Below are 143,477 nucleotides of genomic sequence, written 5' to 3'. Positions count from 1 at the left end.
GGGCCGGGTCCCCGCAGCCCCGTGGCCAAGTGAAGTTGCTGCATCGCGCCGGGCGCTTTCGGGGTGGGCGGCGGGGCCCACTGCGGGCCGCGGCGCCGCCCCGCGCCCTGCCCCGCAGCCCGGCCGCATCCTCCGCGCCGGCTCCCGCGCCGGCCCGGGGCTTCCCGCCGTGGCGGCGCGTCCCGGCGGCCGCTCTCCCCGCGCGGTCCCTCGGCCCTCGGCCCCGGGCGCCGCGCGCTTCCCGGGCTGCGGGGCAGGCGCCCGCCATCCCGGCCGCAGGTGGCGCCCGGGCCTCCGCTCGCGCCGCACGCACGATGCTCGGGGCTGCCCGGCGTGCGGCACCTTCCCGTCCGTGGCCCTGCGCGCCCCGCCGGCGTGTGGCCCGGTCCCCGGCGTGCCTGGCGCCCCGGGTCGGGCCCTGCACCCTCGGCTTCGCCCTCCGCGCGCCTCTGCGCCGAGTGCCCCCTCCCCCGGGTCTGCAGGCCCGCGGGGCCCCCGGCCGCAGCAGCCAGGCTCGGCTCCCCGAGCGCAGGGCAGGGGTCGGGCAGCCGGCGAGGGCGCGCGGCGGGGCGCGGGGACGGGGCTGCGCGCCCGGGAGCCGCTTCGCGGGCGCGGATGGTCCCCGGAGACTTTACCAGCGCGGCGGGCGGGGGCCGCGGCGCCGGCTCCCGCCTCCTCCTCCGCGCCGGAGCCCGGCGCGTGGAAATCCTTCCCCTCTCCGGCCGTGGTACTTACAGGCAATGGCGATTTCTTCTTGGCTTCACCTCCCTGCAGGGGAGATGTTCGTGGCGGAGAGCAGAGTTCTTAATTATTAAGAAGCTAAAGCGCTGGGCTTAGGGATGAATGGGAGCATCTCATTTTTCTTAGGCGCTGTTGGGCGTATTAGGAATTCTTTCTCATTTGGGGGTCAGTTTAACTCATACTTGGCTACCAGCAATGAGTTTTGAGTTTTGAAAAAACCGAAAATTAAAAGATCCGCTTTTGCTTTGTGGCTCTCCAAATCCAGTGCATACTGGGGCATGAAATTTTAACATTCAGAATCCACATTTTTATTTTGTGAGGGGAGCGGTTAGCCACTTTTAAAAAATTAGGTTTGTCTAAAACTTAACATGCCTGCGTCTCCATCAAAACTAAGTTCAAAGTGTTATAAATGACTTATTTTTCTGCCGCCTCTAGGGCAAATTCTCTTGAACCTTGGTTGCTTTTTTTTTTTTTTTTTGGTATATGCTTTATCCAACTTTCCTTTTCTAGCAGTGAAACAATGCAGTGATTCTTTAAAGCTGGTTCTTTTATCTACTTTGAGAGGTTAAACAAAGGAAAGCGGGGTTTGACCTTTCCCATAGTCAGTTCTTATTGTGTATCTGGTCTCCTTTCTAATAGCGTCCACACAGTGCTCATTTTCCTTCAGTTTTAAAGATCTTGATTTATATTCACAAAAGTCGTGTCCTTTCGGATGTGTAAAGCTCACTGGGTTGGGAAGTTTGCTTGGCTTTATGTATTTACAGTGTGACCCCTGTTCCCTGTTGGCTTAAAACAGTGACAAGAAGCTCGTTCTGGAACTATCTACACAGAAAAATTCTCCCTGCGTTTCCAGTTGCAGACATGAAGTTGCTCTGTAGCAGGGTTTTATCAGTTTCCTTAAAATTTATGACACACTAGTCAATGATGTGCTACACTGTATTTCAGTTGCTAAGCTGTAGCCAACATTGTAGCCCGTTGTAGATATACTTTACCCTTCCCATAGGAACCTGCACATGGCATCACCTTTTGGTTATTGGAATGGTTCCATGAAAGCATTAAAGAATGGCCAGCACTAGTGGTTTCTTCTAGAGTTCCCAGAACTTTCTTTGAAAAATCATCATTGACTGTATTTCCCACTTCTACACAGCTGTCGTTCCTTTACCTTCTGGGACCTGGCCCCACATCGTTGTACGGATTGTAGGCGGTCACCTTCTCAGTCCTTTTAGCTTAGCAGCCTGCTTTCCTCTGCAAGGTCAAGTTTCTTGGGACCTACTTGGGCATTTGGAGCCAAATGCTGCTTGCAGTCCACGTGTGCTTCAGGGCTGCTCCTTCACACATGACCCGTTTTATGCTGGGAATATAAATATTGTATGCCATTCGTACGTAAAGAAGGCACATTGTCAAATAAACGGAGTGTCACTGTGGAGATACGCGGAGTAACCCGTCTCCCTTCCCTTTTGCTCTTCTGATTGGTGCTCCTGTCCTGTTTCTTCCTGCAGAGGTAACCAAACCTGATACGATGGGGTGCGGCCTTCCAGAATTTTTTCAATAACCTTTTTTTTCTTCAGAAGCCATTTGGTGGATGCCAGCTAAGTACCCAGGGCTATTTTAATACTGGGATCGCAGAAATAAGAGATAAAAGCGCTTGAGACGATGAGAGTCTGCCTCAGCGCAGTGGGAGTTAGTGAGCAGAGAGGGGTGTGGACCATCACAGGAATGACCTGGTCCATTCATTGGCTTGCTTCATTCATTCGCTCCACGCCTGTTTGTCATACGTGCTGGGGATACAAAGATCAACAAGGCGGACCCCCCCCCCCCCCCCCCCCGTTTTAGCATCTGGGTTCTCAGACAGTTTTAACCATAGACACGTCTAGCTAAGCAGTGTAGGGATGGTAAGTGCTCTGAAAGGGCTCAGCTACCAGAGCTTACAGGGTGACTGCAAACCTGAGCTTAGGGGCTATTCAGAGAGGAGACAAACCAGAGGAGGCATCGGTCAGAGTCTGGGTCGAGGAGAGGCTGGGTAAAGGCTGTCACAGAGATGGGCTGTGGGAGCACCTGAAGGAGTTCAGTGTGCTGGTGTGACAAAGCGTGGGTGGGCGGGGAAGTGGCGAGAAATGGGCCAGGAGAAGTGACCGGGGGCGGTGCCGCGCGGGGTCTTGTGATCCCTGTTGTAGCGCGTTTGGCCTCTTCTATAGGCAAAAGGAAACACTTGCAGAATTCTGAAGCAGAAGGGCGTGATCAGATTGGCCCTTTGCAGAATGGATGGAAGGGAGCAAGTGTGCAAGGAGGTAGAATTAGTTCCTGGGACTTGGTTGTTGGCCGGTGGGGGGATCTGTGCGGGATTTAGGACAGGGAGGGGTTCTGGGCCGTGCTGAGTCCTGGCTGGCCATTCGGGTGAATGATGGGGCGGATGATGGTGCCTTTCTGAACGGAGCAGCAGCCATTTGGGGGGAAAGACGACCGGCGCACTTGGCTTTGATAAGTTTCAGGTGAGGCTGTGGGACGTGGCGTTCAGTTGCCTGCATTAGGGATCCGGCTGTCGGGGGCTGTCGGGACTTGAGACAGATGCCTGAGAGTCCTTCGACCACCATTCCCAAACTACGAGCTGATGTGATGCAGTGAACTCCCACGGAGAATGCAGGATACTGAATCGCAGAGGGAAGCTCAGCACTACGTAGCATCTGTCCAACGCTTTGGGGGAGATGGCTCAAAGGAATCTACCGTTTCCACTGTCAGTCGCGTTCTCTTTTCGTAGGGCTGGGCGGTGAGTGGTTGCGTTCCACGTGAGATTCATGTGTGACAGGAAATGAACGAGGTGACCTCCAGTCCAGCTCCAAGGTTTGAGAAGTTGTGAGGTGCTCAACAGGTGCGCAGGTGCCCTAAGTAAATGCTGGGGGTGTATTTAGCAATGACAGAAAAATACTGATTTTTTTTTCTCAGTTGAAATGTGCTTTTTAAAAAGGGGTAATACGTTGTTAGGGCATAAATTCGTAAGTTATTTGAACGTATCCAACAATTCAGCACTCAGGCATTTCTTTTGGCCCGAGACACTAAGGATGTACTGCACAGAGAAAGTTCCAGAACCTCTGCCTTTGCCCGTATTTGTTAACGGAGGCCGTTGGAGTGGATGGAGTTCTTCAAGAAGCACGCACGGGGAAAAGGAGTGGCGTTGAATGTGACCTGAGGAGCTCTCGTGTTCAAAAGATACGCAGGGGAGAATAAGCTCTCACAGTGAGACTGAGAAGGACAGTTGTATGGGTGTGGGGAGGGGGACACGGATGATGTCTTGCCAGCCATGGTCCAAAAGAACATCAGCAACGACGGGTGCTAACAGCCAGGGAGCTATTAGTCATATAGGAGGTGGCAGTGGTGACCCAGTAATGGGTATATGAGCGGGGTGGCCAGATAGTGAGAGAGTTTAATAGCCCGTAGAAGTAGTACCAGTGTGTGTGGACAGCTCTTAAGTGAGGTGGTGATGGAGAGGGGCTCTGGGGCTCCAGGCTGCCGGGGTGGGGGTGGGGGGAGCTTTTTTGTTTTTAATGGCGGGATTTGAGCATGTTGAGCCAAGAGGGAGAGCGTGCTAGCTAGCGAGAGATCCAGACAGAGAGTGGTTCCAAAGTTCCCACTGGGTTTAGCCCTTGGATATCATGACTGGCTTTCACTAGAGGGGTCTTGGGGAGCCTTCCTGCCATGGACGAAGGACTGAACGGGATGTGGGTGGGGTGGCCAGGCGGGTCCTGCGGTTCTTCCAAGCTTGGTTATGGACCGGAGAGAAGGGCATTCACTGGGGAGGCACATTGACTTTATTATCTTTTACTAACTCTCTTTTTTTAAGAATGCTTTTTTTTCCCCTCTCTCTCTTCCATTTAAGACATGCTTCTCTCCAGACTGGTTGGTCCTTCTCAGGGTGGGGTGCCCTGGGCATGGCCGTGCCTTTTTCTAGGTCCTGGTGTCCCGTGAAGGTCACGTTGTCTGTGACAGTGCTGTCCTGTTTCCCTTTGAGTGGAGGCTCTCTGCTGTCAGTGCTGTGCTGCTGCTTGTCTCAAGGTCAGTGTCATTTGCTTCGATGCCCTTAGATGAAGGTAGGTTTTCCATACTCAGGTTTCGGCCTCCATCTTCGGAGCCACCCTGTTCTGCTGCTGTTCTAAGGAGAGGTTCTCTTCGAGGTTAGCTGTTCTCCTTTCTTCTGTTGACTCTCGGTTTGTTTGTTTTAAACATCAAACCTCCTGAACGTCCCAGGGTGACTTCTCCTCTTCCAGGCCTACTAGGAGCTTCTGAGCCTCAGCTCTGGGCTCAGCATCTGGGATGGAATTTTCCCTTGGGCCTGTTCTTATTAGGGTGCCCTCCGACCTCTGGGAGCAGTGGTCTTGGATTGATCTAAAGATGCCTTCTGCTGTATTGTATATTTTTGGACTTTTTCAGTGTTTTATTTTAATATTTTCCTTTAGTTTTTGTTTTACGGTTCTTTTCACGTGTTTGAACGCCTGCTGTGGATCATTCTAGGGACTGTTGATAACAGCGCCAATAAGACAGAGCTCCTGTCCGGGATTCGTGGAGAGGGAAAACAGATAAACTGTCTTGCTGACTAACCGTAAGGTCCTTGTGGGCAGGCGCCAGACAGCACGGCGCCTTGTCCACAGCCAGCACTTAGTAGGTGCGCTCCAGCTTTGTTAAGTAGCCTTTTAAACACTGCGGTCGCTTGCAGACTGTTGTTTAGGTCATGACCTTACTGGCTGGTGATAACACTCAGTGCCTCCTTCGTTCCAACTGGCCATTTTTCCACAGCCTCTGTACAATCTTTGGTCCTTGAGTACTTCCTTTGACTGGCGATCGAAAGCCATCTTGGTTTTTTAAAGTTGTGCCTCAGAGCGTACTGGAGATGTCCTTGCCATGCTGCTGCGGTTCCTCTCTCCGAGGGCCCTTATCCATGTTGTGCACACGAGCAGCTCAGTGAAAGTGAAATTACGCTGCAGCATGAAAGCATGGATGTGATCGACTGAACTGAGAATCCATGCGGCCGTTTTTTATCAGCTAAATGGAAGAAACGGTATATTCTCTGCACATAGTAGGTACTCAACAAATATTTTCTCATTGACTGAACGTGTCATGAGTTTTGACTGAGGACCACAGAAAAAGCAGAACATTATTACTACTACTGTGTGATTTCGAAAGCCGGGACTGAGTCATTTTGCCCTATTAGTGACACACTTTTGCTTTCAGCCCCTCAAAAGGTGTATGTGCCCGCCCCCCCCCCCGCCCCCGTTTTGTTATGTAGTCCTATGTTAGAGTTAATGCCTAAGCACAGCCCCGCTCTGAATTGACCTTGTAACTCTTTTCGGGGCCGTGTTCTGTGCAGTCGAGAATTAATAGTTATGGCGAGGTTCGTGGATTTAAATTTATCCCTGGGGTGCATAGAAGGAACAGGGTCTAAACCCTTCAGGAGTGAAGTATCTCGTCCAGTGGAGGGATGACATTGACCAGAAGAGCGGCCAGAGAGGGAGCCGCTCATGTTTATGTTCGTATCATTCTGAGAGGCTGTTCACAGCCTACAGTGAAGAGGGACTGACTTGCCTTCCGTCTCTTCAAAAATAAGATCTTAATTTTGGCGAGAAGATTATTGTTTTCCAGCGTAGAATACATACCCATTTTCCATAGAAATAGAAGAACACATTTTGTTTATAACTAAATCGATAGCATTTGAAACATAGCTTGGTTCTTGGTTTTCCATAGTATTTATCTCCCATTTGTGTACATATTTTAGAATTAATTATCCCAGTTTTTGATTTAAAAATGAAATGCACGGAGACCCCTTAATTCCCCAGTCACCTGTCTTCAGATTTTAATTACACACGGCAAACAACATTGTTTCCAAAGGCTTTACTAAAATGCGGATTGTCCTTTGAGATATCCCAGGGAGGAAGATTATTAAAATGTTACTTTTTTTTTTAAAGTTAGCATTGCAATATTGAATGATTGCAAGGCCTAGCAATGATAATGAAGTTCATACCTGACTTTGCCTGTTGCATTACATAGACTAACTAAAAACTTACTCCATTTCTGACATGGCCAGCTTTTTCCATACTACCTGTCCCCACCCCCCCTCCCCCCCAATGTGAAAACAACAAAACCTCATGGCATCACTTGACAGAATTATAGAGGCATTAGGTTATTACAGGGTCTAGAACAATTTTTCTCCTTAAGCTACATTTATGGTCACTTATTCTTGCTAGACAGCAGTTTAGAAATGTGTGGTTTCATTTCTTAGGCTATTTGGTTTCTCAAGATTGTCAAATTCCATTTGAGATCAAATATATTGCCCTGATTTGAGCATTCACCCAGCATGCCTTTGGGTTCTGGACCCCAATACAACTTGAATCAACTGTGTATAAGTGAAAGTTACAGATAGGGTTGTGTTGCAGTGTTTATGTTTTATGCAAATATATATGTTCGGATTTTGTTGTTTGAGATGCTTACGAGTTTTTGGAACACAGACAGTGGAGGCTTGTCTCTTGCCCCCCATTACATAAAGATTTAAATTAGCTTATAGGAAATACCCATAGTGATGAAGCTGGATATAAATAACGAGAATCAAGACCATATGAAGATCATGAATGAAAACAATAAAACCGATTCTTTGCATGAGGCCCCAGCTTCCCAGGTGGATGTTTTAGCTGCGGAGGACTCCGTGCTCTGCTCGTGCAAGATTTCAGTGACTCAGCACAGAAAGCATCCGTTGCTCAATCTTGTGAAGCTTAGTGCTGGGGTCCTTGGGGAGGACTCTTCCACGGGGCCATTCTGGTTGTCCAGCTTTTTCTACCTGTGACTCCGTCTCCAGTAGGAAGTAGGGACTTCTGCTCTGTTCGGCCGGGGTAGGGGGTGAGCTCAGTCCTGTGGGAGGTTGCATGGGCCGGCGCACACCACCTCTAATCCCACTGGCTGCACTTGACGTGGCCTTATTGAACGCGCTGAAGGCTGAAAAGCGTAGGCTGGCTCTGAATCCCCGAGAAGAGAGGACGTAATATTGGTGCCCTAACCAGCCTGCGGACTGAGAACTTCACTGAGCGTCCTGATGGCGAAAAGCAGGGGGACACATCTTCAGCCCTACGCTGTTGTTTTCACCATCTGTAGGAAACATACGAGTTTCCTGTCCTGAATATGTTCCCCACCCCCCACCTGGGGTTTGTATTGGCTACACCGAAAGCTGCAATGAGGGATGTGCAGCCTATAGAACGTGGTTTTTCCGAGGCTGATTATTTTCTGTTTTTAGATGACGTGAAAACACAACTTGATAAGTGTTTTTGCGGAGCGTTAAACTCACATGACGTATGTACTTGCCGGTGGTAAGAGTGAATGCCTTGCATCTCTGTCAAAAGAGGCAGTCAGGAATATAATGAGCCTCAAATGGGTTTTTTTTGGCAAAAGCTGTATAGAGGCCGGTGTGAACTTCTCTTTCCTGATCAGGTCGGAGTGCTGTTTACGTTGTCAGTGAAAGGTAGCTGTTTTAGAGACTAAAAATGGAGACCCGATTGATGAATTCAAAGTCAACGTACCGCATGCCAAGCTTGTTTAGAACAGGGGTTGGTAAACAGTAGCCTTTGGGCCAGATCTGAACTTTGGCCTGATTTTGTAAAGAAAATGTTATTGGAGCAGAGGCTTGCCCATTCGTTTACATATTGTCCGTGGCTGCTTTCGTGCTACAAGACAGAGGTGTGTAGTTGTGACCGGAGCCGTCTCACCTGCAGAGGAGAAAATATTTATAGTCCGATTCTTTAGAGCAAAAAATCCCATCCCCTGTTCTAGAGGGTAAGTTCCTGCCCTTTCTTAGAGAGATCTCGTTCTGGTGGGGGCGAGGGGAGGTAATAAACAGCATAAAGCCATGTAGTGATAATGGCTGTAGAAAACATAAAGAAGGGGAGAGAGTGTCATGGATTTCCATTCTTGATAGTGTGTCAAGGAAGTGGTCAGGGACGGTGGCTCTGGGGCGACAGTTGACAGAGGCGTGACGAAGGTGAAGAAGTGCACCAGGCAGGCAGGTATTTTGGCCAAGAGCCTTATGGGAGGAGAAGCAGCAAGTGCAAAGGCCCTACACGTGTAGGAAGATAGTAAGAGTAAGTGGTGTGTGTGGTAATAGAGGACCAGACTGTGTAGGGTCTAGTAGACCGTGGTGGCATTTTGGATTTTATTCTGAGTCAAATGGAAAGCCATTGCAAGTTTTTGAGCCAGGGAAGTGATACCATTTGACTTAGATTTGAAAAGGCTCACTAGCAGCGCTGTGTAGAGAATAGATTGGAGGAGACCAGAGTAAAAGACCATGTGTCTGCGTGCTATGCATTGCTAGAGGCTGAGGGTATCCAGATGGACCAGATGGCCCTTTCCTCCAGGGGCTGATGGTATAACAGCTGAGAAAAACAAGTGAAAAGATCCCTGTGTGGTACAGCCATCGATGGGAAAGTGAAAGGTGCCCTTGGGATTGCAGGGGTGCTTGATCCAGAGTGGGAGACGATGCCTGGTTTGAGAGAATGGGAGGACACTAATGAAGACTGATCGGAAGAGGTGCCCATTCTCGACCTGAGCTCTGAGCATTTTGGAAGAACTACGTGAACAGATTATCAGAGATTCTAGCATCGAGGAGAGGTCGCGGGTTTCAGATCCTAACGATTGTTCTCTGGAGTGCTATTGAGAGAGTGATTCTGAGATTGCGTCGGGCCCCAGTGGGCTAGAGTGCAGTGGACGCTGAAGGGGCAGGGGTGGTCTTTGCCATCTTGGCCAGAGAGCCAGGACCAAGGTAATTATGGTCCAGAAAAATTGTAGAAAAGTCTCAGTAATTCGTCTGTGGAATGGATTGTAGAGCATTGATAACCTTTCCCATGAGCCATGAATTGGGTTGCAAAATATACCTTTAAGTAGTTAAACAAATTGATCTGCTGTCTGGAGTTATTGGATCTGACCCAGTGAAACATTGGAGGATGTCTATAACAATGATTTTTATTTTTGAGAGAGGTGATATTAATCCATTTTGGATAATCACTAGCTGAAACAATTGCTGCCATTTTTACAGGTGTAGAGAAAGTTATTCACCTTTTTTTCCCTCTTTATTAGAGTGTCTTGGGGCGCCTGGGTGGCTTAGTCGGTTAAGCGTCCGACTTTCGCTTAGGTCATGATCTCGCGGTTCGTGGGTTCGAGCCCCGCGTCGGGCTCTGTGCTGACTGCCAGCTCAGAGCCTGGAGCCTGTTTCAGAGTCTGTCACTCCCTCTCTCTCTGGTCCTCCCCTGCTCACGCTGTCTCTCTCTCTCTCTCTCTCTCCTAGAAATAAATAAAACATTAAAAAAAAAAATAGAGTGTCTTCATCATCTGAAAATAATTTCAGCAATTCTAAAAGAAATAGGGAGATGAAATGGATATATTGACAATCATAGAGGGAGTTATTTTTTTGTGCTACCCTTGTAGTGAACAAAATTTAGTAAGGGTATAGAAGGTTTGAACAACACGATTAATAAACTTGCCTTGCATGTATAGACATTGCCCCTAACAACTGCAGAATACACAGTATTTAGCAGTTCATGTGGATAAGCTGTCAGCTTTTAGGACAAAAGCAGGTCTTGGGATATTTCAAAGGATTGAGGTCAAACAGTACAGTATTCTTTAAGTGAAACTAAAATCAATAGCAAAAAGTAAAATCGTTTCCAAATAACCCACAAATCACAGAAGATACTGAATTCCAATGAGGATTTCAAAATAATTGACAAAATAGTTTGATCAGAATAAATATAAAAATACTGCATCTCGAAATGTATGGGATGCAGCTAAAGTTATACTTAGAGGAAAGTTTATAGCCTTAAAATACACGTTAGGAAAGAAGAAAGACTGAAAAACACTCAGTGTTCTGTACATCCATCTCAAGGTGTTAGGTAAAGAACCGCAAACTAAACTCAGAGGAAGTACAGCTGATCCTTACCATGGGGATTAGGGACGCCGACCCCTGGGTAGTTGAAAATTCACATGTAACTTTTGGGTATGGATTTTAAGTCAAGGTCCCACAGCGTTTCCCTGCTCCCATGTTATGGAAGGCTTCACCAGTGGTTTCTGTAAGAACTTGGGTAGCTTTCATTTTTTACATTTAGATTTCTGCTGCACTTGAGAGTTTATTCTGGTGTGTGACATTAGGAATGGGTTTCATTTTTATCTTCCACATGACAAATTCACTTGTCCCAATATTTATAAAGCCCACTTTGCCTAAGTCATTTGAGATGCCGCCATTATTATATATTATTAGATTTCCTTCTATAGGTTGGGTCTATTGTTGGATTTTCTGTTACGTTTCCTTGGTCTGTCTGCTGGCTTGGGTACTACAACCACATATTTAATCATGGAGCTTTGTTCTAATATTTCGTAGGGCTGCTTCTCCCTTGTTCTCCCTCATTCCAGTTAAGTGTTAACTGAGTGTCAGCTTGTCTAGCTTCGTAAAGAAGCTTCTGAGTAATTTATATTGCAATTGCGTTATAAACTAATTCAGAGAGAACAAGCTGCCGACCCGATGAAGTTGTGGTATCTCATCCAAGAACGGTGGATGCTGAAGTGTCACTGTGTGTCCCTTTCAGGGGATTTCTTCACATACGTTTTGAACCTTTCTTGTTAAGCGTGTGTTCTTTTCTGTTGCTGTTACAAATGGGGTTTCTCTTCCATTACATATTCTAACCAGTTATATGATTGTCTACATGAAGGCTATTGGTTTTGGGTTTGTTAATTTTTTAAAAATATTTTAATGTTTTATTTATTTCTGAGAGAGAGAGAGAGACAGCATGAGCAGGAGAGGAGTAGAGAGAGAGGGGGAGACACAGAATCCAAAGCAGGCTCCAGGCTCTGAGCTGTCAGCACAGAGCCCCGACGCAGGGCTCAAACCCACGGACCGTGAGATCATGACCTGAGCCGAAGTTGGTTGCTTAACTGACTGAGCCACCCAGGCGCCCCTGGGTTTGTTAATTTTGTATCCTGCTGCCTTGCTGAATTCCCTTTCTTGAGTTATTTTTATCACTGATTCTTTTGGTTTTCCAGGTTTGCTGTCAGGTCAGTCAGCCAGTAGAGAGTTTTATTTCTCTGTTTTCACCATTTGTGTTTTTCATTGTTTTCTCTTGGTGAATGCCTCAACAACAGTGTTAAATAGTAGAGGAGGTGTTGGGCATCCTTGCTTGGTTCTTGGCCTTTAGTGGGTATGCCTCTGGCTTTGACCCAGTAAGATGTTGGCACTCCTCTCTTGTGTGCGTTCTTTCTTGTGTGCATACTCCTACACACACACACACACACACACTCACACACTCTCACACACTCTCTCTCTCTTTCTATGTATATATATATATCAGTAGTATATATATACTGATTATATATATCAGTAATGTCATGTTAAGAAGCATTCATCCATTCCTATTTATTCAAGACATGTTTTTTCAAAATTAGGAATGGATGTTGAATTTAGTCAAAGGCTTTTTCAGCCTTTTTGGAGGTTATTATATACTTTTTCTCATTAGATTTATTAGTATGGTGAGTTATACCATTCAATTTGCTAATATTGAGCCGCTCTTGTATTTCATAAACTCTTAGTCTGGTATTGGGTTTGTTTTTTCTTTCTTTAGGTTTATTCGTTTATTTTTGAGAGAATGTATGTATGTGTGTGAGCAGGGAAGGGGCAGAGAAAGAAGCAGTTCTCTGCTTTGTCACAACATAGGTTTACATACCACGCTTTTATCCATGACCCTAGTCTTGTTTTTAGTTTCAGTTCTGCAGTTGAATACACAGACTGTTCACTTCTTCATCAGTCAGTCGTGTGTAAATTTCTTCAGTCATCCTGTTACTGGTGGGGATGCTGCGTTGTGTGAAGGGAGGTCTCCGTTCTTGGATTCCCCAGGAGAAGATGTACGTGCAGATCCGCACTTGCTCCAGAATAAAGACAGCCAGACAGAAAGTAGCAAGCACAAAGCAGTTTATTAAGGACAGTACCCTGTCAAGGTGGCAGAGTGGGCAGGCCCAGAAGTGGCAGCCGCACCAGGGTCAGAGGTGACTTTTTAAGTTTGCATAGGTCGTGGGTCATATCTAGGGCCATCTCCCATGGAGGTGGTGTCTGGGCATCTGAGGGCCTCCTCCCACTGGTTAGGAGGGGGAGTTTTTGGCCCTAAAGGCACCGTTCTTGCCAGAACGGTCGTGGCTGGGGTTGGGGGTTGAAACCACAATGTCACATCGATTCTGCTTCCTATTCATGCATGAAGGCATGGGTCATATGGGAATTTTTTGCTCTTACTGATGTTTTGGAGTGAGGATGTATGGGGAGATTTGGAGTCAGGTGGCCCAACTCTTCTAAGCCTGGAAGTCCTGCAAAGCAAGCATAATCGTAATATTAAATATCGTCAAGGATGTTACAAGAAAAAATTACAGGACAGCCTCATTCATGAACATACTTGCAAAAATCCTTAAATATAACAATGTGATCTATCAGTGTAAAAGGGTAATATGAATGTTTTGTATTTATTCTAGAATGCAGGGTTGGTTTAATATTCAAAATCAGGGGCACCTGGGTGGCTCAGTCAGCTAAGCATCTGACATGATCTCACAGTTTGTGAGTTCGAGTCCCACTTTGGATCTTCTGTCCCCCTCTCTCTCTGCCCCTCCCCTACACATTCTCTCAATAAACTTTCATCAGTGATGAAATGCTTCTCTTCTGAAATTGGGAATGAAATAAGAATGCTTGTCATTACCACATTTATTCACCATCATGCTGTAGGTTATAGCCAGTGCAGTAAGATAAGGAAAATAAAAGGTATAAGAATTAGAAGAAAAAAAATTCAATATATGTAGGCAGTACTGTCGTTGTATATAGTATCGTATATAGAAACATCCAAAACAATCTACACATAAGTTATTAGACTTTGGAAGTGTGTTTAGCACGGTTGCTGAATTCTCTATAGCAATTGGGGAATGAAATTACCAAAAGCACTGTTATGACATTAAAGATTCCCAATATATAGGATTAGAACTAGCAAGAAATTTATAATACCTTTGTGCAGGAAACTATAAAATATTTAGAGAATTTGAGGGAAAGGTAAAGAAAGGGGGACTATATCATGTTCATGAAATGAAAAACTTAATATTACAGAGCTATCACTTCTCTCTAAATCAATACATAGAGTCTGTCCAACCCTAGACCATAGCCCAGAAAATCTGGGGAGGGGTGGAAATTGACTATTTGTATCTCAAATTTTGTGGAAAAATAGAGGACCGAGAGTACCAGGACCCCCCTAAAGAATGACAAATCCCTGGCCTTATCAGATATGAAGAGTTATTACAAAGCTATAGTAGTCAGGCAGTATGGTATGAATACACGTAAGCATAGGCAAACATGATCAATGAAGTTGAATAGAAAGCCCTAAAGCAGGCCCAGACATGTGTAGACATTTGACTGTGTTAAGTGCAAAACGGTCTGGAAAGGATGGTCTTTTTGATAAGTGTTGTGTGATTGTGAAGATGGATCTTCGTAAATAACATTTGACCCCTACCTTGTATCATACTCAGAGATCAATTCCAGATAAACTAGAAGTCTTAAGGTGAAAGATAAAAAGCAATATAGAAAAGCATCATGGTCTATGAGTAAGACAATCTTTTTTAAACAGGACACAGAAAGCCCTGAGTATTAAATGAATAGATTTGCTAAGCTGAACTAAGTTAGTATTAAGGACTTTATTATATGCCATTAAGATTAAAAAAGTAGTCCATGGGCTGAAAAAGAATGTTTGAATCACATGTAAACTGACATGTCTCCTACCGAGAAAATGTAAAGAACTGGCAGAGATCAGTAAGAAAGCCAGATAACCTAATAGATAACGGGCAAGAGACTTGAACTTGCACTTTTCAAGAAGATGTACAGACAGCCAATGAAGATACGAGAAGTTCAGACTCTGTAAACAGGAAGTGCAGATGAGATAACAGTGAGAGACGCCACAGTCTTCAGATGGGCTAAAATGGAGGAGACTGGCAGTCTGTAGCGTGGAGCATCCGGAATGCATATCCTAACTGAGGGGAGCGGAACTTGGTAGCAACATGTTGAAGAATTGTCGGGAGTTGTACCGACGTTGAAGATACACCTTCCTCGTGAACGAGTATCTGTCTTATACATATAGCTATGTGTGGATGATGGTGCCAAGATCTGTGTATCGTCGTGTGCGTTATTTGTTAATGTCCCAGTTGAATGCCTCCCATGTGGTCATCAACAGTAGAATGATTATGGAAGTTGTGGCGGATTTGTACACTGTCCCACGATAGAAGCGAGAAAATTGAAGCCCCATGAGACACAGTAATAATATCACAGATTTAACGTGGAGTCAAAGATGCTAGACATAGCAGCATCCAAACTGCATGATTTTGCCAAATACAATTTTAAACGGGTGTCAGGAACAAGGAAAGCCATTGTCTTTGCGGAAGAAGATGGGATTCATAACAGAGAGAGGCACGATGGGCATTTGTGAAGATGCTGGCATCGCCTTGTTTCATGATGTCGGTGGCGGGTCCCTGGATTTGTCCACTCTGATAATCCTTCAAGCTGCAATGTCTTTAGTAGCTGGATTTATTTAGTACATCACATTTATACTAGTATTTGGATATCGTTTTCCTTTACAGCTAGTGTCCAGTTTTTATTCAATTCACTTGTAAGTGTTAATCTTTTCATTGAAAGTCAATGTGGTTTTTGAGCCAGCTCTTTCCCCCTCCCCCAGTCTAGGTTTTCTGGAGAAAGTCGTGTGTCTCTGACAGCTGCAGACCTCATTACTCCTCCTTTCCTCTATGTTCTTTAAGTTTTCCAAGTGTAGAAAGGACCTCACGGAGGTCTCCCGCACCTTCTTAGGGGTCATTGAGGTCACACTTATTTTCATAATTGTACTAAAACATAATTTGCCCTTTCTACTCTTGTTTTTTCAGAGCGTACAATAGGGTTTTTCAGAGGCTTCATGACAGAGCCCCAGTTACTTGAAAAGACTATTAAAAACTCCTCTTTCCAACTAGATATCTGTGTAAGACTTAATTGTGTCCATATACCGCAGCCAAAACAATGTATCACAATGGAATGAATTCAGAAAGCAGATCTGAAAATCCAGCTGCCTTCCTTGAAGCCAGACGTTAAAGAAACTTGTAAAAATAGGATGGTGCCAATAGTTTTTGTTTTGAGAAATACAGTTATTTTTAAAGATACATTTGTTAACACATAATGGATTTGTTTTGTCCTTTTCAGTGATTTTTTTTTGTGAGAGAGAAAGAGAGTGTGCATGTGTGTGAGCTGGGGAGCGGCAGAGGGAGGGAAGGAGGGAGTGAGAGAGGGAGAGAGAGAGAATCTTAAGCAGGCTTCATGCCCAGCTCAGAGCCATGTGTGGGGCTCCATCCCACAACTGTGAGATCTTGACCTGAGCTGAAATCAAGAGTTGGACGCTTAACCGACTGAGCCACCCAGGCGCCCCATCCTTTCATTTAAAACGCTTTTCTTGTAATTTCTAATATGGTGAATACTGATAAATACCACTCATGAACAATTACACTTTGGGGTTTTAGATGGTAAGAGGTCCTGAACAAAAATTTTAGAGGATTATCACTTCATACAGCAGTGGTTTTCCCAGGGGGTTTTAAAGATACTGATGCCTGTGTCCTGTCCCATAAATTGTGATTAAATTGGGTATGGGGTGTTACATAGGTTGGAAATTTCTAAATGATCTCTAGATCATTCTGATGTGTACATAAGTAGAAAAATAATTGAGTTTTCAGAAAGTAAGTTTTTATTTTGAAGCAGTCGTAGACTCAGGAAGTGGTAGAAGTAGCACAGAAAGGTCACATGCACTCTTCACCCAGATTTACCCCCGTGGCAACATTTTGCGTGACTACAGTGCATTTGTCCAAACCAGAAAACTGATGGCGGTGCCGTCTGTAGACTTCACTCAGATTTCGCCATTTTCTACATGAACTCATTTGCGTGTTCTGTAAAACTTCGTCACGTGTATGGTTTGGTGTCACCACTGCATCAAGGCACACGGTTGTTTCGTCACTATGAAGGAAATCTTCAGGCTCCTTTGTGGTCGCTACAGTTATTTTTGTATGTTGATTTGTATCATGTGGTTTTGTTGGATTTGTATTTTAGTTCTAGTAGTTTCATTGTGGATTCCTTAGGACTTTCTGCATATAGACTCATGACCTGTTCTATATCAGTTCTCTAGTGATGAAATTGATTAGCCAGTTTTACTTCGTATCTGACCTGGATGTTTTCCCTTCCTCTCTTTCTTTTTTGCCTTATTGCAGTGGGTGAAACCTCCATTAGTATTGAATAGAAGTGGTAAGAGCGGGCATTCTTGCCTTGTTCCTGAGTTGTGGGGGAAGCATTCAGCCCTTCATCATTAAGTATGATGTTGGTTGTAGGTTTTTTGTTGATGCCCTTTACGAGGTTGAGGAAGGTTCCTTGAATCCTAACTGTGTTGGGAGTGTTTAATCACAGATGGGTGTTAGGTTTTGTGAAATATGTTGTCAGCATCTATTGAGATGGTCATGTAGTTTTGTCCTCTTGTAATATATATTACACTAATGGATTTTGGGGGGTTAAACCAACTTTGCATTCCCGGGATAAGTCTCATGTGTTCATGGTACATAATCCTTTTTATATGATCCTGGATTTGGTGTGTTAATATTTTGTTGAGGATTTTTGCATCTTTAATCAGGAGTGATATTGATCTGAAGTTTTTTGGTAATGTTTTCATCTCTTTTTGGTGTCAGTAAAACTGACTTCATAGAATGAGTTGGGAAGTGTTTCCTCCTATTTTCTAGAAGAATTTGTGAAGGATTGGTTTTGCTTTGGTACTTTAAATAGATGTGTGGGAAGCCATTTGGACCTGAGCTTTTCTTTGTGGGAAGTTTTAATTATTAATCCAGTCTGTTAACTTGCTACAACCGAATTCAGCTTTTCTCTTTCTTTTTTTAGTCAGTTTTGTTAATTTATATGTTTCCAGGAATTTTCCTTTTCATCTGAGTGTCCAGTTTGGTGGCATACATTTGTTGGTTATTCCTTTATAATTGATTGGTGATAACTGACATTTTCTATTTCATTTCTGATTTTGCCAACTTGTACTTTACTCTCCTTCTATCTTGGTCAGTTTCAAGGTTTGTCAGTTTTGTTGACCTGCCTCCATCTAGGTAGGATTTAACCTCAAAATTGTTTAAAAGTGATAATTATCTGATGTCTGTGATTAGACCATGGAATTTTAAGATGATGATTGTCTGGGATTGTCTTTTGAACATGAAATGGATACTTAGTCCCTGTAAAAACAACAAGAGAAAAACTAGATTAAAATACAAAAGTAGAGGTGCCTGGGTGGCTCAGTTGGTTAGGCATCCGACCCTTGATTTTGGTTCAGGTCATGATCCCAGGGTCTTTGGATTGCTTTCTGTGTGGGGCTCCGTGCTGAGCGAGGAGCCTACTTGCGATTCTCTCTCTTTCTCTCTTTCTCTCTCTCTCCCTCTCTCCCTCTCTCCCTCTCCCTCCCTCCCTCTCTCTCTCTCTCTCTAAAAAAAAAAAAAAAAAAAAAAAAGTAAGATTTCTAAGCTAGAGAAAGGGGAAGGATACTGATGATTGAGTAAGTAAATTATTATAATTATTATTTTTTGCTTACCTTTTATTGGGTCATTTCGGATGGTAGACAAATGAAATTCAAATATCTCAGTGTTCCATGGATTAAATAAGTGAGTAATCTGGGTCTAGACAAGTGCCAATGATAGAAAATAAGGTTGAAAATAATATTTCTCCTTTTTTGAGGAGACACATTTTAGGCTCTTTTGCACATATAACATATTCCCACATATATTGTCTCCTTGCTTATTTACCATTATTATTATTATTTTTTTGTCTTTGTGAATTCCTGATAAAAACAAAGGAAGAAAAGAAAAAGGTCAATTATCTTGCAGTCCCCCCTCCGACCTCCCTTGCAGTGATTTATAGACATGATATATACCCCATGCAATGACCCTTTTCTACCAGGAGGTGACATTCCTCATGGTGAGTGTAGACCCCGATTATGCATGGTCATCAGAAATGAATGAACCGGGAACGCAAAGGAATGAATGAGTCCAGAGAAAATGAAACCACATCCTGCTGAAAAACACATGATTTCCAGATTGACTGCATTTCTGAACACTCAGATGTTGAACATTGGAGATGCCTGCATTTCCAGTAATTTCTTCCTGGGTTTTTTTTGGCTTCCTAGCATATAAGATGTTATTAAAAAATAGCCTCTTAAGCCTTTCCTTTTAGAAGAGTATTGGGATAGATTCATTAATATGAATGTGTCTGGAAGTGGGCTTTTTCCGAGGTGCTGTAGCATAACATGGGTTAAAAATATGTGCAGTTTCCATTTGTGTCAGGGACACTGGAAAGAATCTCTGTGAATGGAGATTCAGACTCTCAATGGGCTTTGTATAAAACTGGCCAAGCATTAGATTCATATTCTTTCATAGATCCAATTAGCATTCAAATATTATTTCTGAAGTGTTGGATTGAATATATCTTAGTGCTGCTTGACATTCCCCACCAACTTTCTCCCTCCCTCTGCCCCCCAAGTTTTCTAGTTACAGCCTCAAATTATTTCTAGTAATTTTGGAATTTCTTTTCTTAAAGATTACGTTTGTTTTTACAGGCATTGATGGTTAATGAAACCCTTACTTCTCTGGAGGGATGGAATGTGATTTCTCTTCCTAAATTGAGTAGAATTTGATTTATCCCAGCCTTCTGGTTGAAGTGCTAAAATAAATCAGAAGATTCAGCAAATTGAAAGTTCCCAGAATTTTTGAAGTGGTACAGATACGAACAATCAACTAGATAAAGCAAATTTTTGGAAAGTTGAAGGAATAGAAGCCCAGAGCGCTTTTGAGTTGACCAAAGCACTTTGATCTGTTTCCCTTTCCTTTCCCCCAGATACAGAAATGATAAATGCTGCATCTTAAGGTTCTATTTTACTGCTTTCTTTCTGGATCCAGAGTACTGAAGCTAATCCAGCATGGTTCTGTAACTTTTTTTAGTCACTATTATTTTCTTGCTGCTGTGTATAAGTTGCTTCGGTTAGCTTCAGTTTTCTTAATTTGCTGTTTTTCCTTTCCAGTGAGGTTTCCTCTATGTATGTATGTATTTAATAGCTTTTGTATCCACAGTTTTGCTTTGGCTGATAATTGTTCCTTTGGGAAGGAAAGTAAGGGGCAGGCTTCATAAACTCATATTGTGGTAGAAGGAAGCAGTAGATGAGTTTACTGTGGATGTCGGAGAAGGACAGGGAGTACTTGCGAGTGACAGGCTAGGGTAGAGAAATCAGTTGAAACCCTTCCATCTTGTTCCAAACAGGTTCATTCCCTTTTGTAGCTGCTTGGTGTTCTAATGAAAAGTTACTGTTAATCTAAAAGAATTAAAACAGCCCATTATTTTACCAGCAAAATGGGTTTATTCGGGGATAGCAGAGATCAGATTGCAGTCTGAGATGTGCGGTCTGTGGCAGGCACGGTCCGCAAACAACGGAGAGGAATGTTAGTTTATTGAGAAGGAGGAAGTTGGGAGGGATTGTTTGGAACCGAAAGCCCCTCTGAGAGAAGCAGAAGTTCAGGATGGTGACGGGTTCTCACTGGCTGACCTGCAGGGGTAGCTGATTTCTTGTAGGAGATGCAATGTCTGTCTTTTCCTGTTGGGACCTGTAATTGACACTTCTTCCTGTAATTGATGTCAAGTGGGCCAGCCTCGCCTTTCTGGCCTCCCTGTCCCATTTTAGTGAGCTTTCCCTTTACTCATTTTCACATTACAGAACCACCGCTCTTGAGGGTAAGGGGTCCCAAGTTATCATGTTGTCGATGGAAGATAATCAGAGCTTCCTGGCTCTTTTGTTTTTAGTTACTTTTCCTAGAGATTCTTCGACAGTCATTTGCTACAAACGGGGCTTTGGTATCAGAAGAACCGAGGGGGCTGTTTGGGATATTGAGGAGGAAGGGATATATGTATTGGTGCTTTGGGGTGGGATGTCAGCAGGTGTGGATTGGAATATGTTCGCTTTTGGGACTTACAATCAGGAGTAAAAGGCAGTTTGTTTGACTTTTTGGCAGGTTTGTGGCTCTAGGCACTGAATTCTGTAGTACCTCAGATTTCCCTTTACGAGTCCTTCAACCAAATCTGTTTCACCTGTAGCAGATGTACGGGGTTTTAGGGATGCCTTCTGCACTTGCTCATTTCTAGCTCACTTAATGCTTCTAGTCTTTTTTTTTTTTTAACCGATTTCCAACATATGCTGTCTTTTTGGAACAGTGGGCTGTGCGTAAATGCAGTCGTATATAGAAGGTTCCTGATTAGACCTACCCCATGGTAGGTGTCAGGCTCAGGGCTGCATGATTGGTTACCTCTAAGACCGGCTGAGACAGAACTGCAGCCCAGTCAAGAGCCAGGGTGGGTTCTGGGGGCAGACTCACTGGGTTCAAGTCCTGGCTTTGCCATTTATTAGCAGTGTGGTTTGCGGGGCATTTGCCAACTTCGGTGAGCCTTGCTCGTCTCATCTATAAAACAGTAACTACCCCATAGAGTTTGAAGGAGTAAAGGAGAGCACGTAAATAATAAATAAAGAGTTGAGAGTGAGGTACCAAGAATAGAAACCTGCCCAGCAGCCAGCAGAATAGAGGACAACAGCAAGGACGAGAACATTCTTGAGAAAGTTTCAGATCTGCGTGTGCCACGTTGACCACACTTTGGAAAAGAGGGTCACAACCACCTCGGTGTCCTTTTTAGGTAATAGGGGAGAATTATGAAGGGATGATTCGTCAACCAGAAAGGTGGTGACAGGCCTCTTTACGGATGTTTAAAACAGGGCGGGAAGAAAGCTGTGCCGAGTTAGTGATCTGAGGTCTCTGTGCAGAAGCGAGGGGTAGCCCTGGTGCTGTGGTTTGGGCAGTTTGTGTGGGTAACTTGTATCAGCTCTGGGAAGACTGCAGGCTTGGCTGAGTTACAGTGTTAAGTGCCTTAACCATAGGGTGGAATTTGATGTTTACGCTCAGAAGGTAGCTTACTGTTCAGATGATTCCGGTTTGCCTGTTCTAGATGATTCCGGGGCAAGTTCCAGAGGCAATGGGGAGCCAGCAAAGATGCGAAAAAGTACAGTTATTTTCCTTAAATGGGTGAGAGAAAGACTCACATGGTCACCCAGCGACCTGTAGAGAGTTCCTGATAGGGATGCAGGGCTCTTTCTCCTAGAGACTGTCGTGCTGGTGGTCTGTCTGTACCCACCGAGTAGTTCGCCAAGGAGGTGAGGTGGAAGTTGGACCCCAGGGACCCTCAAACCCAAGTGGGAACTGTTTTCTGCCGGGTAGTGTTTTCATAGAACATTCCAGATTCTATTAAAACAGCGTTTATTTTTATAATTATTAATTTGAACATATTCTTTGTTTTTGTTTTTTCTTTAGACAGTTTTTCAGGAGGGTGGACCTGAACATACAGTGCTGTGGGGTTTGCACTGTGTTTTTTTCATTTGTTAATTAATTAATTTTTACAAAATTTCTTAATAATTTTTGAGTGAGCCCCGTGTTTTTATTTTTCTTTTTAAAGTTTGTTCTTCTACTTTATTGTTTTTTTTCATCATGGTGTGTGTACTTTTTAATCGCCCTCCCCCCACCACCTCCCATCTGGTAACCCTCTCTTCTCTATAGTTAAGAATCTGTTTCTTGGTTTGGCTCTGTCTCTTTTTTTTCTTTTGCTTGTTATATTTCAGTTATTTATTTGTTTTTAATGCTTATTAATTTTTGAGAGACAGTGAGAGACAGCACAAGCGGAGGTGGAGTCGAGAGAGAGGGAGACACAGAATCGGAAACAGGCTCCAGGCTCCGAGCTCTCAGCACAGAGCCTGACATGGGGCTTGAACTCAAAAACTGTGAGATCATGACCTGAGCCAGAGTTGGATGCTTAACTGACTGAGCCACCCGGGAGCCCCTCAGTTTAAATTCCACATATGAATGCGACCACACGGTATTTGTCCTTCTCTGACTTATTTTGCTTATATTCTCTAGCTCCATCCATGTTGTTGCACATGACAAGATTTCCTTCTTTATGGAATGTTCCAATGAGTAATGTTCCAGTGCACACGTGTGCTCACACACACACACACCCAGACCCACACATACAGACACACGCACACCACTTTTTATCCATTTAACAATCGATGGATGCTTGGGTTGCTTCCATTGTTTGCCTTCGTAAATAATGCTGCAGTAAACATAGAGGTGCATGTATCTCTTTGAATTAGTGGTTTTGTATTTTTTGGGTAAATACCCTGTAGTGCAGTTGCTGGGTCGGAGGGTAGTTCTCTTTTCAGTTTTCTGAGGACCCTCCACGCTGTTTTCCACAATGGCTGTTTGTGTTGCCACCAGCAGTTGCTCCACCCTGGCCGACACCTGTGGCTTCTTGTGTTGTTGATTTGAGGCAGTCTGGCAGGTGCGGGGAGATACCTCTTTCTGGTTTTGGTTTGCATTTCCCTGGCGATGAGTGATGTGGAGCATCTTTTTAAGTATCTGTTGGCCATCTGTACGCCTTCTTTTGGGAAGTCCACATCTCGTTTTAAAATTGCATTATTTGGGGGTTTTGTGGTGTTGCGTTGTATCGATTCCTTAGATAGTTTGTATCTTAACCCTTTGTTGGATATGTCATTGCAGATATCTTTTCCCATTCTGTAGGTTGCCTTTTAGTTTTGATTGTTTGCTGCGCAGAATCTTTTTATTTTTTGATGTGCTCCCAGCAGTTTATTTTTGCTTTTATTTTCCTTGCCTCAGGAGACAGATCTAGAAAAATGTTGCTATGGCCGATGTCAGAGAAATTACTGCCTGTGCTCTCTTCAAGGATTTTAATGGTTTCAGGACTCACATTTAGGTCTTTAGTCCATTTTGACTTTCTTTTTGTGCATGGTGAAAGAACACGGTGGTTTCTTTCCTTTTCTTTTCCTTTTTCTTCTCTTTTCTTTTCTTTTCTTTTCTTTTCTTTTCTTTTCTTTATGTGGCTGTCTAGTTTTCCCAGCACCATTCATTGAGGAGACTTTTCCCCATTAGATATTCATTCCTCTTTTATAGAAGATTAATTGACCATATAATTGTGGTTTTATTTCTGGATTTTCTGTTTGATTCCGTTGATGTGTGTGTGTCTTTTCATGCCAGTACCATACTGTTTTAATCACTACCACTTTGTGATATAACTTGAAATCTGGAAGTGTGATCCCTCCATTTGTTTTTCAAGGGTCCTTTGGCTGTGTGAGGTCTTCTGTGATTGCATACAAATTTAAGGATTGTGTGTTCTAGTCCTGTGAAAAGTGCTGCTGGTATTTGGATAGGGATCACATTCAACGTGTAGATTGCTTTGGGTGGTATAGACATTGTAACAGCATCTGTTGTTCTAATGGTTGTGGACTAACTTTGAGTTCCCTTTCTGTGTTACATTTACACAGTATCCCCTTTGCTCTTCTTAAAGCCTTGACAGTCTTTTGAAGCTGCTCTTGCTCTGTCGCAGTTTGCTCTTGTCATTAGGAGGCTGTATAAAAAACCAGTTCTGTCTCTCTGAAGAGCGAGATAGTAATAGGAGTCAGGGGTCTGGGTTGCCACTTTTGTGCCCTGGAAAGGTTTGGAGTGCAGAAGGGAAAAGGCCCACAGAAATGTGGCGTACTCAAAAAGGTCCTGAAAACTCAGTTCAGTTAAGTACACTTTGGGCTCAGGCATTGACTCTGTGACCTCCTGTAAGATACTGCCTTTTTGCCTAATGTTTACTTAAACCTCTAACTTTTAAAAAAATGTTTTATTTATTTCTGAGACACAGAGAGAAGAGAGACAGCGTGATCAGTGGAGGGTCAGAGAGGGGGAGACACAGAATCTAAAGCAGGCTCCAGGCTCTGAGCTGTCAGCACAGAGCCTGACGCGGGGCTTGAACCCACGAACCGTGGGATCATGACCTGAGCTTAAGTCGGACGCTTAACTGACTGAGCCACTCAGGTGCCCCTAAACCTCTAACTTTTAAGAGGTACCCCTTCTGTTCTCTACCACCCTCAAGTCCTCCCCAGAAGATACTTGGTTTTGCAGGATGATGATCAGCAAACATTGTAGCAAAGGCACTTCCTTCTAGGTACCCCTTTTTCTCTGGAATCATAGGTTAGTTACTTAGTTGCACAGGACCCCTAAATTAGAATGCTGGTGTTTTTTTCTGTTGCTTTTTCTTGAGGGCTCGTGGTTTCTGCTGCTGGAATGCAAATGAAACATCTCAAGATTTTCCAGATCTTTGCTATGAAAATCCCCGACTATGGCAAATGAGAATATTTTATTAATTCCTGGGAAACACCTGCTAAGATACCTCTCTAGGGTGCTTATTCGTAGAGTAAAAACTGTGACTCTAATTTCCATTACTACGCAGTGGATGTAATCCTTATGAGACAGCGGCCGTGGGATCTAGAATGAACACTCTCCAGTCTGTGTTCACCTGGTCAGTATTTGATACGTTCAGTGCAGTGTGTGGAGAGTTCTGATTGTTAACCCGTGGAATTGTTCGTTATAGAAATTTATTAAGGACAGCTGATGGGGGCTGAGTTATAATTTCATTCATTTTTTTTTTCATAATTAACCAGGTAAAAGGATGACAAATAAGGCAATCGTTTTTTAATTAAAGAAAGGAATTACAAAGTATTCTTCAGTTTTATGTTTATTATGTAGACAACGTTCACAGGCAGACAGGAAATGGGGTAATTATTCAGGAATTTCAGTCGCTGATATTTGTGTGTTGAAGGTACGTAGGGGAATAAGAGGTTTTATAATCTCTTTGCAAAGTCAGAATTGCCTTGTAAAGGGCCTTACAGAAATTCATAACTGTTTCAGAGCCTTTTAAGTGAAAAAATGAAAAGTTATTACTGCTTCGATAGTTGAGATAGCTCACGCTAGCTGGCCGAGGGAGCGGAGGGATGCCACTCTCCCCTACTCTGGGAGAGGAGAGGAGTGTGGTGGCCAACTCCTTCCTCCCAGTTGGAGCTTCCTTCAGAAAGTACATGACATAATTCTCCCAATCAATAGTGTGGGAAACAAAAAAGGAAGAAAAACTTAAAAAAAAAAAAAAAGACCGATGTGAGTTAGCGCATAATTATAGTAAGTAGTATCTCTAGGTCAAACGGAAGAATGAATTGCTAAGAACTGGGAGGGGCACCTGGGGGGCTCATTCGGTTGAGGCTTCGGCTCAGGTCATGATCTTGCGGTTCGTGGGTTCGAGTCCCGCGTCGGGTGCTGGGTGCTGTGCTGACAGCTCAGAGCCTGGAGCCTGCTTCAGATTCTCTTTCTCTCTCTCCCTCCCTCCCCTTCCCCACTTGCACTGTCAAAAAATAAATGAACGTTAAAAAAATTTTAATAGTAATAAAAAACTGGGAGGGATACCAGAAAGGGATAAAGGGGAGAAAGTACATGGAAATCAAAACAAAAAATCAAACCAAAAAAACCAGAACATGGTTTTGGGATCAAGGAGCTACAGAACTAATAATGATCTGAATTTAAATAACAGCCACTCTGTTACCCTAGCGGGGATACCTCACTCCGCTGATATGCTCTGCCTGTGGCGCCTTCAGGGTTTGAGCCGAGTCACTTGGACCTGCCTACAAACTAGCTTAAAAAATGACTTGGTAAGTTATGATTTGCTTACAGTCATAAGTCAGAGAGGGGTAATTTTGTTTGGTCAGGCAATCACCTGGGGGGAGATGAGATAGAAGCATAATGTATGATACTGCCCTTGGTAGGCAGGGACCCTTTATTCCTGGTCTGACTGATGAGCTAGTTTCTGGAAGGCAGAAGACTGGTTCTTTTCATCTTAGAGTGTGACGTAATACCTTACATACAGTAGGAGCTCAGTAATCGCTGTGGATGCTGTACATTTGGTTAGCATTCACTGGTGAACTGCACATCGCCCATGTGCCTATGTACCCAGAGTGAGCTTATTCTGGGAAAACTATTGACCTTTTATTGCTTTACTGTGTGTATGTTTCATCGACATTATACTGTGACCCGAAGATGCGTAATGAAAGGCATTGCCTTACTGTATGTTTGATAGCTTCTAACGTGAGTGGAGGTAACAGCTGTGGGTGGTGCGGTAGAAATCTCATGTCCTAGACCTTGGCAAGTTTGAGATTGTTACCATGCGTTCTGTTGCATTTGATTTTTTTTTTTTTTATTGTTTTAAAACTTCCCAGCAATTTGGGATTGTATGATAAACAGAAAGGGCGCTGCACTTGTGTGGCCTAGAACCTGGGTTGTGTGCTGGTTTGACTCATGCTTGGAGGGGACTTCATTTAATGCCTAATCTTGACTTTGTTGATGACGTTTTCTGTAATGAAGTGTAATGTTTCATGCTTGGCTTCTATTGTTTTTCAGTCATTCTTTGAAAGACCTTCTCCACTGTAAGATTGTTCGAAAAACATCCTTCTGTGTTTCTCCTAGTTCTTTCGTGGTTTCATTTAGTATATTTCTCTCCCTTTAAAACTTCGTGTAGTATAAGGGCAAGGTAAGGACCTAATTTGGGATATTTATCCCCTTACTTAGTTGTTACAGTAGCATTTAATTAATAACCTTACCCAGTGATTTGAAATGCCACATCCATTTATACTGAGTTCCTTGCTGTATTAGTTACTTCCTGTACTTTCTAATCTGTTCAGTTATTAGGTTTATTTCCTCAGATGTCAGCCCCCACACTGTTTTAACTATTGTAACTTCATAATGTTTCAGTATTTCACAGGATTGCTCTGTACTCTTTAGTCATCTTTTTCAGAATTGCCTTGTCTGCCTTTGCTTGGTTTTCTATAAGAACTTTAAAATCGCCTTGTCTTGTCCCTAAGGGATTCGTTGGGGGTGCCTAAAAGATCACCTTCCTCTACGATGAATGATCTTGGATTCTTGGAGCCCCATCTGCATTGTAAGTCTGGAGACTTAGAATTTAGTTCTGACATTAACTGACACTGTAATAAAAAAATTAGATTTATGCTTTATAGTTTTGCAGATGTTTACAGGTGCTTGTATGTATGTATGTATGTATGTATGTATTTAATGTTTTATTTCTCAGAGAGAGAGAGAGACAGACAGATAGCGTGAACAAGGGAGGGTCAGAGAGAGAGGGAGACACAGAATCTGAAAAAGGCTCCAGGCTCTGAGCTAGCTGTCAGCACAGAGCCCGATGTGGGGCTCGAACCCACAAACTGTGCAATCATGATCTGACCCAAAGTCAGACGTTCAACTGACTGAGCCCCCCAGGCACCCCTACGGGTGCTTTTAAAGAATTATTGTGTACTTGCTGCTTTTCCCCCCTTAATTTTTCAATCAGTAGATATAACCATTAGAAAATGCCTCAATTTTTTAGCATTGCAGAGGAGCCATCATACTTGGAAAAGTTGGAAACAACCTATTGAGAGTCCTCTAGACTCTTTTCTGTCCTAAAATTCAGTTCTAAATATTAAAAGGGGGTGTATTATCTGTCCAGTCAAGGATTGAATTTAAATCTTTGTAGCCACTGAAAGGGCCACCCTACCGAGAGAAGCTGAAGAAATGTTTCTTGGCAAGATCGTTTGTCTGTGTCTTTCTTTTTCTCTGTAAGCAGTTGGTGTTTTGAAAGGAAGCATATTGTCTAGATTTTCAAAGTTCTCTAAAAACAGGATGGGGGAGTGCGTTATTTTCAAAGCCTGTAACACGATTGCATTTTAAGCAGAATTAAGTGCTTTGAAAGCTTGAATGTGTGTTGTCATCGTTGAGGATAACGATTGAAATAGCTATGTACATATCTTCTTCCCTTTCTGTGTGATGAGTGTGAGGTCTAGCCAGAGCCCTGGACAGCATAATCGGTTTATGGGAGAAGATGGTCAAGGCTGTGATAATTCTCAAAAGTGAAACTTTACATTTTGAAGGGCAAGTCACATCCATAGTTTGTATCATTCTATAACAGATGGGAAAGTAATGGAACAAATGATGAGAGACTATTGGCCTTCATCTGTTGTCAAATGGCAGTCAATGAAGAGATGATGATTTTTTTTTTTTAATTTTTATTTTTTGGCTCTTTTTGGAAAGTTACCTGCAGGATCCGTTGATTTAAAATTGATTTAAAATTGCGTCTGACTCTTGATTTCAGCTCAGGTCATGATCTCACGGTTCGTGAGAGGTTCGTGAGGTTGAGCCCTGAGTCAGGCTCTGCACTGACCGCATGGAGCCTACTTAGGATTCTCTCTCTCCTTCTCTCTTTGCCCCTCCCTACTCACTCCCTTTGTCTCTCTCTCTCTCTTTTTTAAAATTTTTAATGTTTTTATTTATTTTTGAGAGAGAAAGAGAGACAGAGTGAGTGGGGGAAGGGCAGAGGGAATGGGAGAGAGAGAGAGAGAGAGAGAGAATCCGAAGTAGGCTTCAGGCTCTGAACTGTCAACACAGCCTGAGGGGCTTGAACTCACGAGCTGGGAGATCATGACTTGAGCCAAAGTCAGATGCTTAACTCACTGAGGCACCCAGATGCCCCCTTTCTCTCAAATAAATAAACATTTAAAAATAATAATAAAGTTGCTACAGGACTTCAAAAAAAAACTCTAAAAAATTTATCAGAAATTCTAGAATTCTATACAGAATAATATTCTGAAGTCGAGGTTGAGGTTTGGGTTATGTTGAGTCTAATTATACCTGACTCAGTCAATTTTTTAAAAAAATTTAATGCTTTATTCTTGAGAGAGACAGAGCATGACTGAGGGAGGAGCAGAGAGAGAGAGAGGGACACAGAATCCGAAGCAGGCTCCAGGCTCTGAGCTGTCTGCACTCAAACTCACAAGCTGTGAGATCATGATCTGAGCTGAAGTCGGATGCCCAACGGACTGAGCCACCAAGGGCCCCAGTCTATTTAAGATAGGTAAATAACGTTCTTAAGAAGGAATAAACATGATAATTAGATAAGCTGATATAAATTGCCATTATTGAAATTAGAACAGTTGGAGAAGGGAGTTTAAGAAAACAAAAATATAAGCAGAAAATAATCCCGAGAATGGAAGTCAGTTTATTGGGTCTTCAGATGTTTGTGTGCTGAAAAGGAATAGCATGTCCCAGAAATGTGAGACTTCTTCAGATAAAGCTCTTGAGTTTACATTTCCTTTTCTCAAGAGTACATGTGACTAGAATAAATCAGAATCAGAGTCCCAATTCCTCATTCCTGGGAGGGAAACTGGCCCTTTTTGCGTAGTGCCTGCCTTGGCCCAGTCAGCTGTGAGGGGGTGGGGGTCACAAAGCCCAGGGTCTCAAAGGGTCATTAACCCCCCATGTTTCTACTGAAGTCAAACAGTACTTTAACCTTGACTTCTCTTTCAGGTGTCCTCACAGATGATGTTTTGGGAAATACGTGGTTTTTTCCCGAGAGTCCAGTTTGATCTTGTGGACTCTGCAGTTATCAAAAGCTTTAAATTTACAGTTTATACTTCCACCAGTGAAGTGTGAGCGTGCCTGGGGTATCTCCATCCTGGCAAACACTGGGGTTTTCTGTATGTTTTAACCTTCGCTAATCTACTAAGTGAAAATGGTGTAACACATGGTGGCTTTAACTTGCATTTCTTCAACATTACGGAAGGGTGGGCATTTTTGTCACGTCTCCTTTTCCATTAGCTGTTGGGGGGATGGTAACTTCTGTTTGGTTCGGCCACATTGGTGGGCTACAGGGGGGTCTTTTGTAGCGTGTTTGGAAAAAGTGCGGCTTGTTTTCTACCAGCCATCAGATGAGCACGAGAGATGGTTCATCTGCAGACCGGCTGCGGTGGAGCGGAGTGCCAGGGGCCGGCCGAGCGGTAAAGGGGGGTGATCACAGAGCAGGGTGGCCTGGTGGGAGCCGTCGTGATTGGCAGACAGCACCCCGTTACTGCCGACTGAGTTCGGCAGGGACGGAGGCCTGTATGGTTTAGAAAGTTCCTTCCTGGAGGCAAGCTGCAGAGTCCCGTGAAGGCTTAGAGATTTGCGTCTGGTGTGGCATTGCCCACAGATGCATTTGTGTGAGGGGTCCTGCCATTTCACATTAGGCGAACAGTCTGAATGAAGTTGGTACCATGATGCCGCCTTTAGAACGCGTTTGCATATACCTAGTATTTAGACCTTTCCTTTTGTGATTTCCTCCGAGCTCACCAGAGCTGGGCAGATGGATGGATACGTGTCATCCTCTTGAAATTAAATGAAAAGCCACCATGTTACTGTAGGTCGGTTGGGGTGTAGGGGGTTTTCTTCCTCTGAAAGAACGTCAGGGCCCGTGCTTTGGATTGTCTTGAACACAGATGAATATATGCCATTTGGCTGGCTGGTCCTTAGATTTTAATATTCATGAGCACTGTCATCATGTTTCTTACATTGAATCAAAGCCAAGGCAGGGCTGTCGAAGGCATTTTCGCCTTTCCTTTGCGGTACTTCCTTGACTGGGCTCTCTCTCCACTTCTGGGTTTCTGCCAGTGTAGATGAAGGTTGACTTCATTAGCTCTCCGTGTGCGCCAGTGAATGCAAAACATAAACACGCATCTGTCCTTGTACGTCTGACTTTCCCCTTCCCCTTTGCACCAGGTCCTGTGGGAAAGCTGAAACTTTCAGACCCGCGTCTGAATGGCATTTTAACAGTATTTCTCGTTAACATGCCTTGTCAGTCCTCAATTTGCAAGAAAGGCGCTGTCAGGAATGTTCTTGGTTTGAAGCCTGGATGCTTTGATTTCCATCCTGTTAATTTCTTATCCGTGTCCCTCTGCTGAGAAACGCCCTTGCCGCCCCCTCCCCCTCCAGCCGTTTAATCACATTCAGAAGAAAAAGTAAAACTTCTGATAGCTTTAGAAAATTGTTCGTGTATTAATAAGATTGCCACCTCTTCTTCTCTGCATAAAGATATAAAAACAGCATATACTTTTGCTTCAGCAATTTCTCTGAATTCTGACCTTTTTTATTTGAGGGAAAAAAACTAAAGGAAGGCATAAGGTGGAAAATTGTAGATTATTCTCTTTAAATGTCTTTCCTCTTACAGATGTGTCTTTAAGTGTAGGTTTTAAACCAGAAATATCCCCTAAACGTTTACTCACAGAAAGTAATCTGGAAGAGATTTACGTGCACAGCAGATCTGCATGAGATCACCGGATGAGGTCACCAAGGGAAAGGTCCAAGTAAACACATCTAAAATCTGGTAATCTCGTAATTCCCCGGCGCATTGGAAGTTGATAGGTACTATAGAGAAAAATAAACCATTAAAGATGTTGCAATTCTGCGTGGGGTGGGGTCAGAGAAGATAATATGTGAATAGAGATTTGAAGGAGGCTGAGGGGTGTGGGGTGGGTGGGGAGGAACATTCCAGGAGAGGTCATAGCCAATGCAGAAGTCTTCCTCTTGGGAACGGCTGCCCCCTGGTGTGTGGGGGGAACTGGCCTAAGGAGGCAGCTGGGACTGAAGTAGAATGGGGGGAGGGGAGTAAGGGGAAGGGTGGGGGGAGGGGGAGAGATGAGGACAGGGTGGTAAAGGGAGGGAAGGAGGCAGGTCACATAGCTATCTTCTAGGTCATTGTCAAGCTTTTGGCTTTTACCTAAATAAGATGAACAACGATTAGAGGGTTTTGAATGGAGGGAGACATGATCCGACTTCCCCTTTGACAGAATTGCACTGGCTTCCATCTGGAAGACAACAGGAAGCAGAGCAGGGTAGAGGCAGGAGACCAGCGGCAGTCCTCTGTGAGAGCCGCCTGATCCTGGCCCTGGGTTGGGATGGGAGCCGTGGTCTGATTTTGATACATTTAAATTTTGATACATTTAAAAGGCAGAGCCACCAGTGGGATTTGCTGTTGGATCCCACGTGAGGTATGTGAGGGAGAGAAGTTACGATGCCTGGTGGGTTTTTTTTTTTTTAATATTTATTTATTTTGAGATAGAGAAAGAGTACGTGAGTGGAGGAGGGGCAGAGGGAGAGGGAGAGAGAGGCCCAAGCAGGCTCTGCACTGTACTGTCAGCGCGCAGAGCCGCCTTGTTACAGATACAGAGAGGTTGTTTTCACAGAGTGTTTCTTAGGATGTTGTACAGCTTGTCTCCGTATTTTCAGTGCTTCCCTTCAGTCCTTTCACAAAGTGAGCAGTCTGGCACTCGCACAACGGGGAGTGGTCTGTAAATTTCAATGGCGTTCTGAGCCCTGTGTCTGTTCCCGTGTGATTTTGCGGGAGTCCGTGCCTTGCGCTGTGGGGGGATTGGTTCAGTGAGTGAATGAACTTCGGTGAATGTGCATGTGCGTCTGTGGGGGTGGATGGTTGTACTACAATGAAGATGGGAAATGTGAAAAATACCATCTCAGCTGGTAGACAGAAGGATCACCTGTCTTGTGAGATTCTCTGCTTTCAGCGTTAGTTGGAGTTCATCTTGGCTCACAGCAGCTCAGCAGACGCACAGGCTTCCTTAACCATGTTACTTTCTGGTCCTTCCTGAGTTTCTGGGTTTGGGAGTGGGGAGGTACCAGGTTTAGGGAAAGTTCTGCCTCCCGTGAGAAACCATCGAGGGCCCACGCGCTTCGTGTCTATAATTATACTTTCATTTTCCTGGACCACTTACTAAGCCACCTGAAATTCGCTTTGTTTTAAATGTTTATTTCACACTGTTTTTACTATGAATCTTGAGGTTTATTTCTTTTAAATCGATTCCAGATTTGTTTACATAATTGGTTATATATATTCTCTTATTATATCACCTGTTAATGTTTGTCTTATTAGCGTTTTAGTCCATTTCTGATTATCTTGCAGGTTGATTTACCCACCCTTCCTGGGCTGCTTTCCAGTAGAAGGCAAGCTTCACAAAAACAAGAAATTGTCTTTGACTGCGTTTTATCCCCAATACCTAAGTAATAGTCCATAATTGGTATTCAGTAAATAGTCTCACATAAATAAATACTGTAGACACTATTTTATATCCTTTAAAATGTTCAGTGTCCTAAGTCCCATAATTAAAACGTCTTCTGAAAGACTACCTAGGCGATTGCATAATAACTTATTTTATAGATCTAATTTAATTTTGCTTTAATTGAATTATTTTGTTTGGTTATTTAGTTTCTTCTGTGTTATTATTGGAAATAACATTGAAGGGAGGGCATCTCTATATATAGATCGTTGCCCACTTTTGTATTTATTCCTTTCAGGTATCTTACTGAAAGAATTATTAGTTGAAATAATTTAAGTCTGAACACGGACTGACAACAGAGGTATAACAATTTACACCCCCATTAACATTTTAAAAGAGGCCCCTTCTAGAATTTGTTCTCCAATGCTGTTGTCTTCTCGTTTTCTACTCTTTCCCTTTGGCAGTCTCATCAATTGCTGCTTTTACAGCCGGTGCTGGTGATTTGTGGCCTCTTACCTCAGGCCCTAACTCTGTATGTACTAGATCCTGGAGATTCCCTGTACCTCGAGTTCACGTTCCCCAACAACATAATGATTACCTCTCCATCAAAACTGCTCCCTGCTGCTCTCTTCCCTTTTGAGGTAAATGAAAGTAACATCTTTGTGGGCGCCCAAGTTGAAAATGTGGGCGTGATTCTCAAGTGCTCCCTTTCCTCTTTATCCTTAACTAGTTGGTACATGCCCCTTGATTTCCGTGCTCTTTGCTCCTCCTTTGGTTTAAGTTTATTACCACCTCTTCCCTGGACTATTAGATTATTGCTCTACCTTCCTCCATCACTTTTCTCTGGTGGATCATCTTTACTGCCAGAGCTGTCTTCCTAAAAGGCCCATTTCTGTTGCTGTCCTAATTAAACTCCTTCAGACTCTCCCAGTTGCTTCTTCAGCTCTCCCAGTTCTGCTTCAGCAGAGACTGTGCTCTGCTTGCCCTCCACACAGTCCGCCCTTCATCATTTCTTATAATGAGGGATTTTCCTCCCCCTCATTCTCCAGGTGTGTTAAACCCTTGGAGTTCCACCTAGGTGTCTTAACTCTTGTCCCTCAGTGGCTAGACTCTGTCCCTCACTTACTCATTTAACATTCATTTGTAAATTCAGCTCCAAGAAGACTTTCTTACTGACTCTTCTAGTGATAGCTTCCTTTTCTGTACAATGACGGGTGGTATTTAAGCACTTCTGTGACAGAATCTTCAATATCAGTGTAGGTATTACTCATTTATAGTTTGTATGCCAGGCTGTGTCATTGAGTCTTGTTTGTCCTTGATTCCATGGCATGTAACAGAGAGACTATTGGAGAAAAAAATATTTAACAAGTATTAGTTAAATTAATGAATATCTCAATGGAAACATACTTAAAATGGATGTCTTTTTAGTGTTCATTCTTTCTGCTTCTGTCTGGTGAGTATCATTTCCACTCAATCTGAAGAACTTTAGCATCTTTTGTAGTATGGATCAGTTCAGCTTTGGTTTATTGGAAAATGTCCTTGTTTTGCTTTCTTTTTATTTTTAAATAATTATAGTCTCACAGGAAATTTCAAAAAATTACAGTCCCATGTACTGTTGGCCCAATTTTCCCAAATCGGGACATCTGGTATTCCTGGTACTTACAATAGCAAAACCAAAAAATTGATATTAGTATATTTCTGTTAACTAGGCTACAGATCTTATTCACTGTTCAGCGTATTTTCAGTTACATTGTGTGTGTGTGTGTTCTGAACAATTGTATTACATGTAAATTTGTGTAACCACTGCCACAATCAAGATATGATACTGTTCATCACTGGATAAGATCTCCCTTGTGTTTTTTGTTTTTTTTTTGTAACCTCATCTACTCTACCCCCTACACCCTATTCTCCATGTCTGTAGTCATGTTATTTTGAGACTGTTACATACATTGAATTATACCGTATGTAACCGTGTGAGACTTATCTTTTTCATTGAGCAAAATACTCTTAGTAAAAAAATGGGCAGAGGACCTGAATAGACATTTTTCCAAAGAAGAGAGACAGATGGTCAACAGACGCGTGAAAAAATACTCTCCCTCACTAATCATTAGGGAACTGCAAATCAGAACCACAGTGAGATATCACCTCATAGCTGTGAGAATGCTGCCATCAGAAACACAAGACATAACTAGTGTTAGTGAGGATGTGGGGAAAAGGGAGTCCTCCTACACTGTTGGTGGGAATGCACACTGGTGCAGCCCCTGTGGGAGACAGTATGGAGGCTCCCCAAAGAATTTAAAAATAGAACTACCATATGATGCGGCAGTTTTGGTTCTGGGTATTTATCCAAAGAAAAAGGAAACACTATTTCAGAAAGGTATATGCAGCCCCGGGGTCACTGCAGCACCATTCACAGATTATTCACAGTGGGAACAGCCTGAGGTGCGCGCGCGCGTGCTTGTAGGGATTATCACTCAGCCCTAAAAAGAATGAGATCTTGTCATTTGCAACAACACGGATGGATCTACAAGGTATTGTGCTAAATGAAATAAGCCATAGACCTTGTGATTTCACTTGTATGTGGAATCTAAAGAACAAAACAGACAAAGGAAAACAAATAGACTCATAAATACAGAGAACAAACTGGTGGTTGCCAGAGGGAAGGGGTAGGGGAAATTAAGAGATACAGACTTTCAATTAGAAAATAAGTAAGGCACAGAGATGAAAAGTGTAGCGAAGGGAATATAGCCAACGGTACTGTAATAACTCCATATGTGACAGGGGTAGTTACCTTGGTGATAATTTTATAATGTATGTAAATATCTGATCACTATGTTGAACACCTAAAACTAATATAACACTGTGTGTCAGCTGTACCTCGCTAATAAGAAAGTTTCACCAAGCCCACGATAATAAAATAAAACCATGTGGGTGTGGCACTGCTCTGCAGAAGACACAAATCCGTCTTCACTGGAAATCATGTTCTGCAGCTGTGATCGAAGAGTGGGAATAAGGTGAAGCAAATCATCACATTGGGGATGTCTGAGTAATACCGTTTTGCAAGATGAGCTCCATCTTAATTTACAGAAACAATTTTAGGTAAAGCCAAGTGAATTAAAAATTTTAAAAAGCGAATTAAAAATAAACTGCATGAGTGAACAGATTCCCAGTTCAAGAGGTGCTAACAACTGAGAGTGAACTCCCGTTTTCTTCATTGGCTATATAATCTATAAGCATTTGGGGAAATTAAAATAGTGTTAATATTTTTTGTTATATTTCTAAATATCTGTAATAGTACATAGGCCCACTTAATAAAAAGACGAGCAAGAAATACAGTCAGAATGTGGTACTGAGAGCATGTTTGTAAGCCATGTATTAGTGGATCTCACGTCTTGCATCATGATGAAATTTTATAACGAAAACAATCCGGAATGCCCTCACAGTTCGTTCAGAGTGTTGTCTGTATCAACAGTTCTTCCTTTTTACTGCTGAGTAATAAGTCATTGTACGGATTCACCAGAGTTTGTTCAACCATCTACCCAAATCACATGTGAGCTGTTTCTAGTATGATGAATAAGGCTGCTGTGTTCACATACGGTTTTTATATGGAAATAAGTTTTAACTTCTGTAGAATAAATCCCTAGAAGTGTGATTACTGGGTCCAATGGCATGTGCGTATTTAGTTTTGTAAGAACTCGCCGACGTGTTTTCCTGAGTAGCTGTACCATTTTACATCTCCATGTAATATGACTGATCCAGTTTCTCTGGACTCTCCTCAGAACTTGGGTTTATCACTATTTTTTATTTTAACTGTCCCAGTGTGTGTGTCATGATCTCTCACTGTGCTTTTAATATGTATTTCCCTAATGGCTAATGAGGTTGACCAGTGATGTTGGCTATTAATGGTACTAATGACTGCCATCTGTGTCTCCTCTTCGATGAAGTGTTTCCTTATGTCTTTTGCTCATTTTATACTTGTTTGCTCTTTCTTCTACCTGTTGATTTTGTGGTTCTTTATATATTCCAGATAGGAGGCCTTTGTTGCATATGCAGTTTCCAAATATTTTCTCCCTTCTTTCTCTTTCTGCCCCTCCCTTGCTGTCTCTCTCTCTCTCTCAAAATAAAGAAACTAAAAAAAAAAAAAAAAATCTGTGTGAATTTTTTCTCATGTAAAAAATGTTTTTTTCTCCTTCCTCAGCATTCTAAACATGTCATTCCATTGCATTCTGATTTTCACTATTTTTGATAAAATGTCCCTTTCTTCCATGTAATTCATATTGCTGTTCCCTGTACTCAGTGTGGCCTTTGTCCTGTGGTGGCTTTGCATATTTTCTCTTTCTCTCTGGCTTTCAGCAGTTTGGCTCTCGTGTGCCTAGATGTGGTTTTCTTTGTATTTATCCTCCTTGGAATCGAGAGAGCTTTTTGGATCTGTGGGTTGATGTCCTTCGTCACAGTCTGGAAAGTGCTGAGCCCTTGTTTCCTCAGATATTCCTTCCGTCCCATCCTGTGGGACCGTCACCATCTGGGGCTCCAGTTACGCTTGCAGTCGAGCCATTTGGTATCGTGACACAGATCCTGGGAAACGTGGTTGTCGTTTTTACATTGTTTCTCTTTTCTCTTCAGATTTGTAGGACCTTCTGCTGTTGCCAGTTTGCCGTTAAGCTCATTGAAGTGTTTATTTCAGAAGTTGTAGTTTTCACGTCTAGCTTTTCTGTTCAGCTGTTTAGTTTCTGTTTTATTGTGCTGAAATCCTTCCCTGTTCACGTTCATCTGCCCTTTCTCTCCTACAAGATTCTTTAGTACGTTGAGCATAATTGTGTCTGCTGATTGCAGTATCAGGGTCATATATGGGTCTGTCTCTGTTGACCATTTTTTCTCTTTCTTATGAATCATATTCTTGTTGCATGATTTTATTGTGTGGTGGTCATTGTGTGTAATAAACAGGAAGCACTGGAGAATACCCCGAGATAAGGGCTTGTCCCTTTTCTGGTCATGCTGCTAACACGAGGGACTGAGCTGGCCCTGGACTCTGCTGGGGCAAGAGTTAGAGTCACATCATCATTAGCTCAGATATTTTGAGAGTGTGATCGAGACATCATTTTCAGCAGAGCTTCGGAATGATCCCAGGAAGACCTTGAAGACTTCTGTGCTTTAGAGCTAGGCTGCCAACTTCCTGCACAGTGGCGGACTCTCTCTTTGTTTTGTAGCTTGGCTGCTAGTTTTGGGGACACTGATGAGTCCTCGTTGCTCTCCAGTCTGTGGCTTTTCTTCTCTGGAGATCTGTCTCTGCCCTGCTGTTTCTTAGAAGAACTTTTCTCTGCTTTCATTTCTTCTTCCTGCTGTTCGATAGGTTGCTGCTCTGGGTCCAGGGCCGTCTGTGGGTGCCTGGACACGGAGCCTCTCAGCTCTTGAGTTCTGTCTACTAGAGTGTACTATGCATATGTATTTGGTAAAGACCCAAGTGAGAGAGTTGATAGGTGAGTGCAGACTTACTCTGTGTCTGGGGCTCCTTGAGATTTTAACCCAACATTTCAGCTCATGTGTGGACATTAAAGGTTTATTAACCGTTCAAGCTGGTCTTTCCTTACCCCTGTCTATGGCAGGTTCTCCTTCGTGTCACTCTGCTAGGGATGAAAACAGTTGTGGATCACGTCTCCTACGAAGGCCTTGTCAATATATGGTATTTACTTCATTTAGCTGTCTTTCTGTTCTGAGCTTTTTTGTAGGTTTCTTTTTTTCCCCTTTTCTTTTGAAACTTTTGGTTTTATAGCTTTATTCAGTTTATACTCATTATTATGGAAATTTGCTTTATTAACTTTTTCTTTCCTATGAACATGTTAAAAAAATTTTTTAATGTTTTATATCTGAGAGAGACAGCATGAGCAGGGGAGGATCAGAGAGAGAGGGAGACATAGAATCTGAAACAGGCTCCAGCCTCTGAGCTAGCTGTCAGCACAGAGCCTGATGCAGGGCTCAAACCCATGAACCACGAGATCATGACCTGAGCTGAAGTCGGACACTTAACCAACTGAGCCACCCAGGCGCCCCCCTATGAAAATGTTTAACATTTTACTGATGAAGCACTGATAGTATCTGTATTAATTTCTGATTCTTAGGCAATCAGTTCCTTTAAGCAGTGGTCTTAAAAAGCATTTGATTATGTAGTTCATAATAAGAAAATGATCACAGAGTCCCAATATATGCATATCTTTTTTTAAGTTTATTTATTTATTTTTAGAGAGAGAGACAGACAGCCAAAGTGGGGAGAAGGACAGAGAGAAAAGAAGAGGGAGAGAGAGAGAATCCCAAGCAGACTCTGCATTGTTAGTGCATAGCCTGACATGGGGCTCAAACTCAAGAACTGTGAGATCATGACTTGAGCCGAAATCAAGAGTCAGATGCTTAACTGACTAAGCCACCTGGGCACCCCTGCAAATCTTACAAATTATAGATCTATACTAGTTTGTTAAACTGTTTTTTTCTCCTTTTAAGACCTTAAACATTATAAGAGTCACAAAATTTTTAAAATTTTATATTCATCTGAAATTGTTGATAGTGGATATAAATCTATTTCAATTCATTGCTTTGATGACCTCGAAAATTTTTAAATTAATTTCTGTAGCTGTATTTAGATTACGATTGTATTTAACTCATCGAGCTAACAAGAGGAGGTTACCTAGACAAAGTGTCCACTTTGCTATTTTCTTGTTAGCTGTGAGAAATAAGCCCACCGCCCCAATCAGAGGAGGGACGCAGAGATTCAGAGCACAGGGAAGCGAGGCTTTAATCAATGTTCTTGCAAGAGCCGGCGTCTGATGGACAGGCACACGCAGGGTTACAGCAGACAATTTATAGCCTAGTATGCAAGTCCCTCCCCTGGTTCCTCATTGGCTGAGCACTACAGGGGTCACAGCCTTCCCCGGAAGTCGCCTATGCCCATGTAAGGCAAAAAGTAGTCTGATTGGAACATGAGTATGTTCCCTGAGGTGGCCCAGAGGCTGTCTCTCAGTCCCTCCTCACTTTGTTCTTTGCGCATGCTCGTTGCAGAGCCGGTGAGCGGAGAGGGGAAGAAGAACCAGGCAGTGAAGTGTCGAAGGGTTTGGGACTCGATTGTGTGTGGGGGTGGGGGTGGAGGGGAAGAGGGGTTCCTACATATTTCCTGTAGGTTGTGGACCTACTGTTAAATAGACAGCACAGCTTTTATGTGTTATTTCTGAAAACGGGTCCTCTCCCTTCCTTCTCACAATAGCGTATTGTTGTGTCCTCGATATTGAGTTCCTTTGTTCTTGTTGTTCTGGGAGTCTCTTTTTTTACCCTCCCCTTTCATTTTTGTGAGAATTAGTTTCATCGGAACTGGTTAAGATGACTTGTAATTGCAGTTTGCCTGGGCCCCTGTAGACTGAAACCCTGTAGAAAGAACATCAAACCTACTGGTAACTCTTGGAGCCGGGGCTCTGCTTTGCTTACACGGTCATTGTATACTGTTGGGAGGAAGACTTTCGCTCTGCCCTTCCAGAGCCTTGTAGCTGGACTTAGAAGCAAATTGCCATGAGGCAGATTAACAGGAGAAAATCAAATTTAATAGTACATAAAAGGGGAATCCATAGAGTTAGGAAATTTCGAAGACAATGAGGCAGCATGAAGCTTCTGTGAGCTATGGAGCAGGGTGGGGTCTGAGGATAAAGGAGAGGAGATCGTTAGCAGGAAGGTGAGAGGAGCTAAGTTTGGAAAAACAAGGTTGACCTGTGATGCAGATCAGTTTCTTGGTAGAGGGGAATATAGCTCTCTTCCTGATACATGCTCTCCTTTCCAGTGCAGATTAAGCAGTTGAGGACCCGGAAGAGAGCTTTTCTGCATCTGCTGGGGTTTTGATTACTTTTAACTCAAATTAATGTTCATGCCAAAATGGCCCATCCTGGGGCAGCCTGCCCTTGACCACCTCCTATAATACCTTGTATGATATGACTGCTGACCTGATGTCTTACATATGTTAACTATGAGTAAAACTTTATTTCTTTTCTCTCTTCCTATTCAGTCATTTCGTGTTTCCATTCCCTGTTGCCCATCGGTGCTCTGCACTTGGTAGATCATTGCCCTAGAAAGCTAGAGCCAGTTCTGTATTTGGGGGGCAGCTCCTTCTTTCAAATTCTTAGAGCGTTCATTGCCTCTGTCCATTGCCAACTTTCCTGTTGATCCTATTAGAGTAGCTGTTCCTCACCCCCACCCCTCCACCCACCTCATCCCTGCCCCTGGCAGGCACATCTAGAGCACAGCAGGATCCTTCTGGAAGTCTTGGGGCAGGCCATCTCTGTAATGTCATAGAACGGAAGTTACAGTCATCCGCGGATTCAATTCATTTAGGCCAAGTAGGCAAAGTATTTCCAAAGGCATCATCTACTATAAATGGGCTGGGAGCTCCCCTTGCCTTTGCCACTTAGAAGCTTGTGGTAATACTGTTATTCCTACCCTCTGAACAGTACTCATTTGTTCGTTCAGGTTTATAACACCTGCCTTCTCTCTGAGCTCCAACAATTAAGTGATGTACCTGAAGGCAGAAGTCCATAGATTTCCCAGGGCTTGAATGGCTTTCGGAGGATTGCTGTAGAGATGTTGAAACTTACCCTTTCATAGTGGAGTGCACCGTAAGGTGAGTGGATGGGAATTTCCTGACTTCACAGTGCGATTCTTATTTAATTTCAAATGAAAGGGGTGGATCATGGTTAACAGCATAGTCTCTGGAAGCAGAGACTTTTAAAGTCGTAATCTTAACTCCATTATGTGTTGTGTGAGCCTTGGGCCGTTCTCTTCTCTGTTCCCGAGTTTGCTCAGCTGTAAAATGGGGATCATGCTACTAGCACTTACCTCATAGAGTTCTCGTGCGGATCAAGTGAGAGACATAAGCTTGTAAAGCACTTGAGCGGCATGGCTGGCTTCTTAGCATTGCAGGCCCAGGAAATGTTAGCTAGCCTGTGTCTTCCCTTTTCCTTTCTAAATGTGAACAATCCTGGTTCACATTTCAGCCCAGCAGAGAATTACACAAACCCCGACCAAAGAGGTGTTTTACGTAAGAAACCTCACAGTGTTTACAGAATCGGGGCTTTTCTTTGTTTTGTTGGGTGGTTAGTATTGGAGGCCAGATGTTTTTAGCTCCTTTTCGCATGAATTTAATCTCCTTGTGTTCAAGTCCTCAGCAAGAGGAGCAGGAGAGCCAGCTCTGAATCACTTACTGCCTCGAACAAGAAGCAGGTCACCATTGCCACTGCTCTGGCGAATCTTGAATCTCGTCAGTTTCGAACAGCTCTCCCCACACCTCCCACTTCTGTCTGTCTTCCTTTCCTTGACTGTCGCAGGAATGTGGTAAATAGCGGATTGCTTTCTTGGGGGCAGGGTAGAGATGATCAGCATATGGTTCTTTTAGGTTGAAAATTCTTGCAGTTGTGGTAAGGGAGAGCCATGATATATTGACATCATATGATCTCATTAGTTTAATAATAATGTCTTTTCAGTATTTCTACTATTTTTTTTTCTTTTCAGTATTTTTAGGTACAGTAGCTCATTTACTTGCCTTCAGATGGATTTTAATACTGCTGGCCACTTTGTTAAGAAGACTTAAGGGCCATTTGTTTTCAGCATCAAGACTGATGAAAATAGTATTTAATCTCTTTGTATCTGTAACACATGAAAATTGATACCATTGCATGTCTTTGTTACCTGGATTATATAGCATTTATTTTAGTAAATTTCCGTGGAGTTTCCTTTATTTCTGCAGTTGTGAAGGGAGAAGGTGAAACTGGATGTGAAACTTGCTGAAGTACGTTGTGATCTCAGGTCTGCTGCCTGCCCCTGAGTAGGCTGTTGCCACTTTAATTCTCTCTGTTCACTTTGTATGTGGAGTCAGGCACGTAATCGTGACCCCTTTGCCGAAAGGCTCTGTAGACTGGAGGTCTGCCTTTGGGCGAGTGGGCTTCTCTCTACTTGGAGAGAAGAGTGATGTCAGCTCTTCGGGATTATGGTGGGTGGTGGAGAGAACAGAACAGAATCTGGATCTTGGCATCTTCGTGCCTTCAGGGTTGACGGATTAGGCTGGCATTTCATGCAGGATTCGAACTTCACAGAAAACGACAAAAGTAAAGGAGCTTTTGTTAAGTAAGAAAAAAAAAACCCACGAGGATTTCAAATATCAAAATACCTCCTGTTTGGAATAGCCACATGTCCATGCCTTTTTCTTTCAGTGTGTCAGTTGGCCATCATCTTGCAGAAATCAAGCAAGGGATGGATGGGATGCAGCCAGTACATTGGCCACTTGCCACAGGGCGTCTGCTGTGTTTCCAGACAGGTGGGTGTTAACTACAGGAGCTGGAGAAAGAGAAAGTGGCATGTCCTCAGCATTCTCAAAAGCCGTGGTATTTGCATTTCCCCTGGGCCATAGGGCCTAAGTAACACTGCCCGAATGTGGCCGGAATGCTTCTGCCTCCTCGTTTGAGGGCAAGTCCCCGACAAGTGCGCGGCAAGTGCATTTAGCTCTTCGTAGGAGAGGGTTAGCAGGTGCCATTTATGAAGCCTGTCTGCCTCCTTGCCGTGTCCTTTAATGTAATGGCTCCTCCTCCTCTCATGCTTACACTCTAAGGAAGGGAGGCACATTGGCCTTCTTACAGATGGGGAGACTGAGGCCCAGAGAGTCATCACTTCCCCAGAGGCCACAGCTTCAGGCGGTAGGCCCAGGCGTGGAGCTCCAAGCTCCGATGGCCACATCCCTGTTCTTTCCCCCTTATCATGCAGCCGCTGGTCCTCAGCAGATGTTTTCGCCAAGATTACATTTGATGCCCGTAATTACGTGATGATTCCTTAATGAATAGGAGACAGAATTTAATGCGAGAAATATTTTCAGTGGCAATGAGTTACTTTCTAGGTGACTGAAATTTTATATTCATTTCTGGGTGGTGATAAGGTTGTTTTCCCGCCTTGTGTTCGCCTTCTGCCATAAGCTGTAGTATTCTTGTAGTCTGGTGGTGGGCCGTTCAGCTCCCTGAGTACTTTAGATCGAGTGTCCATTAGGGTTTGACTAGAGGCTCAAGGGAATTGAGTGTAGATGTGCCGTAAAACGTTACTGCTGTGTTTGTCAGTCTTCTTTGAACACACAGGGTCCCCTGTGGGTGGAAGTTTATGGGCCCATTTGTTATATTGGCTGGTGCTATAATTTATCCTCGGGGGAGGGGGAGAGATAACTGACTGTACTTGTTGAATAGCACGCAAAATCTTTCTATCAGATTTGGTATTACATAGCTCGCTTTGAAATACATTTTGATTTGGGGATATGTAAAGATTGTCATGGTAATGGGGAAAAAAAAGCCTCTGCAATGCAGCACTTACATCTGCTGTTTCCATCTGATAATGCACACATTTCCCAAGTACTTTGTGCCTTTATGTAATAATTCTCTCTGTCCAAATTGAAGATTCAGCATAGTTGATGAAACCGAGGGGTAGTCTGATTTGGTTCTGATCTGTTCAGTTTCCAACAGGATGCTGACTGCTGACTGGGCTGTTAGAATGTTTAGGACAAGTTTGAAGAGGAAGGATATAGGGTTACGGGGAGTGAAGAGGAACGGCCATTGGTACCTGGGTTAACTTTTGTCTTTCTCTTGAAATCGCTGTGGAAAGGCAGAATCCAGGTGCGAACTGAAGATAAAAAAGGAGGCACTATTCCTCTCTTGGCCGCGCGTGGGGGGCTCAGCAGGTCCCCGTGTAGGGGCCTCGATGGTAGACGTGGTCGTGGTCTTACTGTGGTGGATAGGAGGATGGGTCCGAAAGTCAGGTCCCAGAGAACCAAGGTGGGGCTGGAAGTCACAGGCATGAATCCCAGCGGGAACAGAAAGCAGGTGAATGTCGGAATCAAGGCAGGTCGCATTGAGGAAATAAAAGCACAGACAGACGACCGACCAGTGAGTTGGGATCTCGGGAGCTCATGACCCAACATGCAGTTGGAAACCAGGGCGGTGTATAGGCGCAGGAGAACAGACGAGACTCAAACCTGTTAAACAGTAGAGCAACTTGAATCGTTGTTAAGAAAGCCTCTTTTATTTATGATGGCCTGGGAACGGCTTCCGGGGGCTTCTGGTCTCGTTAGAGCTGGGAAGGTAGAGCCAAAGCTAAGACTGATGCATTAGTTGGGAAGTAGGAAAGGAGAGAATTTGTCTGCTCCACAATTCTTTGATAGGTGGCATCATAAAACATAATTTAGTGTCTGCCCTTGACGTATGCGATTCTAGACATTATGAGATATAAGATTCGGTTATTACCTCCAGGGGGATTCTAACTGAGCTGAGACAGAGCATGTGGATCCCAGGGTGAACCACAGTGGGAAGTAGACGTGTTGGGGAGCACCCGGGAGGTGCTCTCTGTGAGCTTTGTTGGAGTTGGGAGAAGGGGTGAGCTGGCTGGGCTGAGGGGAGTCCAGGAAGCCTGGTGAAGGTAACAGGGTGCGTCCCTGAAGGAGCGGAGTTTGGAATACACAGTGGGATTTAAGGTGAGGAGGATGGAGGCGAGCAGCTCTCCCACCTGCATGCAGTAGTTTTTGAACTAGTTCCCTGATATGCAAAATGGAAGTAATCCCTACCTTTCCTGTTGGTGTCAGAGTTATTGTGGAGATTGTGTCTATGAGGTGATTTATGTGAAAGCGCTTTGTAAATGGCACCTGAGTTCAAACGTAGGTTGTTACTAATAATTGCCATTTGCGGGACCCCTGGGTGGCTCAGTCGGTTAAGCGTCCTGACTCCTGATTTTGGCTCAAGTCGTGATCTCATGTGGCCAGATTGAGCCCCGTGTGTTGCTGACAGCAGAGGGTCCTGCTTGGGATTCTCTTTCCCTCTCTCGGCCCCTTTCCTGCTCACCTGTGTGCGCGCGCGCACTCTCTCTCTCTCTCTCTCTCTCAAATAAATAAATAAACATTAAAAAAAAAAACAGTTGGGGCGCCTGGGTGGCTTAGTCGGTTAAGCGTCCCACTTTCGCTTAGATCATGATCTCGTGGTTCGTGGGTTCGAGCCCCACGTCGGGCTCTGTGCTGACTGCCAGCTCAGAGCCTGGAGCCTGTTTCGGATTCTGTGACTCCTTCTCTCTATGACCCAGCCTGCTCACGCTGTCTCTCTCTCCTAGAAATAAATAAAACATTGAAAACAAAAATTAAAAAAAAAAAAAAAAAAAACAATTGCCATTTGTAGTTGGAGAGCCTGTTGAAACACGGCCTGGCTTTGTTTTAATTCTTTTATCACATGTAAACGAGATTGCATTCTTCCTTCTAAGGTGTTTCATGAAGGTCAGGATTAAATGTAAAGGGAAAGGAGCTGTTTTTAAGCAAGCTTAGTTTATGTCTGAGACTTCCTGTCAAGCTTATAAATGCATAATTGGTATTGAAAATTAATGTTTGACGTGTATCTGAAGTGTTTTACATTTTTTGGTTAATAAAAAGAGGAAATATATTTCAAGAGTAAGTTACTGAGCTGTGAAAAAAATAGAAGTCCATTTAGTAGCAAAATTACACGATGCGTCTCATTCTACGTTCTGAAACCGACTATTTTTAGCACCTCTTTGAATCAGTGATGAATTCCAATTACAGGATTCAGTAATTAAAGCAGAGAAAAATATATAACATCGTTTAGGCAAGAAAATCTTTCACTTGAATTGGATTCGTTTCAAGGCTTAAGCCATTATGTTCAGGGGCCTCCCCGGAATCATTGATTTGTCATTTTTGTGGGGTCACAGGCAACAGGAGACGTGCCAGGACCTCAGCCGAGGACACAGCGTCCCACTTTGAAGAAAAGGAGTTTTAAAAATTCTGGGATTCTGGGATGTCTTAACGGGTGACTGTGCCGTGTATCTGTTGTCTGCAGAATTCGGGAAGGAAACTGCAGGGACCCCTCGGCCTCACCCTGTTTTCCCTCTTTCCTGTTGGTCAGCTCATCCCCCCCCCCCCCCCCCCGGCGCCAGGACCTCTGTCCCTCTGTCCCGCCTGCTCCTTTCTCCCAGTCTCTGGCCCCGTCTCAGTGTTGCGAAAGACAACAGCATGCTAGTGCCAATTGGTACCACTCCACATTTGTACTTAATGGTTGTAAATTGTCCCATAAAGTTGCTAAACAGCTTTTAAAAAACTTGTTCGTAGTCAGCAGTCTTTCCTCAAGCCGGAAGCCTTATTTTATCTCGAGCCAGTTATTATTTATCTCGTTATGCCCCTTGCACAAAAGCTCATTAACCATTTGGCTGAATTGAAATGAGTGTTCTGTTGACCCAAATTCTCTTCTCTTTGCCTGGGAAAAGCCCAGCCCTGAAAGTGGTGACCCACGGGGCCAATACAGGGTCACTGGGCACAAGGCAAGTCCAACTCTCCCGGTCGAAGTAGGTCGGGAAAAGTGCTTTTTTTTTATTTTTTTTTTTTATTTTTTTTAAACCTAGGCGTTCAAGAAAAGTCACTTATGTGGCAGATGATTTTTGAGTGTGGGCCGTGTGCCGAGCACAGAGCTAGGTCCTAGGGATTTAAAAATGAAAAACGGGGGCGCCTGGGTGGCTTAGTCGGTTAAGCGTCCGACTTTCGCTTAGGTCATGATCTCGCGGTTCGTGGGTTCGAGCCCCGCGTCGGGCCCTGTGCTGACTGCCAGCTCGGAGCCTGGAGCCTGTTTCAGTCTGTGACTCCTTCTCTTTCTACCCTCCCCTGCTCACGCTGTCTCTCTCTCTCTCCTAGAAATAAATAAAACATTAAAAAATAAATAAATAAAAATGAAAAACGTTCATAGTGAAGAGTGGAGTTAGGGGTCAAAAGTGTTGGCTCACACGTGGCTGTCCGGGGCCAGACCTCTCTGCCGTGAGCATTAAAAACACTACAAATATTCATATGTTTGCACGTATAGGAGGATTAGGAGGAACTTGATGGAGGAACAAGGGGGAGAAGAAGGGGGGAAATGGTGGGGGAAAGGGAGAGAGGCAAACCATGAGAGACTCTTGAATGCTGACAAAAACTGAGGACTGATGGATGTGGGGGGGGGGGGGGGATGGGCATGGAGGAGGACACTTGTGGGGATGAGCACTGAGTGTTATGTGGAAACTAATTTGACAATAAACTATTTGTAAAAAAAAAATAAAAAATAAAACACTACAAATAAAAAATACAAAAACTTAAAACTTGCATTATGCAGAAGCGTCAGACAACTAGATCATCCATTTTTTTCCCTTTGAAAACGGATGCTATTTACTGTGAATTTCTGAACATTTCAACCTCTGGATTCTTTTTTTTTTTTAATGTTTGTTTATTTTTGAGAGAGACAGAGAGAGGGAGACAAAGAATCTGAAGCAGGCTCCAGGCTCTGAGTGTCAGCACAGAGCCCAACGCAGGGCTCGAACTCACAAATGGCGAGATAGTGACCTGAGCTGCAGTCAGACGCCCAACTGACTGAGCCACCCAGGCGCCCTTCAACCTCTAAATTCTTTGATCTCTTGGCGGTTCCATGCATTCTGTTGTGAGAACGAGGCACATGTAAGAATAGAACCAAATCTGAGTTTCTTCCATCATCTTGGTTTTAGGGTTTGTGTGCTCACGTAGTCAATATTTGTTTTCTTCTGGACCAAACGTTGATCAAGGTCGCTGTGAACACGATTCTGTGCGAAGCCCTGGGGATATAAAGATGCAGGTGACCCTGCAGCCCTGGTGGGAGTAAGAGTGTGGTGGGTAACAGAGGGCAATGGTGGTGGCAGACACCTGGTAAGAGCAGTGATTGGTGCTCTTTACTGCTTGTGCATCACATGCAAGGCCTGGCTTGTCCCATGAAGTAGTGCAGTTTTGTGCTTCAGGAAGCCTCAGCATAAATAACCCGCCTGGAGTCTTGGAGGTTGTAAGTGGGGAAGCGGGCCGGAGTCCATTCTGGCTGGAGAGCCCACCGCGCCATGGGATCCTGCACCGCCCCTTTGGGTGGTGGGTGGGCTGGAGAAGGGAGAAGTGGCCACTCCTGGGTAGCTGACACTGTCATGTGGTGGAAGTGACCCCGAGTCCACCCAGTGGGAGGGCCAGTAACCATGGAGAGGCACGTGTAGAGAAATGCAGGGGTGGAGGGGTCGGGGCCTGATGCAACTTGAGAGAGGTGGTGGAGGCCGCCCTGCATACGGGCTGCCCGGGAACCGAGTTCTAGAGTGGTGGGGTACAGAGGAGTTCTCCTAAGCAGGAGCCTGACCAGCAGGGCAGCAGCATCCGGGAGAGAAACCCAGTGGACCAGACTGGCAGGCTGGCTGCCTTCATGGGCGCTAGTTAATTAATTAAATGCGTAGTCTAGTCTGGGCATCTCAGAAGACAGTAATCGGTCTCTTGGTGTCACTTGGAGCCCCATCCGGATTTGCAGTCTTCTCTTGTCGATTGCAGCTGGTACTAGCCTTCTCTCACAGCGCGTTGCCTGTATCTCTCTTGCCACTTAGCACGTTTGAACTTGGCTGTGGTGTCTTCCCGTATACAGCCTCACCTTCCTCTGACTCACGGTTGTATTTCTCATGCATAGTAGGAAGAGAGTAAACGTTTGAGTGGATCAACGAGTGGTTGATGTGTCCCAGATCTTTATCTAGGCTAGTCGATTCTTTGACCATTATTAGCCCAGAGGTGTGGGCCAGCTGTGGGTCTCTGCAGAAGTCGTGTTATGTCAGGAATCGATCATTCCTCCTATTTTCCTGGGTCGTTTCACTGTTCATTAAGGGAAGGGAGAGAAAATAGGGTTGTATGACCCTTGTGTTTAGGTCTGGGGTAAGTACCTTTTCAGTGAACAGATTACCCAACGCTGGGAGAATTTTTTATCCGTACTCATAATTAACGTGGTTTTGTTTATTAAATAAATGAAAGTGAACCTAGCAGGCAGGCAGCGTGGTAACGTAGGTGTCCGGTGAGTCTCAGTTGGCTGCAATTATTTTTATTTTACTCATACCAGAATCTCTTCTGCGGGTTGTTTCACATGTCTTGTGTGTTTATTTCTTCTTCCCCTCCAGATCCAGGTTTCCGGTGGCCAAGACCTTGTCTTGTTACTTAATGCTTTTGCTCCACCTTCTACAAAAGAGCCACTAACACTTTGAATTGAATTGTGGGGCCAGCCAAGTGTGTCTCTTCTGGCCCCGTTTCACAGACGTAGGACTGTTCTGGCGCTGGGACCCGGAGCCCAGGCATCCGACCCGAGAGGCCAGCGAGGGGAAACACAAGACTTGCTGTGTTACCGTGTTGTTAGGCACACGATTCTTGCTAAAAATACTCATCTTAGCCATTCTGATGAGATCTGTTTCTCGGAAGCTGACAGAGGCTGCTGGTTCTCAGGTGCCTGACAGGCTTGTAAATAGAACTTTCTACGTGAATGGTTATGAACGTGGATGACGTGATCTCACAGAGAGGGAGGAACGTCGAATTGGCGCCTGGTTAACAAGGTAGCCCTGGAAGATGCAGCAGGGGAAGAGCTCTCTAGAACACACGTGAGCATTGTATTCCTTCCTGCGCCTCATTTCTGGAGAACCAGAATTCGGAAGCTTGAGAGGGATGGCAGGGACCAAAATAGTAAACAAATCCTAGTACAATCAGATTAGGGTGATATTGGCAGATTAACAGTGAGTCGCTTGGACGCAGCCTGCTCTCAGGTTTCTGAACGGTATCTGTTTTCGTGTCACAGTTATTTATTTCGTACCGACTCGGATGCTGTGGATAGCTAAGATAAAAGAGAGCGCTCCTAGGGCACAACTTTTTTATCACTGACCCTTGAAAATGCTCCGTGGGACAAAATTAGGTGTTTCATGAGATACATTCAAGCCTTTCTCTCAGCAGAGTACAGAGGAATGTAAACTGAATGTCAGCTGAACTGCTTAGGAGGTGAGCGGTCAGTAATATTTTTGTAATGACCTGAACTCATCATAAAGCTGTTTGGTTCTCTCCTCCTCTTCCTCGCTTCTTTCTGTTTTTAGAAAAGAAGACACCTTACTGGACAGTTATTCTAGCTTGATTATCCGTGGTCCAGGATTTTTTTTCCCTAAGTTATGACTTGCTATAATTTCATGATACCATTTTTATTTTTTTCTTTTTTTGTTTTTCTTTTTTTTTTTTTTACTGAATAGCATAAGGAATTTTAATTTAGCAGTATTTAAGAATTAGACTGAGGCCTGGAGACAGCATAAGTACATTCCGAGGCCACCATACTGAAAGCAGTATTTGAAACCTGAAGGGGCAGGATTAGGTACGTCTTTGATGGGATTTGAAAGGGAGGAGTCCTTTAAGGTGACCCTGTTTGTTCCTCTTTTCATGCACTAGTTCGTTCACCTAGGCAACAAATGTCTGCATGTCTGTATGTCTTTCTCTTAGTATTTCTTTCCCCAGATACTGGTGATGACCCCTCAACTCAGCATCTCAAGCCTGAAGTGTTAAGGGCGCACTGTTGAATCCAGTAGCTGCTAGCCATGTGTTGCTGTTTAAATTCACTTTTGTTAACATGAAATAAAATTAAGAATTCAGTTTCTCAGCCACACTCGCCACATTTCAAGTGCCCTCTCAGTGCCCCACGTGGCTGTGGCTGGAGGCCGCCATATTGGATGCTGTTCGTCTACAGAACGTTTCCATCCTTGCAGGGACTTAAGCCCGACAGCGCTGTCTTAGCAATCCTTAACTCTGCTTTATGAGAGACGTCCCAGCATCCCTTCCGTTTCATCACCCAGCACCTATGTTTGTCAAGCTCATTCCCTTTAAGAAATCCTCCATCTTGCTTCAGGTCCTCATCATCTGTTATCTGGATTAAGGCACCTGTGTTGCCAGGGCCTGGGTGTCTTTCCTGCCATTCTCTCCCTCCAGTGGCAGCCACTCCCCACCTTGCACTTTTTTCTTCTCTACCTTGATCACATCAGATGCGAATTCCCTTTTGGGACCAAGAGGTTCTTGGGGTGGCGGGCTTGGGCTTTGATATTCCCACACTGCACCTAACACATTACCACGGTAAGTAACTGTTTACAGAGCAGCTAGAGAACTGAATGGATGTGTCAAAGAGGCTGTTGCATTCTGAAGGCGAGGCACATTGGGCTGCATGGAAGGTAGAAAAGGGTGTTCCTGCCCGGGGACTGTCATGGACCCATGGACCCAGGCCCATCGGTAGGAAATTAAACCACAACTGTTCTCCTAGACTGCAGCCACAGAGAGGCATTTTCAGTACCACCTAGAGCTTAACCAGGGGACACAAATAGAATTTGAATTCTGGTTTGCATATAAATGTGTTTCCCTGTGTTTGCGAATACGACACCTCTAAGTAAAGGTACTTGGTTTCACACTTAATAACCTTAGACTGTAGCTTCAGAGGAGTTAAAGATAGGCTGTCCCCACACTCACAAAGCCTTGTTGATTCTTCAAGACTTCTACGGTTCCTAACTGATGTTAGACATAGTAGCAAAAAATGCAGGCTGTCAACTATAGCAGTTCAAGAGTGACTGCAGCCAGACAGACCTGTCCTGACCCCGCTTCTTCCAAGCTGTGTCATCCTGGGAATGTCACCTTCTTTCTCATTTTTTTTTGATGGAGATGGATATTACCTACCTTGTAAAGATTAAGTTAAAATATATGTGACATGAAGCGCTGGGCTTAATCCTGAGTAAAGCATTCACCAAATGACAGCTAATCACAGATTAATAGTTACATAGCATTTCACGCAAATGGGAAAATTCCTAGTTGTGTTTCCCAAAGGAAGAATTAACACGTGATTGCTAAACACAAACGGTCATCCGGAAAACATACAGATTGGACACTTTTCCTTCCTGGCTAGATAGAACCCTCTCTCAAGTGACATGTACAGTGCTTTTTGCTTTGAGAATCATGCACATGAGATATCTGGTAGAGGTCAAGGTTGGCTGGACACTCAAAAACCCAGGGATGATTCTCCATGTTTGGAAATAAGGCGATCACCAATGCAAATCACTTAGCAAAAACTCAACTTTCCTCTTTGATTCTGCTTAATCAGGAGCATGCAGTACAGCTGCTCCTAAGGAAGGAGAAGAAAATCATGTGCTGCTTTTAATTTTAAATAAGCGAATTAGTGGGACGTGTCTAAATGAGAGCATTATTGAAAGATCTTTCTGTTTCCCCCCCACCTTCAAAGTGGTGGTGAATCTCAGCTGGGAGAACTCCACTGGCGGATACATCAGTTCATACACATTCAGAGAATCCTCTTTAGTGGATTTCAAGTTGCTTTCCTCCCACTGACATTGCACACTGCACCTTCCCTGTGCCTGCGTGGCCTTTGCCCGGCCTCACTCCTGCTGAGAAGCTGTTTGATACGCCCCACTTCCTCCTGGACTGCCTCGCTCTTGCTTCCATGCCCCTGGCTTATGGTAGCACAGTTACTGGCATGTAATGGTCACCGTCCCTGGACTGCGAGTTCTTCGACGAGCTTATTCATTTCTGCATCTGTGCTGTTTAAAGGGTGACTTACTCATACAAGATGCTTCGTAAAGTTTTGCCGAACGAACGAATGATGATAGCCACTAAATTTTTCTTCTGTGTGTCGCTCCTAAGTAAACCATAGCTCTTGCTGGGGTAGGAAACTATACCATATGTACTTTCTGGTACCTTCTGGCTCCAGCACATTGATGATAACCAATATCCGATGGCGGCTCTGTAGTCTTGCTGCTATGACCGTCCGTTATCCTGGAAATACTTTCCAGGCTCGATTGAGCAAGTAGTAAATTTTTGTTAATATTTATTCCCATACATTCTATTAAAGCGTTTATAGGTGCTCACCAGGATTTCTCTTGAACTTAAATATTTTTGTGTGAAAAATTAATACAAGTGCTTTTATATGATAGAGTGCTCGCATGAACCGTCAGTGTTCAGTCATTAACAAAACCATAAATGTATGTGTGCCGAGTCTTTGAACTGAGCAGTTCCGTTGAATAGACCTGTAATATACTTGGCTTTTTGTTTTCCTGCCCTGTAGCTATTTACTGTGATGTCCTGAAGTTAATTTCGGAGCTTTCTCCAGGATAGGGAGTTGGAATTATTCAGGAATCCACATACCTTATTAGCTCCTTGCTTAAACTAATTAAGAAAAAACTAGTTCTGAGACGAGAACTCCCTTGATGAAATTGTTGAAATGTGAAATTTGAATATAAGACTTTCTTGAAGACTTGAATGCGTTTTACTTACTGTTATTTAATTTCTTTTCTTTCTTTCTTTTTTTTTTTTTTTTTAGTTTTAATTTTGATTGCTGTACCATTCATTGATACCTGAGCCAAAGCGGTGATGCTGCCGGAAGGACATTTCTGCAACCCATAAGTCAACAGTTACACGGTAAGAATGCAGGCCGCTTACCCTTAAAGCCATTTAATTTCTGTAACATTATAGCTTAGAATTTTAATTCAAAGTAGAATAGTATACAATGTTCTAATATTTTAAAATATTAAATATTAGTGTGCTTTCACATAAAAATTAACAGCAGATAATATTTTTGGAGCTTTAGGTCCTGGTCAGCAGTTCAATTTGAAAGAGAAAAATATGGGGCGCTTGGGTGGCTCAGTCTGTTGAGAGTCTGACTTTGGCTCAGGTCATGATCTCACAGTTTGTGGGTTCGAGCCCCGCGTCGGGCTCCGTGTTGACAGCTAGCTCAGAGCCTGGAGCCTGTCTTCAGATTCTGTGTCTCCCTCTCTCTCTGACCCTCCTCTGCTCACGCTGTCTCTTTCTTTCTCTCTCAAAAATAAATAAAACATTAAAAAATTTACGAAATATATAACTTGATATATATCAATTTCCTATTAATTTTGAGGGGAAAAACAAATATGGCTATACAGTTTGTGACTAAATTGGAGTCTTTGTCTTCCTCCCAACATATTTTGCCCGTTTACTTTTTATTTCATGGGGTTTAACCGGTTCTTTATTATCTTAATCTTGTTAATAATGAATGGATATGAGATGTCAAGATAATCAAACTGAAACCTAGTTGGATTTTACTACAACCTCGAACTAAAGTGGTGTTGATTCCAGCAGTGGCATTTAAAATGAGGTTTTGAATTATTTAGAGATTTGAATGATCTGTGTTCCTTTATCTTCAAGGGATAATTCAAGAGCAATGAGACATGGCCAACCAATAAGGCAAGTTATTCCTTTGAGCTTCATTTTCCTTGTACAGAATGTCTATAATTTGTTTTATAGAGTTGTAAAAAGCAAATGAGATGATCTATGTGAAACTGTCTTTTCTTCCTTTTTTTTTTTTTTTGAAGGGTAGAGGGAGAATAACAAAAAGTCTTCTGATTTTGAGGTGGGATTTAGAGCACACTGTTCTTAATATCCTTTAATTTTTTTTTTTAATGTTTATTTATTTTTGAGAGAGAGACAGAGCGTGAGCAGGGGAGGGGCAGAGAGAAGGAGACACAGAATCCGAAGCAGGCTCTAGGCTCTGAGCTTTCAGCACAGTGACCAACGTGGGGCTCGGACCCATGAACCATGAGATCATGACCTGAGCCGAAGTCGGACTTTTAACCAACTGAGCCACCCAAGTGCCCCATTAAAAAAAAAAAATGTTGCTCTTAGTATCCTTCAGAGGAAAAGATGCTGGAAGACTTGATCTCCAGGTCTGTCTCAGTTTGACTGTGGGCATAGCATTTCGTTAATTTATAATTAGAAAATTGAATTTGATTTCCATACTTCCACTTCACAGGTAATTTTTCAGGAATAGGTAGGTCTGTAGTTTTGGACTTTGTTGAAACTAAGCTAGAAGTCAGTATCAGATTATGGGAAATCTCCAAGTATTTTGAAATTAAATATCACATTCTAAAAACCCCATGGATCAAAGAGGAAGTCACAAAGGAAATTAGAAAATATTTTGAATTGGGGCGCCTGGGTGGAACGGTCAGTTAAGCATCGGACTTCAACTCAGGTCATGATCTCCTCTCATGGTTGGTGAGCTCCAGCCCTGCAATGGGCTCTGCGCTGTCAGTACAGAGCCCACTTTGGATCTTCTGTTCCCGCCTCTCTCTGCCCCCTCCCTGCTTGTTCTCTCTATCTCAAAATAAAAAAAAGTAAACTTAAAAAAAGGAAGAAAATATTTTGAATTGAATGAAAATGAAAATACAACATATCCAAATTTCTGGGATGCACCTAAAGCAGTACTTCCAGGGGAAATTTACAGGGCTAACGGCTTCTATTAGGAAACAGAAGGTTTGAAACAAAAATCTAAACCTTCACCGTAAGAAATTAGAAGGCAAAGAACAAATTAAACACAGAACAAGCAGAGAAGAAGATACTAAAGGTAAGAGCAGAATTCACTGAAACAGAAAACAAAAACTAGGAAAAAAAATCACTGAAACCAAAAGCTGTTTTTCTTAATGAGTTCAATAAAATTGATAAATTTGTAGTTGTACTAATCAGCAAAAAAGAGAGAGAAGGCAGAAATTTCTAATATCAGAAAAGAGAGACCGTCAGTATAGATTCTACAAAAGGAAATTAAAGGGAATATGAGGAGCCACTTAATATATTTGATTACTCAGGTAAGTGGGCGAATTTCATCAAAGACACAAGGTGCTTAGCCTTACGCAAGGGGAAGTAGATAATGTGCATATCTCTTTATTCAAGAAATTGAATTTGTAGTTAAAAACGCTCCCTAGAAAGAAAGCTCTAAGCCCAGATGGACTCACTGGGGAATTCTACTAACCTATTAAGAAAGAAATAATATGAATTATATACAAAATCCTTAGAAAATAGAAGAGATAGGACCCTGACTTATTTTATGAGGCCATTATTACTCGGATATTAAAAACAAAGATAGTTCTCAGCAGAATATCCGCAAGCTGAACAAAGTGTATATAAAGAGGATGGTACATTATGCCGAAGTGCCATTTGTTCCAGAAATACAGGACTGGTTCTTCATTTGAAAGTCTGTCCTGTAATTCACAGGATCAAGAAACTGAGCAGAATGTTTAGAACCTGTGTGATCCTCTTAATAGATAAGAAAGATCATTTGATGTTACTTATCATTTATTCACGATAAAAACTCAGAAATGCAGGAACGGAAGGGAGCTTCTTCCAGTTGGTAAAAGGTGTCTCTGAAAGTCCTAGAGCTAAGAATTTGAATTCTTGATGAAAGACCTAATGTTTTCGCCTGATTTTAGGAATAAGGGAGGGTAAGGATGGTCACTCACCATTCTTACTCAGAATTGTCCAAGTCAGTGCAGTAAAGCAAAAAAAAAAAAAAAAAAAAAAAAAAAAAAAAANGAAAATATACATGAAAAACTAAGGTCCCACGGCAAGCGACCTGAGCAATGTTTCTAGCCTAGCCTCCTAGCCTCTGATACAGGGAAGGGGACAAAGGAGGCGGGAATAAACGTTGAATACCAGTAGACAGTGTTTACTACATTTTGGTGTCTGCGATTATGATCTAAAAATCATAAGATTTGGGGCGCCTGGGTGGCTTAGTCGGTTAAGCGTCCGACTTTCGCTTAGGTCATGATCTCGCGGTTTGTGGGTTCGAGCCCCGTGTCGGGCTCTGTGCTGACTGCCGGCTCAGAGCCTGGAGCCTGTTTCAGTCTGTGACTCCCTCTCTTTCTGACCCTCCCCTGCTCACGCTGTCTCTCTCTCTCCTAGAAATAAATAAAACATTAAAAAAAATTATAAAAATCATAAGATTTATAGGACTTGTGGTTTTAGTTCCCGTGTTCTCTAGAGTGAAAAGTCCGCCTATCCTGTTGAGAGAGTCCAAGTTCAACATTTGCTTCTTTCTGTTAATCTGACCAGAAAGCTTTGTGTAGTACTTAAAAGGTATGTCTTGGTTTTGCCTTCATTACATAGCTCATTTTTTGATCGAAAGAAAAAGACTGTCTGAAACAGTGCTATGATGTCCTCTGAAATTCTAAGAAGGCATCCAGAATTACTTGTTTCATGTATTAGGACTATCAGATATCTTTGGATGAGTTAAAACTGTCTTGTATGCCTGTCGTCTGTATCTCAGAATTCATTGACATGTTTTGTGTTATAATGTATGCCACATTTCATGCCTGTTGATTTCTGCTAAGCTGTCTCCATACACATACCTTTGTGATGCGTGGCAGTAAAGAACTTAGGAAATCCTGAGTCCTTGCCCCAGCTGTCTGGGACACTTGTATGGCAAGACACTGTATCTCTGGATAGCGTTACACAAATCATTTCGAAGTCTCTTGCAGTCAAATAGTTTCTCCGCCTTAGTGGAATGCTTGTAAATGTAAACGAACATCTAATTTAATAGCTGTGTGCGTTTCCATTTGAATTACAGTTGACCTTGAACAGTGTGACTGTTAGGGGCCCTGACTTCTGCACAGTCAAATCCACATACAACTTTTGACTTCCCCAAAACTTAACTACTGATGGCCTTGGCTGGAAGCCTTACCAATGACATAAATAGTTGATTAACACGCATTTTGCATATTATATACTGTATTCTTGCAATAAGGAAAGTTAGAGAAAAGAAGATGTTACTGAGAAAATCATAAGGAAGAGAAAGTACATTTACAGTAGTGCACTATATTAATTGAAGAGAACCCACTTACAGGTGGACTGTGTGGTTCAAACCCATGTTGTTCAAGGGTCCACGGTACATGTTATCGGCCTTATCAGTTGGTGCCGGATACTAGGTATGGCAGAGTGGTAGAGTAGAGGGAGTATAAGTTTAGGAGTTAACAGCAAAATCTTGGGTTCAAATGCTAAAAAAAAAATACAGGCTTTAAGCTTTTGAGTGAAATCCACTTAAATCCTTGATCCTCATTTCCCTCATCTATAAAAGGACGATAATCTTGACGAGCTCTGCAAATATTAAAAATAATACTCAGAGCTTCTAGCAGACAGCCGGTGCTCAAATGGCGATGCTAATGGAGGATCTTACTCGTAGAAACGTTATAAGACTTTGGTATCTGACAGAGCTGGATTTGAATTGGATTGGAAGAATTAAAATTTTAAAAAATGTCTATACCGCACAATCTACAGATTCAATGCCATCCCTGTCAAAATTCCAGTGGTAGTCTTCACAGAAATAGAACCTAATTTTAAAATCTGTAGGGAACCACGAAAGACCCTGAATGGCCAAAGCAGTCTTGAGAAAGAAGAACAAAGCTGGAGGTGTCATGCTCCCTGATTTCAAACTATATAACTAACCTATGGTAATCGAAACATTATGGCATTGGTATAAAAGCAGATACATAGATCAATGGGAAAGAATAGAGAGCCTAGAAATAAATCCAAGCATGTATGGTCAGTTTATGACAGAGTAGCCAAAATTCTGCAGTGGACGGTCTCTTCAGTAAATGGTGCTGGGAAGACTGGCCAGCTACATGCACAATAATGAAACTGAACCACCACCTCTACAGCATACACAAAACTTAACTCAAAGTGGATTAAAGACTTGAACATAAGACCGAAATGCATAGAAGTTCTAACAAGAGAGTATACGTGGTCTTGGCGATGATTCTTTTGGATCCAAGTTCCAAACGCAAGGGCAACAAAAGCAAAAAGAAACAAGTGGGGCTACATCAAACTGGAAAGTTCCTGCACCGCAAAGGAGATCATCAAGAAAATGGAAAGGCAGATTACTGAATGGGAGAAAACATTTGCAACTCTTGTCTCTGATAAGGGGTTCATATCCAAGGTATATTAAAAAACTCATACAGCTCAATAGTGAGGAAAATCTGATCAAAAAAGGACAGAAGATCTGAATAGATAGGTTTTCAGAGAAGACATCTGGATGGGCTGCAGGTATGTGAGAAGATCACTGATCATCAGGTGAATGTGAATCAAAACCATAATGAGCTATCCCCTCACACTTATTGGGATGGCTGTTATCAAAAAGACCAATAGGAAGTGTTGGTGAGGATTTAAAAAAGAAGAAACTCTTGTGCACTGCTGGTGGGAATCTTAAGTTGGGGCCACCACTGTGGAAAACCGTATGGAGGTTCCTCAGAAAGTTCCAAGTAGGACTCCCCTATGATTCAGCAGTTCCACTTCTGGGTATTTAAGTTACTTTTTGAGCCTTGATCTCTTTTTCTTTGTATTGCATATTTGAAAGTTGTTAAAACAGAGTAGATCTTAAAAGTCTTTCTTTTCCTTGGGCACAGTACCAGCCTATAAAGTTAGTAGTGGGACATAAAATGGCATAATGCATACAAATGCTCTTGTATGCAAATGTTTCCATTTGTCATCTTTAACTGGTTCACTACCATCAGTTTTATGATTTGGTTTCTTTGGTTGACGTTTTTTTATAAAGTTACCTTGACGCCCTGCCTCCTCCTTTTGATGGCGCTCATGATTTCCTTCTGGAATACGTTCCAGTGAATGGAGCTGGTTCGATGCCAGATGTGATGGCTGGAGACCGAGTCCGTAGGTTGCAAATTTGAGAAGTTTTGCTCTCTCGTATTTCTCTTCATGCTCTCATGGCCCAGATAATTGGGAACAGTTCCCTAAAACAGCCATTTCATTGTTCGTAACTTTCTTTCAAAGGCACAGTTTCAGTTGCCAAAAATCGTGCCGTTCGGATGCTTTTTGTTTCCACAAACACAGAAACTCATGTTTAGTAGCATGTATGCTAGGGAACAGTTGGTGGATTCTACAGCTTTATTGCTATTTTAACTTTGTCTCGCTTTATTTATGTTCATGTGAACATACGCCATGTGAACTTACCAACATTTGGCTATTTTGACCCACAAAAGTGGTAATTTCATATGGTTCAACTTGTGTCAGGGCGTGGTGACAATATTTGCTTCACACACTTGGGAAATTACCTAATTTTGTAGCTTACAATATGTGTCCTGTAAGGACTTAAGTTTGAATTCATTTGGATTCTGTAAATTTGTTTGGCGAATGTCATTCTCACGTGATGCAGAAGAGGAAGGTAGAGAAAAATATGTGATACTTGTTTCTTAACCAAAAAAGGGATGCCGACTCATTCTTGAGACTTTTAATTTATGGTTACATGGAGAATTAGAAGCAAAAACGGGGGCGCCTGGGTGGCTCAGTCAGTTAAGTGTCCCACTCTTGATTTGGGCTCAGGTCGTGATCTCAGGGTCATGAGATCGAGCCCTGAGTTGGGCTCTGTGCTAGGTCTGGAACCTGCTTAAGATTCTCTCTCTCCTCTCTCTGTCCCTCCCCCACTAGCGTGTGCGCACACACATGCATGCTCGCTCTCTCTTCTCTCACTCTCACTCAAAAACAAGCAAAGAAATACCTAGAGCTTTTTGAGAATTAAACCTTAAGGTCACAGGTGATACCGGTAAGTTCTGAGTACCTAAAAATTCTTCCTGAATTATTTAAAAAAATATTTATTTTTGGGAGATTGTAAGTGGAGGAGGGGCAGAGGGAGGGGGACAGCAGATCCAAAGCAGGCTCGTGCTGACAGGCTTGACAGCAGTGAGCCAGATGTGGGCCTCCACAAACTGAGAGATCATGACCTGAGCTGAAGTTGGACGCTCAACCGACTGAGCCACCCAGGTGCCCCCTTCTGGAATTTTTAAACATTCTTTGACATCAGTGCTTTTCAGAAAGTTGTATCTGTAGCAAGTGTTAAAATGCTGTTGATGATTTTAGCTTCTGAGTGTTTATGGATGTATTATATTATTAAAACAATGCTAATTTAACTTAACACTGTGTTCCTAAAATGTGTGTAGGTCCCATGTTTGTTTTACCTTGACTAAGGAGCTGGCGATTTTGGTTTGTTTCAAAGAGCATTAATGTAACAGATACTCCGTGTGGATTACAGATAACAATACTGTGGTAAACAGCATACGAGTGTGTTACGGTCATTATTGCACGGTCCTGACAAATGGCTTCTTCCTCTCACTGTCCAATTAAAGAAAAAAGGAAGAGAGTTAAAGTTATTTGATTTGTCATGTAAACATTTATTGGTTTCATAGGAATGATATCTAGGGGCGCCCGAGTGGCTCAGTTGGTTAAGCGTCCGACCCTTGATCTCAAGGCTCAGGGGATGATCTCCTGGTTTGCGAGGTCGCCTCACATCGGGCTCTGTGCCGAGCATGGAGCCTGCTTGGGATTCTCTTGTCTCCTTTTTTGCCCTTCACCCCCTCTGAAAATAAATTATTAAGCTTAAAAAAAAATAGGAATAATATCTAGCGTTTGCTTTATGGTTTTCCGTGGGTTTTCAAGTGTGCCTTCTCGTTCTTCCAGGCCCCTGGGTGCATCCTCTGGCTGCTGTATGTTAAATCAGGACTTGGGTGTAGTGGGATTTCAGTGACTCCCACAGGCCTCTCAGCTCTTGAGGACCTGGGGCTTCTGCTTGTGCGGCTTGGCTGGCTCGTGAGGCCCCTGGAGGAAAGCCACCTGTGTTTATTCTGTACATTCCCTGATGAGGCTGGCGAGGCACATTCCCTTCGGTGAAGGAATTCTGGAGGAGGAGAACTTTCTTGAGAGAACTGAGCTCCTTTCTGTTTATTAGACCATCAGCTGGCCCTTTGTAGATTCTCTTTGAGCGGTAGCCTGTCCAACTGCTAAATTTATCCTTTACGTCTGGTCTGTCTCTTTGGCCGTGATGTTTAGTCCTACATCTGTGGTGAACAATGGAGTAACCTCTACTAGAATCTGAGTGGTAAAGAAATATCCAGTGATCTCCCAATGCATATTCTGTCCGTATCTCTTATTCATCTCCATGGATCCTTTTTTTTTTTTTTTTTAAATCTTGCTGAGATTTTTTTTTTTTTAATGTTTTTTATTTACTTCTAGGAGAGAGAGAGAGACAGCGTGAGCAGGGGAGGGTCAGAGAGACAGGGAGTCACAGACTGAAACAGGCTCCAGGCTCTGAGCTGGCAGTCAGCACAGAGCCCGACGCGGGGCTCGAACCCACGAACCGCGAGATCATGACCTAAGCGAAAGTCGGACGCTTAACCAACTAAGCCACCCAGGCGCCCCTCCATGGATCCTTTTTGTAAACCGTTTCATTGAGGCATCATCGACACACAGTAAACTCTGCATATTTACAGTGTACAATCTGATGAGTTCTGACATGTGCACGCACCCGTAAAACCATCACCACCACCAAGAAAGTGACTGTACCATTACCCACACAACTTTCCGCGTGCCCTTTGTCATCCCTCCCTCCTGTCTATCCCCAGCCTCCAGGCCACCACTGATCTGCTTTCTGCCGCTGTAGAATAGCCTGCAGTTCATAGAACGCTACTGTAAAGGAAGAACACGCCTCGGAGTGTCTCCTGTGCTATAATTTCCTCCCTCCAGCATTGCTTCCCTTCCGGCAGTAGACGTGTGGGCTTTCCACACATCGGGCAACCAGCTGCCTGTCCGGTTTAACTCAGTTCTGACGTGTATCTCCCTGGAGGCAGCATCAGATCCTGCAGATGAAGGGTTCTGTCCCACAAGATTGTCCTCTCCACTCCCCCTTCCTGCCCCCAACTTGCCCAATTTCAGTCTCAAGCCCAGAATGTTCCTTGTGCTTCCAACTGACTGGCGGTAAATTGGGGGTTCGCATGTCCCACTTCTTAGGTTTTATTAATTAGCTTGAGTGGCTTACAGAGGTCGGGATGCCAGCTTGCTTAGAAGATCACTAGTTTATTACTATGGAAGACATTAAAGGATCTGGTTGAGTGGCCACAGGTCTGGCAGAACACCGGACCTTCTGTCCCCTTGGGGAGTGCCACTCCCCAAACGAATGCATTCTGGCTCACCGACCTGGAAGCTCTCTGCACCCTGTCCTTTCGGGTGTTTATAGAGGCCTGATTACATAGCTATGACTGATTAAATCATTGGCCCGTAGTGACTGAACTCAAGCCTCTCCCTTTTCCCCAAAGTTAGGGTGGGTGGGACTGAAAGTTCTAGCCCGCTAATCGCATGGTTGGTTTTCCTGGCAGCCAGCTCCCATCCTTCTGACAACAGACGTCTCTTTCCTAAAGTCACCTGAGTATGGTACTTTACTTTGAGAGGGATTTGTTATGAATATCAAAATTGTAGCTCTTCTCACTTAGGAAATTCCAAGGATTTTAGGAGCTCTGTACCGGAAATGAGAATGAAAACCAAATGTATACTTATTATAAATCACAGTCTTGTGGGCAGCTGGGTGGCTCAGTCAGTTAAGCATCCTACTCTTCTTTTGATTCAGGTTATGATCTTCTCCCAGGGTCATGGGATTGAGCCCCATGTGGGGCTCTGTGCTGACAGCACGGAGCCTGTTTGGGATTTTTCTCTCTTTTCCCTCTCTCTCTGCCTCTCCGCCCCTCCCCCCCCACCAAATAAACTTAAAAAAATGTTTTTGTTTTATTAAAAAAGGTTTTTTTTTTAATGTTTATTCATTTTTGAAAAACAGATAGGGTATGAGTGGGGAAGGGCAGAGAGAGGGAGACACAGAATCCAAAGCTCCAGGCTCTGAGCTGTCGGCACAGAACCTGACGTGGGGCTCAAACCCACGAACTGTGAGATCATGACCTGAGCCGAAGTCGGACACTTAACCTACTGGGCCACCCAAGTGCCCTTAAAAAAATGTTTTTAAAAAAAAGATTCTCCCTCTGTCCCTCTCCCCCACTCATGCATTCTCTCTCTAAAGTAATAAAAAAAAAATCACAATATCACAATCATGTAAAAGGAATCATATAGTACACACTCTTCTTTTTGGTCTTTTTTTTTTTTTTTTTTACGTTTATTTTTGAGGCAGGGGAGGGGCAGAGAGAGAGGGAGAAAGAGGATCCCAAGCAGGCTCCACACTGTCAGCACAGAGCCGGATTCAGGACCCTAACTCACAAACTGTGAGATCATGACCTGAGCCAAAATCAGGAGTTGGACACTTACCCTACTTACTGAGCCACCCAGGTGCCCCTGGTCTGGTTTTTATTCAGCATAGTTATCTTGAGATTCATCCGTGTTGTTAACATGAATCACTAATTCATCCCATGTTATTGGTGATTAGTAGAGTTTATCTACTCACTTGGTGGATTTGGGAGTGGTTTCTATTGTTGGTTCATTTTGGCTACTACAAATAGAGCTGTATGAACATTTGTGTACAGATCTGCGTGTGGGCGTATGCTTTTATTTCTTTTGCATAAATACCTAGGAGCTTGTGTTTAACTTTTTAAGAACGTGATAAACTGTTTTCAACAGCGATTGTGTTATTTTACATTTTCTTCAACAGGATGTGGGCATTCCGGTCGGTCTGCATTCCTACCAACACTTGGTATGGTTGGGTTTGTTTTTTTTTTTAAGTTAAATTATTTTGAGAGAGCTCATGCGAGCAAGCAGGAGCATGAGTGGGGGAGAGGCAGAGAGAGGGAGAGAGAGAATCCCAAGCAGGCTCCACACCCTCAGTGCAGAGCCCAAAGCAGGGCTCAAACTCACCCACCGTGAGATCCATGACCTGAGCCGGAATCAAAGGTCAGACGCGTAACTGACTGAGCCACCCAGGCACCCCAGTAGGGTTGGTCTTTTTAAGGTTAGCCATTCCAGGAGTGTGTGGTGGTAGCTCATTGTGGTTTTAATTTGCACCTCCTTCGTGATGAATGGTGCTGAGGGTCTTTAAGTGCTTATTTACCAGTCTTTCCTCTGCTACGGGTGTGTTCAAAACCTTTGCTCATATATTTAACTGAGTAGTTTGCTGTATTGTTGAATTTTGAGAGCTCTTTGTATATTCTGCATGCAAAACCTTTACTAGATATGTGATTTTACTTCCACCCATCTTATTAGCAATTTTTTCCCCTTTTATTCCAGGAATAAAATCCAAAGGTGGAATAATCCCAGCTTTTGGGAGTGATGTGGGATTCATTTGTACTCTTACTTTTGCCGATTTCCTCAGTCTGCCCTCTGAGACCTGATCTCCTTGACATCCTCTTCACTTTTGTTCTACCTTTTCGTCCCTTTTACGTCAACATATTCGGTCCGGATTCTCTTTCATTAGGGCCAACCTCTCAGCTAGCTGTACACAAAATTAATCCCTTGCAGGGTGTAGCCTCATCTTCAGGGAAGAAATGATTTTTAATTATTATTGAATGTGTGTGTTGACTGTAGGATGGTCAGTGCATTGTTTCTTGAGTCTGGAGACCTGCCATTCTAGTGTTGATCAGTATTGAGTTGGCTGGGCTCGAGGTACCCCAGACGCCTTGTCAGAAGCTAGAGCGGAGGCTCAGAATCAAAGATGGAAGCCCTGGAGACAGACCTACCAACACCCCCTAATTTTTTTTTAATGTTTGTTTATTTTTGAGAGAGAGACAGGGAGACAGGGCATGAGGAGGGAAGGGGCAGAGAGAGAGGGAGACACAGTCCAAAGCAGGCTCCAGGCTCTGTGCTGACAGCTCAGAGCCCGATACGGGGCTTGAACTTGGGAATCTTGAGATCATGACCTGAGCTACCCAGGCGCCCCCACCAACATCCCCTAATTACTAAATGTTGTTTATCTCTAATTTAATAAAATTACACAAAGCCTTGTGCTTCCTGTGTAATTTTGATTTTTTGAAATTCATTCCCCCCCACTTTTTTGGGGCAACTTCATCCATGGCCTTTTTAAAACAACTTTTTCATGTATGTTTGAAAAGAATATACGCTCTTGCGTTGTTATGTACAAAATTTTAAAGTACAGTCAGCTAAAATCTGCTAGCCGTACACAAAATTTGCAAAAATATTTGCAAAAAATACAAGTTCAGAGCTTGTATGTTTTTGGTTTCCGCAAGTATGTTGGGAGTTTGTGCAAAAAAGGATAATAAAAGTTCTCGGTATGAAATGTGCATTTGCCTTCATTTATTTTATTACTTTCAGTTGAGTTCCTGTTGTGTCTTATAGTAATATTGCTGTACCTGCCCCCATTTTGCAACATTTGCCTGGTATTTTTGTACTCGCTTCGTTTTCAGCCTTCCTGTTATTTCATTTTGGATGTGCTCTTGAATATTCAGCTTTTCTAAAAAATGGAGTTTGTGTGTTGCTTTGTTTTTAAGAGACTCATGTACAAAGTTGAGCTTCGAACCACCCAGATTTGAACTGCACGCGCCAACTTCTGTGTGATTTTGATACAGTGTAGTGCTCTAAGTGTATTTTCTCTTCCTTATGATTTTCTTAATGTTTTCTTTTCTCTAGCTTTAGTGTAAGAATACAGTTTATAATAACATAAGATAGAAAATACGTGGTAACTGACTATGTTATTGATAAGGCTTCTGGTCCACGATAGGGTATACGTAGTTAAGTTTTTGGGGCATCCAAAGTAGTATGCAGATTTTTGACAGCACGGGGGACAGTGTGGCCCCAACTCTTATGTTGTTCAAGGGTTAGCTGTAGCAGGTAAGAACAATGATTATGGATACACGCTGCCTGACTGAATTCAGGCTTTAATAAACTGTCATGAGGTGTTGGTCAAGTTTACCTAACTCTTGGTGCTTCAGTTTCTTTGCTGTAAAATGGAAGTATTAATAAATAGTTTCTACCTCAGTTTGGAAGAACTAAAGGAGGCAAACGATCGCTCTGTATCTCAGAATGTTCTCCCCAAATAGGTAGTTGACAGATGTTTCAGGTATATCGTGTTCTTCTGCGGACCTGAATCTTCTGTTTTCCCCCGGATGTTTACTTAGTTATTGAGGCTGCTTAGCAGTTTTTAAAAATAATGGAAAGCTTCCCACAGACCTTGAGTAAGACCTCTGTCTGTCCGTTCGTCATGGCTCCTGCGTGCCAGGCCTGGTGGCGCAGACCTGGGATGCGGTGCTCCCCCCACCCCCCGCCCCTGAATTCTCCCAGCTGCGCTTAAATTTAATTTCTCAGGTATGAGAACTACCTATAATGCAGTGCCAGTCACACTGGGTGTGTCACTTATATGCCTGTGTCTCTCACTAAGCGATTCATTTTTTGAGGAAAGGGATCTTGTCTTATTTTTGTCTGTTCTTTTTATTTCCGCTGGCTAAAGGATCATAGAAATGCACTAAGCGTTTGGAGAGCGGATGACTCCAGCAGGTGGTTTCTGAGAGCCAGCCCAACATCTAACTGAAAGGACAAAACCAAGCGTATCAGAGCTGGAGGGACTAGGCGGAGCGGCTCTGTTTTTTCTAAGAGGAAATTGAGGTGTCGCCCCCCCGCCCCCCGATTATGAAACCTGCACAGGGTCATGCCGTGTTGGTGGCAGAACCGGGCCTGGAAGCCAGGTCCCCCAGTTCCTAATCCAGTGCTGCTTTCGCCGTACCTTCCTGTGTCTCCTCATTCGGAAACTCCTAGCCCGTGTCCTAAATAGCAAACTGTAGTCCTTTATCCCAGTGGGAGGCTGTTGATGGAATCTTACACTGCGTCCCCCTGCCCTCATCACCCAACCCCGTCCCAGCTTGGAGCTACAGTTGAGCTAAAAGAGGAGGTGAGGCAGTGTAACTCTGGAAGTCAAGGTCACAGGCTGGGAGTTGAGGAATCCGAGGCTCTTCCTTCGGCTGTGGCACATATCTTCCGGGGAGTGTCAGCAGGCCGGCAGCACGCCGTGAAGCGAGGCCACCCAGGCCTGGCCCTTGCCCCTCAGACTAGACCGGGCCTGGTACGAAGTGTGGAGGGAAGTCCTAGCCGGGGCTTGGCAGCAGCGCATCCGGCGGTTCTGTAGGAGCGTGGAGACAGGACCACTTCTGCTCGGATCACTCTAGAGCACAGAATTCAGACATCCAAGGGAGCGCGATTCAAAAGGCAGCCGTCTGCAGCAAGCACACGTTGAGTTTGGGGTGTGCAGTAGCGTCTCTGCGGTGTGATGGGGTTCCGCCCTGCGCTGCACTGATGGCCTGGCATGCGGCCGTCGGAGCAGAGGTTGCCCGCGCGTCCAGAAGAGAGAAGACAGAATCATTAACACTGTCAAGTTCTGCAGGCTGTGCGTGCGCTCAGTACTCAGGATCGTCTTTGTGGCCGCAGAGCGGAGATGGGGACCCATCACACAGTCTGTCGGTTCGGTTTTGTACACTTGACTCTTAAGTGTCAGTAGTACTGTTTTTAAATGTGTCCTAAAGACTTAACATGGTTACTAGACTCTGCATCTGGTCAATCCTTCCTATGATTATGGAATAAGCTGGGGGATGATCACAGTTGTGGGCTTCAGTTTAATTTATGCTGCCCGCGGCTGACCACTCCGTGCCTGAAAGCTATTATCCACACCCCTGTAGCAGTGTTACTCCTTTCGTTCCAAAAGAGTTTGCTCACTTTGGGGTCTGTGCACCCAGATACTTGGGGTACACTCAGATGTTCGCTCCGCAGGAATGTCAGTGTGCCTTCTTTTCCCTTCCTGAATCTAGCTAGCAGTTTCAGGTCTTAACAAAAGAGGAAGCTGATCTGTCCGTACCATGCTGACAGAGTTTCTCTTCCACTTAGGAGAGAAAAAGTTGGAAGTGAGCATTGCTTCCATCAGTAAAAAGGAGAAGCCAGGTGATCTGGCTCTGATAAATAGAAATAAATGGTGGAAGCTGGTTCGTGTTTTGTAGAGCAAGGAGGGCGGAGCAGGTTCACCACCATCGAAGTGGCTAAAATGAGCTCCTGGAGGTTGAATGTGAGTTAACACATCAGTTCAGAATAACCAGGAGCCCAGATACGAGGGGGTTCACGCTCACAAGCCCTCGCCTGCAGGCCTCCACCAGGCGCTGGTAAGAACGGAGAGTGGCAAGCGGGACGAGACAGGACCCCTCTGGTGGTGCCGCCATGCGGAGATGCTCGTACTGGGGGACCGGTAGGCGGTAAGGTCTGCCCTTCGGCGGCTCCTCTCCTTTGACACAGACGTCGAGAGGGCAGCAAAGCCCCTGGGACCCAGGAGGTATGCACAGCCAGATGAAGAAGTACGTGGGATGAGGTCTCGTAGGGCCCCAAGCACAAGAGCTTCTGACCCCACCGAGCTGGGGGTTGCCACCCTCCTGCTGTGTGGATGTGCGCACCGACCTGGGAGATCTCCACAGCCCGTGCCTCGGGGATTTTTAATGAGGCCTCATCACATAAGCCTGACTGATACTCCCTCCCTCCATTTCCAGTCCCTGTACCTTCTCTGGAGAATAGGAGGGTAGTGTGTAGGCTGAAAGTTCCAAGCTTCTAATTGTGGTTTGGTCTTTCTGGTGACCCGTCCCCATCTAGGAGCCCACCAAGGGTCCCCTCAATAGAGCGACATTCCTGTCGCCCAGTCAGTTCCCAGGGGTTTAGGAGCTTGGTGTCAGAAATCAGGAGCAAAGACCAAATACTACAAGGAAAGATGTTCCCAGTGCTCTTACCGCTTAGGAAATTAAGAGGCTTTTGGGAGCTCTGGGCCAGGAACCCAGGGCAGAGATCTATTTTCTACCATTTCACAGAGGGGGGAAAAAGGAAATACAGAGGATAGCACATAACTATTCCAAGTTCCAAGAACTATGGAACATCAGTAGTGTAGTATACATGTAATTGGAAATCCAGGAGAAAAGAGAAAGTATTATCCCGAGAAAATACTTGAGGGCCGCCTGGGTGCCTCAGTCAGTTCAGTGTCTGATTCTTGTTTTTGACCCAGGTCACAATCCCACAGTTTATGGGGTTCATGGGATCCAGCCCCACATTGGGTTCTGCTCCGACAGCATGAAACCTGTTTGGGATTCTCTCTTTCTCCTGTCTCTTTGCACCTCCCCCTGCTCATTCTCTCTCTCTTTCTCTCAAAATAAATACATAAGCATTTTTTTTTTAAAGAATAGCACTTAAAAAGAAAAAGGAAATACTTGAACAGTTGCTGAGAATTATACAAAATTGTTGGAAGCAAAAAAAAAAAAATAAGGAAATACATACAAATCCAAGAATTTCAGAGAACCCCAAGCAGAGAACAAGAAATGGGAACCCCCACCCAATTCTATAAACACAAGAACCAACCTGCTGAAATACCAAAGATGAAGGGGAATATCTTAAAGGCCACCATAGGGAGAATAAATATTACAAATGGAGGTGCAGAGATAATCGTGGAGTAATATCTTTAAAGTATCAAAAGACAAAAAGAAGAAGCCTAAATCTTGGCAACCCAAATTTCTGTACCCATCAAAAATATCTTTAAAAAAATAGCGTCCATTTAAAGACTTTTTAAGACAAACAGAAGCCGTAGGGATTTTTTTTTCCAGATGAGCACTGTAAGAAATGCTGAAAGAAGTTCTTTAGGCAGAAGGGGTGCCATATGGCGGTTTGGATCTTCACAGAGAAATGACCCTGATATGGTGAAAAATGAGGGTGAACATAAACATCGTATCAGCATTGGAGAAAGAAAATAAAAATGCACTCTTCCGAGGTTACAGCCAGCGTTCACACACTATGCATGATGTATTTTAGTAGGAGTTGAAGGTAGACTGTGATTAAACATACATCATAAGATACAGGAAAACCACTTTAAAAAGGTTAAAAGAAAAGTGAATAAAAGCCAGTTATGAAGATAAGACATCATGAAAATACTTATTAGAAGACCGAGGCAAAATGGAGCAGAGGGCAGATGGGAGATGTAGACCATTGGCAAGATGGAAGGCTTAAATTCTCCCTTGATGTTAATGTATCAACATTACATCAAATGTATATGATCTAAACAGACCAATTTAAAAGACAGAAATTGCCAGATTGGATGAAAAAGCAAGACCAAACTTTATGCTGTCTTAAATCTACTTTAAAGACACAGAAAGGTTAAAATTGAAAGGAAGAACTTATATTGCATAAACACTGATCAAAAAAGGTATGACTGAAGTCGACTTTGGGAAAGTGATTAAACTCGGGGGTAAATGGAACATTACATAAGGAGAGTGGGCTTATTTCATCAGGAAGATGACGTAATCTGAAATGTGTGTGTAGACTCAACAGCAGACCCTCAGAATACGTAAAAACTGGTAGAACTCAAGGGAGAAACGGACAAATCTGCTACTATTGCGGACAGCCTCACACCTTCTCTCAGTGATTCATGAAGGAATATACTAAGAAATAGTTAAGAAAATAAGAGATCACAATATTGTCGTCAGTCATCACAGCTGAACACACCTCTGTTGGACATACATGTGGAATGCACATTGAGACAAACCATGCTTTGGGCCATAAGACAAATCTCAACCAATTGAGACAAGTTCAGACAAATCATGTCTTCTGAATCCAGTGAAATTAAACTAAAAATCAGCAACAGTGAGTGATCTGGAAAGATCCACCAGTGACAAATCGCCAAGATGATTGCTCACCCCAGCTGGTTTGGTGTGGATGGGAACGGTTTAGAAAAGGGACACTGAGAACTTCACACCGTTTTAAACATTTGTTGAATTGCTTTTGTAACCTTCTTAGAGAAGACACTCCAACTAATCATTCTATAGGAAAACTTAAGAGTTTTAGTATATGAAATTTTATTTTATTTTTTTAAATGTTTATTTTTGAGAGAGAGACAGAGCATGAACAGGGGAAGGGCAGAGAGAGAGGGAGACACAGAATTTGGAGCAGGATCCAGGCTCTGTCTGAGCTGTCAGCACAGAGCCCGACACTGGGCTCGAACTCATGAGCTCTGAGATCATGACCTGAGCCAAAGTTGGATGTTTAACCAACTGAGCCACCCAGGCGCCCCAGGGTATGGAATGTTAAAAAGAGGTTAGATAAGTTATTGGAAGAGAGAAAAGTTGCCTCTATGTAGAAAGCACACTGCTATGACTTGAAATTCGTTAATCATTTGACTTTAGTTATACGATTACTACTCCAGGAAGTTAAATGCCAGTGTTCGGACAGTCAGCCGCCATAGTAAGTAAATTTGCAGGAGGAATTCAGGTGAAGGTTAACTGTACACTAAGTAAAATTAGAGGGAAAATAGTAAGTATCTTAGGAATGAATGTTGTATTAATATTAACATTTAATAATGCCATCAGTACGTTAGTTTCTGTTTGCCCAGAACACATTTTCATGTGAGCCTCTCAGAGAGCTATAAGGAAGGCAGGGAAGGTTTGATCACACACAGGACTCAGGGTTAATTCATTAATATAATCCATAAGTTGGATTAGAGTGTTATGTTTTTGCTCTATAGTCAGCACTGTCTTCCGCATTGTTCCCCATTTTATCCGTATCATTCTCGGCTGGTGACCGATCCTTTTCAGTTTTTCACTATACCTCGTCAGTAGTTGCTGTGTGTCACTGTTTATTGTTCCATATTTGAGGACCACATTGGGGAGGGTTAAAGGAGCAGTGAAACGTGATGTGACACAGTGATCGAGAGGCAGGGGGTGAAGAGAGTCCTCACAAGCCACATATAGGAAGTGAAATTAGCCATTTGAGTTTCTGTGGGCACGTACAGATGCTGGATAAAGTAGAAGTGCGTGTTTGTCTGTGAATTTGTGTGTGTGTGTTTTAAAAAAAACCCTTGCCATGCTGGAAGGAACACATTGGCAGCCTGTCCTTGGGTGCTAGAGGCGAAGGGGGTGGATGGGGTAAGGACACTGGAACAGGTGCTGGAGGCTGGGTTCTAATGCTGCCCATGGTAAGGAAATGCGTCTCGGGCCAGCCTGACGCAGCAGGCTGGAGCTGAAGCCTCAGAACGAACATTGTCATTTTCAGAGGGCTGCCAGATCCCCTAAACATTGGACGGAAGAACTGCTCACCAACCTGGAGAAATGGCTTGCCATCTGCCTGGGGCTCCAGAAATGAGAACAAACCCCACGCTCTCGGTGAGAAATTAGAACCCCAGGGTCTCTGTTGAAGCAAACACAGGATTGCTGTGTCAGGAAGCTCTCCTGAAACGAGGCGCAGAGAACAAACCCCCACTGTGAGAAACAAGTTAACAATGGGAGAGATCCTCCAGGACACCAGCAGGTGCGACGTACACACCTGCGTGCATGCACGTTGCGTTAGCACACGAAGTAAGGTAGGAAGTTACTGGATCCTCCCAGAAGCAGACAACAAGATTGGCGTCTGCGGCTCCCACGCCCATTGAGTAAACACAGCCTTTCCTCTGGGTCACAGTCAGCTTCCTCTGCCTCAGGGGACTCCTTTTCACTTTCTGGTCCCTGGCCCAGTGAGTCCGGAGTACCCTCCAGAGCCAGAACTTGCAGTTCACTGGGACCTTGACCACGCCCCTGCCACGAAGGAGCCCTGCTGGGGCCGAGGACCCCAGCCCTCCAGAGTCCAGTGGCGAGGGTGGCCGGGGAGAACCCCTCAGTGGGCTCTTGGCAGTGATGGTAAGTGGGGGGTAAGAGGTAACTGCTTCCACCTCTTGGCCTCTAAGCCTGGGTGCCCTGCTTAGGGCCACGGTGCCGTAAAGAGAGGTCTTTGGCGTCACAGACACCGCGTCGTGAAGCGTGGCGCCCGTCCTTTCAGACTCCGCTGAGCTGGTGCGTCCGCGTGCTCTGAGAAGGCTGCCCCGGCGCTCGGGGCCATCTGCGTCTGGATGGTGTGCTGGGTGGTCCGTCTGGTGTGCTGGGGCCACTCCCGAGCCTCCCCGCTGCGGAGCGGGGCCCCTGGTCAGATGCGGTGACAGATGGGGTCCCATCAGGCACGTTCTGACGCTGCGGCCCGTGGATCTTGCCTCGTGTGTACTCAGTGCCCCCCACCCCCGTCTGCTGCATGTACAGTCGGCGTTTCGCCGGAGGCACAGGGCACGGAGAGCACCAGCAGCTGTGGCGGGTGAGTTGGCGGTCTGGACTTCCTGCTCGTGGGAGTCGCCGGTGCCTCCCACGCTGGCTCGCTCTGGGCCGTGCTGCTTCCAGCTGGGGGACTGGTCGACCTGCAATCCCGGCTCACGTGGGGGAGCCCTGGGTGCTCGCGCCCTTGCTGCGCTCCAGGATCTCTGCACACACCAAGAGCTCTTTGCAAAGGGTGCTTCGTGCTTGGCCGCGATGGCCAGGCCTTGCTTCAGAATCCCAGGGCCGTGCATTCTCCCCCCGCCCCCAGCGCCTCCCAGGGGCTCCGTACTGCAGCTGCACCCATTACAGACGCCGGTGTACCATTCAGGGTCACTGGATCCTACGGCCCCAGCATCCGGGCTGTTTGTGCCCAGCCCGGCCCCGCTGCAGAGGCTTTTCTTGCCCTGGGCCACACTCAGAGGGGGCAGCCGCTGTGCCACCTGGCCTGTGGGCCCCCAGGACCCAACCTACTAGGCGCCGTGCGTCCTTCTCTGTGGACGTGTCTTTTACTTGGGAAGGGCTATCCCAGCATGCCCTTACCTGCCACGCCCCCTGAAGCTTCACCCGGGTCACCACATCCAGAACCTTCCCAGAGTTTGTCTTCCACGCTCCCGAGGCTCGTGTCTTACCTCTGGGGCGTGGCTGCCCACCGCGCGTGTCCTCGCCAGTCTGCGTGATGTCAGTCCCCCCCCGGGGCCGGCACTGGCTCCCCGCTTGGCATCCAGGCAGGGACGCGTGCGCACGTGGCCACCTGCCAGCCCGCGGGGGCGAGGCCTGTGTGGCGTCTTGCGGGCCGGCGGTGGGCGGACCACTTCTGGAGGGTCCTGGTGGGTGGGGGGAGTGTCTGGAGCCAGCGTCCTCATGGGCATCCGTCAGAAGTCCCTGTTCCGGGTCTCAGTGTCCCTGAAGACCTGCGTAATAATAGAGTGCTCTTGTGAGCTCCGTAGCTGTCACAGTTAAGTGCCCAGCTCCATTGCAGGTCAACGCGAGGACCAGTTTGCCCCCACCACGAAGGCTCCCCATCTTCTCACGTAGCCATTAACTGCTTGTTAACGGCCTTCAGTGCCTCATTACCCTTACGCAGGCCATCCGTGCAGGCTAGCGGCAGTGAGCCGCCTCTGCTGTTTCTGTAGGTGTGTTTATCTTCGTTATCTGCCAAAGGTCTGCATTATCACTCCTGGTATGGCATTTCCCTCCGCCGGGACGGGTTCCAGGTCACTTAGGGCTCACGTCTGTAGCAGGTGAACAATCGCCTTTCCGCAGGACCGTTCATACCTGCCCTTCCAACGTGGCCTCCTCACCACCCGCACAGTGCTCTGTGCACAAGGCCCGTGTCCCTGGGTTACTACCCGCGTTCTTAAACCGCTCCCAGAGCTGCTCGTATTCGTCCGGGTCCTCGAGAGAAAGCCATCGAGCTGGGGTCATACCTGCGAGGAGTTGCTTAGGGCAGCTGCCGGTGTGGAAGGAAAGGGAGGAAGCGAGAAAAGGCTGGAAAAGCCATCAAACCGGGATGCAAGCCTGACCCCCGGTGAAGGGGGGAGGGCTGCGCGGAAGTGTCCTCTCCTCGTTGGCCATGCGGCTGAGGGGGATTGGGCAAAGCCTTGGGGTGTCCTTGTCCGCCTCTTGTCTTTCCCAGCCTGTCTGTCACTTCATTCTCATTTCTTCGCGGTGACTGTGCCAGTCTCCTTTCCTGTGGTGGAGGAGTTTCCTGTGTCTGCTGTTCGAGAGAGCAGAGCTGGGTGTGGGGGTCCCACTTGCAAATTCCCAGCGAAGGCCTCTGGCCTGGTTTCAGCCGTGTCTGGAATCTAGTTCACGGTTATGTGAACCAGGTTGTCTCTCTCTAAATTGAAACAGTTCCCAGAAAGGTTGGACGAACTACGGGTTTAATAGCAATACCTTATGTAACCTCTGATGGTCCATAAACGTTTGATTAGTGATCTTTGATTCTTTTCCTCAGCACACAGAATGACTTTGAGGAAAGCTCTGGATGCACCGTAGTTCCCCAGTGAAGGACTCGAGAGCATACTTAAGTGGTTTGTTGGTGACTAATTGGGTTAGTTCATTACGTGTCTGAATGAGTGACCCCACATTTTCCCCTTTACCCTGCTGTTCAATTTATTCGAAACTGGATTAGTGTCAGATGAAATAAAGGGGAAAAATACATGTGGTAAAGCACTTCACACCGGATCGGAAAGTCCCGAAAGTCATTGCTGAGCAATTAGAACTTTCGGGAGGAACTACAGAACAATTTTTCTAGAGTTGAGGAGAGAGTAGCACGGCCTCCCTCTGGCGTATCATTTGTGTTTAGACAAGTGTGGGAGTGACAGAGAGATGCCTCATGAGGGTGAGAAATGAAGGCTGGGATTAATTAGGGCTGAGATACTGGAAAAACAACAGATGCCAAGGAGAAGGCCAAACAGACGTGTCTGTCTACACATGTGGGTGTGTAACCAGCAGAGAGGTTTTCGATGCTCGGGTTGTGTTGGGGACTATACAAGGTGGTGTGGGAAACACAGACTTGTAGACTCCGTCCCTGAATTCAGAAAGCTTATAGTCCACTTCGGGAGGAAGTCCTAGCCTGGTACCAGGCACGTAGACTTCTGCGTTTCCCTTGGAATGGTAAGCGGGGCTGCAGATGAATAACTTCCACGTTGCCTCCTTGGAATCCTTCTCAGACTTCCCTATTGTCTTAAAATATAGTTTGCTAACAGAAAAGGTGATGTATAGTGTGGCCAAAAGATCGGGAGATGATACCGTAAGATAAATGGTACAGATCCGAAGATGAGGGGTACGCCGCATCATGAGGGGACCACGTGGGGGAGTTCTGGGCTTGGGGGCTACCTGGAGACAGCGGCACAGGAAACTGACATCAAGAGCCTTTCTTGTGGTTTCTTTGGGAAAGGACAGAGAAGGCGGGCTAAGCAGGTTTGGGATTGGCTACTTCGAGTAACTTCAGCAGGCTTTGGGGCATGATGTACCTGGTTGTCTGGTACCTGGTCCTGGGGTGATTGGGGCGGATGGTCGGTGGCATGGGGTGTGAGAACAGATAGAGGAGGTGTGAGCTATGGTTGGTAGGTTTGCACACGAGAGGCCAGCCCCTGGGTGAGTTTACTAGTTCTAGGACGAGGCTCACCCCCTGAAGGGCCAGTCCCTCCAGGGACCTCCATCTGGCTCCAAGATGTCAAAGCAGAATGCAGAAACAAAAAATGTGGTTACTACACCCATTTAGAGTTCAGCTTTCTTCCTTGGTGTCCTAATAACGGCTTCTAGGTGAGCCCTTTCCACGGGTTTGCCAAGGTCCCCTGGAGCCTCCCAGGACCCACCATGTTAAGCCAACAAACAGTTCTCTGTATGAACACAAGAGGGGGCTGTCTTAAATATGAAACTGAGGGGCCTTCGGCAGGGGTGGGTGGGGTAGCAGAGCAGGCCGGGAGCCCCTCTACCTGAGAACGTCAGGAGAACCAGGTGCGCGTGTCTGAGGTTCACTGTGTGGCAAACAGCCCGCTGGTTGCCCCCATGTATGCCCTGATGAACGTCAGGCGTATTTGATACCGGGGAGCTCCCCAGCCCAGGGAGAGAGGGGACGTAGGTATTAACTAGCTGTGGCCACGTTTCGGACAAGCTGACGGCACCTCTGTGAGAAATTATGTAAAAGCGAGTTCATGCTTGGGCCAGTTTCACAGATCGGCGTCGCAAGCCGACTGCACAGATTCTTCTAGAACATCCAGTTTGCTAGCTTACCTGTGCCGTCTTTAGAAGCTTTTACCACCACATCCCACTCCACCCCCCACCCCCTGATCGCTCCGTGCTTCCTGATGGATATCACGGGTTTTGCTGCTTAATTTCCTTCTCGCTTTCAGTAGTTTTCTTTCCCACACACTGTACTTTTATTAAGCTTATTAATGATTTTTCTTTTTTCCCCTTCTGATGAATTCTGGTTTTCTGGTTCATCTCCTTGTGATTCATGACCATCCTGTCCTGTCGGTCTTAGGTGGTTCCAGAAAGAAATGACAGCTCACAGTAAACCTTCTCTTTTTCCCTTGAGACTTGTAGACAGATCCAGAATTTTTGTATTTTAGCATTCCTTCCTTGAGCGTGTATGTCTTCTTTCACATAAGTTTTATACAAATATTGTTAATTTCTGTGGTTCAGCCTTATCGTCAGCCAGTCAACTGTTCCTTTTTTAGTATAATAGAAATAAGAATTAACATTATAACAACATATATGATATTAAATTAATAATCGGTCACATTTCTTTAGTGCTACTATATTTCAGGCTGTTCTAAATGATTAATATATGTGATAGTTCATTAGATTCTCACTCTCTAGGGTAGGTACTGCTGTTATCCCCATTTTACAGGGAGGAAACTGAGGCACCGAGAGGTGAAGGGATGTGCTTGTAGGCAGTGTGCCTACGTCAATGGGTGAAGTAGTATTTGAATCTGAAAATGGGGTCGGTATGTTGAGCCACCACCTTCATGGATATAAGGCAGAAATAGTCAATAAAACATCGGGTAACTGAACAGAACTTTTCCTTTTTAGCTCTACCCCCTTTCGGCCTTCCTTCTCTTCATCCCGCACGTTACCACAGGACCCTTGTTCACCCTTCATATTCAGGTCAGCAAATCCCGTCCAGCGTCCATGGGAGGCTGCTCGTGACTGTAGACAACTGGGCACCTGCCCCCACAAATGGTTTTCTAACCCCAAGTTCGTGAACCAGTGTGGTTGGATCAATGCCTCTCTTCTTGTAGAATAGAGCTTCAATGAGAAGGGGGGGCTCCTTGCCTGTTTTCACTCCCCACTGAATCCTTGTCACCTACACCGCCGGGTATGTTGTAGGTGCTCTGTATTAGATACATGAGCAAAGGTCTTAAAGAAAGGGGGAAGAAAGGCAAAGATTTATTATATGCTTAGCACATTCCAGGTTCTTTGGGTACCATGTTCCATTCAGTTGTACCAGTGGGAGATAAGTTTCACACGGCGTAACAGAAAACCCAGCTACAGTGGTTTAAACAAATAGGATATTTTTTGTCTCACGTAGCAGGAATTCCGGAGTGGCATTTCAGGGCTGGTTTGACTGCTGACCAGCGTCCTCGGCTCTTGTGTTTCTGTTCCTAATAAGTTGGGCAGTATGATAACCTTGTCAAAATAACAGTTCTGTCCCAGTCCCTGGATTTTCGACTGTTGTATGAGCAATAGATTGGTTGTATAAGTGGTAGTTTGAAACTCCATATACCTCCTTAGCCAAAAAGGGGAGATTTTATGTTATTTATAATGTACTTTTTTTTTAAATATTTTATTTACTTTTGAGAGAGAGAGAGAGAGACAGCATGAGCAGGGGAGGGTCAGAGAGAGAGGGAGACACAGAATCTGAAACAGGCTCCAGGCTCTGAACTAGCTGTCAGCACAGAGCCTGATGCGGGGCTTGAACCCACGAACCGTGAGATCATGACCTGAACCAAAGTCGGACGCTTAACCGACTGAGCCACCCAGGCGCCCCTATGTTATTTATAAAGTACTTTTTGAGGAGAGAAGTGAAAAGGCTTCCCAGGACCTTGGGGAAGGCTTTCATGAAGTGTCTGGTCATCCTTCACTGTGCGTTCTTATGTCTGGGGCATTAAAACCCGTGTGGAAATTGTGTGGGAAGAGATTATTGGCGGCTGTAACTGTAGGGTGACCTGGTTGGCATCTTTCATAGCGGGGAGCCCTGGCTCAGTGTCCAGATTTGTAGATTCCTCCTCCAATAGTCCCAGGGAGGGCTATCCCGGTCTCTTTGGGTGGGAGTGAAAACCAGGCTGCCGGGGCTCTGGGAGCCGAGAGGAGAAGCCAGTTGGGGAATGAGGGTGTGGGGAGCAACCCTGTCTTACACTCAGTGTAGACTTTGAATTAATACCCCTGGTCTCTGTGCATTTCTTACCCCGACCTTTAGCTATGCTTCGTGTCTCAAGTCCAAATCCCGGAATTCACGAGAAAGTAAAACTTGCTGGGTAGGGTGGAGTGGGGGCAGCCCAGGAAGGGAGAAGGAATTTGTAAATGGATTTTTAAAAGCTAGCCCTCCTGTTTTCATATTCGTTCCTGTAGATCCTTGTAGTACATCTAGTTCATTAGCTTGTCGCACCTGGGGATCCATCCACCCCGCTCCCCTCTCCCCCTACCTCTGCCCATGTCATGGATACATGACACATTCTGTTGGGGAAGGTGGGCAGGTGGGCTCACTTCCTTTCTCCCTCCCACTTGCCTCCGGGATGTGGCTTTTTCTGTGTCTTAATCTCATGAGGCTCTGTCCAGTTTGGGGCTACTGTGTCCTTTCCTGCCCCAGGAAAGTACTTCTGGGCTTCTGCCTTTTTCTCCCATCATTTTAGTAGAGAAGGGAGGGAAAGTAAAAATGCATGTCTTCAGTCGTTCATACTTGACTGGAAATCTTGCTTACATTCTCTTTCTCTAAAAGTAGAGACTGTACACTATGTATGTCTTTGAAATCGATACACTTTAATATGATTAATTCACCCTCTGTTGTGTATTTCACTGACTCTTCACGCAGAAAGGAAAATGCAAACTCTAAATTTGTTAAAATGTGAATGTGAGCTTTTAAAAAAACCGTCTTTCTGATTTTCAGATTGTGAGCCATGCCTTTGGTGAAGAGGAACATTGAACCCCGGCACTTGTGCGGGGGAGCCCTGCCGGAAGGGATTACCAGTGAACTTGAATGTGTCACCAACAGCACTCTTGCTGCTATCATACGTCAGCTGAGCAGTCTAAGTAAGTCCTCTTACGTCTACAACACTTCTTTCTGGTTCCCAGTGCCACGTTATTAACCTTGACACCAGCAGATTGGTTTCAGGTCAGTCGTTAGTTTTGTCCAAAGAGACCGCAGCTTTGAAGGAAAGAGCCCACCTCCCTCCTGATTTTCCCAGAGTGAAATAACTTATAGGTCTTTTTTTTTTTTTTTTAATTTTTTAAACTGTTTATTTATTTTTGAGAGACAGAGAGAGACAGAGCACAAACAGGGGAGGGGCAGAGAGAGGGAGACACAGAATCCAAAGCAGGCTCCAGGCTCTGAGCTGTCAGCATAGAGCCCGACACAGGGGTCTCGAACTCACGAACTGTGAGATCATGACCTGAGCCGAAGTCAGAAACTCAACTGACTGAGCCACCCAGGTGCCCCAATAACTCAGTGGTCTTAAGATACCAACTTTATATGCTAAAGACATAAAGTTCAAATTGGCCAATTTACAGATTGTTAGAGAAGACCAAATTGTGGATTCCAAGTAGTGTCATTTTTAAAAGCTTATTAAATGAGGATAAAATGATTGGTACTTAAAAAAAACCTGTGAATTACTTTGTTAAGCTTGGACAGGACTCATTTTCTTTTTAAGAGGATAAATTGAAAACTTGTTAACACTTGTAACATGCCTGGCCTAGAGTAGGTGCTCAAGCATTATTTGATTAAGTAGTATTCCAAATGAATTGAAGATCGAAGCCCCAAAATAGTGAGATTTGCTGACTTTTACTGACTAAAATGCAGGTACCAAGTTCCAAATTGAGGTGAGTAGATAAACTGATTGTTGCATATACAGTACTGTGTATATATTACACACATAGGTTATGTGAACACAAGCAAGTATAAAGCAGGAAGGACTTTCTATTATTTTAAGTTTGAATATGGATGTGAACTACCCAGGAAATAGTTCATTTCTTAAGACTCAGATATTCATGAAAATGCATCTTCCTTCAAAGCTTTTTGAAGTCAGAATGTTTTCCCTCTAACTTTTACATTTATGTCATGATCTTGTGTTCTCACTTGTCCCACGCCTTTTGGGTTTAGATGGTTTACACTGAATTTGGGTGACAGGTTTTCACAGCAAAATTTTCCAGAAGCGCTGTTAATGATTAGAAAATCCTCCATGATTTCACATGCTGGTAGGCTCAAGCACAGAAATACGTTTTTAAAAAACATGCAGGTACTTTCTGGGGTGCCTTGGTGGCTCAGTTGATTAAGCATCTGACTCTCGATTTCGGCTCAGGTCATCTTGTGGTTCATGGGTTCGAGCCCTGTGTCCGGCTCTGCGCTGACAGGGCATAACCTGCTTGGGACTTTCTCTCTCTCTCTCTCTCTCTCTCTCTCTCTCTCTCTCTCTCTCTCTCTCCCTCCCTCCCTCCCTCCCTCTCTGTGCCCCTCCCCCACTGGTGCTTGTTCTCTGTCTCTCTCTGTCTCTTTCTCTCTGTCTCTCTCCCCACTCCCCTGATGGTGCTCACTCATGCTCTCTCTCTCTCAAAATGAATAAAAAAATAAAAACATTCAAGTAATTTTATTTAACGTTTGAAGAAGAAACAGTCTGGAGAAGTATTTTTTCTTTAAAAGAATCGTACTGTGTTGTTCTATTTTTAATATATCTATAATCATTGGCAGAGGCAAAAGTAATTTGAAAATTACTTGAAATCTGTTTTAAAATAGATTCTTTTTGGGATCTAAACTAATTGCAATTGATTTTGAGTAGTGGTTGTTGATACAATGTATAAATTGGTATAATTATTGGAAAATAGCTGGTAAATTATTGGAGGGTAAAAGTCTTTCTGTTTGAGTTCATAATATTTTTTTAAGAACACTTTGGTCTCTTGTTTTTATGGCTGAAATGTCTGTTGATGTAAAGTATAAAAGATGGAAACCAGCATCCGTGGCTAAAGTTTTCGTAGTCAGGCTCTATCTCCTGCTGTAGTAACACTCAGCATAGTGTTAGACTGGCTGTGTTTACGGAGCCTGTAAGTAAACCCCACACATCACATGTCCTGTTCCGCGTAGTCTGCTCGTGGTGGGCAGAATGATAATGGCCCCTCTGAAGATGTCCATGTCTCCATCCTTGGGACCTGTGGATATGCTGTGTGACGGGACGGGGACATGAAGGGTGCTGATCTTAAGAGAAAGGGGTTAACTTGGATTGTCCAGCGCTGTCCCAGGGTTCCTGTCCATGCGGAAGGGAGAAGGTAGAAGGAGCCCGCATCAGAGTGATGTCACGTGAGAAAGACTGAATCAGCCGTCGCTGGCTTTGCAGCTGGCAGAGGGGGCCATTAGCCGCAGAACGGAGGCCGCTTTTGGAAGGTGGGAAAGACAAGGAGATAGATTCTCCTGTGGGGCCTCTGGGATGAACATAGCTCTCCCGAAACCTTGACTTAGCCCAGTGAAATCCGTTTCAGACTTCCGACCTCTAATACCGTGAGATACGTAATGTGTGTTGTTTTAAGCCACTAAACGTGTGGTCGTTTGCTACCACAGGAGAAGCAGCAATAGGAAAGTAATGCCCCAGCCAGCCTTGATTTCCCTGCATCTGCCTAATCCACGCTCACTTCACGAGTGGACCAGGGACGGGCACCGGCCTCAAGGACAGTGAGCCTTAGTCAGGCTGCCCCACTGCGTCTCCACTGTCCTGCTAGACTCGCCTGGGGAGCTAGGGGTCCCTCCAGAGAGGATCACTGCACTGTGCCCTAGAAATGTGATCTAGAGAATCAAGCATGCATGTGGACTGAAAAGATGAGCCGGGTCAGTCCTGTGCTTGCAGGAAGTTTGAACTAAGAAACGCAGTGAGCTTGCTCGTTTGTTACGGGCTCTGATGCTGACATGTCCCCCAGGGCTGAAGGAGTGAAGGCCACCCGCACGCGGAAGCTGGAGTCGCGGGCAGAGTTTGAGAGAAGACAGAGGAAGCCAGCTGGGAAAGGAAGCCAAAAGAACGTGCAGAGAGAAACAGGAGCTGACCGTGTGGGAGACCACGGGACGCAGCAGGGCTGCTCTCCCTCCCGTTCAGGGGCAATGCTCCCACATCCTCAGACCTCACCCCTACCTTCCCCCTTCCTCCTGCGATCCGCGCTCGCAGCCCAACGAGACTTACAGAAAGGGGACTGTCGTGATCCGTATGCCAAGGATGTAATTGTAGGAAACTAACACACCTACTCACTTACTGGCAGTAGAATAGCACACTGTTGGTTACCAGTAGATTCTTCACAAGTGATTATTCACTCAGTACCCATCTAGGTGCAGCGTACAGCAAATAACATAAAATTGGTATCTCCTTAGAATTTAAAAAGCATATATCATTGACGTCGAGATGGTCCTGGAATAGGAAATATACGCACTTACTGTGACGTGCGCTAGCACTCACACGTGTAATACACAACGGCTCCATTTTGGGTGAATCTTCAGGTGTTGTGGGGGCTTTCCCCTGCGTCGAAATATACTACAGGAGATATTTGAGGATCTCATTTTTTATGATCTAAAATTGCTAGGAAGAATCAGAATTTCAAAATTACGTTTTTATATTATTTTCTACGACTGTCATCATTCATCAGGTATTTTTAAAGTGAAGTTTTAGGACTGCGTGCATCTGTCATATTAAAAGTCTTCTAGGGGCACCTGGGTGGCTTAGTTGGTTAAGCGTCCGACTTTCACTTAGGTCATGATCTTGCAGTTCGTGGGTTCGAGCCCCGCATCGGGCTCTGTGCTGACTGCCAGCTCAGAGCCTGGAGCCTGTTTCGGAGTCTGTGTCTCCCTCTCTCTCTGACCCTCCCCTGCTCACGCTGTCTCTCTCTCTCTCCTAGAAATAAATAAAAATATTAAAAAAAAAAAAAAGTCTTCTAAAAAAATAAAAGTCTTCTACTGAGTATTAGTTCCCAAGACGAAGTCAGAAAGGAATCTACTTTCTTATCCAATTATGCAGTAGGTCCATGTGAGAGTCTGAATCCTCCCTGCTTCCTGCTCACCGTCCCACATGCCATTTCCACTTCCGCAGTGTGTCCACTCCCCGGGTTAGGAATGGGTGATGAACACTGTCCGAACTTCCCGTGAGCCGTACAGAGAGAGGCTGGACTTCATCTACAGATGCCATCGTGCGCAGAGTCCCATGGGAACTTGAAGGTTTGCCTTGACCCTACACACACTCACATTGGCCTGAGCCAACGGCCCAGGGTAACTAACTCTCCCGTAGGTCAAGGGAGGGAGAACAGACTGAGAGTCCCCAGGAATTTCATTGCTCTTTTCCAAAAAGGAAGACTTAGAAATCCTGAAATCCAGGCCCTGGGACACCTGGGTGGCTCAGTTGGTTAAGCGTTCGACTTTGGCTCAGGTCATGATCTTGCTGTTCGTGAGTTCGAGCCCTGCGTCGGGCTCTGTGCTGACAGCTCAGAGCCTGGAGCCTGCTTTGGATTCTGTGTCTCCCTCTGTCTCTGCCCCTCCCCCGCTCATGCTCTGTCTCTGTCTCTCAATGATAAATAAATGTTAAAAAAATTTGTCCAGGCCCTGACTTACCAGGTCATTCTGATATTCATCACATTGCTGGGGTGGTTCAGCGCCATGCAGATATAACTGACTTTGCATAATCAAGGAAAGAATGTGGTCCTAGATCCCAAATAGACCTCGGAAGTCCCTGTAACTCTGCCTAACTTTTGGGAAATCTCTAGGTTTTTACCAAGTACCATGTTCCCATTACATCCAAATGAAACACTTGACTTTAAAAGGTGAAGAAATTTTGTCAGCATTAGATTTTTACCAGGTTTTTCAGGGAATTGAAATCTTTTCAGTGAGAAAATATTGATTATTGTAATGAGTTTAAGAACAGTCACAGAAATGAAAGAGCAGATTTGTAACTTGAATAGCCTTACAGTTACAAGATCAAAGCTTTCTCCAATACAATAAAAAATTAGCCTAGTAATTTTCAGATTTTTTTTTCTTTTGTGTGTTCCTGACTTCTCATAGGAGTGATCTGGGGAAAGTGGGAGGAGACAGGGAAGCCATTTTTTTAAAAACCGTTTTGGTTAATAGTGTGTTACTTGGTTTTCCAACTATGGAATATTGACTTTTTTTCTTCGAATAATGACAGTTTAATGTAGCAATTAAATCAGAGCTTTTTCATCATTTTCCCTGATTAATAATCTGAATACTCTGGTTCCTGTCAGCTAGTTGCTCAATTAAAATCACAGTATCTTGCAATCAAATTCCTACTGACATTATAATGTAATTTTAATACAATTTGCATTAAAAAGGACGTGGAAACTTAGGACATTTGTGCCAAGGATGGCATAAATCCTCTTTAATACCTCGAGGCTGTTTTTTACTAGTTTTCTCTTCATTCTTATGATAATGGTGGTCTTCATTTTCCCATCTTATGAAGGCTCACAAGATATCTGATCCCTTTGGATCAGACCTTTAGTGCAGCCCCCCATCCCAAGGTTTTTGCTTGTATTAGAGGCATTAATGAGATAATACAGAGAACTTACAGAGCACAGGAAAACACATAGGAAAATAATTGCAAGATTTTCATTAATCAGAGAAGATCATCGGTAATGCTTTGTATATACATAAAAACGGTATCTTATTATACATGTTGTTTTGTAGCCTGTACTCACTCAATATATAATAAGCATCTTTGTTGACTCTTCTAGGACATAGTTTTTAATAGCTAGAGATTATTATATTGATACACCATAATTATGTAACTACTTTTCTAGTGTTGGACATAGAAGTTGTTTCTTTGTTGAGGGGTGATCCTATTATAAATTCTCGTATAAACCAATATATACATCTCCGGTTATTTTTGGTATTTTAAGAAAATTCTGAGACTCCATTAATTTTAAATATACCTATCCTTTAAAAAATTATTACAAAATCGGGCACCTGCGTGAGTGGCTTCGTCAGTTGGGCATCTGACTTTGGCTCAGGTCATGATCTCACAGCTCGTGAGTTCGAGCCCTGCGTTGGGCTCTGTGCTGACAGCTCAGAGGCTGGAGCCTGCTTTGGATTCTGTGTCTCACTCTCTCCCTCTCTCTCTCTCTCTCTGTCCCTACCCTGTTCGTGCTCTTTCTCTCTTTCTCTCTCACAAATAAATAAACATTAAGAAAGAAATTAAAAAAATAAAAAATTATTACAAAATTAGTTTCTCTGTTTACTTTCCATGTTTCAGGTAATTGCATGAATGAGAAAGGAGGTCTGTTTTCTTCTCAAAGATTTTAATAAATTAATATTTTTACTAATATTCCTTATGATACATATTGTTTCATTTCAAACCAAATGCTAGATCAACATAAAAATACTACCTTAATAGGAGGGAGGGTGCGTCTCAGTGTCTCAGTCGGTTAGGTGTCTGACTTTGGCTCTGGTCATGATCTCATAGTTTGTGAATTTGAGCCCTGCATGGCACTCTGCACTTACAGCTCAGGGCCTGGAGTCTGCTTCAGATTCACTCTCTCTCTCTCTCTCTCTCTCTCTCTCTCTAATATAAATAAATAAATGTAAAAAAAGATTTTAAAAACCTCTACATTAAGGGATTGTTCAAATTTGGTTTATCTAATCAGATCTAAAATTTGGAGTTATATTATTTGATTATATTAAGTGCAGTTCTGCTCAGAATAGACACCTAATATTTTGAAGGCATGCACTGAATAGATTTCCAAGATGTTTCTAGGGGGATTTCGGGGAGGAATGGGAGATATACAAATGCAGTATGTGCAGGAAATAGATCACGTGTACATTTCCATGCAGTTTAAAGGCTAGTGTTAAAAGGGTGTGTTAGGAGAAAACGTATAGCTGTGTCTGGATACAAGTTGACTGAAAGAAACAGCAAGAATTTTAAAAATTGTAATGCTTCAAACTGAGATAAATGTTTGCATTTCTTGTGGACTAAAGTAGAAAGCCAGTGAAGGGAGGTGAGTAATGTATACTTAGGGAACTATGGGGTAAAAGCCCCCCGTCAGCAAATTGGAGGCAAGGATAAGAGCCCCCTCTCCTGAAAGGCAGGATTGTTGGGAATTCAAGCACTTTCCGGACCCATCATTTGACCTGAAATATCAGAAGTACTTCCCTACAGGCATTATAGATGTAATTATGACTTAGATTGTTTTTTATTTCTTCTTTTCCTAGATGGACCTCTACATGGCAGAATTTAGATGTAGAATAATTCCTAAGAGCACAAATTGGAGAGTCAGCCAAATCTGAATGTTTAGTCCTGTCTATCATTGACCTTCTCTGTTTTGTCATCTGTATCCTTCCTATTATAGGAATCTATAGGATCTATAGAATCTATAGGAATCTATAGATCTATAGGATCTATAAATCATATAGGCTTATGTGATTTATAGATGTTTTTCTTTTCCTTCCTTCTGAGAGAGAGTGCCGAGGAGCAGGGGTGGGGTGGGGGGGAGCCTCAAGCAGGCTCCATGCACAGTGCAGAGCCTGATGTGGGGTTTGATCCCATGATGCCCATGATCATGGTCTGAGCTGAAACGGAGTCGGACGCTCAACTGACTGAGCCACCCAGGCATCCCTAGATGTTTCTCTAATTGTTTTGATTTACACTGTGACTAAAGCAGACCATCTGAAAACTTTGAGGGAAGATTTTAAACATTTTTAATGTTCTAAAATTTTACTATGCTCACTCCCAGATTAGGAACGTGATTGTTACTGTCAGCAGCCTAAAGTAGCGTTCTTCTATAAAGCATGCCCTTTCCGGAGACTCAACATTCTCTACCTCAGTTTCTACTGTTCTTCTACATGCCTTGTCCAGTGAAAAAATAAAATGAGGGGCGCCTGGGTGGCTTAGTCGGTTGAGCGTCCGACTTTCGCTTAGGTCACGATCTCGCGGTTCGTGGGTTCGAGCCCCGCGTCGGGCTCTGTGCTGACTGCCAGCTCGGAGCCTGGAGGCTGTTTCAGAGTCTGTGTCTCCCTCTCTCTCTGACCCTCCCCTGCTCACGCTGTCTCTCTTTCTCTCCTAGAAATAAATAAAAAACATTTAAAAAAAAAAAAAAAAAAGAAAAAATAAAATGTAAGGCCTGCAGAAAAGGAGAAAAATTTGACTTCGTAATTAAGAGAAAAAGCAATTGGTGGCAGCAGGACCCACAGGTGACCCCAATGTATGAGCTGATAAATACTACGAAAAATATATTAAAGGGGACTTCGAGTTTCCAATCTGGCATTTAAGGAGCTTGGAAATGGTTCCCGGTCATACCGCAAGAAGAAAACCGAACAAATTGAAAACCCAGAAGCTTTTTCTTAGACCTGTCAGAGAACTGAGGTCACAGTTCAAACCACTGCCCCCACATCTGGGGAGACTGGTGAATTGTGGGGGGCTCAGTGAGAACAAGGGTGACAGTTAAAAGCTCTAGGGGATCCATTCTTAGTGGGGCTCCCACACTTCTGGGAGTTTTTCTGTCAGGAGCCCTATTAGGTTCTCACATTAAGTATCAGAGAAAGATCCCCTTGAACTTCCATGGAGGGGAAAAGCAACCATTTTAGAGTACAGCCAGAGCATTCTGGTTTTTTCTGCCCTCAAAGGAAACTGTTTCACAGAGCCTGAAGAAGATGGGTTTTACCAGGGCTTAACCCGCCTGGGGGAAAGGAAGTACTTACTGCAGCCCCTTCTCACCTTCCTTTCTCATCTAAGGGGGAGGGGAGTGCGACCCAGGGGCCTGGCACTGAAAGACTGAGACCAGATCCTAGGGCTGCCATGGACAGATGAAGGGATAGGAAGATGTGGAATATAGGTGTATACAATGGGATATTCTTCAGCAAGGAAAAGGAAGGAAATCCTGCCGTTTGGAACATGGCTGGACCTAGGAGACTTCATGGTAACTGAAATGAGCCATGCAGAGAATACTGTATGATCTCAATTATGTGTGGACTCCTAAAAAAAAAAAAAAAAGTTGAACTCCTAAACACAAAATGCAGGATGGTTGTTACCAGGTGAGGGGTGTGGGGAAGGGGAAACGGGCAGATGCTGGTCAGAAGGTACAAACCTTAACATTTAGTTATAAGATGAGTAAGTTCCAGGAATCTCATGTACGGCACAGGAACCATAATTAGAAATACTGTATTGTATATCTGAAATTTGCTAAAGGAATAGATCGTAAGAGTTCTCACCAAAAGAAAAAAAAAGGTATGCAAGGTGATGGTGTTTTAACTAGTTGTGGTAATCATTTCACCAAGTATATGCATGTCAAATCATAATGCACACTGTAAGTATATGTACAGTTTTGTTGGTTATATATCAGTAAAGCTGAGAAAAAAAGGTCATAGTGTAAGGCCACAAGTCTAAACGCGTCTAAACCAAACTGACTCCATGACAGGCTTTAAGTTTCCCCTCTAAACTAGAAGGCCTGAGTTTCAGCTTCCCTGAAACTATCAGGTAGTTGCCCTGGCAGAAGAAACCACCCTTGCAACACCCAATCAGGAAAGGCCAGCGACCACCCTCCACATTACTAAGGGAGAGGCCTGGAGATAGAAACTATAGATAGGACCCTGTTAGCTAATGTTAAAGTTAACCTGTTAGTCGCAGAGTAAAACCCTAGGCTCACTCAGTGATTGGTTGAATTTAAAGGTACTCTAAATGTTGTAATTGGATCCCAGCAAAAGTAACGAATACTCTAGACAATGTGTATGGTCAAACCCGCTGTCAATGATGTTGAATAATTATGATTGGATCACTGTTCCCATGTCACAACTTCTGTAACTCCCCCGTCTCAAACCCCATAAAAACCCTACTCTGCCCTTGTTCAGGGCTCTCAGCTTGGATTCATTGCGCTGGTGAGGGCTGGGAGCGCGAGCTTAAGCCCGTAATAAAGCCCTTTGCCTTTGCATACGTGACTCGGACTTCTTGGTGGTCTTGGGATTTTGGGGAGATCGCGATCTGGGGACTTCTTGGTGGTCTTGGGATTTTGGGGAGATCGCGATCTGGGCATAACAATAGGACTCTAGAACACTTTCCCACACCTTCCCAGCACCTTACCAAAGGCCTTTGTATTCCAGTTCCTTTTACCCTGTATAGATGTCTGGCTTTCAACAAAAAAATTAAAAGATAAAAAAACACAATTTGAAGAGGCAGAGTAAGTGTCAGAACCAAAGTCAGACATGGTAGGGATGTTGTAATTAGCAGACCAGGAATTTAAAACAGCTGATTAATATGTCAAGGATAAAAAGTAGACAACATTCAAAAACTGATGGGTCCTGTCAGCACAGAGATTGAAATTAGAAGAAAGAGATACAAAAATACATTGAAGGACAGAATAAAAAATTAGGTGAATGGCATGCATGAAGAAATAGGGAATTTCTTTTTTTTAATTTTTTTAATGCTTTGTTTTTGAGAGAGAGAGAGACAGCGTGAGCAGGGAAGGGTCAAAGAGAGAGGGAGACACAGAATCCAAAGCAGGCTTCAGGCTCTGAGCTGCTAGCTGACAGCTTGTCAGCACAGAGCCCAATGCAGGGCTCGAACCCATCAACTGTGAGATCATGACCTGAGCCAAAGTCGGAAGCTTAGCTGACTGAGCCACCAGGAGCCCCAGGGAATTTCTTTTTTAAAAAAAATTTTTAATGTTTATTTTTGAGAGAGAGCACGAGTGGGGAGGGTCAGAGAGAGGAGGAGACACAGAATCCTAAGAAGGCTCCAGGGTCCGAGCTGTCAGCACAGAGCCTGACACAGGGCTCGAACTCACGAACCGTGAGATCATGACTTGAGCCAAAGTCAGACTCTTAACTGACTGAGCCACCCAGGCGCCCCAGAAATAGGGAATTTCAACATAGAAATGGAAACTGTAGAGAAAATAAAGAAAAAGAACTGAAAATGCCAGGATCAGAAATGAATCACTTGATTTATTTGATGAATCACCATTCGCTTGATGGTCCTCCCTGCAGAATGGACACAGCAGAAGTGGCTTGGGAACAACCCAGTAGAAATTAATCAAACTCATTCATAAGAGAAACTGAATGACTGAAGGAAAAAAAAAAAAAAGGCCAGAACAACCAAAATGTGGGCTAATCTCAGAGGGTCTGATACATATGTAATTGGAGTCCCAGGAGAGGAGAGAGCAAAAATAAGGTAGAAGAAATAACAGATGAGCAGTTTTGAATATTGATGGTAGAGATCAACCAACAGGTTCAAGAAGCTCAGCAAATTTGCGGAAGTGTAAATTACACAAAATCCCATTTAGTCATATCCTAGGAATATTGCTGGAAAAACAGAAGTAAAGAGAAAATCATAAGCAACAGGAAAAAAGCACATTACACATAGGGCAGGCACAGTGTTAAGAATGATGGCTGATTCTCATCAGACACAAGACCAGAAAGACCAGAAATGAAATATGAATGAAATGAAGTGACATGGAAATGAAATAGACATATTTTATTTAGACAGAATCTGAGAGCATTCATCGTCAGTGTATCTCCATTACCAAAAAATGCTAGAAAAACTCTTTAGGCTAAATGAAAACGATACCAGATGGTAGCCTGGATGTGCAAGAAGGAATAAAGATCAACAGAAGAAGTAAATATGGGACTAAAGAAAAACGGGCATTTAAAATGATATATTTATATCTATTTGCTTAGAGGCTGTTGACTGCTTAAAGTTGATTGTAGAGTTTGTACCCTAATGTGAAATTGAAACAGTTGGCAGTAAGAGCTATAAGGGTAGAAATGGGGACATGGAATTATATTATTGTGTTTTACATTGGTCTTGAAATAATGTATTATTTGAAAGTACATGATGATGAGTTTAGGATGTGCATTTTAATTTCCAGTAACCTCTGGAATAACACATAGAGGAGACAGAATGGAACCCAAAGATAATCATTTGGTTTTCCCGGAAGAAGACAGGAAGGGAAGAAGAAAGGAACAGAGAACAGAAAGGACAATTGGAAAGCCAGTACCCAAGTGACAGAATTACAACCAGCAGTATCAAGGGGCCCCTGGGTGGTTCAGTTGAGCGTCTGACGCTTGATTTTGGCCCAGGTCATGATCCCAGAGTCATGGGTTTGAGCCCCGTGTTGGGCTCCGCACTGAGCGTGGAGCCTGGTTAAGAGTCTCCCTCTCTCTCCCTCTCTCTCCCCTTCTCTCTGTCTCTCTCCCCCCTCTCCCCCTCTCTCCCTCCCGCCTACCCCCTCCACTGCTTGCATTTTCTCCCTCTCTGTTTAAAATGTATATACCTATATAGATGGTTTGAACAACACTACTAACCAATCCAATAAAATCAACCTTTATAGAAAGAACACTAAACTCCCAAATTAAAGGATACACATTCTTTTAATGTTCACATGGAATGTTCACCAAGATGAACATATGCTCAGCCATAAAATAATACATTTGAAAGATTGACATCATAAAGAGTATGGTGGTAATAAGAACAGTAATTATAATAATCTTTTAAGATAATTCTCACATATTGGAAAATGAAGCAATATCTTTTAAAATAATCCTTGGGTCAAAGAAGAAATCAAAAAGGAAATTAGAAGTGATTTCTAACGTGTGATAATGAACCGTGCATTTCTGGGATTTGTTTAAAGAAGTGCTCAGAGGGCAATCTGTACCATTAAAGGCTTACGTTAGAAAAGGAGAGATTTAAAATCGTGAGCATGTTCCTCAGGTGAGCCCTCACTGTTGCTCGGCAATCCTGCTATAATTCCTTCGTTAATTAGTTTTCCTGCCTTTAGAGCGCCTCTTTCATCTCTTTCCACCTCAGACTTCTCCCTCTGAGCTGATGACTTGGTTCTGACTTCATTTGGAAAATAAAAGGAGCCAGAGGAGAACCAGACCGCCCCCCGCCCCCCCCCCCCCCCCCCCCCCCCCCCCCCCCCCCCCCCCCCCCCCCCCCCCCCCCCCCCCCCCCCCCCCCGCGTTCTGCTCAATCAGTCCACTGCCCATACCGGACTATACCGGAACGTCCTGCTCACCCCCCTTTTGATGGGGGCTGTTGATGTTTCTGTCAGCAACTCTGGACCCCATATCATCATGCTCACTCCAGGACTATGCTCACCCTCTCTTTTTCCTGCATCATTCTCCCCCCCCCCCGCCTACGTCATTTCTACCAAATATTACAATATGGAGAAATCTCTGGACTTAAACATCCAACCATTCTCTGTTTCCCCATTTCTTGCGCCCCTTCCCAGCAGGATACGTTGAAAGAACCATTCATACCTCCGCTGCCTTTACTGCCTTGTCCTTGTTGACGTTTTGTCCCACCCTCTCTTAAAATTGTGCTTGTCAGCATTACCGGTGACTTCCCCTTTGCCACATCCAGCGCTTAGTCTCAAGTCTGAGGGAAAACATTTTTTTTAATGTTTTTTATTTATTTCTGAGAGAGAGACAGCGTGAGCAGAAGAGGGGCAGAGAGAGAGGGAGACACAGAATCTGAAACCGGCTCCAGGCTCCGAGCTGTCAGCACAGAGCCCAATGCGGGGCTCGAACCATGAGATCATGACCTGGGCTGAGGTTGGACACTCAACCAACTGGGCCACCCAGATGCTCCTGGGGAAAACTTTACCTGCCTTATGGGCCCACACACACTGGTGTTTCTCCTGCCTCACAAGCCAGTCTTTATTAGTCTCCTTCGATGATCTTCCCAACCTCTGCATGTGGGAGCACCCAGGGCTCAGCCACTGACACTCTTTTCTGCCTGTGCCCAGTCCCTGGGGGGTCTCATCCAGTCCCTGGACTTGAAACGCCATTGTGATGCTGATGACTTCCAAATGTATGTCTTCAATTCTCCCCTCTTCCCTTGATTTCAGACTTGTGTGTCCAACTGCCTACTAGATATCTTCACTTGGATTTATTTTTGAAGTAGGCTTTGCGCCCAGCGCGGAGCCCAACGTGGCCCTTGAACTCATGACCCTGAGATCCAGAGTCTGACACTTAACCGACAGAGCCACCTAGGTACCCCTGATTCACTCGGATTTCTGATTGGCCTCTCACACTCTACGTGTCATAAACTTGAGTTATTTCATTCTTTCTTCTCTTCCCACTTCTCTGTTTGCTAGTGAATGAGAACTCTACTCTTGCAGTTCTTTTTTGTGACTTCGTTCCCTCATACCACATACCTTCAGATTATGTACCAAATCTGTACACGTGTTGGCACGTCCACTGCTCCTGTTCAGGCAGAGCCCTCACGGAGTCCATGCTCAACAGCAGCCCGTCTGGCCTCCTTGTTCGACTCATCAGCCCACTTCACAGGGAAGGAATTTGTCTGCTCTCTTCTGCCTCTTTTCCCTCCCTTCACTGGACCCCAGCCATCTTGGCCTCCTTGAGGTGTGGTCCCTTCCACACCAACTGGGTTTCTGCCTTCTGACTGGAAGGTTCCTCCCTGGGGTGAGATCTGAGTATGTTTCCCTGGCCTTTTGCAACCACCTACAAGCTACCCACCATCACGTGACATGTTATCTGTATGTTGCCTGTGTGTGACATAAGCTTTGTGCTTGTGTTCACTGCTGCGTTCCTTCGGACGACTAGAATGGTGCCTGGTACAGAGGGAGTGTTTATTTGCTGAGTCAATGGAATATGCTTCACAGTCAACTTCAGTTATCTTAGTTCTTAGCAAATGCTAGAAAGAGTATTGTAAAGAAGTATACCGAAAAGTTCACTATGGTTGACTGTGGGTGACATTTCTTAGTTTTTACATTTCTGGGTTTTCCAGATTTTCTGCCATGAGTGTATATTACTTTTATACTCCCGGAGACATTTCAGTAAGAAGGTGTTTATTAGGTTTTTTTGGTTTGTATGCAGACTGGTGAACACACCAAGACAGAAGAAAGAAACCAGAATGTTAGCAGTAGATGCCTTGGATAGGACATGGGGCCATTTTCCCTCTTGTTTACTCCTCTGTGTTTTCTGTATTTCCTATCACAAGCAAGGATTACTTTCATAGTAGGAAGATAAAACTTAAAAAAGGGGGAAAAACCTTAGGGCCCCCAGATTATAACTAGTGGTTTTGTGGAACTCAACGATAATCAGATTTTACTGCAAACACTATAATAAGGTTTCTTTTTTAACTTGTTTCTTTTGAAGTGACTTCAGGCTGCTAAAAAGATCAAAAAGGGCATGAATTCTCCAACTTTCACCTACATTTTATTTCACCCTTTTTCTCAGAGACTCTTCCTCCTGCCTTCCTTTCTCCTATACACACGTGTACACATATATATTTAATATTTTATATATGTTTAGCATTTTAAAAAAAAAATATATATATATATTTAATTCTCTCCTTTAATCTGGAACAGTTCCTCAGCCTTTCTTTGACTTTATGACTCGATATTTGAAATGGGAACTGGCCGTTCATTTTCTGGAATGTCCATTGATCTCTGTCTCCTGCTATTTCCTCATGATTAGATTTGGGATATTGGCAAGACCGTGACAGGAGGTACATCCCTCTCAGTGCGTTTCTTCACAAAGCACATATTCTCTGCATATCCCATAACTGCCCGTGGTGACTTCGCTCCCGTTTAGTTTTCAGTCACGTTGGCGTTTTGTCCATAGATGATCTCCATAGCTGACGTTTTGTCTCCTTCTGTAATTGATAAATATCTATGGGGAAACATGTTGAGCTTTTGTCATAGCCTGTTTTCACCCACTGTTTTCCTCTAGTCTTAGCATCCGTTGCTGATTCTTGCCCCAGACACTTTCTGTTATGCTGGTTGCAGAAAGGTGATTTCTGTTGTTCCCTAATTCTGCATTTATTAGTTGGAATTCTTCTGTAAGTGCTTTCCATTTCTGTCCTTGTCATTCATTCATTCATATCAGTATGAAGTCATGGATTCTCATTTTTTTCTGTGGGTTAAAATCTATTATCTTTAGTTATTTATTTTGATGCTTACATTTCCCTAGTTTGGCCAGTGGGAGTCCTTTCAGGAGGACCCCTGTGTCTTTTTGACATGTCTCCGCCACTCTCTGAGTATTCCTGTGCTTACAGCAAAAGGTATGCTAAGCTCCTCTTGTATGTATCCACCCTTGGCCCTAGAATCAGCCATGTTTCCAAGGAGCCTTGTTACTTTTCATGGTGAGTGAAAAGCCAGAATCTCGAATCAAGACCGAGGTGCTGGGTGTGGGCATTAAAATGTCTGAAGGACCTTGTTAGGACTGGTTTCTTGTTCTACAGAAAGGACTCCCACCAGGCACCATGGTTGTCTCCCATAAGTCTTTGCTTTTGAATACAGTTGAAAATCTGTGCATAATTTTGAAAGCTTCAGTAGCTAGAGGCATACTTCTCAGCCTGACACACTTGGACATGAATCCATAATGGTCCTAATAAATCCTTAAGTGGGTCCTTTGTCAGTAAGGAATGAAGAAATTGCACTTACCTCACTCAGCGTGGTCTTTAATTCAATTCAGAATTATTTTCGTTTAGCTATTAATGGACTCGCCGTTGAAAGAGTGAGTAAAATTAAGCTATTCAAATAAGATGCTGTTTGCAAAACTGAATGCTGTAATTTGCAGCATTTTATTCTTGTTCATCAGGAAAATATAGCTTCTCCCGTTTTCTTTAGTCACTTGTTAGCGTGCAGCCGCTGGCAAAAGATTAAGTATTCAGTCCTTAATTTTGGTTTCCTTTTTTTTTTTTTTTTTTTTTAAATTAAGAACTTCCAAGGCATCTGGGTAGCTCAGGCAGATAAGTGTCTGACTCTTGATTGCAGCTCAGGCCCTGATCTCACGGTTCTTGAGTTTGAGCCCCACCTTAGGCTGTGCCCTGACAGTGCGGAGCCTGCTTGGGTTTCTCTCTCCCCCTCTTCCCCTCCCCTGCTTGCACGCATGGGCTCCTGTTCTCAAAAAAAAAAAAAAAAAAGTATTAAAAGAACTTCCTGTAGAAGTACAGTGTCAGTTGCATATTTGTGTTTTGTTTTGTTTTGTTTTTTGTTTTCCAAATGGGGTTAAGCATTAAGAGGTAGAGGGCACATCTTATTTATCCCTGTCAACTTATATAGTATCTAGCAGAGCGTAGTTCTCACTAGTAGCTGCTGTGCTGAGTAGCTGCTGTGTGACTTTGGCAAGAAATGAGAGTATACACTCCCATATTCTTGGTGATTCATGCTGTCCCTGTTCGATTTCTGTATAACTGAAGGGAAAGGGGAAATATTTTGGTGGGCGGGGGGTGGGAGAGGGAATCTCACTGGAATATTTCTTTCAAACTATAAATGGCCAAATAGAAATTAGTTGGCTATATTTTGATCATGTCTGGATTTCAGAATAAACAACTGAGAGACTTGGATGGAAACCATTTGGGACCTGGTACTTTGCCCACAGATCATCCAGCCCCAGTGGGCATTTTCCTGAATGGTGTCCTAACACAGTATTTCCAATGGAGGCCATTAGGGTGTTGCCAGGCCCAGTCCATTTGAAGACATGGTACACTAGATGCTTCTCTTAGGGATTCCTATGGCACATGAGCATATTAAAGATTGGAGATACCCCAAGGCAGAGAAGCATGTTTAATCTTTTTAGCCCAGCATTTCCCAAGCCTGCTTGAGCCGGGAGCTTTCGTTGGTTGTGTATGCGTTCACAAGAAAACACTGGTAGAGATTGTAGGTTTTTTGTTCAAGAGATCCTCTCTGAGCACTAACTCAGCACAGGCAACGAAGAGATAAAAGGCATTGAACATTTACCTTCAAAGAACTGTACAGATAATGATTGAATTATGTGAAGAGTGCTGTGATTGGGGTATGCTTAGGGTATTGTGGGAACACAGAGAGAGGCATGATCGTCCCCCCATCTGCATCCTGAGCGATTGATTTTAAGCTCATACGTTTTTATTCATTTATTCCCAAATCTCTTTGAGCACATACTACAAGGTAGACATGCCCTAGAGCTTGGAGATTGATACAGCTGCACAGAACCCAGTAGAGCCCTTGGCCTCTGGGGGTCATACATTCTAGTGGAAGGAGACAGGCAGGAAATAAGAGGAATAAGTATGAGTGTACGGGTTACCTGGGGGGCTCAGTCAGTTAAGTGTCTGGCTCTTGGTTTTGACTCAGGTCGTGATCTCATGGTTCGTGAGTTCGAATCCCAAATTGGGCTCCTTGCTGACAGTGTGGAGCCTGCTTGGGATTCTCAATCTCTCCTTCTCTCTCTCTCTCTCTCTCTCTCTCTCTGTCCCTCCCCGACTTGTGCACACTCTCTGTCTCTCAAAATCAACTTAAAAAGAAAGTACGAATTGTACAATTATGACATGGTGGTAAACGCTGAGGAGAAAAAGACAGCAGGGAGAAGACAAGGGTGTATATGTGCCTGTGTGTGGTGAAGTGATTGCATTTGTAGCTGAGTTGCTAGAGATGTCTCATTTAGAAGGTCACGTTTGGGTATAGACCTGGATGAAGTGAGGGACCAAACTATGTGAGTTTCCGGGACAGAAATGATCCAGGGAGAAGGAACAGGAAGTGCAGCCCCCCGAGGAGAAGCGAGTATGATCATGATCGGCATGTCTGAGAAAGAGCAAGAATCCAGTGAAGTTGGGAGCCGAATATGGGGAGAGGGTGGCGTAGTGAACGAGGCCAGCAGGGCAAATGGATTCACATCATGTGACCTTTGTAAGCGTCCCGTGGCCTTGGCTTTTACTCTGAGTGGGATGACAAGGCATGGAAGGGACTTGGGAGCAGTAGCATGATGTGTGGGGACGAGAATTGGGCATCGCAAGTAGTTCATCCCAACTGGGGCACAAGGGAAAGACGGAAGTGAGGCACACGGGGCCTTCTGTGTCCCGCCAGGAGGTCTAGATTTTATCTGGAGGTGACGGGGAGCAGTGGAGAATTTGAGTAGGAGGGACAGTCGGATCTTTCTTTTAGAAAGATCACGTGGCAGCGGTGTGATGGGCCAGTTTGAGGGTGGGAGGTGAGCCTGCAAGCAGAAACAAAGCAACAACAACCGTTGCCGTATGTAACTCAGGAGGGGACCGGGGAGGGTCAGAGCTCAGGGGTGCCAGGAAGAGGCAGGTGACAAGGTTTAGTGTTCGGTGAGCTATAGTGGGAGGCAGCAACCTCAGATGACTTCATTTCTCCTTGGGCTTCCCTTTAGGTGATGATACCTTTCCACACGGGGCTGCAGCTTTGAGTTCACGTGGCAATGAATCCCTGTTAGAACCCGTGCAGCAGTTGAGGTTCTAGAGGACATCAGCGCGGAGGTGTTCATGAGCTAGTGAGGTACACACGTCTGGCCCTCAGGAAACAGTTCACAAGGCAGTGAACACATGTTAATTCTGGAGACCGCATCTAGTTACACAGTTTCAAAAGCATGTAATTTGTGAAGACTTTATTTCCTTCCCTTGCCTTTTTGGAAACGATTTTGTATATGTGGCCGTGGAAAGTGTTGGCAGGATATTAAGCGACTCTAGCAGATCATAAAATAGCTACCAAACTTTAAGAGAAAACGATTGATTGCTCAGCTGAGATCAGTAGTCTTGGGCTCCCCATCCATTTTTGGCAAAGGGATGAGTTTTTAGATACAGAATGTTTTTATCGATTTCTTCATTGCCGCCATTTTTTAAAGAGAAAGTTCCTCTGGTTAGGATGGTCACACTGTGGGAATTTATGAAATCGTACTGCCTTTAGATTCACAAGAAATGCTTATCCCGTGTCTGGGAGTGACCATCTAGGCAGCAAATATGTTAGTCCCTTTCATTAAGTAAATAGGAAATGACCATGTGGCTTATGGCCTAAAATAATTTGTGGAAGTGTCTAAGCAGGGAAGTATATGATAAAAGCAGGAGATTAGAAGTTAGGAGATCAAGTGCAGTTTCATCTCTTTCTGCCACTTACTAGCCACAGGATTTGAACAGATCACCTTTCTGATGGTCAGGTTGGTCATCTGGAAAATGAAAGCAGTAATTCGCTGTTGACCTCCTAAGCCGGTGCGTTCATTGAACAGGCATTTGTCAGGACTCATTGTTCTAGGGCTGCCCTGCAACACTGAACAGACAGGCATGGTTCTTATTCTCACATTTTGCGGTATTGTGAATTACAGCAGGCAGTCTGGAAAGCGGATATCAGACTGTATAAGTTGTAAAGCACCATGAAAACATTACGGTTATTCTCGCTTTAAGTAAGCATTCTTTCCAGAAGAATTAAAATTAAAAACTTATGCTCTGTAAAAGATAGGAGAATAATAAGACAGCCCACAGACTGGGGGAAAATATTGCAGAAGACATAATCTAATAAAAAGGTTGTTGTCTATAATATACAAAGATCTCTTAATATTTAATAAGAAGAAAACTAACAACCTGATTAGAAAATGGGCAAAAAATGATAGAAAAAAGGCCTGAACAGACATCTCACCAAAGAAGATGTTACAGATGGCAGTCACAGCACATATGAACAGGTATTTAATATTGTAGGTCATCAGGGAAATGCAAATTAAAATGAGATAGCCCCTTCACACCTTTCAGAAGGGCTAAAATCCAGAATACCTACAACATGAAATGCTGATGAGAATGTGGAGCAACGGGAACTCAAATACATGGCTGGTAGGAATGCAAAATGATACCACCACTTTCAAAGACTGTTTCTTTTTTTCAAGGTTTATTTATTTTTGAAAGAGAGAGACAGAGCATGAGAGAGGGAGGGGCAGAGAGAGAGAGAGGGAGACAGAATCTGAAGCAGGCTCCAGGCTCTGAGCTACTTGTCAGCACAGAGCCTGACGCGGGGCTCGAACTCACAAACTGTGAGATCATGACCAGAAGCAAAGTCAAGACGCTTAACCCACTGAGCCACCCAGGTGCCCCGACTGTATTACAAAAATGAACATATTCTTACCATGCCATCTGGCATTCCTGCTTGTTGGTGTTTACCCAGACGACTTGAAAACTTTTGCCCACACAAAAGCCTGCACACAGCTGTTTATTCATTACCCACAGACGCCTGAAGCAACCAGGGTGGCCGTCAGCAGCAGAATGGATAACCAAACTGCTCCATCCAGACAGTGGGACATTAGCGCTAAACAGAAACTGGCTGTCTTGCCATGAAAAAACAGGGAACCTGAAGTGCTTATGACTAAGCAAATGTGATTATAATTAATTATGATTCCTACTATACGACATTCCAGGAAAGGCAAAACAGGACCGTGAAAATCAGCGGTTGCTAGGATTGAGAGGGAGGTAAATAGGTAGAGCATAAAGGATTTTCAGGTCAGCAAAACTATTTTGTTGCTACCCTAATGGTGGATACATATGTCTTTTATACATCTGTCAAAGTCCATAGAATGTATAACCTCAAGCGCGACCCCTCACGTAAACTAGACTTTGGATGTATTGATGCATCAGTGTGAGTTAATCAGTTATAACAAGTGCATTTCTCTGTGTGGGATGTTGATAGTGGGGAGGCTGTGTGTGATGGGGTTGGGGAGTATATGGGAACTTTCTGTGCCCTCTGATAGATTTTTCTGTGAACTGGAAATGTTCTTAAAAGTAAAGTCTTTTTTTTTTTTTTAAGTGTTATCTCTGGCAGAGAGAAAATGCAGTTGCGCCTTGCACACTCAGGGTGGACCGTTATTAAAAGTTTGTTGAATGACTAAAGGAATGATGTCAGGATTTGGGAATTCAAGCATTCCTATCTTTTCAGAAATTTTTTTTATTACATTTTAAGAAAAATGGGAGTAGTTGTATCTGGCACTCGTAAGGATCCATAAAAAAAAAATTAGAATACAGAATAGTGATTTTTAGAGAGTGCCAGATATTTAGAGAGTGCTTAGGTTTCAAAATATGGATTAGAACAGTTTAACGCCACTAGAGAATGTTAGGTGCAACGTAAGATACCCTAATGTTTCTGTTTGTGAATGAAGCAGAATCTTAAATTTAGAAACCAACATGATTTATTTAATTATCTTGGGAAGTAAAAGGAAGGGTAAGGTCCCAAGATTCTATTTATATGTAAAGCATGCAAAATGTGAGCAATTTTTTCCCAAGGAAGTTTAATGGGAAACAACTTTCAAGGTAGCTCATGTAGCAAATTAATGAAAATTCTATAGTATGTGAAAACTTGACAACTTTGGGTCAGCTTCAGATCTATATGAATTTCTACTGTACGGTTTCAAAAGTCGTCAAGGCTTTGCCCCTGACACTTTAATTTTATAATCACGTGCACAGCATCGCATGTGTTGACAGTCATCGGCATTGGCGAGAACGCGTGAAAGCCGCTTCAGCAGTTCTTAGCAGATGGCCTTCTCCATTCATTTTCTCCTATAGGCAAACATGCTGAAGACATATTTGGTGAGCTGTTTAATGAGGCTAACAACTTCTACATCAGAGCAAATTCTCTTCAAGACAGAATTGATCGTCTTGCTGTCAAAGTTACACAGCTGGATTCAACAGTGGAAGAGGGTAGGTGATTGCATGAAAGGAGTGAGCAGGAAGAGGCATTGACAAGACAGTAGTCATTAATTGTGATGTAATCACTGCTTTTTCTTTGGGGTAGCGTGCTGATATTTCATCTCGTCCTTTCTAGAAGAATATTAAAGGGAGGGGGAGAACCACAGCATTGGGTTACTTAGTAATTAAAAGATTCTTGTCTACCTTATGTATGCCATACTCTTTTTTTAAAAAACGTACACATGTAGTATTTGTGCTAAAGGGTTCTTTGAATGAATTCGGTGTTAGAAACCCTAATTTAGGTCATTGATAGTTATTGTAAAGATACTCTCTTGACTAAAAGTCACGGAATCACTCAAAAGATGTGGTCCAGCCAAGAGGGGGGTGATACATACCCGATGTACTGACGGAAGGCTTCTAGGTGCTAGCCTCGTTGGTGTTGATGCCTGGACATAATCTTGGTGATTCTGCTGATTGAACGCCTCAACACACGGCATTTACCGAAGGCCTTTTCAGGGTTTTAAAATAAAGTTATTATTGGTAAGTGCTGTGTAGTTAACTGGGAATCATTTTGGAGATATATTGTGAAGTTGTGACAGTTCCACAATTAAAATTCCACAATTCCTTATTCAAGATTTCACTTTCTGTATCTTTTGAATGAGAGACTGAGATTAGACTGGAAAAAGAAAACTTGAAAAAAAGCGTAAGATGTTATCATTTCATACTTGAGGGAAATGTTTAGAGTAACAATTACTGTGATAGTTACGGTTTCTCTTGTTGCGTTCAAATGAACTTAGCATCTGCTTTTTCTCCTCGACGTACAATAGTAGTATTAGTAAAAAATGAAAGTTTTATTTTTTAAAAAATGTAGCATTTTATGGAATTCAGCCCCCATCACTTAAAAACCTATGTTTACTCATGCTCAGGGCTTTTCAAAGGCTGTTTTTAAATTAGTGAATTAGAAGTTTAACAAAAACGTAGAGCGTTGACATTTTAATATCCATGCTGAGCATTCTTTAATCTGATTTTTAAAATTTATCTTGCTTGAAAAAGTAAAAGCTTAGATAGCTGTGTGGTCTATTCAGGTAAGGAATTTTAACATTTTAAGCCAGTCATTCATTCATTTTTCAAATTGGTATCACAAATGATTTTTAGTATTTATTCATCTTCCTTCAGTTTTGTTTTTGTGGTTTCTTGGCCGTTGGAACACCAGTGATAAACCTCATGCTGGAAAAGGTTAATCTGTGCATTAGACTTCCAAAGATTTTGCAGTGTATCTACCTCATACCCTTAAAAGCCTTTCCAGTCAAGATTTACCTGATTGCTTTTCTTGGCATGGATGTTATAGTAGGAAAAAAACATGTGACCAAGTTAGGAAATCCGGGTTCTGTTTCGGACCTACCTTTTTTTTTTTGCTGGGTGATCTTGGAAGGGTCACTTTACACCTGACACTCACCTTCACTGGTCGAGTGAATTAAGGGACCAGGGGGCTAGTTTCAAAGAGTTGACGCCACGGCTAGATGAGTTAATGCACGAGACACAAAGTGTTGTACAAACAAGAAATAAGTATAATCAGCCCTGATTTTCTCCCCCTCAGTGTAGTTTTTATGTCCTGCGACTTAGTTCCTAGGACTGTAGAAAAGCCTTGCCGTCTTTCTTTAATGTCAACGTCAAGAAAACTTAATGAGCTTTTTACATTTGTGGGGTTTTTTGCAGACACATTTCATACATGTGTTATAGCTCAACGGGTATTAACTGAATGTTTTTTCCTTCTAGGATACCCAGTCTTTGTATTTACATGCCTGTTATACTCAACCGTATTCCGTGTGGCTTCTGCAAAGTGCTATTAGAAAGAATGAGGCTCTAATATTAGGTTCAGAGAAATAATTAGATCACTACAGAAGAGGGAAAGACAGGATTTGACTTCATTTTATAGAGATTCCTGTTATTTGTAAGAGGGAAGGAAGGCACATGCTATGTAATGCACATGCCTTTAAACATGAACAATAAAAACACGATCTTGTTATTCGAGGGAGTGTTTATGATTATGTCTCAAATGATACTTGCCTCTGAACGGTTACAAATATTTCTATGTAACCCAACTTGGGGGACTTTTCTCTAAATAGTGTCACTGCAGGATATCAACATGAAAAAGGCTTTCAAAAGTTCCACAGTCCAAGACCAGCAGGTGGTTTCAAAGAACAGCATCCCTAATCCCGTTGCTGACATTTACAACCAGAGCGATAAGCCGCCTCCTCTGAACATCCTCACACCGTACAGGTACGGCTTCGTGCATTCCTGGTGCCCTTTTTGGTCTCGGGGGCGGTGCTGTGAAACTAAACCCGGAAAATAGCAATTGCAATATTATATACGACAAAATGAGCTACTAATACAGACGTTAAAGGGGTCGTATTTGAAACTGTAGATAAACTCTCCAGGAGAAGCGTGAGCCTCACGTTAGCTTCTGTGTCTGAAGGAGACACCTGTTGTACGCACCTCCTCATGTAGAGAGCTGAGTGTAGGTGTCTGTCGTGGAAGCAGACACCTTGCCTGATGCCGTCCTATTGTTCTTCATGCTCAAGGTCGGTTTTAAAGGAGCCGCGTAGTTCATTTAGAATTCAGCAAAATACCGGTCTCCGCATTTCGGCACTGCGGAGGCATTTGTTACCTAATTCAGAAAAAATGCACTCTGAGCTGTCAGCACAGAACCCGACGCAGGGCTTGAACTCACAAGACCACAAGAACATGACCAGAGGCAAAGCCTAGTACTAACTGACCTGGGCGCCCCGCGTACTTCTTACTTTTTCTCTGAATAATCCTGAAACTGCAGAGATGAGGTGAATGTACACACATGCCAGAAACCCATCCAGCCCCTGTTGGGATAAACACAACATTTCCTGAAATAATTGAGGCATTCGATACTGTTTATGAGCCCTCTTGTGCATTTTCAGGCACTTCTCTGTACTTAAATCCGAATTGGCAAGGGTACATTTTGCCTGATTATTCTAGAAAACATTGTTCTTCTTGTATATCTGTGGTTTTGTCAGAAAAAGAAATCCCAGAAACGTAACGTACAGGGCAGCCGCCATTCCCCATGCAGATGTTATCGTCTCGTGAGTTAAAATGAAATTAATGTTAACCCCATATGAAAATAGCTAACAACTTTTTCTCCCCGACTCCTAATACACTGATTTATAGAGATGATAAAAAGGATGGACTGAAGTTCTATACAGATCCTTCCTATTTCTTTGACCTCTGGAAAGAGAAAATGCTACAGGACACAGAAGACAAAAGGAAGGAGAAAAGGCGTCAAAAGGTAAATAATTCTAGGGTGGGAACGTGCGTATTGGTTTCTCAGTGAGAATCTTGTTTAGAAATAAGCCAGTAAGTTCTTTATTTTTTTTAACGTTTTTATTTATTTCTGAGAGAGAGAGACAGCATGAGCAGGGGAGGGTCAGAGAGGGATGGAGACAGAATCTGAAGCAGGCTCCAGGCTCTGAGCTGGCAGTCAGCACAGAGCCCGACGCAGGGCTCGAACCCACGAACCATGAGATCATGACCTGAGCCAAAGTTGGACGCTCAACTGACTGAGCCACCCAGGCGCCCCAAGTAAGTTCTTTATTTAAATGGTTGAGATGCTGGATTTAGGGCAGAAGTACAGGTTGCGTTTTTTACATGAAGATACTGACCATCCAGCCTAACACAGTAATACTGTATTTCAATGAATACTATTTAACCCACCCCCTAATACTTACACTGCTTTAGTAGAAGTAGTGGCTAATATTTCAATTCTGTTCGTAACTGTGTTTTATAACTTTTCTCCCTCTGCACTTTAAATCTGTATAATGGAAATATCAGATACAGTCATCTGTGCTCTCATCTCTTCAAAGCATTGGCACCTCACTGTAATTAATACCTTGGTGAGATGTTCATAGTGGATTGAAAAAGCATGTGTGATCTGTACTTTTAGGGGATAGTATTTACTAAAAAATGAGATTCCTTTTGGTGGGGTGGTTGTAGGCAAGAGACCTGCAAGTCTGAAGGTTGAGAAATGTCCACATTATAAGCACTCTTAGAAGAATAAACCACTCTGCTCAGGTTTAGGGACTTCTGTGTTTTTTTCTTTAATGTTTGTTTATTTTTGAGAGAGAGACAGAGTGCGAGGGGGGGAGAGGCAGAGAGAGAGGGTGACATGGAATCCGAAGCAGGTTCCAGGCTCTGAACTGTCAGCACAGAGCCCGGCTCAGGGCTCGAACCCATGAACTGTGAGATCATGACCTGAGCAGAAGTTGGCCATTTAACTGACTGAACCACCCAGGCGCCCCTAGGGACTTCTATTTTTAAAACTGTCCTTTGGGGCCCAGAAACGAGACAACCCACTGAGAGTTAATTCTCCAAAGGCAAATATTTGCCAAGACTTATAGATGTAAACTGTGTTTTAAAAAAAATGAGTACCTGGTTTGCTTGACCGAGATTAACGTGCTTTAGTTAAGACAAATTCTTAGCATCTTGTGGGTCAGTGGCCTTCATGTTTGGAAGCACGTAGATGTGCTGGCCCCATAGAAGTGACACTTTGGGATGGAAGAGACTTTGAGATTTGAAAATAGGATTTAAGAAAGGGACACGGAAAGAGATTGCAGACTGCAAGTGTGAGACGTTCTCAGTGAAGCCCAGAGAAGGATCCCAGAGGTTGGTTATTCACACTCTATCCCTGCGCCGTGGGTCGGGGAGATTCATTGGGAGATTCTGGGAAGAGCTGCTGAATATTCCAGTGGAAAAGTATTCAAGTAAGAAATTACAAAGTATTTCAGTGAAAAACAGAAAGACCCTAATCTCTTGACAGGAAAAGCAACCTACTATGTCTAAAGGCCCCGTGCTGTCAGTCCCTGAACCTTTTTATATTAACAGAGGCTTAAGAGTATTTTCCTTTACAACATGATGTCCTTTTAAATGGCCTTCTAGGTGTCCCTTCTCAGGGATATTTTGGCAAAAATACCTCAATTTTTTCAGCCTTGTCCTTCCGGGGAAAGCAGTATTGGTTCATTGGTGGTGGTCATGCATTCAAAATCCTGCCATGTTTGGCTGCTTTGTCTCCTTGCACGTTCATTCAACATGTAATGTTCTGATGAGGATTTCTTACTCACGTATATAATGTTTCTTCAAGGCCTTCTGACTTTTGGGTAAACAGTGGTGAGAAAGGATTACCACCCTCATGGAGATGACAGTGTAGCGGGGGGAACACGCATGAAGTTATCCTGCAGCCTGTTGGAGCTCATAAAGGGGGGAAGAAATGTGAACATTCTAGTACGAATCTGCTTTTATTACATAGGAATGAAAAATGACACCAGGTAGCCTTCATCTCCCAGGGTTTCCTAAATACAGGTTGTTTCTTTTCCGTTTGGCACTGACCAGCCTCTGAAGAAAAATTCATTTAGAAAAATTGAGTCGGTTAAGGCCCCAACTTCAGCTCAGGTCATGATCTCATGTTCGTGGGTTCGAGCCCCGTGTCAGGCTCTGTGCTGACAGCTCAGAGCCTGGAGCCTGTTTCAGATTCTGTGTCTTCCTCTCTCTCTGCCCCTCCCCCTCTCATGCTCTGTCTCACTCTGTCTCAAAAATAAATAAAACATTAAAAAAAATTTTTTTAAATTGAGGGGGTGAGAAATTCATTGTTTCTGAACTTGGTTTCCTTAGCTTGCTGGTTTAGAAACATTTTTAAAATTATGTGAATAAATACGTAGTTGTAAGCATGTAGTTACAGCGCTGTAAGTGAAGGAAACATGCAATGTGGGTGGGTGAGGGGACGAGGAAGAGGGGACACTGAAAACGCAGCGGAGGGTCCTTCCCTGAGCTCCGGCACTGGGGACTTAGAAGTCAGCTGAGCAGAATCGGGGCAGGGTGTGTGTGTGTGTGTGCACGCATGCATGGGCGAGAGAGGGGGGATGCCGGAGGAGTGGAGGACAGAGGAGGTGGGGGTTACTTCAGAACTGAGGCGTGTTCAGGGTAGAAGCAGCTAAGATCGTCCTGGGCTGGGAGACAGTTGGACACATTCTGGGGATTTTAGGCCAGCGTAGTTGGAGCATGGATGCATCACTGTTAAAACTTTGTCAGAGTTTGTGTGTGTGTGTATGTGTGTGTGTGTGCGCACACACATGCGGGTATGTGTGTGATGTGCATGATGATGGGTAGATCTGGAGGCTGATCACTGTAAAGACAGTTGCAGATAATTCTGAACCAGGATGGGTATTGAAATCCTTCCTTGGAAACCTCCCTCTTTTGGGTTTCTACAAGTATGCGCACAATAGATGCAAGTTGGAAAATGCTCAAAGTACCCGGAAGTAAACATGTTAGAACATTTGGGGAGAGGTCTCTCCCCTCCCCAGGTGTCAGTGGTAACAGCTCAGCGTGCATATTTTTACATCTTTTAAGCTTTCGTAAATACATGCACACCCATTTCACAAAATAGTTTTAGATGCATAGATCTGTCCTCCTCGTGACTTACACATACATGCAGACATGTACATCTGTTGACATCCTTAAAGATTTTCTTTGGTCTTTTTAACAGTTGTATGGCATTCCAAGGTATGGCCACCGCATAAGCTATTTACCCGTTAGTGCATTGGGAAATATTCACTGCAATACTGCTCTACTCACGTGTAGGTATTTCTTCTGGGTAAATTCCTAGAAGACAAATAGGAGTTGTAAATTTTGAAACATGCCATCCTGTGGCCCCTGACCATTAAAAGACTGCTCCAGTTTATATGCATAACAGACTTCTTCCAGACCTGGATATTACTATGTTTTGCATGAGCTCCCCCCTCGCCCCCCATCTAATTCGCCTTACATATCTTTATATATGTCCTGTGAAGTCCACGTTCACATCCTCTGCCAGTACACCACACCTGGTATCCCTGCCCTCCCCCCTTTTATTTTTTATTTATTTTAATTTTATTCATTTATTTTTCGCTTTCCCCCTTTTGCTCTGTTCTCCATGTCCTGGAGGGCTCTTCCCACGAGCCTCGGCAGGGTGTAGCCCTCCCGTGTCACTCTTCAGGGGTTTCCCGCTGCTCTTGGCATAAAGAAGAACACTTGTGACGCAGCCATTAAGGCCCCGCCTCCCTTTTAGATCCTGGAGCCTTTCACCTTAACTCACCATTTACCTTCTTTATTGGCCTCTGCGCCTCTGCACATTCTCTTCCCTCTGGGCATGCTGGGACCCCTGCTCCTTTGCAGAATTAACGCTTGCTCACGGGGCACAGCTGGCGTCCCAGTCACTCCCCAGCCTCCAGACGAGGCAGCATTCAGTGTATGACGCGTTTATGTTTTTGCCACATTTTATAACTAGACGTTTGTTTGTGTGATTTTGTGGGCTTTGCCCACTGGATTGCAGGCTCTGAGGGCAGATTCCTTGTTTGTTTGTTTGCTGTTTGTGTCACCAGCACCTGACATGGTGTCTGGGACGTAGTAAGCACCCTGAGCCCACCTAGACTGGATCGTACAGTCAGCGGGTGCTGAATGTGTACTCCGTAAAGCCATGTGTGGAGGTACTTTAAGAGGAGTGTAGGAGTTAAAGGCACATAGTTTTCATCCTTAAAGACCAGGACATCTTACTTGGGAAGCAGGAAAAACATGGAAACACACGTCAAAATAACCGTTCTCACCTTTAAAGAAACATTATGGGGGACTCGTATATTTTCTGGAGACATTTTTGCTGGCAAAGTAGGACTGGTGCAAGAATGATTCTGTGTATGTGAAGGTAAGTCCTTACCGTGTTTTGTGTTCATCTAGTTGCAGGATTAGCTTAAATGTTCTGTAATGGTCTACTAGAGCCCGGAAGTAGAGTGTTTTGAGTTACTTTGTGAAACATGATCGCCTGTTAACAATTCAGTTAAAATTGTGTAGTCGTAGGAAATGATTTCAGTGCATGTTGGGTATTTCATCTGTATAATAAAAATCTAAAAGATACAGCACATTTAAAACAAGCTAAAAGCCTAGTAAGGTGTGAATCCTTTTCTTTAAGTTTATTATTTTGAGAGAGACGGAGGGAGAGTGCGAGCAGGGGAGGGCCAGAGAGAGTGGGGGACAAAGGCGCCAAAATGGGCTCTGTAGAGACCGCAGAGCATCCGATGCAGGGCTCGAACTCCTGAACCATGAGATCGTGTGAGCCCTGAGCTGAAACCAAGAGTCGGACACCTAGCCGGCTGAGCCACCCAGGCGCCCCTTAAGGTGTGAATTCTTTACCACAAATGATGGTCAGCAGTTCCTGTAGTTAACTACAGCCCGGCCTGGAGCTTTTATTTCTTTAGCTTCCATAGTTAAGTATCCGCTCCCTCTGCTGGGCCTGTGTTAGGTAAGAGGGTATATGAGGTGTTAGAATTTTCTTAACATTAAAACGACCGGAAATGGGAATGTCTCTTGTCTGCACGCCACGCTTGTGTCCTGTGCATTACGACTGCGTTTAACTTCTGTTTTCCTTTCCCTTCTGTCTCGGCCTGCTTGCCTTCTCTTCTTGGACGTCAGGAGCAAAAGCGTATAGATGGCACAGCGCGCGAGGTGAAAAAGGTTAGGAAAGCCAGAAACAGGCGCCAGGAGTGGAGTATGATGGCTTATGACAAGGAGCTGAGACCTGACAACAGGCTGTCTCAGAGTGTGTACCACGGAGCATCTTCGGAGGGGTCCCTGTCCCCAGGCACTAGGTGTGTGCGCCTGTGTTTTAGCACAGCCTCGGGGTGGTCCATGCTTTGATGACATGTTGGAAACGTACCGGGGGCTTTGGTGCTCGTGTAGCCCACAGTATGTTCCAAAGCTTTCCTTAAAAATGATTTTGATTGTGAAATAATACTCTGCAGCAGTTTCCATCTTACGGTGGGTTACTTTGTATGGCTCTCCATCCCTCTGCCCTCAGTTTGTTGTCCCGTTAACCTAGATGTCGTGTTTTAACGCCGACGCTGAATTTGGGCTTAATGACTGTCAGTGACTTAACATTTTTATTTTAACCATAGTTCATTCTTCCTTTTTAGCTTTGACTCTTGAGTTTCCTTTGCCACTTGGGATCTAAAAATAATCAGCAGGTAGCAATTGACATGCCTAAGATGCAACTTTGTTACTCTTTTTAATAACATTTTTCTAAGAGCGTGAGCCAAAGCAGTAGTTATTTCTGCAGTGTACTAATCTTATGTATTCTAATTTCAGGAGAAGAATTCTGTTGGAGTGACTGTAAGCATTTAAGTAAAAAAAAAAAAAAAAAAAAAATTCCTTGCAGGTGTGAATGATGTGGTGGCTAAGTCAACATTTGTTGCAAAAGGGATTCACGGAACCACAGAAGCCGACTGGTCCATTTTTACTTCTGTTTAATTTCCCGTCTCTGCTTTTGGAAGGCCATGGTCTTCCACTTGCCTACAGCCTCAGGGTCTTCTGTCAACATTTCTAGATTTGAATCGAGAATTCCTAAGGGACCCGAGAATGTTCTAGAAACGGCAACAACCTGGACATGGCATGGCATCTGTGTCCCTTTTACCCTCTGTGTCCCTTTTTACCCAAAAACCCCTCTGCACAAGATGTTTTTTGAATTTGGTAGTACCCACGCCCAGAAATATCCCTACCCCAGAAGGGCTGTAAGTCATTGATTGGCTGTGTTAGGGGGCAAGTTCTAGGCAGTTCTTCTGTTCAAGCTGGTACTATTCGGTAGTAGAAAATTATTGGAGCTTTGACTGAGCGCTTGCCTCAAGTTTGAATCTCTGTGTTCCCTTATTTCCATAGAAAATAATAATGGTGATTTGGGTTTGCTCATGGCTCTTGGGGTGAGGAGGGGCACTTGAGTGTGATAGCCTTGAGAGTGTCAATTTGCTTTTTTGGCATTTTTCCCCCAGCTAATTTGGTTGTGCTTATTTCCTCACAGAAAACATATACCTTATTTTAAAATATTCCATTTATTTACTCGTCTGTTTCAACGGATGCAGATGAAAAAATGATTTTTTTTAACCCCTCAGTCAAAGGATTGTTATTCATTCCAGCATCTGAGATTCAGTTGTTTCATGTTGGGTATAAAACTGATGGTTATTGAGATTATTTAGTATTCTGCCTTTGTATTTATGTTGTTTCGGTACCTCTTCATTTTCTTATTTTGCAGAATGTCAGTCCTATTTCCCGTAGCTTCTTACTATCTGCATGAACCAGATAATAGATTAAGATTCATCAGTACACTTGGATTCCCTCCCTTAACTTAGAAACTTTTATTTTTCATTTTGCTAAAGCGTATCGCTTTTTCTTATTGTAAAATAACCTTTTTATATTTGGAAAGTACCGAAGAAAAGTAAAATATTATCCATAATCCTGTCATCCAGAGAAACCCCTGTTTGCTTTTTAGTGTATTTCCCCCTTTGGTCTTTTTTCTGTACACGTATGTTTTTCTTCTACGAAACTGAAATCTGGCTGTTTTCTGTCTTCTGACTTTTATTATTTCAGATTTATGTTTTAAGGATTATTTAGAAACAAGGTTTTTAATGGATGTATTGGGGACAACTGAGTTGAACTGCAATATCAGTTTTCATGGCATGTGTATAACCTGTTCGTATTATAAGTAATATATTTTAATCCAGCCCACATAAGCTAACCATGAAATTTTGCTCTGTTGATCAGGAGTGGTTTGATTATAAGTGTAAATTCAGGATGAGAATGGACATACTTGCCTACCGCCCTCTCTCGCCCTTACCCGGAGTGGATACCTCCAGCCCAGGTGTCCTGGTACTTGTCTCTTCCTATCCTGTGCCCTGTGTGACAGCTGTCCCACCGCTCACCTTTCTTCCCACCAGACCCTGGGGAAGTCTGTTGATTCCCCGTCTGAGTCTCCACTGCCCACACTTTCTTCTTCCTTTTTCCATGTGGTCTTCACTCCTACCATCTTCTTTCCTGTAACAGATAATCAGTGATGATCTTGACGCTCCAGGACCACCCCACTCCTCTCCACCTTGGTACAGCATTTTCTGGGGCTGACTGCTTCCTTCCCGCAGGGGTGTCCGAACGCCTGTCCGCCAGCAGACCCTCGAAGCCCCACCTTTCCTCCAGCCCATTGGGACCCCCCAACAGAGCAGCCCCTCTCCAGCCCACGCTTCACCAGAGCCTGCCCTCCAGACCTCTCCTGTTGCTGTTCTCTCCTCAGACACCCATCGCCTCCTCCTTTACTCTCTCCTCCGTCTAGTCTTCCTTCCCCATTCACCGGCTCCTCCGGCCCTGTCACAAGGCTCCTCTGCTAGAGCAGAGCCCGGATGTTTACAGTTTCTGGCCGCCTCTCATCCGTAGTGCTGCATACTTTGAGAGATAATTTCATTTCCTGGAGAAAGTGGTGCTCACAGCCTGTGACACAGCCACACGCACACAGGCAGTCACTCATCACCCGTGACTCCAGAGGCTTAGTGCAGTGAGGCTGGGTCCTTCCCGCATTAAAAATATTTTCAACTCACTCGCCAGCAGTTTGCATAGTCCACCAGACATACTCCTCTGCACACCATAATCTAGAATTTCTACTGCAACTCAGAAGCAAAAAGTGAGTTACTCGTTATCATTATACTGCAGTCAGGGAAGAAAAAGAGCAAAAAAGCAGCCTCTTGCATTTAGGATGCTTTTCTGTGCCGAGCGACGCTCTGGTCAGGGAAGCTGCCGTCGGAATTTCAAAGATGGAAATTCAGGTGGTGCCTTCCCTGCTACCCCGCCCCCCACATCCCCAATGTGTGTTTGCCTCTTTCCTTCAGAGAGAGAAACACAAGCTGAACCCTAACAGAAACCAGCAGATAAATGTGAGAAAAGTAAGAACCAGAAGAGAAGAGTGGGAGAGGAGGAAAATGGGCATTGAGTTCATGAGTGACGCCAAGGAGCAGGCGCGGGCAGGGAGCCCGGCAGAGGACAGAGCGCCCCGAGGGTTCGTCACTTCGCGCCCTCAGACCCCAGCCTCCGCTTGCCCGCCCCGCTTCGGCTTGTCCTGAGGGGCCCCGCGGCCCCCTTCCCGACCCCGCGTCCTGGGCCCCGACCGCTAACCCGGGCGGGGACGCGGCGCCGCTGCCGTTATGACGCCTCCCGGGTCCCCGCTCTGTCCGCAGCTTGCCGAGCTCTGCTCCCCTAATCCGAGGTCTCCGTTCCTTCCAGAGCTTCCCACTCGGCCGTGCGTTCAGAGAAAAGAAGCCCTTTCCATATTACCCCACACTTTCTTTCTTCTTCGGCTGAATACACTTCTTCCGTCTCCTCAAACTGCCATTCACTGTATCGCGTTCTTGACCCCTTGTCCCTTTCTGTCCGTCCACGTGGACCCAGCTCACCGCCGCCCGGTCTCCCGCTCTGCGCCCTCAGCCTCGCTGTTGCCGATGCCCTGCCTCGGGAGCCGCGTCCTGACTGATGACTAACCGGGGTCCTGCCTCGGGAGCCGCGTCCTGACTGACCGGGGTCCGGCCTCGGGAGCTGCGTCCTGACTGACTGACCGGGGTCCTGCCTCGGGAGCCGCGTCCTGACTGACTGACCAGGGTCCGGCCTCGGGAGCCGCGTCCTGACTGACCGGGTCCTGCCTCGGGAGCCGCGTCCTGACTGACTGACCGGGGTCCTGCCTCGGGAGCCGCGTCCTGACTGACTGACCGGGGTCCGGCCTCGGGAGCCGCGTCCTGACTGACCGGGTCCTGCCTCGGGAGCCGCGTCCTGACTGACTAACCGGGGTCCTGCTCGTAGCCTTCTCTCGTAGAAAAGCCGCTCGCTGGGACCCTGCGGAAACGGGCTCTGCTGCTCCCTGCTTGCGGGTCTGTCTAACTCCGGGGCCTCGGTCCGAACACCCAAGACGGCGTGGTGGCCTGGGAAGCGCTCGCGGGGCTGGGCCTGGCGCTGGGAAACGGGATAAAACGTGGCCTCTGTCAGGTTGCCGTTCAGATACAGGGTTAATGGCCGTTGCGGGGAATCCTGTGAATTTAATTCGAATTTCTCCCACCCCTCTTTCCCGGACGCCAGGTCGCACGCGTCGGATGTCACCGATTACTCCTACCCGGCGACCCCCAACCACTCTCTGCACCCGCAGCCCGTGACCCCTTCGTACGCAGCCGGCGACGCGCCCCCGCACGGGCCAGCAGCCCCGGCCCCCGAGCATGAGTACCGCCCCCCGTCCGCCTCGGCCCGGCACCTGGCGCTGAACAGACCCCAGCAGCCGCCGCCGCCGCCCCCGCCGCAGGCCCCGGAGGCGTCCCAGGCCGCCGTCCCCTCGGCGCCAGCCGACTACGGGTAAGGGGCGGAGCCACCAGGGATGACTGGGTGTAGAGCCTTCCGGTTAAGACACGTCCCGTGTCACGGGCCCCGCCTGTTGCCGCTGAACCTCAGGCTACACCGCATCCCGGCGCACACCCCCTTTCCGCTGCGTTGGACCGGAGGGCTGAGCCCGGGCTCGGTGCCAGGGGTCCCGCGTGCTGGGGGATCCGCAGAGAGTCCCTCCCACGAGCGAGGAGCCGCGTGCGCAGCCCCCGCCACACCAGCCGCTGCGGGCACTTGGCTCTGTAGTCCCTTTCCTGACCTTGCGGGGCCGGACAGCGTCCCCCCACCGGGTCCCTTTGTTTTCTGTGACTTGGGTAAGAGTCACACACCTCCTGAAGAAAGACCCTTGCGTTCAGGTGTTTGTATATTTTGGTAGGCCGTCCTTTGCTCTTTTTTTTTTTTTTTTATTTTTCTTTATTTCTAGGAGAGAGAGAGAGACAGCGCGAGCAGGGGAGGGTCAGAGAGAGAGGGAGTCACAGACTGAAACAGGCTCCAGGCTCTGAGCTGGCAGTCGGCACAGAGCCCGACGCGGGGCTCGAACCCACGAACCGCGAGATCATGACCTGAGCGAAAGTCGGACGCTTAACCGACTGAGCCACCCAGGCGCCCCTGCTCTGTCTTTTTTGGCTTAACCACAATCTTTTAAGAGTTAGCCCCTCAGACACAGTGTCCAGGAAGGTTGAATGTGAGTTTCTGTTAACACGTGCGCTTCAGAGCAGCATGAATAACCTCCTGAATGAACAACCCCCTCCCCCTGCTTTTTGAGGTTCCCTCTGTGACCGCTCCGTCTGGGATAGTCCCATTTCTCAGGTCTCTTTTTAGGGCCCCGGGAGTGCGTTCTGAGGCTCTAACGAAGGGTCAGGCAAAGAGAGGGTCTGTGGCCCAGCGGGTTTGGAAAGCCCTTAGCCACGTAGATTTCAGTGGATTTCTTAGCTGAAGGACTTTTCAAAGATTTTGACGTTTTAATAGGCACTGCTGTTGGCTTGAGGAATTTCCGTGGGATAGGCTATAAAATACAGATTTTTCTAAACCTGACCGACCACAGAATGCTTGCTGCGTGAGCCGCCCAGTGTAAAGGATAGATCGGAGTTAGTGTTCTTAACCTCTGCGCTCACCCGTTTTATTCTAGCCTTGCACAGAGAGTTGCTTCTGGAGCGATTTTCGTTTTGGTTCATTTGAGTCGATGCCCTTGCATTGCATCATAGTGAATAATGTCCCGTGGAAAAATGGCTGATGCAAAGCATGGCTCTTTGCGTCCTGCGGGGTTACAAGTTCAGAGGACCATATGTATTGTTCGAGGGAGGCGGGTTAGACCCTCAGGGGAGGTGGCTCCTGCTGCTTTAATGACTCTCTGTGTTTCCCCTCTTTATCAGGATGCTCCCAGCACAGATCATTGAATATTACAACCCCTCAGGACCGCCGCCGCCTCCGCCGCCCCCCATGATTCCTTCAGCACAAACTGCTTTCGTCAGTCCTCTCCAGATCCCCATGCAGCCCCCCTTCCCCGCCTCCGCGGGCTCCTCCTACGCAGCCCCTCCTCACCCTCCCGCTGCCGGGCTGGTGGTCACGGCCCCGCCGCCCCCGGGCCCCCCGCCGCCCCCGCCAGGCCCACCTGGCGCAGGCTCGTCTCGCTCTTCCTCCCCGATGCACGGCCCCCCGGCAGGTGAGGCCAAGCGCCAGGAGACGGCACAGCCACCCATAAGCGATGCCCGAAGTGATCTTCTTGCTGCCATTCGCATGGGTAAGTGCGCATCTCAAGCAACAGTCTTCCTTCTAGAAAGATCTCTCTGTGGCTCTAACCAGCTACAGCCTAGTCGTCTTCAAGTGACTGCTCTCCACTGAACTGGTTTTTTAGCATAGAGTTAAAGGACACTTGTTTGATTTTTAGTTTTAAGTTTATTTTGAGAGAGACAGAGACAGCGCAGGTGGGCGAGGGGGCAGAGAGAAGGGGAGAGAGAGAATCCTCTGCGCTGTAAACTGTGGAGCCCAACGGGGGGCTCGAACTCCCAAAACACAAGATCATGACCAAAAGTTCGATGCTCAACTGACTGAGCCACCCAGGCACCCCTTGATTTTGTTTTTTGTTTGTTTAACAGTAGGTATGTTTTTTGTCAGTGCAACACACCCATAAAGCAGTGAGAATTCAGGAAACCTTTACTTGACTGGAAATAGCTCATAAAAATGATCACTAATTAACTGGATCTTTTCTCTGTATTCTACTCGAAGGGTAAATGTGTACATGAAAGAAAGTGAGCTTGTATATGTGATTTAGTTATTTTTAAAAATGTAAGCTATGTCCTAGACATCCCATATTTTTAGCTTCATGTGCTAAGCCAATAAGCTTTTCAGCATTTATTTAGCCGCCAAATGCTTTTGTCAGACTAAAGCCCTCCACTGAACCCCAGAACAGGAGATGCACAGAAATAGAGCCTCTCTGGTCACCTCAGGACGGGGTGGTCCAGATGCTTGCCATTTCGGCAACCCCCTAGAGCCCCACACTAACAGTCTGTTCCACACCATTTCTTCTCAGCCCCGGGGGGCACCATTTCTTGGTCACAGTCTCGTTTCCATTTAGAAGGGACTGAGAAGGGAGCCTGGTCCTTCACAGGACGCCTGGGACATTCCCCACCAGTCAGACCTGAGTGTCACACGAAGCTCAGGGTCCTCATAGGTCCAGGATGCCATTGCTATTGTTACGTCTTCTGGCAGAACTGAAATAAAATTTGTGGACTAGATGGTAGTATTTGTATCTGGGCTAGCAGCCCGATTTTGATCCTTGCTTCTTAGGAATTACACATGAAGTATTTTAGGGGCAAAGGGACCCTATATGCTCCTTATTCCCAAGTGATCCAGAAAAAAAGTATGTGAGTCTGAGCAAGAGACGCCAGAAAAGGGTTGCTAAAGACGAGATGGTCAGGTGGAATTTATATGGGGACGTTTTTCTGCTAGTCTTATAGCCACTCTATAAATCCGAAATTGTTCCAAAGAAAAAGTTAAAGAATTAATGCATTAACTCATCTTTGTGTTCCTCTTTGTTACTTACTAAGAAAGTGGATGATTGTATTTTTTTATAATTTTTTAATGTTTTCTTTTTTTTTTAATGTTTTTTATTTATTTCTAGGAGAGAGAGAGACAGCGTAAGCAGGGGAGGGTCAGAGAGAGAGGGAGTCACAGACTGAAACAGGCTCCAGGCTCTGAGCTGGCAGTCAGCACAGAGCCCGACGCGGGGCTCGAACCCACGAACCGTGAGATCATGACCTAAGCGAAAGTCAGATGCTTAACCGACTAAGCCACCCAGGCGCCCCAATGTTTTATTTATTTCTGAGAGAGAGAGAGACAGCGTGAGCAGGGGAGGATCAGAGAGAGAGGGAGACAGAATCTGAAGCAGGCTCCAGGCTCTGAGCTGTCAGCACAGAGCCCGACAAGGGGCTCGAACCCACCAACCGTGAGATCATGACGTGAGCCGAAGTTGGACACTTAACCTACTGAGCCCCCAGGTGCCCCTGGACAATTGTATTTTGTATTCATTTTTAGCAGTAACCAGTGAGCCAAAGACCTGTTACCTCCCCGCACTGGCCACGGGCTGTTGGGGTAAAAGACTGCTTTCCAGGCCTTAGAGTTACAGCAGCATCCAGGAAATGTTCAAGATAGTGTCCAGTATGGTGGCCCGAGGCCAATAAGTGTACCCTTAATTAGCCACGTGTGGCTAGTGGCTACACTATTGGACGGTCCAGCTCTAGAACTTTCATGATGTTCATATGCACCGGAATTCTAAGTTTTTTATATTTGAACACGTTGCTATAAAACACTTTGCCATAAAAAACGTTTCCACTTCGAGTGCCTCTTTTTTTTGGGGGGGGAGGTCACAAAACTGTTCCCCACGCGTTTTTCTCCTCGGGTTTCCATATCCTCGGTGTCAGCGGGCGGGGGAAGAAAGCTACAGACTTCTTTGTTTTCCTTAATTTGGGGCCGGCGGAGGGATTAAGTGCTCGCCTCGTGTCGCGCCTGCAGGGATCCAGTTGAAGAAGGTGCAAGAACAGCGGGAACAAGAGGCCAAGCGCGAGCCCGTTGGGAACGACGTGGCCACCATCCTGTCGCGACGCATCGCTGTGGAGTACAGCGACTCTGATGACGACTCCGAGTTCGACGAGAACGACTGGTCCGACTGAGGCGGGGCGCACGCGCAGCGGCCGGTTGCCGGCGGGAGACCGGGCGTCGGAAGGCGTGTCGCAGATTTTCAGTGCCCTCCACCCCCACATAGTGGTATTATAACCCCGTAGCTTAGCAACTTTTGTATTAATAACGTGAGATCGCTTTTGCACATCCGAAACTTCTGGGTTTTTTCAGTATTTACTGTGTAATACTTAAGTACCACCGAACATAGCGGACCGTGCTGCCCATGAGGAAATATGCCGTAACTATTGCATTATCCCGAAAACAGCATTTTGCTTCCTATTTTCTTGGCCATGAAAGTACTTAGTGCAGTCTGGGTTTCCTCTCCTTGGTCACTATAATCCTGCAGACTTGCCGTGTGTTTGTGAAGCTGCCTGGTGTTAGGTCGTTGCAAGGTTAATGACCGTGTGTCAGACTGATGTCTTCCAATCAGTCCGTGATCTTGTTTCACCTTTTCTTGGTTTTGTTTCTTTTTTTTTTTAAAATGTGTTTCAGAAGAAGTTGGTTCTAGTGAGAAAGATGTAACAAGGAAGGAGAATCCAGTGTTTTCTGCTTTCGGTGTCTGGGCTTGGAAGTCCCCCCCTCCCCCCCCAGCCCCATGTGAATCGGAGCGAGTGTTCTGTTAGGTCATTTCATTTCCTTTGCATGCTCTCATGAAACGTGCGATTGGAAGGGCCCTTTGCAGTCAGGGTTCCCTGTGGGCGTGCCCTTGGTCCCCGCTTGCGACAGCTGCCAGCGGAGGTTTGGGCAGCTACGCAGTGGGGAACATGGGCATCGGGGTTCTTCCTCGGTCAGGGGCCGTGGGGCGTGGCGCTGGAAACGTGTGACAGCCCTTATGGCCTGGGCGCCAGCCAGCCAGCACAGACGCGGTGGTCCGGGACCCCCGGGCCTCAGGGAGGGCGCTTCCCATGCTCGCATTTCCTGGTGCCGTGGCCAGATCAGGGATCCATCCCCGGGCGGGGCCGTGGCCCTGCTCCTCAAAGCACACGGTTCTCTTTTCTCACGTTGTCGTTGGCACAGTGAATTCTCAGAAGTACCTCATAGATCAGGCCCGCGGCCGTACCGGGTCCCTGGCCCCCTCCTCGCCTTAGCCCTTCCCACTCTGCTTCCCACGCGACAATACAGGAGAGCCCTGGGGTGCAGCTTGCCAAGGAAGGAAGACCGCCAGAAAACTTCCCGGTGGCCGCTTGTGTCTTAGGACTTAGGATGAAGGATCACCGCGTGTTCCGAATAAACACATGCCTCCAGGCTTTGATTCTAGGTCCCACTGCACAGATACACCGAGACGCTTTACTTAACTAGGGATTCCGACCCGAATACAGCATTGCAAATGGACTGCGGTTGTTCGTGACTCTCGGTCATGACGAAGGGGTCTTTTTTAGCTCAAGGGAGAGATGTCTGGTTCAAGGTACTCGTCTTTGCGGGACTATGGCTGAGGGATTTCTGGTACCAAGGAGGACTTTGGCTGCGCCCTCGCACCAGGTCTCTGTGTCCCCGAGCGGACATGGACTTGGCTTGAGGGTGGTCACCCTACAGAGCCTCTACCTTGGGTTTCAATCACATCGATTTGGCGACTCTGAAAAGCCTAACATCTGCACCCCCTTCCCAAAACCGTGCTTCCTCTATCAGATTCCCTGATAGTTCAGCTGGACTAGCTGTTTTGACCCATGCTTCGCGAAGTTTCTGTTTCCTGGAGCTAGACATCATAATTTTATTGAGTATAAGCTGTAGTTAGTAATGAACTTTTAAAGTTCTCTCTTTGATTTCTCTCCCTTTATGTCAGCGTAAAGGCCTATGGTGTTGGCATTATTCCCAAGACTTTTACCATCTGTGGTCCTGTTTCGTCTCTATTTCAGTATTTTGTTCTTATTGTTACTTTTGGATTAGGAATTACCTGTACAGTTTTAGAACTTCTAATTTGGTAATGCTTCTTTGTTTTCTTTTAATGTCCCTTTGGTTCTCAGGACGAAGAGAACACAGGAAGCTACTATCCATGTCAGGATTTCTTCTATTTATATCTTATTACAATAAAATTACTGGCACTTTATTCATAAATATTCATAAGCCTATTCATTATTAGTTGTCTTCCTGTAGTTTAATCAACAAGTCGTCTTCAACTTGATTTTCCGACTTGTGAAAAACCTTCTGCCCTAGGGTGTTCGCGTAGCCGTTAAAAGAATGGAAAAGGACTAAATTTCCATTTAGATTATTTTTGCAGTATTTTTCTCAGCAAATCGGATATATTCTAACATGGAAATCCAGACTTTTTTCTAACGTGCTAGTACATGAAAAGGAAAAAGTGAGTATATTGAATTTTCAGTTTTCATTTTCAAAAAACAGTTACCAAAACAAATGGAGAAAAACATTTAAAAGGGTATTTCCTATCTATGAATTTTACATTTTAAAGTAGTAGTTGTATATCGTAAGGTTATTTTAAACCGTCCTCCGGTCCCCCCCCCCCTCCACGTGTATTTTAGGTTAATTTCTGATCAGCTTTTTTCTCCTATCATAGATTAGGCAGAGGGGACGAGAAGATAACTCGAACCACACACATTAGCTACACAAACATAATGTGATTGGTTTTCCATGGGGAGCCCCAAACTGTAGGATTTGGCACTCTTCTGTTTTCCTTGAGTGAACGTATACTGTTCGAAAATTAACATTTTCATTTCAGTAAATTTTTAGAATATCAAAATCTTTTCTGAGCACCAAGTGGCTAGGTTGTGAGTTTTGTAATAATTTGCACCTGAAATACATGATACATTTTAATCCATTAAAGACTAGTGGGAATGTATCAACCAGAGTAGCAAGTAAGTTTTGTTTTATAAATCAAAGTATCTGTCACACCTTGCAGTATTACCAATGCTGTTGTAAATCGAATTGAAAGTGGTATTAAAAAGAAAAAAAACCTCCTGTTAAACAATTTTTATCTGTTTGTATATCTTACTATAGATTATGTACAAGTAACATCTAAATAAAATTACACTTTTAACCCTAAAAGGTTTTACTCATTGATAATAGTGTTGTATGTTTAACCTTTTGGGGAGGGGCGAAGTTGGGGGTTTGGCAGAGTTTTAAAATTTTTTTCTCATGTTTTTATTTATTTCTGAGAGAGAGAAAGAGCATGAGCTGGGGAGAGGCAGGGAGAGAGGGGGACACAGTCCGGAGCAGGCTCCAGGCTTAATGCAGGGTTCGAACTCGTGAACCTCGAGATCATGACCTGGGCTGGAGACAGATACTCAACCCATTGTTGGACACTCAACCCACTGAAGCACCCAGGCGCCCCAAGGGCAGAGTTTTTAATGAGCATTTTCATTAGGAGATAGCAAAAGATCCCACTCTGATTTCCATTTAAATTTCTACATAAGTTTTGCATAACTGAGAGTTCTGGTTGGCTTGTGGGAGGGACTGGGCATAGTGAGAAAGAAAGAGCCATTCTGGGAGCAGGAAGCCACGTGCTCAGATGAAGCGTCTTAGCCATGTCTAGTCTTGATACCAATAGTGATGAATGCTAGCATTTATTGTTCACGGGATGCTTTCATTCAGTCCTTGCAATAACCCTATAAAATGGGCATTCTCTTGGGGCACCTGGGTGGCTCAGTTGGTTAAGCCTCAAACTCGGGCTCGGGTCATGACCTCGAAGTCTAAAATGGACATCCTCTCTGTTTCACATACCAGCAACCTAGCATGAAGCTAAGTTGCTGGCCAGGGGCCTCTGCTGACGTCGAACTCACACCCGGGGCAGCAGTGCCTGTGGGGGACAGTGCAAGGCGAGCGTGGCCCCATTTGGAAAAGCAGATGGGAGCGAGCTTCCGCGACAGCCGCGTCTGAGTGGCCCACGCCCGCTGTGTGCATGTCCCACGGCGTGTGTGTCCCGGTACGTAGCCAGGTCTCCCCGCAGCCTCCCCGCGAGACTGAGCGTTCTGTGTGTACCGGCTGCCTCCTCGTAGCCCGAGAGCGCCTGCCCAGTCTGCGAGGCGGTGAGTAGCCCCTTGCTGACTGACCAGGTGAATGGATGGATTTCCGAGTTATGTTTTTTACCAAAAAAGTGAATCGGGTGCAACTTAAAAAAAAGTGTTTTACCACATAACCTGTATTTCTTCCTTCTTATTACTTGTCATTTGATGACTAGCCCCCACTTTATTTGGGTGTATTTCCTACCAGGCTGCGCTTAGTGAGTTAGGCACCGGGGCCTCTTACTTACTCCTATATCCTGTCGATCAAGCGCAGTGCCTGGCGCTTCTGGGCGTTGGTAAATATTTATTGAGCAGTGGTGGTATGTAAAGCCCAGGGGAGGCTCTTCACCAAGGACATGAAGACCTAAAAAGAGCTTAAATGCAGTCATAGGTGTGAAGCACCTAGAACAGTGCCTGACACTTAGCAAACGCTCAGTGAATGTTGGCATTGCTACTGTCTGCAGGTCACTCAGGGGAGAGGTGGGAACAGGCCAGTTTCTGCCTTCAAGGAGCTTCAAGTCTAAAGAGAAGGATGGACAGTAAATATCGTCAAATAACCGACTTTCGGTCATTTTACATGTGCTTTGTGGAAGTGGGGTGAGGAGCGCCCAGTCTAGTCTGTGGTCCCTCGGCCAAGGGAAGCCGAGGTCTAAGAATGACCAGGAAGTAGGGGTTGAGGGAAGGGAAAGGAGTTTCTCAATAGTGAGAGCAGCATTTGCATCCTCTAAGGTGGGAAGGATAGTATGGAGTAATAACCCGGGACAAAGTATTAGTGAAATGGAAGACGCGGGGGGTAGAGGAACATCACGAGATGGTTTACAAAATGGTAGACATCTTCCCATGCCCAGCACTCAGGATTGAGGGGACCTTTCTGAGCCAACGAACACCAGCACAGCTGTACCTACAAATGCACAGATTTCTTCATATTTGCCGCCTGTTGGTTATTCATTGATCTTGACAGTCTCAGGCCTTAGACCAATGATGTACTTAGAAGGCATCCAGTACCCAGCTAGTCTAGCACCCTAGTGTTAGAAATGGGGAAACAGGCCATCACTTGCATTGCTTGGGGCTCAAAGCTTGGTCTCTGAACTCTTGAGTTTCAAACTATGGTCCTTCTGTTCCACAGCAGACCTCAAGAGTTACGTAAATATCCTTCCCCTCAACAGTTTATCCTTTAACCACGGAAACCTACAAGGAAAGTGTTTAATTAACACCCATAGAGCCATATCTATCCATCTGTCTGTCCATCAATCCACCTTATTTCATATATTTCAAAGTAGGTTGCAGTATTTTCACCCCTAAACATTTCAGTAGACATGTCATAAATTAGAGTTTAATATTTCTAACTAATATTTAATATTTTTGAGGTAAAAGAGTGAAAGGCAACATCCGAAGTATACCATTCGATGAGTTTTAACAGTATGTACGCTATTGTAATGCACATCCTGTCAAGGTGGCCGGCACTGCCGTGACCTCAGCATGTTGCCTCATACTCTTCAGACCCCGGGGTCTCCTCTCCTAGTCCCTGGAATGACCACCATTGTGGTTTCATTTTTTTTTTTTTTATGTTTATTATTGAGACAGAAACTGGGCATGAGTGGAGGAGGGGCAGAGAGAGGTAGACACAGAAACTGAAGCAGGCTCCAGGCTCTGAGCTGTCAGCACAGAACCCGACACGGGGCTCGTACCCACGAACCACAAGATCATGACCTGAGCCAAAGTTGGCCACTTAACAAACTGAGCCACCCAGGCACCCCTGTTTTGTTTTTAAAGTATGGATTCATTTGGCCTGTTTGAGAATGTCACATATGTGGAGTAAAATCGTACCCCTTTACATCTGGCTTCTTTACACATAAATGTTTGTGAAATCCATTTATGTCATGACATAAATCCATATTTTATTCCTTCTTGTCACTGAGTTGCATTCCCTGTATGCAGATACCATAGTGGGTTTATCCATTCTCTCGGTAAGACTTAATACAAGTCCTTTCTGGGTGTATCTGTTCATCTATCTTGGGTAAATACCCAGGAATGAAATTGCTGAGTCACAGGTAGGTAGGTGTATGCTTAGTTTTATAAGAAATTGCCAGACTTTTTGCAAAGCAGCTGTACTATTTTAAACTCACCAGCAATGCTGCTCCACATGCTTAAGTATGATTTTCCTTCTATTTATCTTGCTCAGGATTCACTGAGCTTGAATCTGTGCATTTATGTCTTAAATGAAATTTGGGAAATATCTGGACATTACTTTTCAAATCTATTTTCTGTCCCTTTCTATTCAACATTCCTGTTACACATACATTGACATTTTGAGGCTGGCCCCCAATTCCTTGAGGACTCTTGATTTAAAAATTCTTTTTCTCTCTGTTCTGCCTATTGGATAATTTTTATTTATCTGTCTTCAAATTCATTGACTCTTTATTCTGTCACTTAAAGTTTTATTCTAAAACCCATCTAGTGACTCTTTTATTCTAACCTTTTTATCCATGTAGAATTTCATAGTCTTTTTTTAAAGTTTATTATGAGAGAGGAGAGGGGCAGAGAGAGAGGAGGAGACAGAGAATCCCAGGCAGGCTCCAGGAGCTGAGCTGTCAGCACAGAGCCTGATACAGGGCTTGAACTCACTAACTGTGAGATCATGACCTGAGCCAAAGTCGGATGTTAACTGACTGAGCCACCCAGGCGCCTCTTAAAATGTAATTTAAAAATGTAGACTGGGGTGCCTGAGTGGCTCAGGTCATGGTCTCACAGTTTGTGATCCATGCCCCACTTTGGGTGAGACCTGCTTTCTCTCTCTCCCTCTTTCACTCTCTCTCTCTATTTCTCTCCCTCTCTCTCTTTCTCTCTCTGCCTCTCATGGGATTCTCTCTCTCTCTCTCTCTCTGCCCCTTGCTTACTTGTGCTCTCTCTCTCAAAAAAAAAAAAAAATGCAGACTTGTTGAATGCTCACTTCCGTTTTTCTGCCAGGTGAACTTGGTTTTGCCGGGGCCCTGCATTAAAACTTGTGACATCTGTATGTAACTAGATGGTGTCTACAGATTGCATGGTGTGCTCCAAACATTAGCCATCTTCCTCCCCTTGCTCTAAACGGCACAAGCAGCACACGGTACCTGAATAACGTGGAGACTGAGAGGACTTTAATAAATCGCTGGCCTTAACCCCAGTCTCAAAGTTTTACGTTCCCCACAAGAGCCTTGATGTTTCCACGGAGTGTGAAAATTTTTAATGTAGGAATAAATCTATGCAGACAAAATAATGGTTATAGCTTACTGCTGGTTCATTTGAACAACGGGTGCCACTACTTAAAAGTCTGAAAACCGCTACTTGGCCTTGTCACCCTCTGATTTCCTTATCTCTGGACCAAGAGGTGTTTACACTGCACTAGCATGTGGTACTGCGGCCTAAGTCTCCCTTCTGTGAAGACGGTCCAATATGGAGGCATGTCAAAAGCTGGAGAAGGCTTCCATAATTAATTTGGAGGTGTGAGTAACTTGTAGAGATATCTTGACAGGGACTTAGATGTTAAAGAGATTTGCTTTCAAAATACACTCTCTTCACAGAGCTGACACGGAGACATTTCTTTGCCAAAACACAATAGCTCTCTGTTGTGAATATTTGCATATGTCATCATGCTAACCCCCCTGCGCACTTGTGATTTGAGTAATTGGCTTCAAATATAGCACCATGATTAGTTCGAGGTGGTGAATTGGTGGATGATTTACCATGAAGAAAAATTAAGAGACTATGCCCTTTGAGAGCAATTTAAAACCTACCGAGTGGTACTTACCATGAAGTGACATTTAAAGGCATTTAATATTCTAGGATGTGCTTCGGCGGTTCTGGCCTAAAACCGGTTTAAAAAGAAGTCAAGCAATTTGAGAGTACGTCAGCCTACACAGCCTGAAAGTGTGAATCTAACTTAGCATGGACGAGACGTTACTTTTTGTGGTGTACGTGACGGTGTCTCTAAATGTCCCTTGTACCCTTTGGAAATGAAGACTTTACGATCTCTATAATTAAGTTAGGGTGTCAACTTTCAGCTCCTTTGAAATGCCTTTTAATATTTCAAGGACCTAGGCATTCATTTGATTTGCAAGCTATGCCTTGAGGGCTCAAAGAGCCAACACAGGGAAGCACCAGTGGCTGGCTGGCCATGGAGGCCCCCCCGGGTCGTGAGCACCCACACTCTTTAGGAATCAGGAGTGATTCTTAGGAACGCCGAAGTTCAAGGAATGTCACCTTAGCACCTGCCCTTGCATGGTTGCTGGGAGCCCAAAGATCACCTGTACTGATTCAGGACTGGTCAGCTGACTGATGTCACTGCAGGGACGCCATGCTGGGCCCCGGACCCCACAGCAGTCTGGGGCTGTCCATCACTCGTGCGTGTCTGCTCGGTGGTGGATGAGCATGCCTCAGTGCCCACAGGGGCGAGCTGAGTAATGACCCGGTCATCTCTGGACCGCAGGTGCGCCATCTTTAATTCTGCACCTGGCGGCCTAATTCCGTGCTCCTTTCAGAGAGGCTGTCCCGTCATTGCCAAACCTCCTGAAGCTTCCCACTTGTTTATGTCGATGAGTCTTGGCTGCACAAGGCGATGGGAGATTTTATGGTCCCGGAGCAGATAATTTAGAAACTCCTTTCAGCTCTTGTCCTCCGTATCTGGGGAAGAGAAGCGCTGGGGCCTGATTTGTGCCTGTGGGCTGTCGCTATGGAGGTCACTCGCCCTGTCTTCCGGCTGCAGTGGGAGAGGTTCTTCTGAGCGTCCGTTGCTTCTCCTGCCACGGGGGCCTGGGGCGTGTGCAACACATCACCCCAGATCTCCAGGGCTTCTCTTGGGGATGCGAGAAGCACAACATTCTTGAAAGCCCCCTTCTCCGCCGTGGCCTCTATTTCCCTCCCCTGACTTCTCCCTGGGTCTGTCTGCTTAATGGCTTCCCTTCCAATCCAGCCGGCTCCTGGCTGCACAGTCCCTCCTCCACCAGCCGATTGGGGTATAGGAGGCAGTAAATAAGAGTGGCGGGAGCTCTCACCCCGGCCCCTGCTGGGGGGAGCATCAAAGGAGGCATGAAAGAACGCGAAGCACTTCATTGATTTTCTCTGGGACACGCAAGCCAGCTCTGGGCAGTGGCGAGGAGAGGCGGCTTCCCTCTCTCCGTGTGGGGTCGGTCTGGGGTTGACACAGGAACAGGCAGGTCCCCTGCAGGGGCCCCTAGGAGTGTCCTTGCCCATTTGTTAACTGACTCTGGATGGAAAACAGATTAAACTTTCCTGGGTCGGCCCCCCGTCTGCTCATCGTGGCTCTCCGCCCGCTGCTGAGACAAATGGCCCGCGGCCGGTGTGCGCCCTGGTGGGCCCTCAACGTCGTGATGAAGGACCCTGGTCTGTGTTCAGGCTGCTGGCCCAGGACAGCACGGGATGCTCTGTGGCCATAGCCGCCCCTCCCCTGCACGCCCAGTGGACTCATTCCCAGCCATGCACTGGAGAGAGAGAGAGAGAGAGAGAGAGAGAGAGAGAGAGAGAGGCTATCTGCTCTGAGGCCATTGCAAGAAAGATTTTCAAAGTAGGTTAACACAAATGTCTCCCTTCAGGATGAGTGAGCGCAGGCTTCCTGTGTTCAAACTCCTCTGTGGTTGTTAACTAGGGAGCAGTGTTAGGTCGGGGGTGGGGGGGGACAGTCCCACTCCTCTGTGGCCTGGGGCCACTATCACAGGGCCAGGGTGGAGCCCAAGTCCCATTTAATCAAGCATAGAGTGACACAGCCATCAGCCCAAGTGAGAGACGGCATTCAGTGCCTGCCGCTCAGACTGTTCCCCTGAGGGACGGATGACTCGGGGTGAGCAGCCGCTGTGTCCCCGAGGGCCCTGTGCTCCTCAGTGTGCACATGGGCGCTGGAGGAGGGCCCAAGACCGCCCCTCAGGGTGCGCGGTGTCCAGGGTCAGCCCAGCCCTTCTCTGCTGTGGGGCCGCTGGAGTGTCTGCCTGTTTGTCCGGATGAGGGGACAAGGGCCAGAGAGGCGGGAACTGGCTGTCCCCTCCAATCCCAGCCCTCGGGCTATGATCCGCCACATTTGCTACCTAATTTCACACAGCACCTCTGGGAAGCTGGAACCCAGATCGATTTCATAGGTGAGAAAATGGGGACTCAGTAGTTTCCCAGGGGGTGAGGCTCCCAGGGGTGAGGCTCCCAGGGGTGAGGCTCCCAGGGGTGAGGCTCCCAGGGGTGAGCCAGGCCCTCCTGAAGCGACTCCACGTTCCTTCTGGGCTTCCCGGGCCTCGGGGAGGCAGGGCCGGTGATCGGCCTTCAGAGCTGGCACAGGGCTGCGACCCGGGGAGTCGTGGGTCGGGACCCAAAGGGTCAGCCCCACGTGGGTGAGCCTGACGCTCGTGACAGCACTGCCTTCGAATGCAGGGTGGCCCCAGAGGCCTGCCCGGTGCCCAATTCGAGCTAAAGACAAATTGTTACATTCAGAGGCGGTGTCCCTGCCCCGGTCCCTGACTCCGCACCCCATCCCCCGCCGCGCCCTGGATCTCAGCGGTTGAGGCGAGCAAGCAAGATGGGGTACGGGGGGCATGTGCCCACCTCACTCAGCTGTTGCCAAGGTTCGTGGGCAATGGCATCGCCCTGGCATCAGAGCTGCGTTGTCGCAGTGTCCCGCTCTGACCCCTGGTCCCCTGCCGTGTTCAGGAGCCCTGCTGAGAGGCAGGACGCTGGGGGCCTGCCCGGGGGGGGGGGGGGGGGGGGGGGGGGCGGGACTCGGCCTGCGCGAGGGCCCCTGTGCTGCGAGCCGCACCCGGCGGGGCACCGGGTGGGGGCCGGGAAGGTGGATGTTCCAGAGCGCGGATGGCGACGGGCTGGAGGGAGGGCCCCGTGCATCAGGGAGCACCACTGTGTGCATCCGCGGCCCCCGAGTGGGTGTGGAGCTCAGCGAACAGGCCGCACAAACAGGTGCGCGCCATGGGGGACCTGGGTGGGGGGCCAAAACCTTGCCTGCCGCCCGGGGGTGCCTCACTCAGGGCCCAAGGGCCCCCCTGGGCAGGCAAGGTCTTGGGGGCTCCAGGCCATCCCTGGAGGTGACCAAGGGTCCCACCTGAAGGAGGGTGTGGGGGAGGGGCCCCAGCTCCTGGCTCAGCAGTTCTGAGGTCTCTGCAAAGCAACTGCTCCATGTTTCCCGCTGGAAACGTGCCTTTGCAGTATGGCCTCAACCTCCGAAGGCCCCCCCCCCCCCCCCCCCCCGAGGACGACTCGGTTCCGGGCTCCGGGGCGGTGCCCCCGGAGGGCTTCACACAGGCGTCACCCTGCGCTGTGAAGGGCAAGGGGAACGGACAGCCGTGACCCCCGTCTTCCTCTTCCGGGCTGCCAAGGGCAACCAGGTGGGGTATAATCCCACACCCCGGACCGGATGTAGGGAGGCTGGAGCCTCCCCTGCCCGATGCGAGTTCACAATCCCCCTTCCCCAGGGCGCCTCCCAGCGCGTCCGTGGGAACACACCGCCTCCCAGTGGCCGGACGATTAGGGGTGTCTCTGAAGCTCGCCTTGGCGTTCATTCCATCGCTCTTCATTCACTCTGTCCTCTCCGTCAATCTGTCACTCCTTCCGGAGACAAATACGTGCTTCTCAGGCACTGCTGTGGGAGCGAATTGGCACAGATTCTCTGGAGGGCAAACACCCATCGGAATTAGAACTGTACCCACCTGTGATGGAGCAAGGGCACGTCTAGAACTGTACCCGGGACCGATTGGATTAAAAGTGTTACAACGGGGGGCGCCTGGGTGGCTTAGTCGGTTAAGCGTCCGACTTTCGCTTAGGTCATGATCTCACGGTTCGTGGGTTCGAGCCCCGCGTCCGGCTCTGTGCTGACTGCCAGCTCGGAGCCTGGGGCCTATTTCAGAGTCTGTGTCTCCCTCTCTCTCTGACCCTCCCCTGCTCACGCTGTCTCTCTCTCTCCTAGAAATAAATAAAAATATTTTTTAAAAAATGTTACAATGGTATTTCCGGACCCACATTCTCTTCCAGAACCTTGCCACTCCACGTCAAAAGGTGGGTTCTATTTCCCACCCTTTGAAGCTGGGATTTGGGGGCGGCCTCCCACACCCCATGTCCAAGGCCAGCCATAAAGGGCAAGGGGGCCTCTCAGAATGCCTTTCTGGAGCTCAGCCCCCATGCTGTGAAGGAGTTCAGGCTCCTGCGGGGCCCCCGGGCAAGGGTCTGGTCACAGCTAAGGTCCCAGCCAACGGGATGTCTTGCTGGCCCTGTGAGTGGACAGGACTTCATCAGAGGACTGGGTCCCCCACCATGGGCGGGCGCAGCTGACGGCCAGCGGAGCAGAGATCACTGACCTCACTGAATCCTGCGAGCTGGAACTGCAGATCTTTGAGCAAAGATGAATGCCACAGTTTCAGGCTACTCGGAGTTGGGGGAGCTGGAGGAACCGAGACGGAGAGATTACAGTAAGTAGAACTATTTCAGGTGCTAAAGGACACATTCACCATGAAATGATCTGCAATCACGAAAGATCAGAAATATCCTACTGTTCTATCCACAGAATATTGGTTACATTACAACAGACACACAATGGAATACTCTGCAACTCTTCGAAGAATGAAGATGTTTTAGGGGCCCTTGGCTGGCTCCGTTGCGGGTGCATATTGACTCTTGGAGTCTTAAAGGCAAACCCCATGTTGCGCATGCAGCTTACTTCAAAAACAAAGAATGAGCATGTTTTAAATGATACGACCTTCAAGATACATCGTTAAAGTGAGAAAACAAGGAGCAGAGAAAGGTGCACATGGGCCATTCACTAGAAAAAAGGAGAAATCAGAACACCCGTCTTTATTTATATGTGTGTAAAATACTCAGGGTGGAGGTGGAAGGGAGAACCCTACCACTTACCCTATTCATACCTGTGAAATTTGTAACCTAGAAGATGTTCCTATCTTAAGAATGGACTACTTTTAAATGTATACAGCCTTTTCATTGAGCTACACATGTTGATGTAGAGACAAAAGACATAATCTTGCTCACCATCATCACCTTTATACTTCTGCCCTGCTATCGAGGCAAAACAGGAAAGCATGAGGGTAAGGAATGAAGCTTCTAGAACCCGCCTGCTGGCGTTCAACTCCTGGTTCTGCTCCGTGACCTTGCGGGTTACTCAAATGATCAATTCTTCAGACTCCTCTGAACAGTGGGCGCATAACATTCCGCCTCTCAAAGGGTTGTTGAGGTTTTGGAGACGGGCTGTTGATCTATTCAGATTTTCTACATCTTGACGCCATTTAAGCATTTGAAATTCTTATAGAAACGTTTCTGTTTCCTCTTCTATTTTTCTCTTGTATTTTTGTTTATTTTTTTAAAATGTTTTATTTGTTTTTGAGAGAGAGGGAGAGAGAGAGCAGGGGAGGGGCAGAGAGAGAGGGAGACATAGAATCTGAAACAGGCTCCAGGCTCTGAGCTGTCAGCACAGAGCCTGACGCGGGGCTCGAACCCATGAACTGTGAGATCATGACCTGAGCTGACACTCAACAGACTGAGCCACCCAGGTGCCCCTGTATTTTTGTTTATTTGAATCTCCTCTCTTGATTAGTTCTCCTTCTGGCTTGTCTATTAGAAGCCTTTTCAAAGAACCAGTCATTGGTTTTACTGGCCTTCCATTTCTCCATTATTCCTATTTCACCCATTTCTACTCTTTTCTTTGGGTGCTGTGTTTGCTTGTTCGCTTGCCTGGGTTTACTCTTATTCTTTTGCAAACTTATTAAATAGGACCTTAATTCATTTCCTGTTTTCTCATGACTATTTTTTTTTTTATATTTTTATTTATTTCTAGGAGAGAGAGAGAGACAGCGTGAGTGGGGGAGGGTCAGAGAGAGAGGGAGACACAGACTCCGAAATAGGCTCCAGGCTCTGAGCTGTCAGTCAGCCCAGAGCCCGACGCGGGGCTCGAACCCACAAACCGCGAGATCATGACCTAAGCGAAAGTCGGACGCCCAACCGACTAAGCCACCCAGGTGCCCCTTCTCATGACTATTTTTAAAACTATAATTTTATGTCTAAATGTCTTTAGTTTTGTCCTATACATTTTGACATGGGGTATTTTTCCTTTTGATTTAAAATATTTAATAATTTCCTTGTTATTTCTTAATTATTTCAAAGATTAGTCATACTGTTTGTTTTCAGTTTTCATTCATAAGGGATTTTATAAATTGATCCTTTTGACATTGATTTCTTTTATATAAGGTCAGAAAACATGGTCTGACCTTGCTGTGGGTTCTCTGGAATGTACTGAGGTTTCCTCTGTGGCCTTATGAATAATCCACATTTGTGAATGTTCTGTGGGTACTTGAAAGCACTGTGTATTCTTTCTCTCATATTTAATCGATCAAGCTTAGTTAGGCACATTAATCAAATCTTCTATACTTTTGGTTCTTATTTATCTGCTTGATCTATTTCAAAGAGAGTATTTTAAGTGTTTAAAATTTTTTTAACTATTTATTTTTGAGAGACAGAGAGCAGGGGAGGGACAGAGAGAGAGGGAGACAGAATCCGAAGCAGGCTCCAGGCTCTGAGCTGTCAGCACAGAGCCCAGTGTGGGGTTGAACCCACAAACCGTGAGATCATGACCTAAGCCAAAGTCAGATGCTTAACCAACTGAGCCACTCAGGCGCCCCACAAAGAGAGTATTTTAAAATCTCTAACTCAATTGTCCATTAATTATCTTTTTATCTATAATAGTCTTTCTTTTTCTTTCTGATTTTAAAAATTTTGGACTTTAAACAGCTCTGGTACCAAACTTGTTATATGGGCTTTCTTTTGCTTTATTTTTGCCTGGTACTTGTTCAAAAACTTTTTTAAAAATTGTGTATCCTTTTGCTTTAAATGTGTTTCACAATAGACATACCACATATATATAGATATTCATATCACTTGTTATGTCTTCTTTTTTATCTTTATAGCTTTTGTCTTTTTCTTGCCTTACTATACTAATGGGTGGCTATTATATGTGATATTTGCTGTAGGTATGTTATTGAAAGAATCTTTACCACATTAATAAAATTCCCAATTTCCTTTCTCAATTTTGAAAAAAATTATAAACAGATGTTGAATTTTATAAATGACTTTCTGTATTGAGTTCAACCTTCCTATAACTGTTCACCTTTAGCTACAGATTACATGATTTTATTAATATTTTTTAGAAGTTTTGTGTTTATTTTCATGAGTAGATTATAATTTTTTTTTTTTTTCAAATGTTTATTTTGTTTCTGGGAGAGAAAGAACACAAGCAGCGGGGAGGCTGGGAGAGAGGGAGACAGAATCCCAAACAGGCTTTGTGCCACTAGCGCAGAGCCTGACACAGGGCTCGATCTCACAAACCCGTGAGATCATGACCTGAGCCAAAATCAAGAGTGTGATGCTTAACCAACTGAAACACACAGGTGCCCCTATAGTTTTTCTTTCTTACACTGTCATCATATTTTGGCATGAAGCGAGAAAATGTTTGCTTTTTTACCCTCTGTTCTGTAGAAGAACCTGTATAAGATTCAAGTTTTGGTCCTCGGTTTAAGGTTTGGTAGAAATGAAGGGGGAAGCCATGTGAGTCTGAACTTTTCACTGAGGGAAGTCTTTTGGTTGCTGATTCAATTCTTAAATGTTCATAGGGCAACTTAAATGTTTTATTTCTTCTTGAGTCATTTCTGATAAATTATCTTGTTCTAGAATTGCGACTATTTCTTCTAAATTTAGAGAAAAAGTTGTTCATTACATCCTTTCCCCTCCCCTCCCAGTTAACCTTTTGTGTATTTATTTAGCAACATGTGTATCTTTAAAAATACATAGTGTGAAAAAATACACACACACACACACACACACACACACGCCATATTTGGTAAACTTGTATCAGTGGCATTATGCTATAAATCTCATTCTGTATTTCTATTTCTGTGTCTCTTGAGTTGAAAAAATCATATGTAAATCTCGTTCTTATTATCTTAATGTGAGCTACAACTATAGTGATTTCCCTTCACTCCGTTACTGAAATAGGTCTGTGCTTGCTTGCTTTTTTTCTTATCCAGGTCCACTGGAGGCTCATCAATTTCATTAGTGTTTGCAAAACAAAAACAAAAACAAACAAAAACAAAAAACCACCAACAACAGAAAACAACTTTTAGTTCTGTTGATCTTCTCAACTGTAGATTTGTTTTCAATTTCACTTACTTCTGCTCTGAATTTTAGTGGTTCCTTATTTCTTCCTTCTTTGGGTTTATTTTGCCATTCCTTTTCTAGCTTCATGAGAGGGGGGTCTTAGTTCATCATTTTTCAGCCTTTCTTCTCTTCCAACATACATATTTTAGGGCTTTGGTTTTCCTCTAAATTCTGCTGTCTTAAATTCCATCAGTTGTGACATGACATTTCCCTATTTACATCTGTAAGTTACCTAAAAGCATGTTTCTTAATTTCCAAACATATGAGGAATTTTTTGGACTTTTTGATTTTTCCACTTACCTCTGGGGAAACTGAAAATTACAGAGACTTAGCACTTTGCCGGAGATCACATATATAAGTAGCAGAGCTGGGATTTGAACAGGCTGACCCTGGAAACTGTTCTTTGAATCAAACTTTTACCTCTTTCTAATGACTGGGCTTCTGTCATTATGACACGGGCTTCTTCCTGGTAAGTGTCTTTGCCTTAAATCCGTTTTGCCTGATACATGACGCTCCACTAGTTTTCTTTTGATTAACACCTTCTTGGTAAATCTTTTTCTGTCTGTTTCCTTTCAGCCTCTGTGTCCTCATGTTTTAGATAGCTCTTTGAGCCTGGAGCCTGTTTCAGATTCTGTCTCTCTCTCTCTCTCTCTCTGCCCTTCCCCCACTCACGCTCCATCTCTCTCTCTCTCTCTCTAAAATAAAAATAAGAACGTTTTAGATATGTCTCTCCTTAACAAATATTTAGGTTTTATCCTCATTCTGACATTTTTTGTGTTTTAATGGAAAAAAAAGTTAATGTATAATCTGACTTCCTATATACGTTGTTTAGAACTAACAGATTAGGGGGCGCCTGGGTGGCTTAGTCAGTTGGGCGTCCGACTTTCGCTTAGGTCATGATCTCGCGGTTTGTGGGTTCGGGCCCCGCGTCAGGCTCTGTGCTGACTGCCATCTCAGAGCCTGGAGCCTGTTTCAGAGTCTGTATCTCCCTCTCTCTCTGACCTTCCCCTGCTCACGCTCTCTCTCTCTCTCCTAGAAATGAATAATAAAAAAAAAAAGAACAGATTAGGTTGTGCTTTCTTTTTCTTTCCTTTCTCTTTTTCCTTCCTTTCTTGCGTTCTTTTGGATTGATTTTTTAAATCTTATTTATTTATTTTGAGAGGGAGAGGAGGAGGGAAGGAAGGGCAGAGAGAAAAGGAGAGACAGAGAATCCTAAACAGGCTCCGCACTGTCAGCTCGGAGTCCAGTGGAGGACTTGAACTCGGAAACCGTGAGATCCTGACCTGAGCCGACACTAAGAGTCAGATGCTTAACCGACTGAGCCATCCAGGTGCCCCTGGATTGATTTTTTTTAACTTATTCAAATTTTTCTTCAATAAGTTAGAAACACTATTTATATTTTTGAGTCATTACTCTAAAAATTACAACATGGAAACTTAATTTATCAAAATCTAAGGTTAATCAATCATTTTTCTCAGAGGTAATTAAAAAAATGGTTTTAACAGCCAGGGCGACATGCACGGGGTCCGCTCAGAACACACAGTATCCAACTCACTTGGGAAATGTACCAGCACATGACGCCTGGACGTCAGCCCCGTCCACCCACCCCTCGGGGACAGGGCCAGCGCCTGCGTCCCATTTACCTCTGCTGGCTGCCGTCGTACAACACCATAGACGGGGGAGCTTCAACGACAGGCATTGATTTTCTTGTCGTTCTGAAGGCTGGAGGTGTGATTTCAAGGGTGGTCGGATTGCGGTGGAGCCTTCTTGCTCCCTGCTGATGTCACCTTCTCACGTGTGCCTCTTATAAGAGCACTGATCCATCATGAGCCACCCCCCCAAAGCCTCATCTCCACCCTCATCACCTCTTCTTAAAGGCCCCACCTCCAAGTGCCATCACAACGTGGGTTAGGACTTCTACACACTAAATGTAGGGGAACACAGTTCAGTCTGTAGCACGCCCCCCGCCACCAGACTTCTATGTTTTTGTTCTTTTTTTAAAAAAATACCTCATAAGATAGTATCGTTTCACGCAGTCAATGCTCTTTCAGATCTATCCCCGTATTTATCGTTATTATTTTGGCTTGTCATTTCTTTGTATGTTTCAGACCTTCCACTTGGGAGCATTTTAATCTTTCCTGAAGTGTGTGGTTTCAGAATTTTCTTTAGTGAGTATCTGCTAATGGAAAACTGCTGTGTTCATCTGAAAATATCTTTATTTCACCCTCTGTTCTAGTTATTGAGCGGCTGTCTGTCAACGCCAAATGCCACCCCTATCCCCCAACACACACTCTGCTTTGTGCCCTGGAGCCAGGGACTCTGCCAGTGACATTCCTGCTTCTGAGTCCGTGTTTGGCTCTTCCAGGGGACTCTATTAAGCCAGGGTCCGTGAGAAGCAGAGACAGAAACTTCACTGGTTATTTGAACAGGGCTTTTCTAGTATAATAAGTTATTGAGTAGAAGAAGACAAGGTGGTTAATTACTAACAGGAGTGAGGAGGAAGCCAGGGGGTAGGAGGTGCAGGACATCTTTTCTAGGTGGAGAAGGAGAGGACACTGGGGAACTGAGGACAGGATGGGGACCCCGTCCAAGGCTGAGGCTTCTTCGAAGAACCCTCAGAAACATGCGGGCTGCCCGTGGTGAAAGCACAACAAAGAAGACAAAAGCTTGCAAGAACGGGGCTGCCGCTGGTCTGTAGAGGCAGCCAGGCCTGGCTAGAGGATGCAGAGCCGGTCGGGCTGTTCTAGAAGCAGCCCACTTTGGTAGAGGGTGTTTCCAGGACAATATGGTCTGCGGAGGTGGAGGCAAAAGACCCAGAATGTTGAAGACAAAGAAAACAAAGTCGGATTGATGTCACCCAACTTCAAGACTTAGAATAAAGGTACAGCAATCCAGACAGTGTGGTACTGGGGAAAGAACAGGCAAGTAGATCAGTGGAACAAAGCAGAGAGTGCCAAAATAGATCCGGCCAAGTGTGCAGAGTTCCGGAAGCTGGAAAGTCTAAGATCAAGGTATGCGGTGAACGCACTGTCTGGTGAGATTCTTCTTCTTGTTTCATAGATAGATGGTGGGTGGTCTTCTTCTGTCCTCACACACGACGGAAGAGGCAAGAGAGTTCTCTGGGGTCTCTTTTGTAAGGGCAGTAATCCGTTCAAGAGGGCCCTACCCTTATGATCTAATCACAAACCTCACAGGCCCCGCCCCCTAAATCGCCATATTGAAGATTAGGTTTCATTTAATTTGGGGGGGACACAAACATTCAGTCAATGACACAAACATAGCCGGTTGATCTTTGACAAAGGAGCAGAGGCAAATAATTGGAGCAAAGACAGTCTTCAACAAATGGTGGTGTAACCCTTGGACGATCACATGCAAAAAAAAAGGAAAAATGAATCTAGACCCAGACCTTGCACCTTTCACAAAAATTGGTGCAAAATGGACCACAAATGGCAAATGGCAAAACCATGGAACTCCTAGAAAATAACACTGAAGAACTCAAGGTGACCTTGGGTTTGGTGATGACTTTTCAGATTCAACACCAAAAGCATGACCCATGCAAGAACATTGGGTAAGTCGGTCTTCATTAAAAGAAAAAAAACCTTTTGCTTTGCAAACTACAGCGTTAAGAGAATGAAAAGACAAGACACAGACCTGGAAAAAATATTTGCAAAATGTGTGCCCGAGGAAGGATTTGGAAGGTACCGGAGAGTCATGTTTGCAGCGTGTTAATCAAATATTTGAAAAGTTGTCTTCCACTGTGGCTGCTGGGCCGGGAGCGAAGCTAGGGAGCCCTGGCTCTCTGAAGGAAGGCATACCTTCTGTGGTGTGCAGAACCCAAGTTTAATGGTTATTCTTCCCACACTTGGATCTTTGGGTAGTTCATTCAGACCTCCTGCCTTCCTGCCTTCTGCAAGAGTCTATGCATTGCCTTCTCAGTGCCAGCATTATGCTCGCCGTGAGGGAACCCCCTAGGAGCAGGACCCCATGCAGAGCTATGAATGTTCCTTCACAGAGGAGAGGAAGATGGGGACTGTTTCTGGGCCGGCGGATTTGGGGGGCTGGGGAGCATTGGTAACTGCACAGGGGAGAAGGGGTGCTGTCACACTCACAGCCTCTGAGAGCTGCGAAGCGTCAAGCTGACCCCTCCTCCTAAAGGTGAGGATGCTGCGAGGTGCCTTAGGGGGCTCAGTCAGTTGAGCGTCCTACTTCAGCTCAGGTCATGATCTTGTGGTTCGTGAGTTCAAGCCCCGCATCGGGCTGTGTGCTGTCACCATGGAGCCTGCTTCGGATCCTCTGCTGCTCACACCCTCTCTCTCAACTATGAATAAACATTGTTTAAAAAGGTGAGGACGCTGTACTCAGTCATGTCCATTTCAGCAGCTACTTGCAGATGGTCTGCACTATAGCTCTCTTGCTCTGACCCCACCTGGAAGGGAGTCGGGTTTGCCTGGGAGGAGAAAGCAGGCTGCTGAGAATCGGGCCCCCCAGAGAGGAGGGTTCGAGCCCAGCAAAGGTGCAAGCCCTGAGTGGGTGTATGCGCGTGTCACTTGGCACTGAAGCCCTGCAGGGAGGGGGCCGGGGACTCGGGGGTAGCATGATGCCAAGTGAAGGGCCCTGACCTTGACAGAGCTCCCGTCCCTCACGTGCCCTTCACTGCCTGCAGTGGTGACTGAGCCAGTCACCAGTCTTTCGTCACATGTAAGGTGTCGAGGATGATACCTACCCCACCGTGTGGTTGTGAGCATCAGGGAACCTGAATTCGGTGAAAAGGAAGGGCCCTAGAAATGCTAGAAAGGCAGGCCTTTCTGAGAAGCTAACTTACAGAGAAGTTCACAGGCTTGCCACACGGTGTCAGTGGTGCCTTAGGACACCTTGGAAGCTTTCCTGTCTGACCGGGTCTGAAACACAGGACGAGGGGGCCCTGGCCACAGCAGGTGGGCTCCACCACCAGGCTCGCTCTCCTCCCAGAGCCTGCAGCCTGTCTGGGGTCCCAGCCCCCATTACCCGATCCTTCCAAGTGAAAGGGATGCAATTGGGCTGATCCGACCTAAAACTCTGTTCCCCAACGTTCCCTCGGAAAATAGGCTCCTCCTATCACAAGGAATGTCTACTTGAGGTCCTGGGAAAGGGGGTGAGGAGTAGAAGTTCTTGGGTTCTCTTTACCTCTTCTACCTGGGTCCTCACTCCTGCTCAAGAGGAGCAGGTACTTAACACATTGCCCTCCTACATAGGAAAGGCCTTTAGTCCTGGATTTAGATGCGGATCTTAATGTGCTCTGAGGCTGTTGACTTCCTCCGTGAAGAGCCCACACTAGAGTCAGAAGCCTCTGGCTCACTGGGTGACCCGGCAAGCTGGCCTCTGATATGTGCTGGTGTATGCCTGACGATGGGGGGCTTGCCAAAGCCCTGATTTGCAGCCCTTGCCAATTTCTGTGGTCAAACAGTCCCGCCACAGCGACATATTGCCATCAACACGGCCCCACCCAGCGCAGGATGGAGACAGGTGCACACGGCAATGGCTGGAGCCCTGGCGGCCCCAGGCTCCTCACAACTGAGACAGGAATGACCATCATACCTACTCCTCGGGGTGCCCAGGGGGGTTGCGCAACACAC

The 143,477-nt window shown here is 45.0% G+C and overlaps 1 protein-coding gene and 1 long non-coding RNA gene across 4 annotated transcripts; one reads left to right on the top strand and one right to left on the bottom strand.

Annotated features, from left to right (window-relative positions):
* Positions 1–54,900: 54,900 nt before the first annotated feature.
* On the top strand, positions 54,901–123,761 carry WASF3 (WASP family member 3). Of its 2 annotated transcripts, none has more exons than XM_039255315.1 (9): positions 54,901–54,978; positions 81,811–81,953; positions 104,147–104,281; positions 106,396–106,549; positions 107,468–107,585; positions 116,014–116,180; positions 117,248–117,514; positions 118,915–119,282; positions 121,553–123,761. In XM_039255315.1, exons 2-9 carry the CDS (start codon positions 81,821–81,823, stop codon positions 121,708–121,710), a joined length of 1,500 nt encoding a protein of 499 aa, XP_039111246.1. In that variant the 5' UTR covers positions 54,901–54,978; positions 81,811–81,820; the 3' UTR covers positions 121,711–123,761. The 2 variants fall into 2 exon arrangements, with proteins under 2 accessions (XP_039111246.1, XP_039111234.1); XM_039255303.1 differs by lacking the exon at positions 116,014–116,180 and adding an exon at positions 112,787–112,962.
* Positions 114,177–117,431, bottom strand: LOC120247432. 2 transcript variants are annotated; one of them, XR_005532305.1, is made up of 3 exons: positions 117,417–117,431; positions 115,063–115,174; positions 114,177–114,429 (listed from the first exon to the last, which is right to left on the bottom strand). It is a non-coding gene; the product is annotated as an uncharacterized LOC120247432 (long non-coding RNA). The 2 variants fall into 2 exon arrangements; XR_005532304.1 differs by lacking the exon at positions 117,417–117,431 and adding an exon at positions 115,399–115,463.
* Positions 123,762–143,477: the final 19,716 nt, after the last annotated feature.

Source organism: Hyaena hyaena, unplaced genomic scaffold (genome assembly GCF_003009895.1).
Source record: "Hyaena hyaena isolate Hyena2069 unplaced genomic scaffold, ASM300989v1 scaffold_11, whole genome shotgun sequence".
NCBI lineage: Eukaryota > Metazoa > Chordata > Mammalia > Carnivora > Hyaenidae > Hyaena > Hyaena hyaena.
This window is presented reverse-complemented; position numbering and strand designations above follow the sequence as displayed.

Excerpts from the sequence above, each read along its gene's own strand:
- WASF3 (XM_039255303.1), top strand. The coding sequence starts at position 81,821 with ATGCCTTTGGTGAAGAGGAACATTGAACCCCGGCACTTGTGCGGGGGA. Across the intron at positions 81,954-104,146 it reads ACGTCAGCTGAGCAGTCTAA|GCAAACATGCTGAAGACATA; the intron begins GTAAGTCCTCTT and ends TTTCTCCTATAG. Across the intron at positions 119,283-121,552 it reads TCTTGCTGCCATTCGCATGG|GGATCCAGTTGAAGAAGGTG; the intron begins GTAAGTGCGCAT and ends TCGCGCCTGCAG.